Raw genomic sequence first — 144,179 nt, forward strand, 5'->3', positions numbered from 1 at the left:
ACTTCTGATCCCCTGTGATGCACCTTGGTCCAGGAGAGAACCCTCTTCACTTCAGATCCCCTGTGATGCACCTTGGTCCAGGAGAGAACCCTCTTCACTTCTGATCCCCTGTGATGCACCTTAGTCCAGGAGAGAACCCTCTTCACTTCTGATCCCCTGTGATGCACCTTGGTCCAGGAGAGAACCTCTTCACTTCTGATCCCCTGAGATGCACCTTGGTCCAGGAGAGAACCCTCCACTTCTGATCCCCTGAGATGCACCTTGATCCAGAGGACCGTTATTTCCTCTATAGGTATACAAGTACATTTGAACGACAATAAACTTGAACTTGAGTAAAAGTGGGATCTGATGCCAACATGGTCAAAATGACTAATATTAATCTTTTCTTTGCTCAGCAGAACAAAACTTTCGATTTCCAGATTCATTTACATTTCTTCCCCTCACAGATATCAGCGATCGGAACACTTCCATCAAAGTACAGACATCACCACCACATCATGAACAAAAGCCTTCATTAGAATAGCAGACAGGTTTACATCTACATACTGCAGAAAAGGTTGCCATGTTTTATGAAAACTATTTGTTTTTGAGTGTACCATACATGTCAAGAAGTCCAAAGGAATGCATTCCATGATTAATTTACGCCAACCAAGAAGTCCAGGGGCCTTATCAGATATCCAACAAAGTAAAATGTTCTTCCGCGCACAAATAGTCAGGATGTTAAAAAGTTTTTTCTGATGTACATTAATAATATGACTGCTGGGTAAGCCTAAGAGAAAAGACACTGGGTCCAGTTCAAGCTCCATCTTCAGAATCTTTTCCATTTCACCCAAAATATCACTCCAGTATGCCTGCAGTTTGGGACAAGTCCAGAAACAGTGGGTGAAAGTTCCAGCATTTAGAACACGTTGGAGAAACCCCCGTCTTAAATTTCAAGAGACGATCCCGTGTCGGATGGGCTCTATGCAGAATTTTGAGTTGCAATGCCTTAGGTCTATTACAAACTGAAATCTTCGTTGCATTATCACAGACATCTTCCCATGTTTCAGCTGTAATTTCTACTCCCAGCTCTTCCTCCCAGACCCTTCCCAGCTGCTCAGCCTCTCCACAAGAACATTCCTTCAGGATGCTGTAAAACGTACTGATGGAGACTTCACCCTTAGAACAAAACACCCTCTTTTCTATGCCAGAACTATAGAAATCAGTTAACAATTATGTTTTTTTTCCGTATATAATCCCTTATCTGAAAAAAATAAAAAAAAGATCTTTGTTGGGTATGTTAAATTTCTGTACTATTTGACTAAAAGATATCATCATTCCATCATCAAACAAACCTCCTAGATGGAAAATACCCTTAGAAATCCAAAGTTTAAATCCAGAATCCATTATGCCAGGCTGAAAACCTGGACGGCCTGTTATTGGAGTGAAGGGTGATATTTTCGCTGCTTTACCCTCAATTTGTCACACCGCCCTCCAAGCCCTGACTGTATTAATTGTGATTGTATTGCGACAATATTCCTTAACTAGTTTCATCTTATTGAGGAAAAGCAAATTGATAAGAGGGCATTTTGCTTGTGAAGCTTCAATGTCTAGCCAAATTGAGGAGGGGTCCCTGCAAACCCAGTCAACCACATACGATAAAAAGGAACTTAACTGATATTTTTTGATGTCTGGAAAATCCAGATCCCCTAGACTGCTGGGAAGCTGTAACTTAGATATTTTAATACAGGGTATTTTTTGTTCCAGATGAAATATTAATCTTTTTAAAAGACAATTGAAAGATAACACATGCTAAATGCTGGAGGAATTCAGTAGGTCAGACAGTATCTATGGAAATGAATAAATAATCAGCATTTCAGGCCAAAACCTTTCTTCAGGACTGGAAAAGAAGTGAGCTCTATCAAGCATGTATTTGCCTTGGTTACATTTTTAAATGTCTTATTAACATATTATCGCATCTGGAAATACCGATAAAAATCTTGTTTTTCTAATAAGTGTTTCTCTTTAAGCATTTCAAAACTGAACAGTGTTCCTTCTTTCATTATGTTGCAAAGAACTGTTATCCCATTAGCTGTCCAGTCCTTAAATCTAGCATCCAATTTATTTGGTGTAAAATCCGAGGCGCCTCATTTCCTAGCGTATCCGAACCGACTCACAATTAGATAGCCTACGGGGGTTTGCGAGCACAGAGCTTTGGAGCCTCTTCGCCATGGGGGGCCGGTTGACAGAGGCTTAAAAGTGAGGCTGAAGTTTTCGAATAAAGTTTTTCCTTCGACTGCAGTTACCGACTCCGTGTCGTAATTTTAGCGCTGCGTGTAGCACACCGCTACAATTGGTGACCCCGACGGTCCAAACGATTTTTGGACCAGAAATGACTGACGCCGCCTCTGTTCATGCGGTTTCGTTGAAACTGCCGGGTTTCTGGACACAGCGACCGAACCTATGGTTCCAGTAAGCCGAAGCCCAATTCCACTTTCGCCGGATCACCTCAGAAGACACCCGCTACTACTACGTGGTGGGCTCCCTCGACCAGGACACAGCGGCCCAGGTCGCGGAGTTCGTACAGTCGCCCCCGGCAGACGGCAAGTACACGGAATTCAAAGCCCTGCTCCTCAGGACTTTCGGACTCTCACGGCGCGAGCGGGCTGCCCGTTTACTGCACCTGGATGGCTTAGCGACAGACCTCCATCGGCTTTAATGAATGAGATGTTGTCTCTGGCCGAGGGACACAAAGGCCTTCAGGAATTCGTAGGTATGGTCAATTTCTACCGCCGCTTCCTCCCTTCAGCTGCCCGGATCATGCGCCCCCTGTTCGCCCTGATGTCGGGTCCGAGCAAGAACATTACCTGGGACGAGGAGTCTGCCGCCGCTTTCGTTCAAACGAAGGAAGCTTTGGCTGACGCCGCAATGCTAGTACATCCCAGAATGGACACCCCTACCGCCCTCACAGTGGACGCATCAAACACGGCAGTCGGTGGGGTGCTGGAGCAGCTCATCGCAGGTCGCTGGCAACCCCTGGCGTTTTTCAGCAAACACCTGCGACCACCCGAGCTCAAGTACAATGCTTTCGATCGGGAACTGTTGGCGCTCTACCTGGCAATCCGGCATTTCAGGTACTTCCTAGAAGGTCGGCCCTTCACCGCGTTCACGGACCACAAACCGCTTACCTTTGCGTTTACGAAAGCGTCCGACCCCTGGTCGTCCCGCCAGCAACGCCACCTGTCCTACATCTCTGAATACACAACGGATGTCCGGCACGTCTCGGGTAAGGACAATGTCGTGGCGGATGCGCTCTCTCGCCCTACCGTTCATGCCCTTTCCCAAGGGGTAGACTTTGAGGCACTGGCAGAGGCACAGCAGGTAGATGGGGAGATTCCGAGTTACAGGACTGCAGTCTCTGGTTTGCGGCTCCAGGACCTCCCCGTGGGCCCAGGTGAGAGGACCCTACTCTGTGACGTCGCCACCGACCAGCCCCGTCCGGTCGTCCCCGCAGCCTGGCGGCGACGTGTTTTCGACTCCATTCATAACTTGGCGCAACCGGCCGAGTTTCCGGCGCCTCGGCGCAGAGGCCGACCTCCCAAGCAGGTTCTGGCCCAGGCTGTGGACATTGGGGGGTGTATCGCCGGTTCTGGGGGGGGGTTATGTAGCGCCTCATTTCCTAGCGTATCCGAACCGACTCACAATTAGATAGCCTACGGGGGTTTGCGAGCACAGAGCTTTGGAGCCTCTTCGCCATGGGGGGCCGGTTGACAGAGGCTTAAAAGTGAGGCTGAAGTTTTCGAATAAAGTTTTTCCTTCGACTGCAGTTACCGACTCCGTGTTGTAATTTTAGCGCTGCTTGTAGCACACCGCTACATTATTAACATATTATCGCATCTGGAAATACCGATAAAAATCTTGTTTTTCTAATAAGTGTTTCTCTTTAAGCATTTCAAAACTGAACAGTGTTCCTTCTTTCATTATGTTGCAAAGAACTGTTATCCCATTAGCTGTCCAGTCCTTAAATCTAGCATCCAATTTATTTGGTGTAAAATCCGAGTCATATGCACACCATTTAAGAATTGCAATATCTCCGTCTAGATTATATTTTTATAGTAGTTTTCCATATTTTAAGAGTCAATTTCATCCATGGGTTATCAATAGTATTTATGTACCTTTGCAGGTTGTTATCAGCCAAAATTGCTTGTATGGGGATGGGAAGTACCCACTCCTCAATGTTTTTCCATTGAGCGTCATATGATGGGTTGCACCACATATCACAGCTCTCAACTGTGCTGCAAAATAATAATCTCTACGAGAAGGTAGGCCCCATCCCCACTTTTCCTTTGCTAATTGCAAAGTTTTGAGACAAACTCTAGGCCTTTTACCTTGCCAAATATACCTTGATAGCATCTTGTTCCATTCATTGAATTGATTTTGATTAATCTCTGTTGGTAGGGTCTGAAAGAGATATAACAGTCTGGGCAGTATATTCATTTTAATCCACTCAATCCTTGAACTGAGACTGAAAAAAGGAATCAGGTTCCATCTTGCCACATCTTCCTTAATTTTTTATATAAAGGCTGATAATTACATTCTGATAATTTTGTCAAATCTTTGGGCTTAATGATGCCCAAATATTTGAAAGACCCTGTGTGCCATGCCCAGGGGTATCGACTTTCAATTTCTCTTGGTGGGCTATAGCAAATATGAAAGTAATTGGGTTTTATCTATGTTGATCTTGTATCCTGATAATTGACCATATTGTTCAAAGGATTGCATCAAATTAGGTAAAGAGTATGTTGGTTGCCCTAGATAGATCAAAATGTCATCCGCATAACAAGCCAATTTATGCTCTGTCCCTTTAATAGTAATTCCCCTGATATCTTCATTTTGTCTGATGTATTGAGCTAATGCTTCCAGATATAACGCGAAGAGCAGCGGTGACCATGCACAACCCTGTCTTGTGCCCCTTTCTAAGGCAAGAGTATTTGATAAATATCCATTGATTTTAATCACTCCCTACTTGTACATAGTTCTTTCCTATTAATTGTTTTTCTTTCCACTCTTTTCTATAAGTGTGTACCTCAGATAAATACTATGTGGAGATTTGTGAAATATATGATTATATGATATATATGTCCAATGTCTGAAATACATCTTATGGAAATGTTTGTTTGATGATGAACTTCAATAAAAAAATAAATTACAAAAAAAAGGAAAAGAAGTGTGGGTGCGTGGGAGACACCAGAATAAAAAGTTGGGGTGAGGGAAAGGAGGAAAGTTGCAGGAGTCGACCATCCGGCCCATCGAGTCTGCTCCTCCATTCAATAAGATCATGGCTGATCTGGCCATGGACTCATCTCCACCTACCTGCCTTTTCCCCAAACTCTTAATTCCCCAACTATGCAAAAATCTATCCAACTTTGACTTAAATATATTTACTGAGGTAGCCTCCACTGCTTCTTTGGACAAAGAATTTGAGCTGGAGAGGAAGGAATGTGATAAAGATAACATTGTTCCTTATCACCGTTGTTATTGTAGCTCAAATATGATGACAAAACTCAGCAGGTCAGACAGCATCTACGGAAATGAATAAACAGTCGATGTTTTGGGCCGAGACCCTTCACTGCTTGTCAGACTCTATTTGTTTATGTACAGCTTTTTCATAAATTCTATGTATTTTATTTATTTTCCCGTGATAACTAGCAAGAAAGTGAATCTTAGAGTAGCATATGGTAACATAATGTACCTTGATAATAAATTTACTATATTTCATTCGGAGTTTGAGGAGATTTAGTATGCAATCAAAGATACTGGCAATTTTCTAAGATGTACAGATGGAGAGCATTCTAACTGTTCTGGCTGTGGGGGGGGGGGGGGGTTGGTGTGCGCTACTGTACAGGATCGAAATAAGCTGTAGAGAGTTGTAAACACAGTCAGCTCCATCATGGACACTAGCCTCTGTAGTATCCAGAAAATCGACATCCATCATTAAGGACCCCCAATCACCCAGGTCGTGGCTTATTCTCATTGTTATCATCAGACGCCCGAAGACACGCTCTGAATGATTGGGGAACAACTTCTTCCCCTCTGTCATCACATTTCTGGAGAGACATGAACGCTCCAAACGCACACAAACTGCTGGCGGAACACGGCAAGTCGGGCAGCATTTATGGAAAGGGAAACAGTCGATGATTCGGACTGAGATGCTTCACCAGGAAGTGTGTGTGTTTCTTTGAATTTCAAGCATCTGCACATTTTTTCGTGTCAGCATTTTTAAATTTCTATTTTTGCATTACTTATGCATAACTTGTTGCAAACAGGCAGTTACGGCAGGGGTTTCTGGTGTGTAAGCAAACTACCAGCTGGGCGGGTTTCCGCCTGCCTTAAAGATGGCCGCCAACTCGCCCGTGCTTCCGCCCGCCTGATAACCTCACGTCCGGTCGAGGCCTAAGGGCGATGGCGGACACGGAGGGAAAGGGCGCACTAGCCGACGGGGGGCAACAGGAGACCTCTGAGGCGTCAGACACGCCCCCCGAAGCTCCGGCAGTGGCCGAGGAGCCGCCGGCCGAAGAGCAACTACGGCGCAAAAGTGAGCGGAGGGGCAACTGGGGAGTGGGGAGGAGGCAGCGACAGGCCGAACGGACTGAGTGACGGCGGGTGCGGCCAATGAACGGTGGGCGGGAAGATGGGGGGGTTGAGTGACAGCAGGCACGGCCAATAGATGGTGGGCAGGAATGCGTGATGGCGGCTGAGTTCCGACAAGACGGAGTTTGGGGCGGGAGAATGGGTTGAGTGGCGACAGGTGCGGCCAGGGGACTGGTCCGATTAGCCTTGATAGACGGTGGCCGGAAGCAATAGCGAGGTGGGCAGGAAGAGGGCGGGTGCTGTCAGCTGTGGCCGGTTGGCCAATGGGGAGCGTGAGGGGTGGGTTTGGTAGGAGGGGGCGAGGAGGGAGGAGAGGGGCGGGTAGGAGAGTGAGGAGGAACTAAGGGGGTTAGGCGGGAATAGAAGAGGAAAGAGGATAGGGGTTGAGGAGGAGGGAGTGGAAGAGGGTAGGGATGAGGATGATGGGGTTGAGGAGGAGGGAGTGGTAGGGATGAGGATGATAGGGTTTGAGGAGGGAGTGGTAGGGATGAGGATGATAGGGGTTGAGGAGGAGGGAGTGGAAGAGGGTAGGGATGAGAATGATGGGGTTGAGGAGGGAGTGGAAGAGGGTAGGGATGATGATAGGGTTGAGGAGGGAGTGGAAGAGGGTAGGGATGAGGATGATAGGGGTTGAGGAGGGAGTGGAAGAGGGTAGGGATGAGGATGATAGGGGTTGAGGAGGAGGGAGTGGAAGAGGGTAGGGATGAGGATGATAGGGGTTGAGGAGGAGGGAGTGGAAGAGGGTAGGGATGAGAATGATAGGGGTTGAGGAGGAGGGAGTGGTAGGGATGAGGATGATAGAGATTGAGGAGGAGGGAGTGGAAGAGGGTAGGGATGAGGATGATAGGGGTTGAGGAGGAGGGAGTGGAAGAGGGTAGGGATGAGGATGATAGGGGTTGAGGAGGAGGGAGTGGAAGAGGGTAGGGATGAGAATGATAGGGGTTGAGGAGGAGGGAGTGGAAAGCGGAGGTGTAGGAGGGTGATTTATTTATTTCAGGAGATACACGCAGAAAAAATCCTTCTGGCCTAACAAGCTGCAGCACCCAGCCACCCACCAATTTAACCCAAGCCTCATCACGGGACAATTTACAATTACCAACTGTAATTTAATTGTAATTTTCAATTACTACCAACCGGTATGCCTTTGGACTGTGGGCAGAAACCGGAGCACCCAGAGGAAACCCACATGGTCACGGGGAGAACGTAGAAACTCCTTACAGAACTGAACTGTGGACGCTGACACCCCTAGTGTCGTGCTAACTTCTACGCTACCTTGGCACCCATAATAATGATGCAGCCTGCAGGGAAGAGATCATCAGCATGAAACAGTGGTGTCAAGAAAACAAACTCTCCCTCAATGTCGCAAAGGAGCTGGTTAGCCCATAGAGACATCAAAGGAGCTGGTTAGCCCATAGAGACATCAAAGGATCTGGTTAGCCCATAGAGACATCAAAGGATCTGGTTAGCCCATAGAGACATCAAAGGATCTGGGGTTGAGACAGCTTTAGGTTCCTCAGCAGAAACATCACCGAGGATCGCACGTGATCTGTACATACCGGCTGTGTGTGGAAGCAGTGCCTCTTTCACCTCAGATGGTTGAAGAAGTTTGGAGTGAACCCCCAAGTTCTAAGAACTTTCTACAGGGGCACAACGGACAGCATCACTGCCTAGTATGAGAACTGTACTTCCGTCAATCACAGGACTGCAGAGAGTTGTGCGGACAGCCCAGCGCATCTGTAGATGTGACCTTCCCACTATTCAGGACTTTTACAGAGACAGGTGTGTAAAAAGGGCCTGAAGGAGCCACCCCAGTCACAAACTGTTCCAGCTGCTGCCGTCCAGGAAACGGTACCGCAGAACAATAGCCAGGACCAACAGGCTCCGGGACAGCTTCTTCTATCAAGCCATCAGACTGTTAAACTCATGCTGACACAACTGTATTTCTATGTTATGTGACTATCCTGTTGTACATACTATTTATTATAAATTACTATAAATTGCACATATAGATGGAGACATAATGTAGAGATTTTTACTCCTCATGTAAGTAGTAAAACCAATTCAATTGGCAGGTGAATGGCAGGTCAATGAGTTCCAAGGAAGCACTGGGGGATGGATGGAGATAGCTGGGGACTGTGGGAGAGGAGAGGGGTGAGGGTCAAGGGAGATGGGTGATGGGGAGGGGTGTCCAGGAAGGGTTGGGAAGCATCAGCACTGATGTGTTTGTCCCTTCCTCTTTCCTCTCCCACCCAAGTTGACATTCTTCTGAAGGCAGTTGGGGACACCCCCATCATGAAACAGAAGAAGTGGACGGTGGAGAGATCGCGGACCATTCAAGCCCTTGGGCAGTTTGTGAAGAAGTTCCTCAAATTGGAGCCTCTGGAACAGTTGGTGAGTCCTCCTGTAGACCCCCTACTTCCCCAACTCTACCTGCTCTTCCACCATCTCCTAATCAGTCCATCTGTAGACACCCTGCTTCTTCAACACTGCCTGATCCTCCAACTACTAAACTATTCAAATCCTTCTGCAGGCTCCCTGTTTTCTCAGCACTGCCTACTCCTCCACCAATCTCCCAATCTGTCCAAGTCCTTCTGCAGTATCCCTCTTGGTATCGTCAGCAAACTTGACCACAAAGTCGTCAATTTTGTCATCCACACAATTAACATATAACATTAAATTAATGAACTGAACAACCAACAAAAACATATCAAACTGTCCTCGTGAATGAGGAGCAGAATTGTCCCGTTGAGTTTGCTCTGTCATTCCACCGTGGCTGATCAACGCCGTTCTCCTGACTTCGCCACATCACCCTTATGTCTGTGGTGGGAAAGCTGTTGGAAAAGATTCTTAGAGATTGAATCTATGGACAATTAGAGAATCATGGTCTGATCAGGGACAGTCAGCATGGCTTTGTGAAGGGCAGATCGTGTCTAACAAGCCTGATAGAGTTCTTTGAGGAGGTGACCAGGCATATAGATGAGGGTAGTGCACTGGATGTGATCTACATGGATTTGACAATGTTCCACACGGTAGGCTTATTCAGAAAGTCAGAAGGCATGGGATCCAGGGAAGTTTGGCCAGGTGGATTCAGAATTGGCTTGCCTGCAGAAAGCAGAGTGTCATGTTTGGAGGGAGTACATTCAGATTGGAGGGTTGTGACCAGTGGTGTCCCACAAGGATGTGTTCCGGGACCTCTACTTTTTGTGATTTTTATTAACGACCTGGATATGGGGGTAGAAGGGTGCGTTGGCAAGTTTGCAGACGACACAAAGGTTGGTGGTGTTGTAGACAGTGTAGAGGATTGTCGAAGATTGCAGAGAGACATTGATAGGATGCAGAAGTGGGCTGAGAAGTGGCAGATGGAGTTTAACCCAGAGAAGTGAGAGGTGGTACACTTTGGAAGGACAAACTCCAAGGCAGAGTACAAAGTAAATGGTAGGATACTTGGTAGTGTGGAGGAGCAGAGGGATCTGGGGGTACATGTCCACAGATCCCTGAAAGTTGCCTCACAGGTAGATAGGGTAGTTAAGAAAGCTTATGGGGTGTTAACTTTCATAAGTCGAGGGATAGAGTTTAAGAGATGCGATGAAATGATGCAGCTCTATAAAACTCTGGTTAGGCCACACTTGGAGTACTGTGTCCAGTTCTGGTCGCCTCACTATAGGAAGGATGTGGAAGCATTGGAAAGGGTACAGAGGAGATTTACCAGGATACTGCCTGGTTTAGAGAGTATGGATTATGATCAGAGGTTAAGGGAGCTAGGGCTTTACTCTCTGGAGAGAAGGAGGATGAAAGGAGACATGATAGAGGTGTACAAGATATTAAGAGGAATAGACAGAGTGGACAGCCAGCGCCTCTTCCCCAGGTCACCACTGCTCAGTACAAGAGGACATGGCTTTAAGGTAAGGGGAGGGAAGTTCAAGGGGGAAATTAGAGGAAGGTTTTTCACTCAGAGAGTGGTTGGTGCCTAGAATCCTGCCTGAGTCAGTGGTGGAGGCAGATACACTAGTGAAGTTTAAGAGACTACTAGACAGGTAGTGGAGGAATTTAAGGTGGGGGGTTATATGGGAAGCAGGGTTTGAGGGTCGGCACAACATTGTGGGCTGAAGGGCCTGTAATGTACTGTACTATTCTATGTTCTATGTAATCAAGAACCTGTTCACCTTAGCTTTAAATATACCCAGTGACTTAGCCTCCACATCTGTTGTCAGTGAATCAATGGACAGTAGGTGCAGGAGTAGGCCATTCGGCCCTTCTAGCCAGCACCGCCATTCACTGTGATCATGGCTGATCATACACAATCAGTACCCTGTTCCTGCCTTCTCCCCATATCCCTTGACCCCGCTATCTATAAGAGCTCTATCTAACTCTCTCTTGAATGCATCCAGAGACTTGGCCTCCACAGCCTTCTGGGGCAGAGCATTCCACATATCCACCACTCTCTGGGTGAAAAAGTTTTTCCACATCTCTGTTCTAAATGGCCTACCCCTTATTCTTAAACTGTGGCCTCTAATTCTGGACTCACCCATCAGCGGGAACATGCTTCCTGCCTCCAGCGTATCCAATCCCTTAATAATCTTATATGTTTCAATCAGATCCCCTCTCATCCTTCTAAATTCCAGTGTATACAAGCCCAGTCGCTCCAATCTTTCAACATATGACAGTCCTGCCATTCTGGGAATTAACCTTGTGAACATACGCTGCATTCCCTCAATAGCAAGAATGTCCTTCCTCAAATTTGGAGACCAAAACTGCACACAATACTCCAGGTGGGGTCTCACCAGGGCCCTGTACAGCTGCAGGACCTCTTTACTCCTATACTCAATTCCTCTTGTTATAAAAGCCAGCATGCCATTAGCTTTCTTCACTGCCTGCTGTATCTGCATGCTTGCTTTCATTGACTAATGTACAAGAACACCTAGATCTTGTTGTGCTTCCCCTTTTCCTAACTTGACTCCATTTAGATCTGCCTTCCTGTTCTTGCCACCAAAGTGGATAACCTCACATTTATCCACATTAAACTGCATCTGCCATATATTTGCCCACTCACCCAACCTGTCCAAGTCACCCTGCATTCTCATAACATCCTCCTGACATTTCACACTGCCACCCTGCTTTGTGTCATCAGCAAATTTGCTAATGTTACTTTTAATCCCTTCATCTAAATCATTAATGTATATTGTAAACAGCTGCGGTCCCAGCACCGAACCTTGCGCTACCCCACTGGTCACAGCCTGCCATTCCAAAAGTTAATCGCTGCTCTTTGTTTCCTGTCAGCCAGCCTATTTTCAATCCATGTCAGTACTCTGCCCCCAATACTACGTGCCCTAATTTTGCCCACTAATCTCCTATGTGGGACTTTATCAAAAGCTTTCTGGAAGTCCAGGTACACTACATCCACTGGCTCTCCCTTGTCCATTTTCATAGTTACCCTCTGGCTAAAATGTTCCTCTATTTTGAGGCTGTGCCCTCCGGTGCCGATTCTCCCACCATTGGAAACTGCATCCACTCTATCTCGGACTTGTATCCGAGGATCACAAGGAAGTTTGCACAGATTTGGCATGTCACCATGGGCTAGCTGGGGAGTGTATGTCTGGCTGTATCATGGCCGGGTATCGAATCACCAATGCCCAGGAGCAGAAAGAGGTGGATCGGCCCAGTCCTTAGCAGGGAAAATCCTCTCTACCACTGAGCACACCCACATGGAGCTCTGCCACTGGATCCATCATCAGGCCATGCTCTCTTCTCATCGGTGTGGTCTCCTGTATATCAGCGAGACCTGATGTAGATTGGGATTCCACTCCGCTGTGTACCTACGCTCCATTCACCAGAAAAAGCAGGATCTTCCAGTGGCCCCCATTTCAATCCCACTTCACATTCCCATATGTCAGTCCCTGCTCGCCTCCACACTCGCATTGGAGGAGCAACGCTGTCTGGTTGGTCTCCAACCTGATGGTGTGAACATCGATTTCTCCAACCTTCAGCAATGCTGTCTACCCCCCATTCCCCATTCCTGTTTTCTCTCTCTCATCTCCCTAACACCTTATCTGGTGTTCCTCTCCCTTTCATTTCTTCCATGGCCTTCTGTCATCTCCTATCAGATCCCCCCTTCTCCAGCCCTTGATCTCTTTCACCAATCAGCTTCTCAGCTCTTTACTGTACACTTCCCCCTCCCGGTTTCACCTCTCACTTGCCTCCTTACACTGACTTTTCATCTTTTTTCCTCCAGCTCAAAGCATCAACTGTTTACTCTTTTCCTTGGCGTGTGTTGCTTGGATTTACAGCATCTGCAGATTTTCTCTTGTTTGAGGAGGCTTTGGTGCAATACCACCAGGTTCAGGAATGGTACCATCAGGCTCCTGAACCAGCGTGGTAACTTCACTCACCTCAGAGCTGAGTGGATTCCACAGACTCACCTTCAAGGATTCTTAGCGTTATTTTTCATTTGTACAAATTGTATTTTTACACGGTAGTTGTTTGTTAGTCTTTGTTTAAAAGAACACAAGGAATAGCAGGAGTTGGCCATTCGGCCTGTCAAGCCTGCTCCTCCATTCAATAAGATCATGGCTGATCTGGCCATGGGCTCATCTCCACCTACCTGCCTATTCCCCACAACCCTTAATTCCCCAACTATGCAAAAATCTATCCAACCTTGTCTAAAGTATATTTACTGAGGTAGCCTCCACTGCTTTGTTGGGCAGAGAATTCCACAGATTCCCCACTCTCTGGGAAAAGCAGTTCCTCCTCATCTCCATCCTAAATCTGCTCCCACGAATCTTGAGGCAATGTTCCCTAGTTTTAGTGTCACCTACCAGTGGAAACTGCCTCTATTTATCCCTTTCATAATTTTTAATGTTTCTGTAAGATCCTTCTGAATTCCAGCAAGTACAGTCCCAGGCAACTCAGATTTTATTCCAGAGACTGTTGTGTGTGAAAATCCCAGGAGATCAGTAGTTTCTGAGATACTCAAACTACCCTGTCTGGCACTATGGTCAAAGTCACCTAGATTGCCACCGTAGTGTAGCGGGTAGTGCAGTGGCATTGCGCGAGGTCCATCCCAGCATGCTCTGCAAGGCGTCTCTCTACAACCTCCCCATGGAACGTGTGGGTTTCCTCCCGCTAGGTTAATTGGTCATTGTACAGTAAATTGTCCTGTGATTACGTTAGGGTTAAATCGGGTTGTTGGGCAGCTCTGCTCGTTCTGCACTGCATCTCCAAACAAATAAATAAATCAAATTTCTTCCCAGTTCTGATGTACGGTCAGAACAACAACTGAACCTCTTGACCATGTCTGCATGCCTTTATGCACTGAGTTGCTGTTGTTTGATTGGCTGATTAGATATATACCTGATAAAATGGCCACTGAGTGTAGATGTACTTTACTAATACATTTACTTTGATTCATCATTCTGTATGCATTCTCTGCTCTCTCTCCCCTACAGTTCATCTATGTAAACCAGTCGTTCGCCCCGAGTCCTGATCAGGAAGTGGGAACGCTCTATGAGGTGAGATGAGCCCATTCACCATCGCTCTTTATGTAGGCATTTCCAATTCACCAGAACAGGGTGCAGAGCTGCTCAGGGAAGAGGGTAAATGGGGGGGGGGGGGGAGGAGGTGGGGGTATCTCATTGAATTTCCTTGATAGACTGGATGTGGAGAAGATGTTTCCCATCAGAATCAGGTTTAATATCACCGGCATTTGTGGTGAAATTTGTTAACTCTGCAGCAGCAGTTCAATGCAATACATGATAAATATAGAAAAAACAGAATAGGTATGTGCAGTAAATAAGTACTGCAAAAACAGAAATTAAAAAGTAGTGAGGTCGTGTCCATTTAGAAATTGGACGACAGAGGGGAGGAAGCTGTTCCTGAATCGCTGAGTGTGGGCCTTCTGGCCTCTGTACCTCCTGCCTGATGGTAACAGTGAGGAAAGGGCTTGTCCTAGGTGCTGGAGGTCCTTAATAATGGACGCTGTCTTTCTGAGACACCGCTCCCTGAAGATGTCCTGCGTACTTTGTATGTTAGCACCCAAGATGGAGCAGGCTAGATTTACATCTCTCTGCAGCTTCTTTTGGTCCTGTGCAGTAGCCCCTCCACACCTGACAGCAATGCAGCCTGTCAGAATGCTCGCCATGGTATGTCTGTAGAGGTTTTCAAGTGTTTTAGTCAACAAATCGAATCTCCTCAAACTCCTGATTAAAATTTAGCCACTGTCTTGCCTTCATTATAGTTTCATTGATATGCTGGGGCTAAGTTGTATCTTCTGAGATGTTCCCTACCAGGAATTGCTCACTCTTTCCACTTCTGATCCCTATATGAGGATCGGTTCATGTGTTACTCTTCCTGAAGTCGTCAATCAGTTCTTTGGTCTTATTAATGAGTGCAAGGTTGTTGCTGTGACACCAGCTGGTATATCTTGTTCCTGTACACCCTTTCATAGAAACATAGAAAACCTACAGCACAATACAGGCCCTTCGGCCCACAAAGTTGTGCCGAACACGTCCCTATCTTAGAAATTCATTCTGCCAACAATGGTTGTATCATCAGCAAATTTCTAGATGGCATTTGGGCAATGCCTAGCCACACAGTCATGGGTGTGGGGAGGGTAGAGCAGTGGGCTAAGCACACACCCCTGAGATCGTCAGCGAGGAGGAGGAGGTATTATTTCCAATCCACATGGATTGTGGTCTTCCGGTTAGGAAGTTGAGGATCCAATTGCAGAGGTTCTGTAGCTTATTCATCAGGACTGTGGGAACGATGGTGTTAAACGCTGTGTTATAGTCAGTGACGTAGGTGATTGTATTGTCCAGGTGATCTAAGGCCACATGGAGAGCGATCTGCCGTAGACCTATTGTGGTGACAGGGCAAGTTGGGGCCAGGTCCTTGCTGAGGCAGGAATTGCTTGCACTCCCAGCAAGTCTGCAGATTTTCTGTTTGACCTTACAGAGGGATTGATTCTAGCCAAGACCAACTTTTCAAAGTATTTCATAGCCCTCACCTGGGCAGTGGAGTTATCGGGGCACCGTCTTGACGGTGTTTCCGTAGCCAGCTATTCTCGTTTTTATGAGGCCGAGTTGCTAGCTCGACGCTCAACCCGACTTGGATTTGAACTCGGGAGTCTGGCGCTGATATTATGGTGCTACCAGGCGGGACAACTTTTCTTGGGTGATGGTATAATTGTTGTCCTTTTGAGGCTGGTGGGGAGCCAGGGACAAGAGGGCACTGCCTCAGAATGGACGGAAACCTATTTAGAACAGAGATGAGGAGGAATTTCTTTAACCAGAGGGTGGTGAATCTGTGGAATTCATTGCCACAGTTGGCTGTTGAGGTCAAGACATTGGGTATATTTAAATCGAAGGTTTAGTCAGGATGTTGAAGGTCACGGGGATAAGGCAGGAGAATGGGGTTGAGAGGGACAATAAATCAACCAGGATGGAGCAGGCTCGATGCGTAGAACCGCTTAATTCTGCTTCTGTGTCTTATGGTCTGGTTCCTGGTGAATACCGTGATGAGTTCAGGTCTCCTTACCTTCAGGAAAGATAGGCTCGCAATTGGAGTTGGTTTATCATTGTAGCATGTACCGAGATACAGTGAAAATCTTGTCTTGCATACAGATCAGATCATTACACAGAGCATCGAGGTAGAACAAGGGAAAACAATAACAGAATGCAGAATAAAGTGTTACAGTTACAGAGAAAGGGCAATGCAGGCAGACAACAAGGTTCAAGGGTCACGACGACAACGGTTTATTATTGAGAGATGTACTGAGATACAGTGAACTGCACAGTGTGGACAGAGATCAGCTCGTTACACAGTGAGTTGAGGTAGAACAAGGGAAAACAAGTTTAAGGTAAGGGGTGGTTATATTTGAAAGGGAAGTTGAGGGGGGAATTGATGATTTAAAATCATCTCCGGCCATTAATGGAGGTGTCCGTGGATCCCCTGATTTAACGGGAAGTGAGAGAGGGGAGCTGATCTATAGGGGGTTGCAGAGGAAGAAACTTTTCTTGTTGCTTGTACATAGAATGAGGCCGAGGCAGACGCAGTTCCAGAGTCGGACAGGTGGATAAGGAGGAGGATTGGGGTGGAGGGTGGGGGTGAAGATCCTGGGCCTCTTCCCACTCAGTTTTAGGGGCCTCTCTTTCTGAACTGTAGCCCCAAGGTTCCCTCGCACCTGACCCTTGTTTTCTCTTCCAGTGCTTCGGGAGTGATGGCAAGTTGGTGCTGCACTACTGCAAGAACCAAGCATGGGGTTGAAGGAGAGGGGGGGCACGAATCTCCTACCCCCGACTCTCTTGTCCAGACTCGTCAGACCCCATGATGGAACCAGCTGCTCCTCCTCCTCCTTCGTTTTCCCTTCCCTTATCCCCTATTCCTGTATTCTCTGCCCCCTCACTCTCCTCCCCACTATTCCTTCTCTTCCCTCCTCTTCCCCCCTCCTTGCCTCATCGGACATCGCGAGGGCGGGGTTGCGAAGGAGGCAGGTTCCATCAGTGGGGTTACCTGGAAGATGGGGGGGGGGAATGGAGGGTGGGGAAGAGGGCGAGTAGTACTGTGCAGCCAGTGTGGAGGGTTGATTGGGGGCAGTGGGGCAGCTTTCCAAGAGGATGATTTTGGAATCATGAGGGGGCATGGCTGTCAACAGCTGCCTGAATGTAAGTTCACTGATGTACACACACTCACTCACACTCACACTCACTCACACACACTCACACTCACTCACTCACACACTCACACTCACACACACACATTCACTCACGCACACACACACACACACACACACAGACATACACACACAAACACAGACACACAGACACAAACACACTCACACTCACACACACATTCACACACACATACAGACACACACACACACACACACACACCAGATAGAGACACATACACAGACAGTAGATGGGAAGATATGTATCTTTCTCCCCCCACCCCTGTCTGTGTGTGTCTCTGCCTCCTGAGTGTGTGTGTGTGTGTGTCTATCTGTCGCTTTCTTCCCTCTCCATCCCATGAGGTTGACCTTGAGCTTATGAAGCTGCCCATCTGTAGACTTACGTAACTTTGAACGTTGTAAATCTCTCTGCAATAAAGTGATGTGGGATCCTGATTGCAGGTTGAGCACTGATCATTTCTGCAGGAGGGGAGGGGTTTGCTGGAAACTCTCAGGGTTCGGAGGGGTGGAGGGTTGATGTCCAGACGGCAGGTCACAGAGGGGCCGGTCTCTGACCCATCCAGCAGTAGCAAAGAGGTCAGAGGTGAGAGTGGGCCACGTTTGGAGTGAGAGGTTAAGGAGGTGTCTGGCTTCTGGTGGGTGAAAGGTCATTGATGGAAGGCAGGAGTTGAATGGGGAGTTGGAAGGGTGAGGCTTGCGAATGAGGGTTTACCTCAGGAGACAAAGGGTGAAAGGTTAGACTGGGCGGGTGAGGAGAAATGGAGTTTGACCCCAGAAAGAGGGGTGAAAGGTCACAGAGACGGAGCATGACCATAGAAGGCAAATAGTGAAAGGTCATGGGTTAAGGAATTAACACAGAGAGCGAGGAGTAAGATGTCACAGGGATGTGGCTTGTGCACCAGAAGGCAAGAGGTGAGAGGCCGCAGCGATGGGTTTTAATCCCAGAAGGTGAGGAGTGAAAGGTCATGGAGATGGGGTTTGAGCCAGAGGATGAGGGGTGGAACGTTGTGTGGACTTCGCTTGACCCCAGAGTGGGTCAAAAGTCAGCGGGGGGTTTGGGAAGAAGAGTCCACATGGCACACGGAGGGTCAGGTGTGAAAGGTCATTTTGACGGCGTGTGAGCCAGATGGGACAGCAACTCCCCACCCTCCCTCTCACTCCTCAGGTAAATCAGAGGGGCTGTGGGGTGGGAAGTCGTTGGACAGGGAGAGCCCGCCCTCAATCTCGCCCCCATCCTGGGCCGGCCCGCGCGCTGGGAAGGCGGAACGCTCCCACAGGAAAGGGGCGAGCTCGGGGTCCAGTACCAGCAGGTGCGGAGGAGAGGAAACGATGGTGTGACAGGAGGAGGTTCCCGCTAAAGATTGCCGGCCGCAGCGACCCTGCGCCTCTGTCTTGGCATAAGCGTTGAGGCTGCAAACAGCGGAGGCCATGCAGAGGCTGAATGAGAGCCAGGCCAACCTGTGGGGAGAGGGATGGGGGTGTCAGTGCTGTCCATGGAGCCTCCCCTCCTTTCCCATTTATTACCTCTTCTTCCGCTCCCCTGCCCCCGTCTTCACACTCCAGGAACTGTGCCCGGTGCTCCTGGTGTGGGTCTGACCCAGGGAAATGGAGATGGGAACTGTGCACGGTGATCCTGGTGTGGGTCTGACCCAGGGAAATGGAGATGGGAACTGTGCACGGTGATCCTGGTGTGGGTCTGACCCAGGGAAATGGAGATGGGAACTGTGCACGGTGATCCTGGTGTGTGTTTGACCCAGGGGGATATGGAGACAGGAACTGTGCACGGTGCTCCCGGTGTGGGTCTGACCCAAGGGGATATGGAGACAGGAACTGTGCACGGTGATCCTGGTGTGTGTTTGACCCAGGGGGATATGGAGACAGGAACTGTGCACGGTGATCCCGGTGTGGGTCAGACCCAGGGATATGGAGATGGGAACTGTGCACGGTGCTCCCGGTGTGGGTCTGACCCGGGGGATATGGAGATTGGAACTGTGCACGGTACTCCCGGTGTGGGTCTGACCCAGGGGGATATGGAGATGGGAACTGTGCACGGTACTCCCGGTGTGCGTCTGACCCAGGGGGATATGGAGAGGGGAACTGTGCACGGTGCTCCTGGTGTGGGTCTGACCCGGGGGATATGGAGATGGGAACTGTGCACGGTACTCCCGGTGTGCGTCTGACCCAGGGGGATATGGAGACGGGAACTGTGCACGGTGCTCCTGGTGTGGGTCTGACCCAGGGGGATATGGAGATGGGAACTGTGCACGGTGATCCCGGTGTGGGTCTGACCCAGGGAAATGGAGATGGGAACTGTGCACGGTGATCCGGTGTGGGTCTGACCCAGGGGGATATGGAGACGGGAACTGTGCATGGTGCTCCTGTTGTGGGTCTGACCCAGGGAAATGGAGATGGGAACTGTGCATGGTGCTCCTGGTGTGGGTCTGACCCAGGGAAATGGAGATGGGAACTGTGCACGGTGATCCGGTGTGGGTCTGATCCAGGGGGATATGGAGACGGGAACTGTGCACAGTGCTCCCGGTGTGGGTCTGACCCAGGGATATGGAGACGGGAACTGTGCACAGTGATCTGGTGTGGGTCTGACCCAGGGGGAAATGGAGATGGGAACTGTGCACAGTGCTCCCGGTGTGGGTCTGACACACGGATATGGAGACGGGAACTGTGCACGGTGCTCCCGGTGTGTGTCTGACCCAGAGATATATGGAGATGGGAACTGTGCACGGTGATCCCGGTGTGCGTCTGACCCAGGGGGATATGGAGATGGGAACTGTGCACGGTGCTCCCGGTGTGGGTCTGACCCAGGCAAATATGGAGATTGGAACTGTGCACGGTGATCCCGGTGTGGGTCTGACCCAGGGGGATATGGAGACAGGAACTGTGCACGGTGATCCCGGTGTGGGTCAGACCCAGGGATATGGAGATGGGAACTGTGCACGGTGCTCCCGGTGTGGGTCTGACCCGGGGGATATGGAGATGGGAACTGTGCACGGTGCTCCCGGTGTGGGTCTGACCCAGGGGGATATGGAGATTGGAACTGTGCACGGTGATCCCGGTGTGGGTCTGACCCAGGGGGATATGGAGAGGGGAACTGTGCACAGTGCTCCTGGTGTGGGTCTGACCCGGGGGATATGGAGATGGGAACTGTGCACGGTACTCCCGGTGTGCGTCTGACCCAGGGGGATATGGAGACGGGAACTGTGCACGGTGCTCCTGGTGTGGGTCTGACCCAGGGGATATGGAGATGGGAACTGTGCACGGTGATCCCGGTGTGGGTCTGACCCAGGGAAATGGAGATGGGAACTGTGCACGGTGATCCGGTGTGGGTCTGACCCAGGGGGATAAGGAGACGGGAACTGTGCATGGTGCTCCTGTTGTGGGTCTGACCCAGGGAAATGGAGATGGGAACTGTGCATGGTGCTCCTGGTGTGGGTCTGACCCAGGGAAATGGAGATGGGAACTGTGCACGGTGCTCCCGGTGTGGGTCTGACCCAGGGGGTTACAGAGACGGGAACTGTGCACGGTGATCCGGTGTGGGTCTGATCCAGGGGGATATGGAGACGGGAACTGTGCACAGTGCTCCCGGTGTGGGTCTGACCCAGGGATATGGAGACGGGAACTGTGCACAGTGATCTGGTGTGGGTCTGACCCAGGGGGAAATGGAGATGGGAACTGTGCACAGTGCTCCCGGTGTGGGTCTGACACACGGATATGGAGACGGGAACTGTGCACGGTGCTCCCGGTGTGTGTCTGACCCAGAGATATATGGAGATGGGAACTGTGCACGGTGATCCCGGTGTGGGTCTGACCCAGAGGGATATGGAGATAGGAACTGTGCACGGTGATCCCGGTGTGGGTCTGACCCAGGGGGATATGGAGATGGGAACTGTGCACGGTGCTCCCGGTGTGGGTCTGACCCAGGGGGATATGGAGATTGGAACTGTGCACGGTGATCCCGGTGTGGGTCTGACCCAGGGGGATATGGAGATGGGAACTGTGCACGGTGCTCCCGGTGTGGGTCTGACCCAGGGGGATATGGAGATTGGAACTGTGCACGGTGCTGCCGGTGTGGGTCTGACCCAGGGGGATATGGAGACGGGAACTGTGCACGATGCTCCCAGTGTGGGTCTGACCCAGAGATACCGAGACGGGAACTGTGCACGGTGCTTCCGGTGTGGGTCTGACCCAGGGAAATGGAGATGGGAACTGTGCATGGTGCTCCTGGTGTGGGTCTGACCCAGGGAAATGGAGATGGGAACTGTGCACGGTGCTCCCGGTGTGGGTCTGACCCAGGGATATGGAGACGGGAACTGTGCACGGTGCTCCCGGTGTGGGTCTGACCCAGAGGGATATGGAGACGGGAACTGTGCACGGTGCTCCCGATATGGGTCTGACCCAGGGATATGGAGATGGGAACTGTGCACGGTGATCCCGGTGTGGGTCAGACCCAGGGATATGGAGATGGGAACTGTGCACGGTGCTCCCGGTGTGGGTCTGACCCGGGGGATATGGAGATGGGAACTGTGCACGGTGCTCCCGGTGTGGGTCTGACCCAGGGGGATATGGAGATTGGAACTGTGCACGGTGATCCCGGTGTGGGTCTGACCCAGGGGGATATGGAGAGGGGAACTGTGCACAGTGCTCCTGGTGTGGGTCTGACCCGGGGGATATGGAGATGGGAACTGTGCACGGTACTCCCGGTGTGCGTCTGACCCAGGGAAATGGAGATGGGAACTGTGCACGGTGATCCGGTGTGGGTCTGACCCAGGGGGATATGGAGACGGGAACTGTGCATGGTGCTCTTGTTGTGGGTCTGACCCAGGGAAATGGAGATGGGAACTGTGCATGGTGCTCCTGGTGTGGGTCTGACCCAGGGAAATGGAGATGGGAACTGTGCACGGTGCTCCCGGTGTGGGTCTGACCCAGGGGGTTACAGAGACGGGAACTGTGCACGGTGATCCGGTGTGGGTCTGATCCAGGGGGATATGGAGACGGGAACTGTGCACAGTGCTCCCGGTGTGGGTCTGACCCAGGGATATGGAGACGGGAACTGTGCACAGTGATCTGGTGTGGGTCTGACCCAGGGGGAAATGGAGATGGGAACTGTGCACAGTGCTCCCGGTGTGGGTCTGACACACGGATATGGAGACGGGAACTGTGCACGGTGCTCCCGTTGTGTGTCTGACCCAGAGATATATGGAGATGGGAACTGTGCACGGTGATCCCGGTGTGGGTCTGACCCAGAGGGATATGGAGATAGGAACTGTGCACGGTGATCCCGGTGTGGGTCTGACCCAGGGGGATATGGAGATGGGAACTGTGCACAGTGCTCCCGGTGTGGGTCTGACCCAGGGGGATATGGAGATTGGAACTGTGCACGGTGATCCCGGTGTGGGTCTGACCCAGGGGGATATGGAGATGGGAACTGTGCACGGTGCTCCCGGTGTGGGTCTGACCCAGGGGGATATGGAGATTGGAACTGTGCACGGTGCTGCCGGTGTGGGTCTGACCCAGGGGGATATGGAGACGGGAACTGTGCACGATGCTCCCAGTGTGGGTCTGACCCAGAGATACCGAGACGGGAACTGTGCACGGTGCTTCCGGTGTGGGTCTGACCCAGGGAAATGGAGATGGGAACTGTGCATGGTGCTCCTGGTGTGGGTCTGACCCAGGGAAATGGAGACGGGAACTGTGCACGGTGCTCCCGATATGGGTCTGACCCAGGGATATGGAGATGGGAACTGAGCACGGTGATCCCGGTGTGGGTCTGACCCAGAGGGATATGGAGATAGGAACTGTGCACGGTGATCCCGGTGTGGGTCTGACCCAGGGGGATATGGAGATGGGAACTGTGCACGGTGCTCCCGGTGTGGGTCTGACCCAGGGGGATATAGAGATTGGAACTGTGCACGGTGATCCCGGTGTGGGTCTGACCCAGGGGGATATGGAGACGGGAACTGTGCATGGTGCTCCTGTTGTGGGTCTGACCCAGGGATATGGAGACGGGAACTGTGCACAGTGATCTGGTGTGGGTCTGACCCAGGGGGAAATGGAGATGGGAACTGTGCACAGTGCTCCCGGTGTGGGTCTGACACACGGATATGGAGACGGGAACTGTGCACGGTGCTCCCGGTGTGTGTCTGACCCAGAGATATATGGAGATGGGAACTGTGCACGGTGATCCCGGTGTGGGTCTGACCCAGAGGGATATGGAGATAGGAACTGTGCACGGTGATCCCGGTGTGGGTCTGACCCAGGGGGATATGGAGATGGGAACTGTGCACGGTGCTCCCGGTGTGGGTCTGACCCAGGGGGTTATGGAGATTGGAACTGTGCACGGTGATCCCGGTATGGGTCTGACCCAGGGGGATATGGAGACAGGAACTGTGCACGGTGATCCCGGTGTGGGTCAGATCCAGGGATATGGAGATGGGAACTGTGCACGGTGCTCCTGGTGTGGGTCTGACCCGGGGGATATGGAGATGGGAACTGTGCACGGTGCTCCCGGTGTGGGTCTGACCCAGGGGGATATGGAGATTGGAACTGTGCACGGTGATCCCGGTGTGGGTCTGACCCAGGGGGATATGGAGAGGGGAACTGTGCACAGTGCTCCTGGTGTGGGTCTGACCCGGGGGATATGGAGATGGGAACTGTGCACGGTACTCCCGGTGTGCGTCTGACCCAGGGGGATATGGAGACGGGAACTGTGCACGGTGCTCCTGGTGTGGGTCTGACCCAGGGGGATATGGAGATGGGAACTGTGCACGGTGATCGCGGTGTGGGTCTGACCCAGGGAAATGGAGATGGGAACTGTGCACGGTGATCCGGTGTGGGTCTGACCCAGGGGGATATGGAGACGGGAACTGTGCATGGTGCTCCTGTTGTGGGTCTGACCCAGGGAAATGGAGATGGGAACTGTGCATGGTGCTCCTGGTGTGGGTCTGACCCAGGGAAATGGAGATGGGAACTGTGCACGGTGCTCCCGGTGTGGGTCTGACCCAGGGGGTTACAGAGACGGGAACTGTGCACGGTGATCCGGTGTGGGTCTGATCCAGGGGGATATGGAGACGGGAACTGTGCACAGTGCTCCCGGTGTGGGTCTGACCCAGGGATATGGAGACGGGAACTGTGCACAGTGATCTGGTGTGGGTCTGACCCAGGGGGAAATGGAGATGGGAACTGTGCACAGTGCTCCCGGTGTGGGTCTGACACACGGATATGGAGACGGGAACTGTGCACGGTGCTCCCGTTGTGTGTCTGACCCAGAGATATATGGAGATGGGAACTGTGCACGGTGATCCCGGTGTGGGTCTGACCCAGAGGGATATGGAGATAGGAACTGTGCACGGAGATCCCGGTGTGGGTCTGACCCAGGGGGATATGGAGATGGGAACTGTGCACGGTGCTCCCGGTGTGGGTCTGACCCAGGGGGATATGGAGATTGGAACTGTGCATGGTGATCCCGGTGTGGGTCTGACCCAGGGGGATATGGAGATGGTAACTGTGCACGGTGCTCCCGGTGTGGGTCTGACCCAGGGGGATATGGAGATTGGAACTGTGCACGGTGCTGCCGGTGTGGGTCTGACCCAGGGGGATATGGAGACGGGAACTGTGCACGATGCTCCCAGTGTGGGTCTGACCCAGAGATACCGAGACGGGAACTGTGCACGGTGCTTCCGGTGTGGGTCTGACCCAGGGAAATCGAGATGGGAACTGTGCATGGTGCTCCTGGTGTGGGTCTGACCCAGGGAAATGGAGATGGGAACTGTGCACGGTGCTCCCGGTGTGGGTCTGACCCAGGGATATGGAGACGGGAACTGTGCACGGTGCTCCCGGTGTGGGTCTGACCCAGAGGGATATGGAGACGGGAACTGTGCACGGTGCTCCCGATATGGGTCTGACCCAGGGATATGGAGATGGGAACTGAGCACGGTGATCCCGGTGTGGGTCTGACCCAGAGGGATATGGAGATAGGAACTGTGCACGGTGATCCCGGTGTGGGTCTGACCCAGGGGGATATGGAGATGGGAACTGTGCACGGTGCTCCCGGTGTGGGTCTGACCCAGGGGGATATGGAGATTGGAACTGTGCACGGTGATCCCGGTGTGGGTCTGACCCAGGGGGATATGGAGACGGGAACTGTGCATGGTGCTCCTGTTGTGGGTCTGACCCAGGGAAATGGAGATGGGAACTGTGCATGGTGCTCCTGGTGTGGGTCTGACCCAGGGAAATGGAGATGGGAACTGTGCACGGTGCTCCCGGTGTGGGTCTGACCCAGGGGGTTACAGAGACGGGAACTGTGCACGGTGATCCGGTGTGGGTCTGATCCAGGGGGATATGGAGACGGGAACTGTGCACAGTGCTCCCGGTGTGGGTCTGACCCAGGGATATGGAGACGGGAACTGTGCACAGTGATCTGGTGTGGGTCTGACCCAGGGGGAAATGGAGATGGGAACTGTGCACAGTGCTCCCGGTGTGGGTCTGACACACGGATATGGAGACGGGAACTGTGCACGGTGCTCCCGGTGTGTGTCTGACCCAGAGATATATGGAGATGGGAACTGTGCACGGTGATCCCGGTGTGGGTCTGACCCAGGGGATATGGAGATGGGAACTGTGCACGGTGATCCCGGTGTGGGTCTGTCCCAGGGGGATATGGAGACGGGGACTGTGCACGGTGCTCCTGGTGTGGGTCTGACCCAGGGGATATGGAGATGGGAACTGTGCACGGTGATCCGGTGTGGGTCTGACCCAGGGGGATATGGAGACGGGAACTGTGCATGGTGCTCCTGTTGTGGGTCTGACCCAGGGAAATGGAGATGGGAACTGTGCATGGTGCTCCTGGTGTGGGTCTGACCCAGGGGGTTACAGAGACGGGAACTGTGCACGGTGATCCGGTGTGGGTCTGATCCAGGGGGATATGGAGACGGGAACTGTGCATGGTGCTCCTGTTGTGGGTCTGACCCAGGGAAATGGAGATGGGAACTGTGCACGGTGATCTGGTGTGGGTCTGACGCAGGGGGAAATGGAGATGGGAACGGTGCACGGTGCTCCCGATGTGGGTCTGACCCAGGGGGATATGGAGACGGGAACGGTGCACGGTGCTCCCGATGTGGGTCTGACCCAGGGGGATATGGAGATGGGAACTGTGCACGGTACTCCCGGTGTGCGTCTGACCCAGAGGGATATGGAGACGGGAACTGTGCACGGTGCTCCTGTTGTGGGTCTGACCCAGGGGATATGGAGATGGGAACTGTGCACGGTGATCCCGGTGTGGGTCTGACCCAGGGGGATATGGAGACGGGAACTGTGCACGGTGCTCCCAGTGTGGGTCTGACCCAGGGGGATATGGAGATGGGAACTGCATGTTGCTCCCGGTGTGGGTCTGGCCCAGGGGGATATGGAGACGGGAACTGTGCACGGTGCTTCCGGTGTGGGTCTGACCCAGGGAAATGGAGATGGGAACTGTGCATGGTGCTCCTGGTGTGGGTCTGACCCAGGGAAATGGAGATGGGAACTGTGCACGGTGCTCCCGGTGTGGGTCTGACCCAGGGGGTTACAGAGACGGGAACTGTTCACGGTGCTCACGGTGTGGGTCTGACCCAGGGGGATATGGAGATGGGAACTGTGCACGGTGCTCCTGGTGTGGGTCTGACCCAGAGATACCGAGATGGGAACTGTGCACGGTGCTCCCGATGTGGGTCTGACCCAGGGGGATATGGAGACGGGAACTGTGCACGGTGCTCCTGGTGTGTGTCTGACCCAGGGGATATGGAGATGGGAACTGTGCACGGTGATCCCGGTGTGGGTCTGACCCAGGGGGATATGGAGACGGGAACTGTGCACGGTGCTCCTGGTGTGGGTCTGACCCAGGGGGATATGGAGATGGGAACTGTGCACGGTGATCCCGGTGTGGGTCTGACCCAGGGAAATGGAGATGGGAACTGTGCACGGTGATCCGGTGTGGGTCTGACCCAGGGGGATATGGAGACGGGAACTGTGCATGGTGCTCCTGTTGTGGGTCTGACCCAGGGAAATGGAGATGGGAACTGTGCATGGTGCTCGTGGTGTGGGTCTGACCCAGGGGGTTACAGAGACGGGAACTGTGCACGGTGATCCGGTGTGGGTCTGATCCAGGGGGATATGGAGACGGGAACTGTGCATGGTGCTCCTGTTGTGGGTCTGACCCAGGGAAACGGAGATGGGAACTGTGCACGGTGATCTGGTGTGGGTCTGACCCAGGGGGAAATGGAGATGGGAACTGTGCACGGTGCTCCCGATGTGGGTCTGACCCAGGGGGTTATGGAGATGGGAACTGTGCACGGTGCTCCCAGTGTGGTCTGACCCAGGGGGTTATGGAGATGGGAACTGTGCACGGTGCTCCCGATGTGGGTCTGACCCAGGGGGATATGGAGATGGGAACTGTGCACGGTACTCCCGGTGTGCGTCTGACCCAGAGGGATATGGAGACAGGAACTGTGCACGGTGCTCCTGGTGTGGGTCTGACCCAGGGGATATGGAGATGGGAACTGTGCACGGTGATCCCGGTGTGGGTCTGACCCAGGGGGATATGGAGACGGGAACTGTGCACGGTGCTCCCAGTGTGGGTCTGACCCAGGGGGATATGGAGATGGGAACTGTGCACGGTGATCCCGGTGTGGGTCTGACCCAGAGATACCGAGATGGGAACTGTGCACGGTGCTCCCGGTGTGGGTCTGACCCAGGGGGAAATGGAGATGGGAACTGTGCACAGTGCTCCCGGTGTGGGTCTGACACACGGATATGGAGACGGGAACTGTGCACGGTGATCCGGTGTGGGTCTCACCCAGGGGGAAATGGAGATGGGAACTGTGCACGGTGCTCCCGGTGTGGGTCTGACCCAGGGGGATATGGAGATGGGAACTGTGCACGGTGCTCCCGGTGTGGGTCTGACCCAGGGGGATATGGAGATGGGAACTGTGCACGGTGCTCCCGATGTGGGTCTGACCCAGGGGGATATGGAGACGGGAACTGTGCACGGTGCTCCTGGTGTGGGTCTGACCCAGGGGATATGGAGATGGGAACTGTGCACGGTGATCCCGGTGTGGGTCTGACCCAGGGGGATATGGAGACGGGAACTGTGTACGGTGCTCCCAGTGTGGGTCTGACCCAGGGGGATATGGAGATGGGAACTGCACGTTGCTCCCGGTGTGGGTCTGACCCAGGGGGTTACAGAGATGGGAACTGTGCACGGTGATCCGGTGTGGTTCTGACCCAGGGGGAAATGGAGATGGGAACTGTGCATGGTGCTCCCGGTGTGGGTCTGACCCAGGGGGATATGGAGATGGGAACTGTGCACGGTGCACCCGGTGTGGGTCTGACCCAGGGGGATATGGAGATGGGAACTGCACGTTGCTCCCGGTGTGGTTCTGGCCCAGGGGGATATGGAGACGGGAACTGTGCACTGTGCTTCCGGTGTGGGTCTGACCCAGGGAAATGGAGATGGGATCTGTGCATGGTGCTCCTGGTGTGGGTCTGACCCAGGGAAATGGAGATGGGAACTGTGCACGGTGATCCCGGTGTGGGTCTGACCCAGGGGGATATGGAGACGGGAACTGTGCACGGTGCTCCCAGTGTGGGTCTGACCCAGGGGGATATGGAGATGGGAACTGCACGTTGCTCCCGGTGTGGGTCTGACCCAGGGGGTTACAGAGACGGGAACTGTGCACGGTGATCCGGTGTGGGTCTGACCCAGGGGGAAATGGAGATGGGAACTGTGCATGGTGCTCCCGGTGTGGGTCTGACCCAGGGGGATATGGAGATGGGAACTGTGCACGGTGCACCCGGTGTGGGTCTGACCCAGGGGGATATGGAGATGGGAACTGCATGTTGCTCCCGGTGTGGGTCTGGCCCAGGGGGATATGGAGACGGGAACTGTGCACGGTGCTTCCGGTGTGGGTCTGACCCAGGGAAATGGAGATGGGAACTGTGCATGGTGCTCCTGGTGTGGGTCTGACCCAGGGAAATGGAGATGGGAACTGTGCACGGTGCTCCCGGTGTGGGTCTGACCCAGGGGGTTACAGAGACGGGAACTGTTCACGGTGCTCACGGTGTGGTTCTGACCCAGGGGGATATGGAGATGGGAACTGTGCACGGTGCTCCTGGTGTGGGTCTGACCCAGAGATACCGAGATGGGAACTGTGCACGGTGCTCCCGATGTGGGTCTGACCCAGGGGGATATGGAGACGGGAACTGTGCACGGTGCTCCTGGTGTGTGTCTGACCCAGGGGATATGGAGATGGGAACTGTGCACGGTGATCCCGGTGTGGGTCTGACCCAGGGGGATATGGAGACGGGAACTGTGCACGGTGCTCCTGGTGTGGGTCTGACCCAGGGGGATATGGAGATGGGAACTGTGCACGGTGATCCCGGTGTGGGTCTGACCCAGGGGGATATGGAGACGGGAACTGTGCATGGTGCTCCTGTTGTGGGTCTGACCCAGGGAAATGGAGATGGGAACTGTGCATGGTGCTCGTGGTGTGGGTCTGACCCAGGGGGTTACAGAGACGGGAACTGTGCACGGTGATCTGGTGTGGGTCTGATCCAGGGGGATATGGAGACGGGAACTGTGCATGGTGCTCCTGTTGTGGGTCTGACCCTGGGAAATGGAGATGGGAACTGTGCACGGTGATCTGGTGTGGGTCTGACCCAGGGGGAAATGGAGATGGGAACTGTGCACGGTGCTCCCGATGTGGGTCTGACCCAGAGGGTTATGGAGATGGGAACTGTGCACGGTGCTCCCGGTGTGGTCTGACCCAGGGGGTTATGGAGATGGGAACTGTGCACGGTGCTCCCGATGTGGGTCTGACCCAGGGGGATATGGAGATGGGAACTGTGCACGGTACTCCCGGTGTGCGTCTGACCCAGAGGGATATGGAGACGGGAACTGTGCACGGTGCTCCTGGTGTGGGTCTGACCCAGGGGATATGGAGATGGGAACTGTGCACGGTGATCCCGGTGTGGGTCTGACCCAGGGGGATATGGAGACGGGAACTGTGCACGGTGCTCCCAGTGTGGGTCTGACCCAGGGGGATATGGAGATGGGAACTGTGCACGGTGATCCCGGTGTGGGTCTGACCCAGAGATACCGAGACGGGAACTGTGCACGGTGCTCCCGGTGTGGGTCTGACCCAGGGGGTTACAGAGACGGGAACTGTGCACGGTGATCCGGTGTGCGTCTGACCCAGTGGGATATGGAGATGGGAACTGTGCACGGTGCTCCCGATGTGGGTCTGACCCAGGGGGATATGGAGATGGGAACTGTGCACGGTGCTCCCGGTGTGGGTCTGGCCCAGGGGAATATGGAGACGGGAACTGTACACGGTGATCTGGTGTGGGTCTGACCCAGGGGGATATGGAGATGGGAACTGTGCACGGTACTCCCGGTGTGGGTCTGGCCCAGGGGATATGGAGATGGGAACTGTGCACGGTGCTCCCGGTGTGGGTCTGACCCAGGGGTATATGGAGATGGGAACTGTGTACGGTGATCCCGGTGTGGGTCTGACCCAGGGGGATATGGAGACGGGAACTGTGCACGGTGATCCCGGTGTGGGTCTGACCCAGGGGGATATGGAGATGGGAACTGAGCACGGTGATCCCGGTGTGGGTCTGGCCCAGGGGGTTACAGAGATGGGAACTGTGCACGGTGCTGCCAGTGTGGGTCTGACCCAGGGGGATATGGAGACGGGAACTGTGCACGGTGCTCCCGATGTTGGTCTGACCCAGGGGGATATGGAGATGGGAACTGTGCACGGTGCTCCCGGTGTGGGTCTGGCCCAGGGGATTACAGAGACGGGAACTGTGCACGGTACTCCCGGTGTGGGTCTGACCCAGGGGTATATGGAGATGGGAAGTGTGCACGGTGCTCCCGGTGTGGGTCTGACCCAGGGGTATATGGAGAAGGGAAGTGTGCACGGTGCTCCCGGTGTGGGTCTGACCCAGGGGTATATGGAGATGGGAAGTGTGCACGGTGCTCCCGGTGTTGGTCTGACCCAGGGGTATATGGAGATTGGAACTGTGCACGGTGCTCCCGGTGTGGGTCTGACCCAGGGGGATATGGAGACGGGAACTGTGCCCGGTGCTCCCGGTGTGGGTCTGACCCAGGGGGATATGGAGACAGGAACTGTACACGGTGCTCACGGTGTGGGTCTGACCCAGGGGGATATGGAGATGGGAACTGTGCACGGTGCTCCCGGTGTGGGTCTGACCCAGGGATATGGAGACGGGAACTGTGCACGGTGATCCCCGTGTGGGTCTGACCCAGGGGGATATGGAGACGGGAACTGTGCACGGTGCTCCCAGTGTGGGTCTGACCCAGGGGGATATGGAGATGGGAACTGCACGTTGCTCCCGGTGTGGGTCTGACCCAGGGGGTTACAGAGACGGGAACTGTGCACGGTGATCCGGTGTGGGTCTGACCCAGGGGGAAATGGAGATGGGAACTGTGCATGGTGCTCCCGGTGTGGGTCTGACCCAGGGGGATATGGAGATGGGAACTGTGCACGGTGCACCCGGTGTGGGTCTGACCCAGGGGGATATGGAGATGGGAACTGCACGTTGCTCCCGGTGTGGGTCTGGCCCAGGGGGATATGGAGACGGGAACTGTGCACGGTGCTTCCGGTGTGGGTCTGACCCAGGGAAATGGAGATGGGAACTGTGCATGGTGCTCCTGGTGTGGGTCTGACCCAGGGAAATGGAGATGGGAACTGTGCACGGTGCTCCCGGTGTGGGTCTGACCCAGGGGGTTACAGAGACGGGAACTGTTCACGGTGCTCACGGTGTGGGTCGGACCCAGGGGGATATGGAGACGGGAACTGTGCACGGTGCTCCCGGTGTGGGTCTGACCCAGGGGGATATGGAGACAGGAACTGTACACGGTGCTCACGGTGTGGGTCTGACCCAGGGGGATATGGAGATGGGAACTGTGCACGGTGCTCCCGGTGTGGGTCTGACCCAGGGATATGGAGACGGGAACTGTGCACGGTGATCCCCGTGTGGGTCTGACCCAGGGGGATATGGAGACGGGAACTGTGCACGGTGCTCCCAGTGTGGGTCTGACCCAGGGGGATATGGAGATGGGAACTGCACGTTGCTCCCGGTGTGGGTCTGACCCAGGGGGTTACAGAGACGGGAACTGTGCACGGTGATCCGGTGTGGGTCTGACCCAGGGGGAAATGGAGATGGGAACTGTGCATGGTGCTCCCGGTGTGGGTCTGACCCAGGGGGATATGGAGATGGGAACTGTGCACGGTGCACCCGGTGTGGGTCTGACCCAGGGGGATATGGAGATGGGAACTGCACGTTGCTCCCGGTGTGGGTCTGGCCCAGGGGGATATGGAGACGGGAACTGTGCACGGTGCTTCCGGTGTGGGTCTGACCCAGGGAAATGGAGATGGGAACTGTGCATGGTGCTCCTGGTGTGGGTCTGACCCAGGGAAATGGAGATGGGAACTGTGCACGGTGCTCCCGGTGTGGGTCTGACCCAGGGGGTTACAGAGACGGGAACTGTTCACGGTGCTCACGGTGTGGGTCGGACCCAGGGGGATATGGAGACGGGAACTGTGCACGGTGATCCCGGTGTGGGTCTGACCCAGAGATACCGAGATGGGAACTGTGCACGGTGCTCCCGATGTGGGTCTGACCCAGGGGGATATGGAGACGGGAACTGTGCACGGTGCTCCTGGTGTGGGTCTGACCCAGGGGATATGGAGATGGGAACTGTGCACAGTGATCCCGGTGTGGGTCTGACCCAGGGGGATATGGAGACGGGAACTGTGCACGGTGCTCCTGGTGTGGGTCTGACCCAGGGGGATATGGAGATGGGAACTGTGCACGGTGATCCCGGTGTGGGTCTGACCCAGGGAAATGGAGATGGGAACTGTGCACGGTGATCCGGTGTGGGTCTGACCCAGGGGGATATGGAGACGGGAACTGTGCATGGTGCTCCTGTTGTGGGTCTGACCCAGGGAAATGGAGATGAGAACTGTGCATGGTGCTCGTGGTGTGGGTCTGACCCAGGGGGTTACAGAGACGGGAACTGTGCACGGTGATCCGGTGTGGGTCTGATCCAGGGGGATATGGAGACGGGAACTGTGCATGGTGCTCCTGTTGTGGGTCTGACCCAGGGAAATGGAGATGGGAACTGTGCACGGTGATCTGGTGTGGGTCTGACCCAGGCGGAAATGGAGAGGGGAACTGTGCACGGTGCTCCCGATGTGGGTCTGACCCAGGGGGTTATGGAGATGGGAACTGTGCACGGTGCTCCCGGTGTGGTCTGACCCAGGGGGTTATGGAGATGGGAACTGTGCACGGTGCTCCCGATGTGGGTCTGACCCAGGGGGATATGGAGATGGGAACTGTGCACGGTACTCCCGGTGTGCGTCTGACCCAGAGGGATATGGAGACGGGAACTGTGCACGGTGCTCCTGGTGTGGGTCTGACCCAGGGGATATGGAGATGGGAACTGTGCACGGTGCTTCCGGTGTGGGTCTGACCCAGGGAAATGGAGACGGGAACTGTGCACGGTGCTCCCGGTGTGGGACTGACCCAGGGGGTTACAGAGACGGGAACTGTTCACGGTGCTCACGGTGTGGGTCTGACCCAGGGGGTTATGGAGATGGGAACTGTGCACGGTGCTCCCGATGTGGGTCTGACCCAGGGGGTTATGGAGATGGGAACTGTGCACGGTGCTCCCGGTGTGGGTCTGACCCAGGGGGATATGCAGATGGGAACTGTGCACGGTGCTCCCGGTGTGGGTCTGACCCAGGGGGATATGGAGATGGGAACTGTGCACGGTGCTCCCGATGTGGGTCTGACCCAGGGGGATATGGAGACGGGAACTGTGCACGGTGCTCCTGGTGTGGGTCTGACCCAGGGGATATGGAGATGGGAACTGTGCACGGTGATCCCGGTGTGGGTCTGACCCAGGGGGATATGGAGACGGGAACTGTGCACGGTGCTCCCAGTGTGGGTCTGACCCAGGGGGATATGGAGATGGGAACTGCACGTTGCTCCCGGTGTGGGTCTGACCCAGGGGGTTACAGAGATGGGAACTGTGCACGGTGATCCGGTGTGGGTCTGACCCAGGGGGAAATGGAGATGGGAACTGTGCATGGTGCTCCCGGTGTGGGTCTGACCCAGGGGGATATGGAGATGGGAACTGTGCACGGTGCACCCGGTGTGGGTCTGACCCAGGGGGATATGGAGATGGGAACTGCACGTTGCTCCCGGTGTGGGTCTGGCCCAGGGGGATATGGAGACGGGAACTGTGCACTGTGCTTCCGGTGTGGGTCTGACCCAGGGAAATGGAGATGGGAACTGTGCACGGTGCTCCCGATGTGGGTCTGACCCAGGGGGATATGGAGACGGGAACTGTGCACGGTGCTCCTGGTGTATGTCTGACCCAGGGAAATGGAGATGGGAACTGTGCACGGTGATCCGGTGTGGGTCTGACCCAGGGGGATATGGAGACGGGAACTGTGCATGGTGCTCCTGTTGTGGGTCTGACCCAGGGAAATGGAGATGGGAACTGTGCATGGTGCTCGTGGTGTGGGTCTGACCCAGGGGGTTACAGAGACGGGAACTGTGCACGGTGATCCGGTGTGGGTCTGATCCAGGGGGATATGGAGACGGGAACTGTGCATGGTGCTCCTGTTGTGGGTCTGACCCTGGGAAATGGAGATGGGAACTGTGCACGGTGATCTGGTGTGGGTCTGACCCAGGGGGAAATGGAGATGGGAACTGTGCACGGTGCTCCCGATGTGGGTCTGACCCAGGGGGTTATGGAGATGGGAACTGAGCACGGTGCTCCCGGTGTGGTCTGACCCAGGGGGTTATGGAGATGGGAACTGTGCACGGTGCTCCCGATGTGGGTCTGACCCAGAGGGATATGGAGACGGGAACTGTGCACGGTGCTCCTGGTGTGGGTCTGACCCAGGGGATATGGAGATGGGAACTGTGCACGGTGATCCCGGTGTGGGTCTGACCCAGGGGGATATGGAGACGGGAACTGTGCATGGTGCTCCCAGTGTGGGTCTGACCCAGGGGGATATGGAGATGGGAACTGTGCACGGTGATCCCGGTGTGGGTCTGACCCAGAGATACCGAGACGGGAACTGTGCACGGTGCTCCCGGTGTGGGTCTGACCCAGGGGGTTACAGAGACGGGAACTGTGCACGGTGATCCGGTGTGCGTCTGACCCAGTGGGATATGGAGATGGGAACTGTGCACGGTGCTCCCGATGTGGGTCTGACCCAGGGGGATATGGAGATGGGAACTGTGCACGGTGCTCCCGGTGTGGGTCTGGCCCAGGGGAATATGGAGACGGGAACTGTGCACGGTGATCTGGTGTGGGTCTGACCCAGGGGTATATGGAGATGGGAACTGTGTACGGTGATCCGGTGTGCGTCTGACCCAGTGGGATATGGAGACGGGAACTGTGCATGGTGCTCCCAGTGTGGGTCTGACCCAGGGGGATATGGAGATGGGAACTGTGCACGGTGATCCCGGTGTGGGTCTGACCCAGAGATACCGAGACGGGAACTGTGCACGGTGCTCCCGGTGTGGGTCTGACCCAGGGGGTTACAGAGACGGGAACTGTGCACGGTGATCCGGTGTGCGTCTGACCCAGTGGGATATGGAGATGGGAACTGTGCACGGTGCTCCCGATGTGGGTCTGACCCAGGGGGATATGGAGATGGGAACTGTGCACGGTGCTCCCGGTGTGGGTCTGGCCCAGGGGAATATGGAGACGGGAACTGTGCACGGTGATCTGGTGTGGGTCTGACCCAGGGGGATATGGAGATGGGAACTGTGCACGGTACTCCCGGTGTGGGTCTGGCCCAGGGGATATGGAGATGGGAAGTGTGCACGGTGCTCCCGGTGTGGTCTGACCCAGGGGTATATGGAGATGGGAACTGTGTACGGTGATCCCGGTGTGGGTCTGACCCAGGGGGTTACAGAGACGGGAACTGTGCACGGTGATCCGGTGTGCGTCTGACCCAGTGGGATATGGAGATGGGAACTGTGCACGGTGCTCCCGATGTGGGTCTGACCCAGGGGGATATGGAGATGGGAACTGTGCACGGTGCTCCCGGTGTGGGTCTGACCCAGGGGGTTACAGAGACGGGAACTGTGCACGGTGATCCGGTGTGCGTCTGACCCAGTGGGATATGGAGATGGGAACTGTGCACGGTGCTCCCGATGTGGGTCTGACCCAGGGGGATATGGAGATGGGAACTGTGCACGGTGCTCCCGGTGTGGGTCTGGCCCAGGGGAATATGGAGACGGGAACTGTGCACGGTGATCTGGTGTGGGTCTGACCCAGGGGGATATGGAGATGGGAACTGTGCACGGTACTCCCGGTGTGGGTCTGGCCCAGGGGATATGGAGATGGGAAGTGTGCACGGTGCTCCCGGTGTGGTCTGACCCAGGGGTATATGGAGATGGGAACTGTGTACGGTGATCCCGGTGTGGGTCTGACCCAGGGGGATATGGAGACGGGAACTGTGCACGGTGATCCCGGTGTGGGTCTGACCCAGGGGGATATGGAGATGGGAACTGAGCACGGTGATCCCGCTGTGGGTCTGGCCCAGGGGGTTACAGAGATGGGAACTGTGCACGGTGCTGCCGGTGTGGGTCTGACCCAGGGGGATATGGAGACGGGAACTGTGCACGGTGCTCCCGATGTTGGTCTGACCCAGGGGGATATGGAGATGGGAACTGTGCACGGTGCTCCCGGTGTGGGTCTGGCCCAGGGGATTACAGAGACGGGAACTGTGCACGGTACTCCCGGTGTGGGTCTGACCCAGGGGTATATGGAGATGGGAAGTGTGCACGGTGCTCCCGGTGTGGGTCTGACCCAGGGGTATATGGAGATGGGAAGTGTGCACGGTGCTCCCGGTGTGGGTCTGACCCAGGGGGTTACAGAGATGGGAACTGTGCACGGTGATCCGGTGTGGGTCTGACCCAGGGGGAAATGGAGATGGGAACTGTGCATGGTGCTCCCGGTGTGGGTCTGACCCAGGGGGATATGGAGATGGGAACTGTGCACGGTGCACCCGGTGTGGGTCTGACCCAGGGGGATATGGAGATGGGAACTGCACGTTGCTCCCGGTGTGGGTCTGGCCCAGGGGGATATGGAGACGGGAACTGTGCACTGTGCTTCCGGTGTGGGTCTGACCCAGGGAAATGGAGATGGGAACTGTGCACGGTGCTCCCGATGTGGGTCTGACCCAGGGGGATATGGAGACGGGAACTGTGCACGGTGCTCCTGGTGTATGTCTGACCCAGGGAAATGGAGATGGGAACTGTGCACGGTGATCCGGTGTGGGTCTGACCCAGGGGGATATGGAGACGGGAACTGTGCATGGTGCTCCTGTTGTGGGTCTGACCCAGGGAAATGGAGATGGGAACTGTGCATGGTGCTCGTGGTGTGGGTCTGACCCAGGGGGTTACAGAGACGGGAACTGTGCACGGTGATCCGGTGTGGGTCTGATCCAGGGGGATATGGAGACGGGAACTGTGCATGGTGCTCCTGTTGTGGGTCTGACCCTGGGAAATGGAGATGGGAACTGTGCACGGTGATCTGGTGTGGGTCTGACCCAGGGGGAAATGGAGATGGGAACTGTGCACGGTGCTCCCGATGTGGGTCTGACCCAGGGGGTTATGGAGATGGGAACTGTGCACGGTGCTCCCGGTGTGTTCTGACCCAGGGGGTTATGGAGATGGGAACTGTGCACGGTGCTCCCGATGTGGGTCTGACCCAGAGGGATATGGAGACGGGAACTGTGCACGGTGCTCCTGGTGTGGGTCTGACCCAGGGGATATGGAGATGGGAACTGTGCACGGTGATCCCGGTGTGGGTCTGACCCAGGGGGATATGGAGACGGGAACTGTGCACGGTGCTCCCAGTGTGGGTCTGACCCAGGGGGATATGGAGATGGGAACTGTGCACGGTGATCCCGGTGTGGGTCTGACCCAGAGATACCGAGACGGGAACTGTGCACGGTGCTCCCGGTGTGGGTCTGACCCAGGGGGTTACAGAGACGGGAACTGTGCACGGTGATCCGGTGTGCGTCTGACCCAGTGGGATATGGAGATGGGAACTGTGCACGGTGCTCCCGATGTGGGTCTGACCCAGGGGGATATGGAGATGGGAACTGTGCACGGTGCTCCCGGTGTGGGTCTGGCCCAGGGGAATATGGAGACGGGAACTGTGCACGGTGATCTGGTGTGGGTCTGACCCAGGGGGATATGGAGATGGGAACTGTGCACGGTACTCCCGGTGTGGGTCTGGCCCAGGGGATATGGAGATGGGAAGTGTGCACGGTGCTCCCGGTGTGGTCTGACCCAGGGGTATATGGAGATGGGAACTGTGTACGGTGATCCCGGTGTGGGTCTGACCCAGGGGGATATGGAGACGGGAACTGTGCACGGTGATCCCGGTGTGGGTCTGACCCAGGGGGATATGGAGATGGGAACTGAGCACGGTGATCCCGCTGTGGGTCTGGCCCAGGGGGTTACAGAGATGGGAACTGTGCACGGTGCTGCCGGTGTGGGTCTGACCCAGGGGGATATGGAGACGGGAACTGTGCACGGTGCTCCCGATGTTGGTCTGACCCAGGGGGATATGGAGATGGGAACTGTGCACGGTGCTCCCGGTGTGGGTCTGGCCCAGGGGATTACAGAGACGGGAACTGTGCACGGTACTCCCGGTGTGGGTCTGACCCAGGGGTATATGGAGATGGGAAGTGTGCACGGTGCTCCCGGTGTGGGTCTGACCCAGGGGTATATGGAGATGGGAAGTGTGCACGGTGCTCCCGGTGTGGGTCTGACCCAGGGGTATATGGAGATGGGAAGTGTGCACGGTGCTCCCGGTGTTGGTCTGACCCAGGGGTATATGGAGATTGGAACTGTGCACGGTGCTCCCGGTGTGGGTCTGACCCAGGGGGATATGGAGACGGGAACTGTGCCCGGTGCTCCCGGTGTGGGTCTGACCCAGGGGGATATGGAGACAGGAACTGTACACGGTGCTCACGGTGTGGGTCTGACCCAGGGGGATATGGAGATGGGAACTGTGCACGGTGCTCCCGGTGTGGGTCTGACCCAGGGATATGGAGACGGGAACTGTGCACGGTGATCCCCGTGTGGGTCTGACCCAGGGGGATATGGAGACGGGAACTGTGCACGGTGCTCCCAGTGTGGGTCTGACCCAGGGGGATATGGAGATGGGAACTGCACGTTGCTCCCGGTGTGGGTCTGACCCAGGGGGTTACAGAGACGGGAACTGTGCACGGTGATCCGGTGTGGGTCTGACCCAGGGGGAAATGGAGATGGGAACTGTGCATGGTGCTCCCGGTGTGGGTCTGACCCAGGGGGATATGGAGATGGGAACTGTGCACGGTACTCCCGGTGTGCGTCTGACCCAGAGGGATATGGAGACGGGAACTGTGCACGGTGCTCCTGGTGTGGGTCTGACCCAGGGGATATGGAGATGGGAACTGTGCACGGTGCTTCCGGTGTGGGTCTGACCCAGGGAAATGGAGACGGGAACTGTGCACGGTGCTCCCGGTCTGGGTCTGACCCAGGGGGTTACAGAGACGGGAACTGTTCACGGTGCTCACGGTGTGGGTCTGACCCAGGGGGTTATGGAGATGGGAACTGTGCACGGTGCTCCCGATGTGGGTCTGACCCAGGGGGTTATGGAGATGGAAACTGTGCACGGTGATCCGGTGTGGGTCTGACCCAGGGGGAAATGGAGATGGGAACTGTGCATGGTGCTCCTGGTGTGGGTCTGACCCAGGGGGATATGGAGACGGGAACTGTGCACGGTGCTTCCGGTGTGGGTCTGACCCAGGGAAATGGAGATGGGAACTGTGCATGGTGCTCCTGGTGTGGGTCTGACCCAGGGAAATGGAGATGGGAACTGTGCACGGTGCTCCCGGTGTGGGTCTGACCCAGGGGGTTACAGAGACGGGAACTGTTCACGGTGCTCACGGTGTGGGTCTGACCCAGGGGGATATGGAGATGGGAACTGTGCACGGTGCTCCTGGTGTGGGTCTGACCCAGAGATACCGAGATGGGAACTGTGCACGGTGCTCCCGATGTGGGTCTGACCCAGGGGGATATGGAGACGGGAACTGTGCACGGTGCTCCTGGTGTATGTCTGACCCAGGGGATATGGAGATGGGAACTGTGCACGGTGATCCCGGTGTGGGTCTGACCCAGGGGGATATGGAGACGGGAACTGTGCACGGTGCTCCTGGTGTGGGTCTGACCCAGGGGGATATGGAGATGGGAACTGTGCACGGTGATCCCGGTGTGGGTCTGACCCAGGGGGATATGGAGACGGGAACTGTGCATGGTGCTCCTGTTGTGGGTCTGACCCAGGGAAATGGAGATGGGAACTGTGCATGGTGCTCGTGGTGTGGGTCTGACCCAGGGGGTTACAGAGACGGGAACTGTGCACGGTGATCCGGTGTGGGTCTGATCCAGGGGGATATGGAGACGGGAACTGTGCATGGTGCTCCTGTTGTGGGTCTGACCCTGGGAAATGGAGATGGGAACTGTGCACGGTGATCTGGTGTGGGTCTGACCCAGGGGGAAATGGAGATGGGAACTGTGCACGGTGCTCCCGATGTGGGTCTGACCCAGGGGGTTATGGAGATGGGAACTGTGCACGGTGCTCCCGGTGTGGTCTGACCCAGGGGGTTATGGAGATGGGAACTGTGCACGGTGCTCCCGATGTGGGTCTGACCCAGGGGGATATGGAGATGGGAACTGCACGTTGCTCCCGGTGTGGGTCTGACCCAGGGGGTTACAGAGATGGGAACTGTGCACGGTGATCCGGTGTGGGTCTGACCCAGGGGGAAATGGAGATGGGAACTGTGCATGGTGCTCCCGGTGTGGGTCTGACCCAGGGGGATATGGAGATGGGAACTGTGCACGGTGCACCCGGTGTGGGTCTGACCCAGGGGGATATGGAGATGGGAACTGCACGTTGCTCCCGGTGTGGGTCTGGCCCAGGGGGATATGGAGACGGGAACTGTGCACTGTGCTTCCGGTGTGGGTCTGACCCAGGGAAATGGAGATGGGATCTGTGCATGGTGCTCCTGGTGTGGGTCTGACCCAGGGAAATGGAGATGGGAACTGTGCACGGTGATCCCGGTGTGGGTCTGACCCAGGGGGATATGGAGACGGGAACTGTGCACGGTGCTCCCAGTGTGGGTCTGACCCAGGGGGATATGGAGATGGGAACTGCACGTTGCTCCCGGTGTGGGTCTGACCCAGGGGGTTACAGAGACGGGAACTGTGCACGGTGATCCGTTGTGGGTCTGACCCAGGGGGAAATGGAGATGGGAACTGTGCATGGTGCTCCCGGTGTGGGTCTGACCCAGGGGGATATGGAGATGGGAACTGTGCACGGTACTCCCGGTGTGCGTCTGACCCAGAGGGATATGGAGACGGGAACTGTGCACGGTGCTCCTGGTGTGGGTCTGACCCAGGGGATATGGAGATGGGAACTGTGCACGGTGCTTCCGGTGTGGGTCTGACCCAGGGAAATGGAGACGGGAACTGTGCACGGTGCTCCCGGTCTGGGTCTGACCCAGGGGGTTACAGAGACGGGAAGTGTTCACGGTGCTCACGGTGTGGGTCTGACCCAGGGGGTTATGGAGATGGGAACTGTGCACGGTGCTCCCGATGTGGGTCTGACCCAGGGGGATATGGAGATGGGAACTGTGCACGGTGCTCCCGGTGTGGGTCTGACCCAGGGGGATATGGAGATGGGAACTGTGCACGGTGCTCCCGATGTGGGTCTGACCCAGGGGGATATGGAGACGGGAACTGTGCACGGTGCTCCTGGTGTGGGTCTGACCCAGGGGATATGGAGATGGGAACTGTGCACGGTGATCCCGGTGTGGGTCTGACCCAGGGGGATATGGAGACGGGAACTGTGCACGGTGCTCCCAGTGTGGGTCTGACCCAGGGTGATATGGAGATGGGAACTGCACGTTGCTCCCGGTGTGGGTCTGACCCAGGGGGTTACAGAGATGGGAACTGTGCACGGTGATCCGGTGTGGGTCTGACCCAGGGGGAAATGGAGATGGGAACTGTGCATGGTGCTCCCGGTGTGGGTCTGACCCAGGGGGATATGGAGATGGGAACTGTGCACGGTGCACCCGGTGTGGGTCTGACCCAGGGGGATATGGAGATGGGAACTGCACGTTGCTCCCGGTGTGGGTCTGGCCCAGGGGGATATGGAGACGGGAACTGTGCACTGTGCTTCCGGTGTGGGTCTGACCCAGGGAAATGGAGATGGGATCTGTGCATGGTGCTCCTGGTGTGGGTCTGACCCAGGGAAATGGAGATGGGAACTGTGCACGGTGATCCCGGTGTGGGTCTGACCCAGGGGGATATGGAGATGGGAACTGCACGTTGCTCCCGGTGTGGGTCTGACCCAGGGGGTTACAGAGACGGGAACTGTGCACGGTGATCCGGTGTGGGTCTGACCCAGGGGGAAATGGAGATGGGAACTGTGCATGGTGCTCCCGGTGTGGGTCTGACCCAGGGGGATATGGAGACGGGAACTGTGCACGGTGCTTCCGGTGTGGGTCTGACCCAGGGAAATGGAGATGGGAACTGTGCATGGTGCTCCTGGTGTGGGTCTGACCCAGGGAAATGGAGATGGGAACTGTGCACGGTGCTCCCGGTGTGGGTCTGACCCAGGGGGTTACAGAGACGGGAACTGTTCACGGTGCTCACGGTGTGGGTCTGACCCAGGGGGATATGGAGATGGGAACTGTGCACGGTGCTCCTGGTGTGGGTCTGACCCAGAGATACCGAGATGGGAACTGTGCACGGTGCTCCCGATGTGGGTCTGACCCAGGGGGATATGGAGACGGGAACTGTGCACGGTGCTCCTGGTGTATGTCTGACCCAGGGGATATGGAGATGGGAACTGTGCACGGTTATCCCGGTGTGGGTCTGACCCAGGGGGATATGGAGACGGGAACCGTGCACGGTGCTCCTGGTGTGGGTCTGACCCAGGGGGATATGGAGATGGGAACTGTGCACGGTGATCCCGGTGTGGGTCTGACCCAGGGGGATATGGAGACGGGAACTGTGCATGGTGCTCCTGTTGTGGGTCTGACCCAGGGAAATGGAGATGGGAACTGTGCATGGTGCTCGTGGTGTGGGTCTGACCCAGGGGGTTACAGAGACGGGAACTGTGCACGGTGATCCGGTGTGGGTCTGATCCAGGGGGATATGGAGACGGGAACTGTGCATGGTGCTCCTGTTGTGGGTCTGACCCAGGGAAATGGAGATGGGAACTGTGCACGGTGATCTGGTGTGGGTCTGACCCAGGGGGAAATGGAGATGGGAACTGTGCACGGTGCTCCCGATGTGGGTCTGACCCAGGGGGTTATGGAGATGGGAACTGTGCACGGTGCTCCCGGTGTGGTCTGACCCAGGGGGTTATGGAGATGGGAACTGTGCACGGTGCTCCCGATGTGGGTCTGACCCAGAGGGATATGGAGACGGGAACTGTGCACGGTGCTCCCGGTGTGGGTCTGACCCAGGGGATATGGAGATGGGAACTGTGCACGGTGATCCCGGTGTGGGTCTGACCCAGGGGGATATGGAGACGGGAACTGTGCACGGTGCTCCCAGTGTGGGTCTGACCCAGGGGGATATGGAGATGGGAACTGTGCACGGTGATCCCGGTGTGGGTCTGACCCAGAGATACCGAGACGGGAACTGTGCACGGTGCTCCCGGTGTGGGTCTGACCCAGGGGGTTACAGAGACGGGAACTGTGCACGGTGATCCGGTGTGCGTCTGACCCAGTGGGATATGGAGATGGGAACTGTGCACGGTGCTCCCGATGTGGGTCTGACCCAGGGGGATATGGAGATGGGAACTGTGCACGGTGCTCCCGGTGTGGGTCTGGCCCAGGGGAATATGGAGACGGGAACTGTGCACGGTGATCTGGTGTGGGTCTGACCCAGGGGGATATGGAGATGGGAACTGTGCACGGTACTCCCGGTGTGGGTCTGGCCCAGGGGATATGGAGATGGGAAGTGTGCACGGTGCTCCCGGTGTGGTCTGACCCAGGGGTATATGGAGATGGGAACTGTGTACGGTGATCCCGGTGTGGGTCTGACCCAGGGGGATATGGAGACGGGAACTGTGCACGGTGATCCCGGTGTGGGTCTGACCCAGGGGGATATGGAGATGGGAACTGAGCACGGTGATCCCGCTGTGGGTCTGACCCAGGGGGTTACAGAGATGGGAACTGTGCACGGTGCTGCCGGTGTGGGTCTGACCCAGGGGGATATGGAGACGGGAACTGTGCACGGTGCTCCCGATGTTGGTCTGACCCAGGGGGATATGGAGATGGGAACTGTGCACGGTGCTCCCGGTGTGGGTCTGGCCCAGGGGATTACAGAGACGGGAACTGTGCACGGTACTCCCGGTGTGGGTCTGACCCAGGGGTATATGGAGATGGGAAGTGTGCACGGTGCTCCCGGTGTGGGTCTGACCCAGGGGTATATGGAGATGGGAAGTGTGCACGGAGCTCCCGGTGTTGGTCTGACCCAGGGGTATATGGAGATTGGAACTGTGCACGGTGCTCCCGGTGTGGGTCTGACCCAGGGGGATATGGAGACGGGAACTGTGCCCGGTGCTCCCGGTGTGGGTCTGACCCAGGGGGATATGGAGACAGGAACTGTACACGGTGCTCACGGTGTGGGTCTGACCCAGGGGGATATGGAGATGGGAACTGTGCACGGTGCTCCCGGTGTGGGTCTGACCCAGGGATATGGAGACGGGAACTGTGCACGGTGATCCCCGTGTGGGTCTGACCCAGGGGGATATGGAGACGGGAACTGTGCACGGTGCTCCCAGTGTGGGTCTGACCCAGGGGGATATGGAGATGGGAACTGCACGTTGCTCCCGGTGTGGGTCTGACCCAGGGGGTTACAGAGACGGGAACTGTGCACGGTGATCCGGTGTGGGTCTGACCCAGGGGGAAATGGAGATGGGAACTGTGCATGGTGCTCCCGGTGTGGGTCTGACCCAGGGGGATATGGAGATGGGAACTGTGCACGGTGCACCCGGTGTGGGTCTGACCCAGGGGGATATGGAGATGGGAACTGCACGTTGCTCCCGGTGTGGGTCTGGCCCAGGGGGATATGGAGACGGGAACTGTGCACGGTGCTTCCGGTGTGGGTCTGACCCAGGGAAATGGAGATGGGAACTGTGCATGGTGCTCCTGGTGTGGGTCTGACCCAGGGAAATGGAGATGGGAACTGTGCACGGTGCTCCCGGTGTGGGTCTGACCCAGGGGGTTACAGAGACGGGAACTGTTCACGGTGCTCACGGTGTGGGTCGGACCCAGGGGGATATGGAGACGGGAACTGTGCACGGTGATCCCGGTGTGGGTCTGACCCAGAGATACCGAGATGGGAACTGTGCACGGTGCTCCCGATGTGGGTCTGACCCAGGGAAATGGAGATGGGAACTGTGCACGGTGATCCGGTGTGGGTCTGACCCAGGGGGATATGGAGACGGGAACTGTGCATGGTGCTCCTGTTGTGGGTCTGACCCAGGGAAATGGAGATGGGAACTGTGCATGGTGCTCGTGGTGTGGGTCTGACCCAGGGGGTTACAGAGACGGGAACTGTGCACGGTGATGCGGTGTGGGTCTGATCCAGGGGGATATGGAGACGGGAACTGTGCATGGTGCTCCTGTTGTGGGTCTGACCCAGGGAAATGGAGATGGGAACTGTGCACGGTGATCTGGTGTGGGTCTGACCCAGGGGGAAATGGAGATGGGAACTGTGCACGGTGCTCCCGATGTGGGTCTGACCCAGGGGGTTATGGAGATGGGAACTGTGCACGGTGCTCCCGGTGTGGTCTGACCCAGGGGGTTATGGAGATGGGAACTGTGCACGGTGCTCCCGATGTGGGTCTGACCCAGGGGGATATGGAGATGGGAACTGTGCACGGTACTCCCGGTGTGCGTCTGACCCAGAGGGATATGGAGACGGGAACTGTGCACGGTGCTCCTGGTGTGGGTCTGACCCAGGGGATATGGAGATGGGAACTGTGCACGGTGCTTCCGGTGTGGGTCTGACCCAGGGAAATGGAGACGGGAACTGTGCACGGTGCTCCCGGTGTGGGTCTGACCCAGGGGGTTACAGAGACGGGAACTGTTCACGGTGCTCACGGTGTGGGTCTGACCCAGGGGGTTATGGAGATGGGAACTGTGCACGGTGCTCCCGATGTGGGTCTGACCCAGGGGGTTATGGAGATGGGAACTGTGCACGGTGCTCCCGGTGTGGGTCTGACCCAGGGGGATATGCAGATGGGAACTGTGCACGGTGCTCCCGGTGTGGGTCTGACCCAGGGGGATATGGAGATGGGAACTGTGCACGGTGCTCCCGATGTGGGTCTGACCCAGGGGGATATGGAGACGGGAACTGTGCACGGTGCTCCTGGTGTGGGTCTGACCCAGGGGATATGGAGATGGGAACTGTGCACGGTGATCCCGGTGTGGGTCTGACCCAGGGGGATATGGAGACGGGAACTGTGCACGGTGCTCCCAGTGTGGGTCTGACCCAGGGGGATATGGAGATGGGAACTGCACGTTGCTCCCGGTGTGGGTCTGACCCAGGGGGTTACAGAGATGGGAACTGTGCACGGTGATCCGGTGTGGGTCTGACCCAGGCGGAAATGGAGATGGGAACTGTGCATGGTGCTCCCGGTGTGGGTCTGACCCAGGGGGATATGGAGATGGGAACTGTGCACGGTGCACCCGGTGTGGGTCTGACCCAGGGGGATATGGAGATGGGAACTGCACGTTGCTCCCGGTGTGGGTCTGGCCCAGGGGGATATGGAGACGGGAACTGTGCACTGTGCTTCCGGTGTGGGTCTGACCCAGGGAAATGGAGATGGGATCTGTGCATGGTGCTCCTGGTGTGGGTCTGACCCAGGGAAATGGAGATGGGAACTGTGCACGGTGATCCCGGTGTGGGTCTGACCCAGGGGGTTACAGAGACGGGAACTGTTCACGGTGCTCACGGTGTGGGTCGGACCCAGGGGGATATGGAGACGGGAACTGTGCACGGTGATCCCGGTGTGGGTCTGACCCAGAGATACCGAGATGGGAACTGTGCACGGTGCTCCCGATGTGGGTCTGACCCAGGGGGATATGGAGATGGGAACTGTGCATGGTGCTCCCGGTGTGGGTCTGACCCAGGGGGATATGGAGATGGGAACTGTGCACGGTACTCCCGGTGTGCGTCTGACCCAGAGGGATATGGAGACGGGAACTGTGCACGGTGCTCCTGGTGTGGGTCTGACCCAGGGGATATGGAGATGGGAACTGTGCACGGTGCTTCCGGTGTGGGTCTGACCCAGGGAAATGGAGACGGGAACTGTGCACGGTGCTCCCGGTCTGGGTCTGACCCAGGGGGTTACAGAGACGGGAACTGTTCACGGTGCTCACGGTGTGGGTCTGACCCAGGGGGATATGGAGATGGGAACTGTGCACGGTGCTCCCGATGTGGGTCTGACCCAGGGGGTTATGGAGATGGAAACTGTGCACGGTGCTCCCGGTGTGGGTCTGACCCAGGGGGATATGGAGATGGGAACTGTGCACGGTGCTCCCGGTGTGGGTCTGACCCAGGGGGATATGGAGATGGGAACTGTGCACGGTGCTCCCGATGTGGGTCTGACCCAGGGGGATATGGAGACGGGAACTGTGCACGGTGCTCCTGGTGTGGGTCTGACCCAGGGGATATGGAGATGGGAACTGTGCACGGTGATCCCGGTGTGGGTCTGACCCAGGGGGATATGGAGACGGGAACTGTGCACGGTGCTCCCAGTGTGGGTCTGACCCAGGGGGATATGGAGATGGGAACTGCACGTTGCTCCCGGTGTGGGTCTGGCCCAGGGGGATATGGAGACGGGAACTGTGCACGGTGCTTCCGGTGTGGGTCTGACCCAGGGAAATGGAGATGGGATCTGTGCATGGTGCTCCTGGTGTGGGTCTGACCCAGGGAAATGGAGATGGGAACTGTGCACGGTGATCCCGGTGTGGGTCTGACCCAGGGGGTTACAGAGATGGGAACTGTTCACGGTGCTCACGGTGTGGGTCGGACCCAGGGGGATATGGAGACGGGAACTGTGCACGGTGATCCCGGTGTGGGTCTGACCCAGAGATACCGAGATGGGAACTGTGCACGGTGCTCCCGATGTGGGTCTGACCCAGGGGGATATGGAGACGGGAACTGTGCACGGTGCTCCTGGTGTATGTCTGACCCAGGGGATATGGAGATGGGAACTGTGCATGGTGATCCCGGTGTGGGTCTGACCCAGGGGGATATGGAGATGGGAACTGTGCACGGTGCTCCCGGTGTGGGTCTGACCCAGGGGGTTACAGAGACGGGAACTGTTCACGGTGCTCACGGTGTGGGTCTGACCCAGGGGGTTATGGAGATGGGAACTGTGCACGGTGCTCCCGATGTGGGTCTGACCCAGGGGGTTATGGAGATGGGAACTGTGCACGGTGCTCCCGGTGTGGGTCTGACCCAGGGGGATATGCAGATGGGAACTGTGCACGGTGCTCCCGGTGTGGGTCTGACCCAGGGGGATATGGAGATGGGAACTGTGCACGGTGCTCCCGATGTGGGTCTGACCCAGGGGGATATGGAGACGGGAACTGTGCACGGTGCTCCTGGTGTGGGTCTGACCCAGGGGATATGGAGATGGGAACTGTGCACGGTGATCCCGGTGTGGGTCTGACCCAGGGGGATATGGAGACGGGAACTGTGCACGGTGCTCCCAGTGTGGGTCTGACCCAGGGGGATATGGAGATGGGAACTGCACGTTGCTCCCGGTGTGGGTCTGACCCAGGGGGTTACAGAGATGGGAACTGTGCACGGTGATCCGGTGTGGGTCTGACCCAGGCGGAAATGGAGATGGGAACTGTGCATGGTGCTCCCGGTGTGGGTCTGACCCAGGGGGATATGGAGATGGGAACTGTGCACGGTGCACCCGGTGTGGGTCTGACCCAGGGGGATATGGAGATGGGAACTGCACGTTGCTCCCGGTGTGGGTCTGGCCCAGGGGGATATGGAGACGGGAACTGTGCACTGTGCTTCCGGTGTGGGTCTGACCCAGGGAAATGGAGATGGGATCTGTGCATGGTGCTCCTGGTGTGGGTCTGACCCAGGGAAATGGAGATGGGAACTGTGCACGGTGATCCCGGTGTGGGTCTGACCCAGGGGGTTACAGAGACGGGAACTGTTCACGGTGCTCACGGTGTGGGTCGGACCCAGGGGGATATGGAGACGGGAACTGTGCACGGTGATCCCGGTGTGGGTCTGACCCAGAGATACCGAGATGGGAACTGTGCACGGTGCTCCCGATGTGGGTCTGACCCAGGGGGATATGGAGATGGGAACTGTGCATGGTGCTCCCGGTGTGGGTCTGACCCAGGGGGATATGGAGATGGGAACTGTGCACGGTACTCCCGGTGTGCGTCTGACCCAGAGGGATATGGAGACGGGAACTGTGCACGGTGCTCCTGGTGTGGGTCTGACCCAGGGGATATGGAGATGGGAACTGTGCACGGTGCTTCCGGTGTGGGTCTGACCCAGGGAAATGGAGACGGGAACTGTGCACGGTGCTCCCGGTCTGGGTCTGACCCAGGGGGTTACAGAGACGGGAACTGTTCACGGTGCTCACGGTGTGGGTCTGACCCAGGGGGTTATGGAGATGGGAACTGTGCACGGTGCTCCCGATGTGGGTCTGACCCAGGGGGTTATGGAGATGGAAACTGTGCACGGTGCTCCCGGTGTGGGTCTGACCCAGGGGGATATGGAGATGGGAACTGTGCACGGTGCTCCCGGTGTGGGTCTGACCCAGGGGGATATGGAGATGGGAACTGTGCACGGTGCTCCCGATGTGGGTCTGACCCAGGGGGATATGGAGACGGGAACTGTGCACGGTGCTCCTGGTGTGGGTCTGACCCAGGGGATATGGAGATGGGAACTGTGCACGGTGATCCCGGTGTGGGTCTGACCCAGGGGGATATGGAGACGGGAACTGTGCACGGTGCTCCCAGTGTGGGTCTGACCCAGGGGGATATGGAGATGGGAACTGCACGTTGCTCCCGGTGTGGGTCTGACCCAGGGGGTTACAGAGATGGGAACTGTGCACGGTGATCCGGTGTGGGTCTGACCCAGGGGGAAATGGAGATGGGAACTGTGCATGGTGCTCCCGGTGTGGGTCTGACCCAGGGGGATATGGAGATGGGAACTGTGCACGGTGCACCCGGTGTGGGTCTGACCCAGGGGGATATGGAGATGGGAACTGCACGTTGCTCCCGGTGTGGGTCTGGCCCAGGGGGATATGGAGACGGGAACTGTGCACTGTGCTTCCGGTGTGGGTCTGACCCAGGGAAATGGAGATGGGATCTGTGCATGGTGCTCCTGGTGTGGGTCTGACCCAGGGAAATGGAGATGGGAACTGTGCACGGTGATCCCGGTGTGGGTCTGACCCAGGGGGTTACAGAGACGGGAACTGTTCACGGTGCTCACGGTGTGGGTCGGACCCAGGGGGATATGGAGACGGGAACTGTGCACGGTGATCCCGGTGTGGGTCTGACCCAGAGATACCGAGATGGGAACTGTGCACGGTGCTCCCGATGTGGGTCTGACCCAGGGGGATATGGAGACGGGAACTGTGCACGGTGCTCCTGGTGTATGTCTGACCCAGGGGATATGGAGATGGGAACTGTGCATGGTGATCCCGGTGTGGGTCTGACCCAGGGGGATATGGAGACGGGAACTGTGCACGGTGCTCCTGGTGTGGGTCTGACCCAGGGGGATATGGAGATGGGAACTGTGCACGGTGATCCCGGTGTGGGTCTGACCCAGGGGGATATGGAGACGGGAACTGTGCATGGTGCTCCTGTTGTGGGTCTGACCCAGGGAAATGGAGATGGGAACTGTGCATGGTGCTCGTGGTGTGGGTCTGACCCAGGGGGTTACAGAGACGGGAACTGTGCACGGTGATCCGGTGTGGGTCTGATCCAGGGGGATATGGAGACGGGAACTGTGCATGGTGCTCCTGTTGTGGGTCTGACCCTGGGAAATGGAGATGGGAACTGTGCACGGTGATCTGGTGTGGGTCTGACCCAGGGGGAAATGGAGATGGGAACTGTGCACGGTGCTCCCGATGTGGGTCTGACCCAGGGGGTTATGGAGATGGGAACTGTGCACGGTGCTCCCGGTGTGGTCTGACCCAGGGGGTTATGGAGATGGGAACTGTGCACGGTGCTCCCGATGTGGGTCTGACCCAGAGGGATATGGAGACGGGAACTGTGCACGGTGCTCCTGGTGTGGGTCTGACCCGGGGGATATGGAGATGGGAACTGTGCACGGTGATCCCGGTGTGGGTCTGACCCAGGGGGATATGGAGACGGGAACTGTGCATGGTGCTCCCAGTGTGGGTCTGACCCAGGGGGATATGGAGATGGGAACTGTGCACGGTGATCCCGGTGTGGGTCTGACCCAGAGATACCGAGACGGGAACTGTGCACGGTGCTCCCGGTGTGGGTCTGACCCAGGGGGTTACAGAGACGGGAACTGTGCACGGTGATCCGGTGTGCGTCTGACCCAGTGGGATATGGAGATGGGAACTGTGCACGGTGCTCCCGATGTGGGTCTGACCCAGGGGGATATGGAGATGGGAACTGTGCACGGTGCTCCCGGTGTGGGTCTGGCCCAGGGGAATATGGAGACGGGAACTGTGCACGGTGATCTGGTGTGGGTCTGACCCAGGGGGATATGGAGATGGGAACTGTGCACGGTACTCCCGGTGTGGGTCTGGCCCAGGGGATATGGAGATGGGAAGTGTGCACGGTGCTCCCGGTGTGGTCTGACCCAGGGGTATATGGAGATGGGAACTGTGTACGGTGATCCCGGTGTGGGTCTGACCCAGGGGGATATGGAGACGGGAACTGTGCACGGTGATCCCGGTGTGGGTCTGACCCAGGGGGATATGGAGATGGGAACTGAGCACGGTGATCCCGCTGTGGGTCTGGCCCAGGGGGTTACAGAGATGGGAACTGTGCACGGTGCTGCCGGTGTGGGTCTGACCCAGGGGGATATGGAGACGGGAACTGTGCACGGTGCTCCCGATGTTGGTCTGACCCAGGGGGATATGGAGATGGGAACTGTGCACGGTGCTCCCGGTGTGGTCTGACCCAGGGGGATATGGAGATGGGAACTGTGCACTGTACTCCCGGTGTGGGTCTGGCCCAGGGGATATGGAGATGGGAACTGTGCACGGTGCTCCCAGTGTGGGTCTGACCCAGGGGGATATGGAGATGGGAACTGTGCACGGTGCTCCCAGTGTGGGTCTGACCCAGGGGTATATGGAGATGGGAACTGTGTACGGTGATCCCGGTGTGGGTCTGACCCAGGGGGATATGGAGACGGGAACTGTGCACGGTGATCCTGGTGTGGGTCTGACCCAGGGAAATGGAGATGGGAACTGTGCACGGTGATCCCGGTGTGGGTCTGGCCCAGGGGGTTACAGAGATGGGAACTGTGCACGGTGCTGCCGGTGTGGGTCTGACCCAGGGGGATATGGAGACGGGAACTGTGCACGGTGCTCCCGATGTTGGTCTGACCCAGGGGGATATGGAGATGGGAACTGTGCACGGTGCTCCCGGTGTGGGTCTGGCCCAGGGGATTACAGAGACGGGAACTGTGCACGGTACTCCCGGTGTGGGTCTGACCCAGGGGTATATGGAGATGGGAAGTGTGCACGGTGCTCCCGGTGTGGGTCTGACCCAGGGGTATATGGAGATGGGAAGTGTGCACGGTGCTCCCGGTGTGGGTCTGACCCAGGGGTATATGGAGATGGGAAGTGTGCACGGTGCTCCCGGTGTTGGTCTGACCCAGGGGTATATGGAGATTGGAACTGTGCACGGTGCTCCCGGTGTGGGTCTGACCCAGGGGGATATGGAGACGGGAACTGTGCCCGGTGCTCCCGGTGTGGGTCTGACCCAGGGGGATATGGAGACAGGAACTGTACACGGTGCTCACGGTGTGGGTCTGACCCAGGGGGATATGGAGATGGGAACTGTGCACGGTGCTCCCGGTGTGGGTCTGACCCAGGGATATGGAGACGGGAACTGTGCACGGTGATCCCCGTGTGGGTCTGACCCAGGGGGATATGGAGACGGGAACTGTGCACGGTGCTCCCAGTGTGGGTCTGACCCAGGGGGATATGGAGATGGGAACTGCACGTTGCTCCCGGTGTGGGTCTGACCCAGGGGGTTACAGAGACGGGAACTGTGCACGGTGATCCGGTATGGGTCTGACCCAGGGGGAAATGGAGATGGGAACTGTGCATGGTGCTCCCGGTGTGGGTCTGACCCAGGGGGATATGGAGATGGGAACTGTGCACGGTGCACCCGGTGTGGGTCTGACCCAGGGGGATATGGAGATGGGAACTGCACGTTGCTCCCGGTGTGGGTCTGGCCCAGGGGGATATGGAGACGGGAACTGTGCACGGTGCTTCCGGTGTGGGTCTGACCCAGGGAAATGGAGATGGGAACTGTGCATGGTGCTCCTGGTGTGGGTCTGACCCAGGGAAATGGAGATGGGAACTGTGCACGGTGCTCCCGGTGTGGGTCTGACCCAGGGGGTTACAGAGACGGGAACTGTTCACGGTGCTCACGGTGTGGGTCGGACCCAGGGGGATATGGAGACGGGAACTGTGCACGGTGATCCCGGTGTGGGTCTGACCCAGAGATACCGAGATGGGAACTGTGCACGGTGCTCCCGATGTGGGTCTGACCCAGGGGGATATGGAGACGGGAACTGTGCACGGTGCTCCTGGTGTGGGTCTGACCCAGGGGATATGGAGATGGGAACTGTGCACAGTGATCCCGGTGTGGGTCTGACCCAGGGGGATATGGAGACGGGAACTGTGCACGGTGCTCCTGGTGTGGGTCTGACCCAGGGGGATATGGAGATGGGAACTGTGCATGGTGATCCCGGTGTGGGTCTGACCCAGGGAAATGGAGATGGGAACTGTGCACGGTGATCCGGTGTGGGTCTGACCCAGGGGGATATGGAGACGGGAACTGTGCATGGTGCTCCTGTTGTGGGTCTGACCCAGGGAAATGGAGATGGGAACTGTGCATGGTGCTCGTGGTGTGGGTCTGACCCAGGGGGTTACAGAGACGGGAACTGTGCACGGTGATCCGGTGTGGGTCTGATCCAGGGGGATATGGAGACGGGAACTGTGCATGGTGCTCCTGTTGTGGGTCTGACCCAGGGAAATGGAGATGGGAACTGTGCACGGTGATCTGGTGTGGGTCTGACCCAGGGGGAAATGGAGATGGGAACTGTGCACGGTGCTCCCGATGTGGGTCTGACCCAGGGGGTTATGGAGATGGGAACTGTGCACGGTGCTCCCGGTGTGGTCTGACCCAGGGGGTTATGGAGATGGGAACTGTGCACAGTGCTCCCGATGTGGGTCTGACCCAGGGGGATATGGAGATGGGAACTGTGCACGGTACTCCCGGTGTGCGTCTGACCCAGAGGGATATGGAGACGGGAACTGTGCACGGTGCTCCTGGTGTGGGTCTGACCCAGGGGATATGGAGATGGGAACTGTGCACAGTGCTGCCGGTGTGGGTCTGACCCAGGGGGAAGTGGAGATGGGAACTGTGCACAGTGCTCCCGGTGTGGGTCTGACACACGGATATGGAGACGGGAACTGTGCACGGTGATCCGGTGTGGGTCTGACCCAGGGGGAAATGGAGATGGGAACTGTGCACAGTGCTCCCGGTGTGGGTCTGACACACGGATATGGAGACGGGAACTGTGCACGGTGCTCCCGGTGTGGGTCTGACCCAGAGGTATATGGAGATGGGAACTGTGCACGGTGATCCCGGTGTGGGTCTGACCCAGGGGGATATGGAGATGGGAACTGTGCACGGTGCTCCCGGTGTGGGTCTGACCCAGGGGGATATGGAGATGGGAACTGCACGTTGCTTCCGGTGTGGGTCTGGCCCAGGGGGATATGGAGACGGGAACTGTGCATGGTGCTGCCGGTGTGGGTCTGACCCAGAGATACCGAGATGGGAACTGTGCATGGTGCTCCCGGTGTGGGTCTGACCCAGGGGGATATGGAGATGAGAACTGTGCACGGTGCTCCCGGTGTGGGTCTGACCCAGGAGGATATGGAGATGGGAACTGTGCACGGTGCTCCCGGTGTGGGTCTGACCCAGGGGGTTGCAGAGACGGGAACTGTGCACGGTGATCCCGGTGTGGGTCTGACCCAGAGATACCGAGACAGGAACTGTGCATGGTGATCCCGATGTGGGTCTGGCCCAGGGGGATATGGAGACGGGAACTGTGCACGGTGCTCCCGGTGTGGGTCTGGCCCAGGGGAATATGGAGACGGGAACTGTGCACGGTGCTGCAGGTGTGGGTCTGACCCAGGGGGTTACAGAGACGGGAACTGTGCACGGTGATCCCGGTGTGGGTCTGACCCAGAGATACCGAGACGGGAACTGTGCATGTTGATCCCGATGTGAGTCTGGCCCAGGGCGATTTGGAGACGGGAACTGTGCACGGTGCTCCCGATGTGGGTCTGGCCCAGGGGATTACAGAGACGGGAACTGTGCTCGATGCTCTCGGTGTGGGTCTGACCCAGGGTGATATGGAGATGGGAACTGTGCACGGTGCTCCCGGTGTGGGTCTGGCCCAGGGGATTACAGAGACGGGAACTGTGCACGGTGCTCCCGGTGTGGGTCTGACCCAGGGGGATATGGAGATGGGAACTGTGCATGGTGATCCCGGTGTGGGTCTGACCCAGGGGGATATGGAGACGGGAACTGTGCACGGTGATCCCGGTGTGGGTCTGACCCAGGGGGAAATGGAGATGGGAACTGAGCACGGTGATCCCGGTGTGGGTCTGACCCAGGAGGATATGGAGATGGGAACTGTGCATGGTGCTCCCGGTGTGGGTCTGACCCAGGGGGTTACAGAGACGGGAACTGTGCACGGTGCTCCCGGTGTGGGTCTGACCCAGGGGGATATGGAGATGGGAACTGTGCACGGTGCTGCCGGTGTGGGTCTGACCCAGGGGGATATGGAGACGGGAACTGTGCACGGTGCTCCCGATGTTGGTCTGACCCAGGGGGATATGGAGATGGGAACTGTGCACGGTGCTCCCGGTGTGGGTCTGGCCCAGGGGATTACAGAGACGGGAACTGTGCACGGTACTCCCGGTGTGGGTCTGACCCAGGGGTATATGGAGATGGGAAGTGTGCACGGTGCTCCCGGTGTGGGTCTGACCCAGGGGTATATGGCGATGGGAAGTGTGCACGGTGCTCCCGGTGTGGTCTGACCCAGAGGGATATGGAGATTGGAACTGTGCACGGTGCTCCCGGTGTGGGTCTGACCCAGGGGGATATGGAGACTGGAACTGTGCACTGTGCTCCCGGTGTGGGTCCGACCCAGGGGGATAGGGAGACGGGAACTGTGCACGGTGATCCCGGTGTGGGTCTGACCCAGAGGGATATGGAGATGGGAACTGTGCACGGTGCTCCCGGTGTGGGTCTGACCCAGGGGGATATGGAGACGGGAACTGTGCCCGGTGCTCCCGGTGTGGGTCTGACCCAGGGGGATATGGAGACAGGAACTGTGCACGGTGCTCCCGGTGTGGGTCTGACCCAGGGGGATATGGAGACAGGAACTGTACACGGTGCTCACGGTGTGGGTCTGACCCAGGGGGATATGGAGATGGGAACTGTGCACGGTGCTCCCGGTGTGGGTCTGACCCAGGGATATGGAGACGGGAACTGTGCACGGTTATCCCGGTGTGGGTCTGACCCAGGGGGATATGGAGACAGGAACTGTACACGGTGCTCCCGGTGTGGGTCTGACCCAGGGGGATATGGAGACGGGAACTGTGCACGGTGCTCCCAGTGTGGGTCTGACCCAGGGGGATATAGAGACGGGAACTGTGCCCGGTGCTCCCGGTGTGGGTCTGACCCAGGGGGATATGGAGACGGGAACTGTGCACGGTGCTCCCAGTGTGGGTCTGAACCAGGGGGATATGGAGATGGGAACTGTGCACGGTGATCCCGGTGTGGGTCTGGCCCAGGGGGTTACAGGGACGGGAACTGTGCACGGTGATCCAGTGTGGGTCTGACCCAGGGGGATACGGAGACGGGAACTGTGCACGGTGCTCCAGGTGTGGGTCTGACCCAGGGGGATACGGAGACAGGAACTGTGCACGGTGCTCCCAGTGTGGGTCTGAACCAGGGGGATACGGAGACAGGAACTGTGCACGGTGCTCCCGGTGTGGGTCTGACCCAGAGATACAGAGACGTGAACTGTGCACGGTGCTCCCAGTGTGGGTCTGAACCAGGGGGATATGGAGATGGGAACTGTGCACGGTGATCCCGGTGTGGGTCTGGCCTAGGGGGTTACATGTACGGGAACTGTGCACGGTGATCCAGTGTGGGTCTGACCCAGGGGGATACGGAGACGGGAACTGTGCACGGTGCTCCAGGTGTGGGTCTGAACCAGGGGGATACGGAGACAGGAACTGTGCACGGTGCTCCCGGTGTGGGTCTGACCCAGGGGGATATGGAGATGGGAACTGTGCACAGTGCTCCCAGTGTGGGTCTGACCCAGAGATACAGAGACGGGAACTGTGCACGGTGCTCCCAGTGTAGGTCTGACCCAGGGGAATATGGAGACGGGAACTGTGCTCGGTGATCCCGGTGTGGGTCTGACCTAGGGGAATATGGAGACGGGAACTGTGCACGGTGCTCCCGGTGTGGGTCTGACCCAGGGGGAAATGGAGATGGGAACTGTGCACGGTTATCCCGGTGTGGGTCTGACCCAGGGGGTTACAGAGAATGGAACCGGGTGGGTGGGGATCTTTGGTTATGTTGCCTGCCACGGAGGGGAGGCTGGTTTCGTGATGTGCTTCGGTCACGGGCATTGCTGATGCCGTACAGAGCCGTGATGGCTTTTTGTGTTGCATCAGCTGAGGAGTGATGTAGATGAGTTATTTCCCCACAGAGACTGGGGTGGACAGAAGTAATAGGGGGAGAGACTTACCCAACATTTCAGATGGATCAGGAAATGCCAAGGAAGAGGAGTTACAGTAAAATCCTTGGGAAATGGAATGTGTGGAGATGGGGCCTGATCCTCTGCTCTGTCTGTCCTTGGACTTGCCTTGTGTTCAGTTCCCCCCGATTATAATTTTTGGATTTCTTTTAAATTACACTTGTAATCCTCTTAAAATAAGTCCTCGATGTCTCTATCCTGAGTGTATAATTGATAGGATTGCACTGTGCGGTTGTTTGGGATGATGTGGGGGTGGAGACAATTTCAGCACAGATTCAACACAACTTGGTATCTCTCAGGATTCTCTCCTCAGTGTGGGGGAATTCGTTCTAATTTGCTCGCCCGATTAGCAGGTGTGTGATGGGACGGTGTGGAGGGAGATTCTCTCTGTGTCTGACCCCGGGAGTGTGTGATGGGACGGTGTGGAGGGAGATTCACTCTGTCTGACCCCGGGAGTGTGTGATGGGACGGTGTGGAGGGAGATTCACTCTGTCTGACCCCGGGAGTATGTGATGGGACGGTGTGGAGGGAGATTCACTCTGTGTCTGACCCCGGGAGTGTGTAATGGGACGGTGTGGAGGGAGATTCTCTCTGTGTCTGACCCCGGGAGTGTGTGATGGGACAGTGTGGAGGGAGATTCACTGTGTCTGACCCCGTGATTGTGTGATGGGACGGTGTGGAGGGAGATTCACACTGGGTCTGACCCCAGGAGTGTGTGATGGGACGGTGTGGAGGGAGATTCACTCTGTCTGACCCCGGGAGTGTGTGTTGGGACTGTGTGGAGGGAGATTCACTCTGTCTGACCCCGGGAGTGTGTGATGGGACTGTGTGGAGAGAGATTCACTCTGTGTCTGACCCCGGGAGTGTGTGATGGGACGGTGTGGAGGGAGATTCACTCTGTCTGACCCCGGGAGTGTGTGATGGGACGGTGTGGAGGGAGATTCACTCTGTGTCTGACCCCGGGAGTGTGTGATGGGACGGTGTGGAGGGAGATTCACTCTGTCTGACCCCGGGAGTGTGTGATGGGACGGTGTGGAGGGAGATTCACTCTGTCTGACCCCGGGAGTGTGTGATGGGACGGTGTGGAGGGAGATTCACTCTGTGTCTGACCCCGGGAGTGTGTGATGTGAACAAGTGGAACTTACAGGAATGACCATCCGTAATCCCATGTTTGAGGCTTCCAATCCTTCGGACCGAGGCTGACAGTTACGTGGAATACTGTCGTGTACATCATGTGTCCAACCATTCCCAGCAGACCTGCCACATCAGCAGAACATCAGCATTATGGTGTGACAGAGGGAGCTTCACCCACCCTAGCATTCTCCATCTCCCCCCCCCCCCCGACAGTCCATCCACAATAACCCCAAAACTCCAGCCAACCCCCGCAGAAACCCACCAACCTCTGTTCCCCCTCCCCGACACTCCTTCCCACCAGCTCCCCCGACACTCCTTCCCACCCCCTCCCCGACACCCCTTCCCACCCCCTCCCCGACACCCCTTCCCACCCCCTCCCCGACACCCCTTCCCACCGCCTTCCCGACACTCCTTCCCACCACCTCCCCCGACACTCCTTCCCACCCCCTCCCCGACACTCCTTCCCACCAGCTCCCCCGACACTCCTTCCCACCCCCTCCCCGACACCCCTTCCCACCCCCTCCCCGACACCCCTTCCCACCCCCTCCCCGACACCCCTTCCCACCCCCTCCCCGACACCCCTTCCCACCCCCTCCCCGACACCACTTCCCACCCCCTCCCCGACACCCCTTCCCACCGCCTTCCCGACACTCCTTCCCACCACCTTCCCCGACACTCCTTCCCACCGCCTTCCCCGACACTCCTTCCCACCACCTGCCCCCTACACTCCTTCCGACCCTCCTCCCCGACACTCCTTCCCACCCTCTCCCCCTGACACCCATTCCCACCCCCTCCCCGACACTCCTTCCCACCCCCTCCCCGACACTCCTTCCCACCCCTCCCCGGCACTCCTTCCCACCCCCTCCCCCTGACACCCCTTCCCACCCCCTCCCCCGTCACTCCTTCCCACCCCCTCCCCCGTCACTCCTTCCCACCTCCCTCCCCCGTCACTCCTTCCCACCTCCCTCCCCCGTCACTCCTTCCCACCCCCTCCCCCGTCACTCCTTCCCACCTCCCTCCCCCGACACTCCTTCCCACCTCCCTCCCCTGACACCCCTTCCCACCCACTCCCCCGTCACTCCTTCCCACCCCCTCCCCGACACTCCTTCCCATCCCTCTCCCCGACATTCCTTCCCACCCCCCTCCCCCGACACTCCTTCCCACCCCCTCCCCGACACTCCTTCCCACCCCCTCCCCGACACTCCTTCCCACCCCCTCCCCCTGACACCCCTTCCCACCCACTCCCCCGACACTCCTTCCCCCCTCCTCCCCGACACTCCTTCCCCCCTCCCTCCCCGACACTCCTTCCCACCTCCCTCCCCGACACTCCTTCCCACCTCCCTCCCCGACACTCCTTCCCACCTCCCTCCCCGACACTCCTTCCCACCTCCCTCCCCCGACACTCCTTCCCACCCCCTCCCCGACACTCCTTCCCACCCCCTCCCCGACACTCCTTCCCACCCCCTCCCCGACACTCCTTCCCACCCCCTCCCCGACACTCCTTCCCACCCCCTCCCCGACACTCCTTCCCACCCCTCCCCGACACTCCTTCCCACCTCCCTCCCCCGACACTCCTTCCCACCCCCTCCCCGACACTCCTTCCCACCCCCCTCCTCGACACCCCTTCCCACCCCACTCCTCGACACCCCTTCCCACCCCCTCCCTCGACACCCTTTCCCACCCCCCTGCTCGACACCCCTTGCCACCCCCTCCCCCGACACTCCTTCCGACCCCCCTCCCCGACACCCCTTCCCACCCCCTCCCTCGACACCCTTTCCGAACCCCCTCCCCGACACCCCTTCCCACCCCCTCCCTCGACACCCTTTCCCACCCCCCTGCTCGACACCCCTTGCCACCCCCCCCCCGACACTCCTTCCGACCCCCCTCCTCGACACCCCTTCCCACCCCCTCCCTCGACACTCCTCCCCACCCGCCTCCCCGACACTCCTTACCACCCGCCTCCCCGACACTCCTTACCACCCGCCTCCCCGACACTCCTTCCCACCCCCTCCCCCTGACACCCCTTCCCACCCCCTCCCCCGTCACTCCTTCCCACCCCCTCCCCGACACTCCTTCTGACCCCCCTCCCTCCGACACTCCTTCCCACCCCCTCCCCGACACTCCTTCCCACCCCCTCCCCGACACTCCTTCCCACCCCCTCCCCCGACACTCCTTCCCACCCCCTCCCCCTGACACCCCTTCCCACCCCCTCCCCCGACACTCCTTCCCACCCACTCCCCCGACACTCCTTCCCCCCACCCCGACACTCCTTCCCACCTCCCTCCCCCGACACTCCTTCCGACCCCCCTCCCCGACACTCAATCCGAGCCCCCTCCCCGACACTCATTCCGACCCCCTCCCCGACACTCATTCCGACCCCCTCCCCGACACTCCTTCCCACCCCCTCCCCGACACTCCTTCCGACCCACCTCCCCGACACTCCTTCCGATCCCCTCCCCCGACACCCCTTCCCACCCCCTCCCCGACACCCCTTCCCACCCCCTCCCCGACACCCCTTCCCACCCCCTCCCCGACACCCCTTCCCACCACCTCCCCGACACCCCTTCCCACCCCCTCCCCGACACTCCTTCCCACCCCCTCCCCGACACTCCTTCCTACCCCTCCCCCGACACTCCTTCCCACCCCCCTCCCCGACACTCCTTCTGACCCCCCTCCCCCGAAACTCCTTCCCACCCCCTCCCCCCGACACTCCTTCCCACCCCCTCCCCGACACTCCTTCCCACCACCTCCCCCGACACTCCTTCCCACCACCTCCCCGACACTCCTTCCCACCCCCTCCCCGACACTCCTTCCCACCCCCCTCCCCCGACACTCCTTCCGACCCCCCTCCCCAACACTCCTTCCCACCCCCTCCCCCGACACTCCTTCCCACCCCCTCCCCGACACTCCTTCCGACCCCCTCCCCCCGACACTCCTTCCCACCCCCCTCCCCGACACTCCTTCCCACCCCCTCCCCGACACTCCTTCCCACCACCTCCCCCGACATTCCTTCCCACCCCCTCCCCGACACTCCTTCCCACCCCCTCCCCGACACTCCTTCCCACCCCCTCCCCGACACTCCTTCCCACCACCTCCCCCGACATTCCTTCCCACCCCCTCCCCGACACTCCTTCCCACCCCCTCCCCGACACTCCTTCCCAACCCCCTCCCCGACACTCCTTCCCACCCCTCCCCGACACTCCTTCTCAACCCCCTCCCCGACACTCCTTCCGACCCCCTCCCCCGACACTCCTTCCCACCCCCTCCCCGACACTCCTTCCCACCCCCCTCCCCGACACTCCTTCCGACCCCCCTCCCTGACACTCCTTCCGACCCCCCTCCCCGACACTCATTCCGACCCCCTCCCCCCGACACCCCTTCCCACCCCCTCCCCGACACTCCTTCCCACCCCCTCCCCGACACTCCTTCCCACCCCCTCCCCGACACTCCTTCCCACCCCCCTCCCCAACACTCATTCCGACCCCCTCCCCCAACACCCCTTCCCACCCCCTCCCCAACACTCATTCCAACCCCCGACACCCCTTCCCACCCCTCCCCTGACACCCCTTCCCACCCCTCCCCCCGACACCCCTTCCCACCCCCCTCCCCGACACCCCTTCCCACCCCCTCCCCGTCACTCATTCCCACCCCTCCCCCGACACTCTTTCCCACCCCCTCCCCGACACTCTTTCCCACCCCCTCCCCGACACTCTTTCCCACCCCCTCCCCGACACCCCTTCCCACCCCTCCCCGACACTCCTTCCCACCCCTCCCCCTCCCCTTCCCACCCCTCCCCCCGACACCCCTTCCCACCCCCTCCCCGACACTCCTTCCGACCCCCCTCCCCGACACTCCTTCCGACCCCCCTCCCCGACACTCCTTCCCACCCCCTCCCCGACACTCCTTCCCACCCCCTCCCCGACACTCCTTCCCACCCCCTCCCCGACACTCCTTCCCACCCCCTCCCCGACACTCCTTCCCACCCCCCTCCCCGACACTCCTTCCCACCCCCTCCCCGACGTCCCTTCCCACCCCTCCCCCCGACACTCCTTCCCCCCTCCCCGACATCCCTTCCCACCCCTCCCTGACACTCATTCCCACCCCCTCCCCGACGCTCATTCCCCCCCTCCCCGACGCTCATTCCCACCCCTCCCCCGACATTCATTCCCACCCCCCGACACTCCTTCCAACCGATTGTGTAATTTCCACTCCTCTGCACACCATTCCACTCCCGGCATCCGTTCCACTCATTCCCCCCTGGTTCCCCTTCCATTATCCTCAGGATCTCTGTCAACTGGAGAAGTGCGTGGAGGAATGGCAAATTTGGGTCAGTGCAAGGAGTTGTGTGTTGGGAAGACAAGCCAGGTAGGTCTTACATAGAGAATAGTAGCTTCATGGGAGTGTTATGGAACAGAGGGACCCAGGGGTACGGGGACATGGTTCCCTGAAAGTGGAGTCTCAGGTAGACAGGGCAGTGAAGAAGACGTTTGCCACACAGGCCTTCATCAGTCGGGGCACTGAGTACTGGAGTTGTGACGTTATGTTGCCGTTCTGAGCTGGTACAGTCAGGACACTGAGTACAGGAGTTGCGACGTTATGTTGCCGTTCTGAGCTGGTACAGTCAGGACACTGAGTACAGGAGTTGTGACGTTATGTTGCCGTACCGAGCAGGTACAGGGACATGGTTCCCTGAAAATGGAGTCACAGGTAGACAGGGCAGTGAAGAAGGCATTTGCCACACAGGCCTTCATCAGTTGGGGCACTGGGTACAGGGGTTGGGACGTTATATTGCAGTTGTACGAGACGTTGGTGAGGCCACACTCAGTGTATTGTGTTCAGTTCTGGTCGCCCTGCTGCAGGAAAGATGCCATTGAGCTGGGAAGGGTGCAGAGGAGATTTATGAGGATGTTTCTGGGATTTGAGGGATTGAGGTATGGAGAGAGGTTGTGCAGGTTGGGACTTTATTCCATGGAGTGTAGGAGATTGAGAGATGGCCTTACAGAGATGTATGAGGGGCACAGATAGGGTGAATGTGAACGGACTTTTTCCCTGGGGTTGGGATTCAAGAACCAGAGAACACAGGTGTAAGGGGAGATATTACTAGGGACAGAGGGGTAACTGTTTCACTCAGAGGGTGGTCTGTCTATGGAACGAGGACAGGTAAGCTTATGGGGAAACGCGGGCAGATGGGATGTACTCATAGGTACCTGGGTCCTGTTGAGGGTTTTTGGGGAAGTGGTGTCGTTCCCTTGCACTCCTGACCAGAGGCGGTGTGGATTGTCGACTGAATACGGAGCACATGAAGAGTTTAAGGATCAAGGCTGGAAACGCAGCAGGAGAGCCAGAGTCCAAGCACAGAGGGGGAGGCATTCTGCCAGAAATTTTCAGAAATGATCAAAGGTGGCAGCATCAATCTCGTTGGTGTTTGGATGAGAAGGTAATGTCGACATCTTGTTCCTTCACTTAGAACAACAAATGATTACACGTTGACCTCGAGAGTTCTCATCCATGATCCTGACCGCAGATTACAAACCATCAGCCGCCGATTATAAGCAAGCTCCCGCGAACCTGCACGGTGCTGTAAGCAAGAAACCTGATGCATTTCAGATTATAGTCGGCGGTTTTAACCAGGCCTGTCGGAAGAAAATACTGCACGCACCACCAGCACATAACCAGTTGTACCGGAGGTCCCAACGCTCAAGACCACTGCTACACAGCGAAAAGGAATGCCTGTCGATCCTGAGATTGCATTTTGGCAAGTTGGATCATTTGGCTGCACTCCTGCTACCTGCGTACAGACAGACTAAAGAGCAGGGTCCAGAGATCACGACAACCAAGAGGCTGAAGAACGGTGACAGGGTTGTCTTGAGTCTGTGAATTGGGCTGTGTGCAAGAACGCATCTGAGGACCTGAATGACAACACCAGGGTCATTACAGACTCTATTAAAACAGCTGTGGATGAGGATGTCCCCATGAAATCATTCAGGGTCCCCAATCAGAAGCCCTGCATGAAGAATGGAATCCGGAATCTGCTGAGAGCCAGATCGGAGGCACTCAGGTCTGGAGATCAAGAATGCTACGAGAGGTGCGGGTGTGATCGCCGGAGAGCCATCTCACGGGAAAAATGGAGATTCCAGACTAGGCCGAATCAACGAGGGATGCTCGATGGCTGTGTCAGGATCTGAATGCCATAACCTCCTACAAAGCTGAATCTTGCGAGCTTCACTTCCAGATGAGCCCAATGCCTTCGATGCATCACTAGAACAGGGAGGAACCCTCGCACACCCCGGTCTCCCGATGACCCTTTGGTCTCAGTATCTGAAGATAACGTGCGGAGTACCAGCAAGAGAGTGAGTCCAAGTGAGTCTGGACAGAGAACCCGGCCACGTACTGAGGTCCTGTGCTGACCAACTATCTCCAGCCTCTCGCTCCGGCAGTGTGAGGTACCCGTCTGCTTCAAGCAGGCTTCGTCCATGCCAGTGCCCCAGAGAATGTGGTAACCCGTCTGTGACACTTGCATCCTCAGTGATGAGGTGTTTTGAGAGGTTGGTGATGAAACGCATCAGCTCCTGTCTGAATGAAACTTGGACCTGCACCAATTCACCTACCGAATCAACAGGCCCACAGCAGATGCCATCTCACTGGCTCTTCACACAACCCTGCAACATCCGGACAGCAAAGGTGCAAACATCAGGAGGCTCTTTATCGATTACAGCTCGGCATTTAACACCATCATCCCCTCAAAAGTAATCGGTAAACTCCAAGACCTGGGCCTCAATACCCTCTTGTGCAGTTGGATCCGGGATTTCCTCCCTGGAGACCCCAGTCGGTCCGGATTGGCAGAAACATCTCCTGCACAATCTCCATCAGCACAGGAGCACCGCGGGGATGTGTGCTCGGCCCCCTGTTCTACTCGCTTTGCACCTGTGACTGTGAGGCTCAGTACAGGTCCAGCACCACTGTGTGGGCCGGATCAAAGGACTGATGAATCAGAGGGAGAGTGAAAACTTGGTTGAGTGGAGTCACAGGAACAATCTCTCACTCAGTGTCAATAAGACCAAAGTACAGGTCCAGCACCAGATTCAAGTTTGCTGCTGTGGGCCGTATCAAAGGGATGATGAATACAGGAGGGAGATTGAAAACTTGGCTGTGGTGTCATAACAACAACCTCTCACTCAATGTCAGCAAGACCAAGGAACTGATTGTAGACTTCAGGAGAGGGAAACCAGAGGTCCAGGAGCCAGTAATCATCAGAGGGCAGAGGTGCAGACGGTCAGTGACTTTAAATTTCAGAGTGTCACTATTTCAGAGGACCTGTCCTGGACCCATCGTATAAATAAATATTCCAAAAAAAACACACAACAATGCCTCTATCTCCTCAGGAGCCTGTGGAGGTCCGGCATCTCATCAAAAACCTTGGCAGACTTCTATAGGTGTGTGGTGGAGAGTGTGGCTGCATTATGGGATTGAGTTTAAAAATCCTACAAAAGGCAGTGGATTTGTCCCAGTACGTCATGGATTGAGCACATCTACATGAAACATTGCCATAGAAAACCAACATCCATCATCAAAGATCCTCACCTCACAGGCCAGGCTCTCTTCCTGCTACCATCAGGAACGAGGTACAGGAGCCTCAGGACTCACACCACCAGGTTCAAGAACAGTTACCACCCCTCAACCATCCGGTTCTTGAGCAAAAGAGGATAGTTACACTCAATCTGTTTCTGGTGTTTTCACAACCAATGGTCTCACTTTAGCAACTCTTTAGCTTGTTATTTCATGCTCTAGTTATTTATTGCTATTTACTTAAATTTGCATTTGCACGGTATTTTGTTCATCGATCCTGTTTACAGTTACTGTTCTATAGATCTGCTAAGTATTTAAAAGACTCCCAGGGTTGTATGCAGTGACGTGTATGTACTCTGATAATACATTTTACTAAGTATTCCCGCAGGAAAAAGACTCCCAGGGTTGTATGTGGTGACGTGTATGCGGTGACGTGTATGTACTCTGATAATACATTTTACTAAGTATTCCCGCAGGAAAAAGACTCCCAGGGTTGTATGTGGTGACGTGTATGTACTCTGATAATACATTTTACTAAGTATTCCCGCAGGAAAAAGACTCCCAGGGTTGTATGTGGTGACGTGTATGTACTCTGATAATACATTTCACTCTGAACTTTGGCTGAGACCATCCAGGGACGTGGGGAGAATTCCTCACACTCCTGACCTATAGATGTGGCGGATGCTGTATGCATAGACTAGCTCATTTCAGAACAGGTTTTGCATGTGTGTTGAGGGATTGGCTGGGGTCAGTGGTATTGAGGGTGAAGTCAGGCTGGGGAGAGGGAGGCTCTTACCCGAGAGGACGGTGAAGATGGCAGCAAAGGAATTGGTCTTGAGTGTGACGAGTGTGCGGTGTGTGCAGGCGAGTTCGAAACACAGCAGACTGAAGCCCAGAGACAGAAGGGCGATGTAGAGGATCTCAGCCACGATGGCAAACCACAGGACTCCTGGAATAGAACGGAGGGTGAGTCCCTAGGACAAGAGGGAGGGAGGAGGGGGAAAGTAGAGACATGTGGAGAAAAGGGGCTAAAGGGAAGGGGGTGGGGTGAAGAAGGAGGGGTTATTGAGTGTGGAAGGGGAGATATAGAAAGGGGGAAGGAATGGGAGTGGCAGTGGGGAAGAGGGTGCTGGAGGGAGGATAGAAGGGGTGGGGAGTGAAGAGAGTGAAGCGGAGGAGAGAGGGAGGACAGAGCCAGAGAACAGAACTGTGATTGGGAGTGGGAGGGTGGGAGGGGTGGGAGAGGGAAGGATGTAGAAGATGGGGAGAGATATTGAATGTGGGAAGGAGGAGAGAGGGAGGGAGGGTGAGAGAGATATCACTGCAAATCAATCCTATCTCCTCCAGAAAGAGTGGTTTCATCACTGACCTCAGCCTTGTCCCTACGTTTCAGGAGGAGGGTGCTGTATGCTCTCCTGTCTACATCGGCAGTGTTGTTGAACACATGGCCTGTCCTGGTGAAACACTGACTGTATGTCTTCAGACTGCTGCACTTCTGCTCTGTTGCTGCCAACGAGAAGTGTGCAGAGAGCCCACCTTTGTGAGATGTCCTCGATGGTGGGGAGGCCTGGGTGTGTGTACAATCCTCTGCGGCCTCTCGCGATCCCATGCATTGAAGCCTGCGAATCAGGGGACGATGCAGTCAGTAGAAATGCCTACTGCTCTCTGGTGGCACACCAGACGGCTGAAAAACTAATTGTGCCACTTCATAACGACATCAATATGTTGGACCCAGGTTGTATCCTCAGGGATATTATTGAAGCTGCTCATGCTCTTCACTGCTGATGGCAGCAAAGCAAAGAGCTGCAGAGCGTCGTGGGCCCTCCCCACCGTCGGGGTAAATCCGGTATCGAAGGCCCCAGCATCCATCTTCTGACAGCTGGTATCGGGCAGGAATTCCAACACACCCACCCGTCAGTTCTTCAACCAACCAGCACAACCCTAACCACCACTTCAGGACAGAAACACCACAGCTTGCAACACAGTGGACTCTGAAAGTTTGTTGTGGTTGTGTTGGCTTCAAAATAAAAGTGTATACATTAATATAAAAGTGCATAATTTCCAGGGAGAGTTACAGAAATAAAGAACAAAGCACAGTACAGGCCATTCGGCCCACAATGTTGTGCCGACCCTTAAACCCTGCCCCCCCCATATAACCCTCCACCTTAAAGTCCTCTATATACCTGTCTAGTAGTCTCTTAAATTTCACTAGTGTATCTGCCTCCACCACTGACTCAGGCAGTGAATTCCACACACCAACCACTCTCTGAGTGAAAAACCTTCCTCTAATATCCCCCTTGAACTTCCCTCCCCTTACCTTAAAGCCATGTCCTCTTGTACTGAGCAGTGGTGCCCTGGGGAAGAGGCGCTGGCTGTCCACTCTGTCTATTCCTCTTAATATCTTGTACACCTCTATCATGTCTCCCCTCATTCTGCAGAGAGTAAAGCCCTAGCTCCGTTAATCTCTGATCATAATCCATATTCTCTAAACCAGGCAGCATCCTGGTAAATCTCCTCTGTACCCTTTCCAATGCTTCCACATCTTTGCTATAGTGAGGCGACCATAACTGGACACAGCACTCCAAGTGTGGCCTAACCAGAGTTTTATAGAGCTGCACCATTACATCGCGTCTCTTAAACTCTATCCCTCGACTTATGAAAGCTAACACTTCATAAGCTTTCTTAACTACCTATCTGTGAGGCAACTTTCAGAGATCTGTGGACATGTACCCCCAGATCCCTCTGCTCCTCCACACTACCAAGTATCCTGCCATTTACTTTGTACTCTGCCTTGGAGTTTGTCCTTCCAAAGTGTACCACCTCACACTTCTCTGGGTTGAACTCCATCTGCCACTTCTCAGCCCACTTCTGCATCCTATCAATGTCTCTCTGCAATCTTCGACAATCCTCTACACTATTCACAACACCACCAACCTTTGTGTCGTCTGCAAACTTGCCAACCCACCCTTCTACCCCCATATCCAGGTCGTTAATAAAAATCACGAAAAGTTGAGGTCCCAGAACTGATCTTTGTGGGACACCGCTAGTCACAACCCTCCAATCCAAATGTACTCCCTCCACCATGACCCTCTGCTTTCTACAGGCAAGCCAATTCTGAATCCACCTGGCCAAACTTCCCTGGATCCCATGCCTTCTGACTTTCTGAATAAGCCTACCATGTGGAACCTTGTCAAATGCCTTACTAAAATCCATGTAGATCACATCCACTGCACTACCCTCATCTATATGCCTGGTCACCTCCTCAAAGAAATCTATCAGGCTTGTTAGACACGATCTGCCTTTCACAAAGCCATGCTGACTGTCCCTGATCAGACCATGATTCTCTAATTATCCATAGATTCTATCTCTAAGAATCTTTTCCAACAGCTTTCCCACCACAGACATAAGGCTCACTGGTCTATAATTACCCAGACTATCCCTACTACCTTTTTTGAACAAGGGGACAACATTTGCCTCCCTCCAATCCTCCGGTACCATTCCCATGGACAACGAGGACATAAAGATCCTAGCCAGAGGTTCAGCAATCTCTTCCCTCGCCTCGTGGAGCAGCCTGGGGAATATTCCATCAGGCCCCGGAGACTTATCCGTCCTGATGTATTTTAACAACTCCAACACCTCCCCTCCCTTAATATCAACGTGCTCCAGAACATCAACTTCACTCATATTGTCCTCACCATCATCATTCCCTCTCAGTGGTGAATACCAAAGAGAAGTATTCATTGAGGACCTCGTTCACTTCCACAGTCCCCAGGCACATCTTCCCACCTTTATCTCTAATCAGTCCCATCTTGTCAACCTTTTGTTCTTCACATAATTGAAGAATGCCTTGGGGTTTTCCTTTACCCTACTTACCAAGGCCTTTTCATGTCCCCTTCTTGTTCTTCTCAGCCCCTTTTAAGCTCCTTTCTTGCTACCCTATATTCCTCAATAGACCCATCTGATCCTTGCTTCCTAAACCTCATGTATGCTGCCTTCTTCCACCTGACTAGATTCTCCACCTCACTTGTTACCCATGGTTCCTTCTCCCTACCGTTCTTTATCTTCCTCACTGGGACAAATTTATCCCTAACATCCTGCAAGAGATCCCTAAACATCGACCACATGTCCATAGTACATTTCCCTGCAAAAACATCATCCCAATTCACACCTGCAAGTTCTAGCCTTATAGCCTCATAATTTTCCCTTCCCCAATTAAAAATTTTCCTGTCCTCTCAGATTCTGTCCTTTTCCATGATAATGCTAAAGGCCAGGGAGCGGTGGCCACTGTCCCCCAGATGCTCACCCACTGAGAGATCTGTGACCTGACCCGGTTCGTTACCTAATACTAGATCTAGTATGGCATTCCCCCAATCGGCCTGCCAACATACTGTGAGAGGAATCCATCCTGGACACAGTTAGCAAACTCTGCCCCACCTAAACCCTTGGAACTAATCAGGTGCCAATCAACATTAGGGAATATTGATAATATCAATATTAGATAGGGAGGGGTTTGAATAGGACGGGGACTATAGGGGTAACGGAGATGGGGGTGAGGGTGGGGTTTGAACAGGAGGATGGGGTGTGTAGGGGTTACAAAATATATGGAGGGGTTATACCTACCCTGTTCCGATTCTGGTGTGAGCTGAAGGAAGCTCCGGCATTTCACTGGAGAGGAGAAGGAATAAGTAAAAGCAAATGGAGAGTCACACCTCTACTCCCTTCTCTAACACCTTCTCTACCTCCTCGCTATCCCCCTCTCTACCCCTACCCCCCTCTATACCCTCTCCCCTTCCTCTTCCCCTTTCCCCTCTCCTTTCCCCCCACTCTCCCCGCCCCATCTCCCCTCTCCGTCCCCCCGCCCCACCTTCCCCCATCTTCTCCTGCCCCTCTCCTCTCCCCCTCCCCTGCCCTCTCCCCTCTCTTTCTCTACCCCTCACTTCCCCTCCTCTCCCCCGTTGCACTCACCCCACTCTCCTCTCTGCCCTTCACTCTGTCTCACCTCTCCCTCTCTCATCCTCCTCCTCACACGAGGTCCAGAAGCCGGTGTGGAACGCGTGGGACGTGAAGCGGTCTTCTCCCGTCTCCCAGCCGTACGATTCCGGCTCGCCCGGCTCGCCCGCCGCCCCGTCGCCGGCTGCGTGCCCCAGGCACCCGCGGCTCTCGGTCCCTGCCCTCCGGCACAGCGGCTTCACCACCCGGTGTGTGCCGACACACCAGTAACCGCTGCCAAAGGCAGCGCTGGAGGAGATGAGGGCCAGTGAACTCAGCCCCAGCGAGAGGTGCAGGCGCTGCCGGGCGCCGACCTTCATCCCCGGCATCGGGAGTGTGCTAATCCCTCCGCCTTCCCCTCACCCTCCACCTTTCTCTTTTCTCTCCTTCCCAACTCTCACTACCCCTCTCTCTCTCTGACTGCAGTCTCTCTCTCTGTCTGTCAGTCTCTCTGTCTGACTGTCAGTCTGTCTCTCTCTCTCTCTGTCAGTCTCTCTTTCTGACTGTCAGTCTGTCTCTCTCTCTCTCTGTCAGTCTCTCTCTCTGTCTGTCAGTCTCTCTGTCTGACTGTCAGTCTGTCTCTCTCTCTCTCTGTCAGTCTCTCTCTCTGACTGTCAGTCTGTCTCTTTCTGACTGTCAGTCTGTCTCTCTCTCTCTCTCTGTCAGTCTCTCTTTCTGACTGTCAGTCTGTCTCTTTCTGACTGTCAGTCTGTCTCTCTCTCTCTGTCAGTCTCTCTCTCTGACTGTCAGTCTCTCTCTTTCTGACTGTCAGTCTGTCTCTCTCTCTCTCTGTCAGTGTGTGTGTGTCTGTCTCTGTCAGTCAGTCTCTCTGTCTCTGTCTCTCTCTGTCAGTCTCTCTCTCTGACTGTCAGTCTCTCTCTTTCTGACTGTCAGTCTGTCTCTCTCTCTCTCTGTCAGTCTCTCTCTCTGACTGTCAGTCTCTCTCTTTCTGACTGTCAGTCTGTCTCTCTCTCTCTCTGTCAGTGTGTGTGTGTCTGTCTCTGTCAGTCAGTCTCTCTGTCTCTGTCTCTCTCTGACTGTCAGTCTCTCTCTCTCTCCCTCTCTGTCAGTGTGTGTGTGTGTGTCTCTCTCTCTCTCTCTCTCTCTCTCTCTCTCTGTCTCTCTGTCTCTCTGTCAGTCTGTCTCTCTCTCTCTCTGTCAGTGTGTGTGTGTCTGTCTCTGTCAGTCAGTCTCTCTGTCTCTGTCTCTCTCTGACTGTCAGTCTCTCTCTCTCCCTCTCTGTCAGTGTGTGTGTGTGTCTCTCTCTCTCTCTCTCTCTCTCTGTCTCTCTGTCTCTCTGTCTCTGTCTCTCTCCCTCTCTGGTGAGTCTGACTCTCTGTTTCAACCCTCCCCCTGATCCGATTTGGGGATTAGAGTCCAGGAGCAAGCCTCTCTGACTTGCCGGAGGCAGCCTGTACATCTGGCTTTCCTCATCTTCGATAGGAGTTTCAGGAGATTTGGTTTGTCACTATTTCTACAGATGGATGACTACTGACAGGATCACAAAAAGCTCCACAACAGCATTCTGACTGATCTGTAACCTCAGCCCGCTCCAGCACCCTGGCCAGGTGGCAGAATCTGTCACTGAGGACCCTGCCCCCCCTTCACTCAGGACAAGCCCTTTTCTCACTGCTACCATCAGGGAGGAGGGTCACACTCAATGATTCAGGAACACTTTCTACCCCCTGCCATCAGACTTCTGAATGGACACTACCTCACAAGTCCATTTTTAATATTCGTATTTATTTATTGTGATTTTTGTGTCACGTGCTGTACTGCTGCTACAAAACAGCAAATTTTATGACTTGTCAGTGATTTTAAAAGTGATTCAGATTCTCTTCCCCCCCTCCCAGCATTCTCAACATTCATTGTCCCCCCATCAGAAAATGATCGTAGGGTTGTATAAGGTGAAGGTTTCTGTATACTTGAAATATGGTACTGACATCTGTAAAAATGCAGTGGGACTTGCAGCACAACCTTGGAGTCAGTTTTAATATCACCGTGTCGTCAAGTTTGTTGTCTTCATGGGAGCAGTGCAATGCAATACAGGAAAACTGTGAATTCCTGTCGATAAATAGACATGTAAGACAAAGGAGCAGAAGTTGTCCATTCGGCCCATCGAGTCTGCTCCGCCATTTCATCATGAGCTGATCCAATCTCCCCTTTAGTCCCATTCCCCCGCCTTCTCACCATAACCTTTGATGTCCTGACTACTCAGATACCTATTAATCTCTGCCTTAAATACACCCAATGACCCGGCCTCCACTGCCGCCTGTGGCAACAAATTCCACAGATTCACCACCCTCTGGCTAAGAATTTTTTTCGCATCTCTGTTCTGAATGGGCTCCCTGCACTCCTCAAGTCATGTCCTCTCGTACTAGACTCCCCCACCTTGGGAAACAACTTTGCCACATCCACTCTGTCCATGCCTTTCAACATTCGAAATGTTTCTATGAGGTCCCCCCTCATTCTTCTAAACTCCAAGGAGTACAGTCCAAGAGCGGTCAAACGTTCCTCATGTGTTAACCCTCTCATTCCCGGAATCATTCTAGTGAATCTTCTCTGAACCCTCTCCAATGTCAGCACACCCTTTCTTAAATAAGGAGCCCAAAACTGCACACAGTATTCCAAGTGAGATCTTACCAGTGCCTTATAGAGCCTCAACATCACATCCCTGCTCCTCTACTCTATTCCTCTAGAAATGAATGCCAACACTGGATTCGTCTTCTTCACCACCAACTCAGCCTGGAGGTTAACCTTAAGGATATCCTGCACGAGGATTCCCAAGTCCCGTTGCATCTCAGAACTTTGAATTCTCTCCCTATTTAAATAATAGTCTGTCCGTTTATTTCTTCTACCAAAGTGCATGACCGTACACTTTCCGACATTGTAATTCATTTGCCACTTCTTTGCCCATTCTCCCAATCTATCCAAGTCTCTCTGCAGACTCTCTGTTTCCTCAGCACTACCTATCTTTGTATCATCAGCAAACTTAGCCACAAAGCCATCTATTCCATAATCCAAATCGTTGATATACAACGTAAAAAGAAACGGCTCCAACACGGACCCCTGTGGAATACCACTGGTAACCAGCAGCCAACCTGAATGGGATCCCTTTATTCCCACTCTCTGTTTCCTGCAATCAACCAACACTCTATCCACAGAACATAGAACTGATGCACCATCAATAACTCTCAGAGATGTAGGCTTTTATTGGCTGGAAGAAAGAACAAGCAGCAAGAGACCACCACACAACATCCTGAAGACTGAGGGAGGAGCAGTGCCTCCAATCGCCTTTATACAGGGGTCTGTGGGAGGAGCCACAGGAGCAGTCAGCGGGGGGGGGGGGGGGGGAGCGTGTCCAGACAGGTATATATAGTTCACCACAAGAACATAGAATAGTACAGTACATTACAGGCCCTTTGGCCCAAAATGTTGTGCCGACCCTCAAACCCTGCCTCCTATATAAACCCCCCCACCTTAAATTCCTCCATATACCTGTCTAGTAGTCTCTTAAACTTCACTAGTGTATCTGCCTCCACCACTGTCTCAGGCAGTGCATTCCCCGCACCAACCACTCTCTGAGTGAAAAACCTTCCTCTAATATCCCCCTTGAACTTCCCTCCCCTTACCTTAAAGCCATGTCCTCTTGTACTGAGCAGAGGTGCCCTGGGGAAGAGGCACTGGCTGTCTACTCTGTCTATTCCTCTTAATATCTTGTACACCTCTATCATGTCTCCTCTCATCCTCCTTCTCTCCCACGAGTAAGGCCCTAGCTCCCTTAATCTCTGATCATAATCCATATTCTCTAAACCAGGCAGCATCCTGGTAAATCTCCTCTGTACCCTTTCCAATGCTTCCACATCCTTCCTATAGTGAGGCGACCAGAACTGGACACAGTACTCCAAGTGTGGCCTAACCAGAGTTTTATAGAGCTGCACCATTACATCGCATCTCTTAAACTCTATCCCTCAACTTATAAAAGCTAACACTCCATAAGCTTTCTTAACTACCCTATCTACCTGTGAGGCAACTTTCAGGGATCTGTGGACATGTACCCCCCAGATCCCTCTACTCCTCCACAATTTCCACAATTCTCCTCCTCCACCTTCCGTAAATCTATGGGCTGTTATCTTGGTGAGCAGCCTCACGTGCGGCACCTTGTCAAAGGCCTTTTGAAAATCCAAATACACAACATCCACTGCATCTCCCTTGTCTAACCTACTTGTAATTTCCTCAAAAAATTGCACTAGGTTTGTCAGGCAGGGTTTTCCTTTAACAAAACCATGCTGAGTTCTATCTATCTTGTCATATGCCTCCAGGTACTCCATAACCTCATCCTTGACAATCGTCTCCAACAACCTCACAACCACCGATGTCAAGCTAACAGGTCTATAATTTCCTTTTTGCTTCCTTGCCCCCTTCTTAAATAGCTGAGTGACATTTGCAATCTTCCAGTCCTCCGGACCCAGGCCAGAATCTATTGACTTTTGAAAGATTGTTGTTAATGCCTCCGCAATCTCCACAGCTACTTCCTTCAGAACACGAGGGTGCATTCCATCTGGTCCAGGAGATTTACCTACCTTTAGACTATTCAGCTTCCTGAGTGCTTTCTCTGTCGTAATTGTGACTGCACACACTCCTCGTCCCCGACACCCTTGAATGTCCAGTATATTGCTGATGTCTTCCTCAGTGAAGACTGATGCAAAATACTCGTTCAGTTCCTCCGCCATCTCCTTATCTCCCATTACAATTTCTCCAGCATCATTTTCTATCGGTCCTATATCTACTCTCACCTGTCTTTTACTCTTTATATACTTGAAAAAGCTTTTAGTATCCTCTTTGATATTATTTGCTAGCTTCCTTTCATAGTTTATCTTTCCCCTCTTAATGACTTTTTCAGTTTCCTTTTGTAAGCTTTTAAAAACTTCCCAATCCTCGGTCTTCCCACTAATTTTTGCTTCCTTGTATGCCCTCTGCTTTGCTTTAACTTTGGCTTTGACTTCTCTTGTCAGCCACGGTTGCATCCTTTTTCCATTCGAAAATTTCTTCTTCTTTGGAATATATCTGTCTTGCACCCTCCTCACTTCTCACATAAACTCCAGCCACTGCTGCTCTGCCGACTTTCCCGCTAGTGTCCCTTTCCAGTCAACCTTGGCCAGTTCCTCTCTCATGCCACTGTAATTTCCTTTACTCCACTGAAATACCGACACATCGGACTTCGGCTTCTCTTTCTCAAATTTCACAGTGAACTCCATCATGTTGTGATCACTGCCTCGTAAGGGTTCCTTCACTTCCATCTCTCTAATCACCTCTGGTTTCTTGTAAACGGAACAAGTGCTACACCTGCCCTTACACTTCCTCCCTCACCACCATTCAGGGCCCCAGACACTCCTTCCAGGTGAGGCGACACTTCACCTGTGAGTCGGCTGGTGTGGTATACTGTGTCCGGTGCTCCCGGTGTGGCCTTTTATATATTGGTGAGACCCGACGCAGACTGGGAGACCATTTCGCTGAGCACCTACGCTTGGTCCGCCAGAGAAAGCAGGATCTCCCAGTGGCCACACATTTTAATTCCACATCCCATTCCCATTCTGATATGTCTATCCACGGCCTCCTCTACTGTCAAGATGAAGCCACACTCAGGTTGGAGGAACAACACCTTATATACCGGCTGGGTAGCCTCCAACCTGATGGCATGAACATTGACTTCTCTAACTTCCATTAATGCCCCTCCTCCCCTTCTTACCCCATCCCTGATATATTTAGTTTTTTTTCTCTCTCTCTCTGCCCATCACTCTGCCTGTTCTCCATCTCCCTCTGGTGCTCCCCCCACTTTCTTTCTCCCTAGGCCTCCCGTCCCATGATCCTCTCCCTTCTCCAGCTCTGTATCACTTTCGCCAATCACCTGTCTGGCTCTCAGCTTCACTCCGCCCCCTCCAGTCTTCTATCATTTTGCATTTCCCCCTCCCCCCACTACTTTCAAATCTCTTTCTTTTCTTTCAGTTAGTCCTGACGAAGGGTCTCGGCCCGAAACGTCGATAGTGCTTCTCCCTATAGATGCTGCCTGGCCTGCTGTGTTCCACCAGCATTTTGTGTGTGTTGTCTGTCCTGACGAAGGGTCTCGGCCCGAAACGTTGACAGTGCTTCTCCTTATAGATGCTGCCTGGCCTGCTGTGTTCCACCAGCGTTTTGTGTGTGTTTCAATCATCTTTCTAATGATTTAATATCATTTCTTACCATTAAAGCCACGCCACCCCCTCTACCTACCTGCCTGTCCTTCTGATACACCGTGTATCCTTGGACGTTCAGCTCCCAGAGACATGCATCCTTTAGCCATGTCTCAGTGATGGCCACAATATCATACCTGTCAATCTGTAACTGTACAACAAGATCATCCACCTTATTCCTTATGCTGCGTGCATTTAAGTATAACACCGTAAGTCCAGTATTTGGTACTACTTGCATTGATTGCACTGCAACTCATCCCAGTGGCTGCAGATTTGCCCCATCACCTGCCTGTCCTCCCTGACGTCCTTACTGCTCACTACCTTAGATCTATTTCTGTTTTCCCTCTCTACCCCTCCATCATTCCGGTTCCCATGCCCCTGCCAAATTAGTTCAAACCCTCTCCAACAGCTCTATTAAACCTTCCCGCCAGGATATTGGTCCCCCTAGGATTCCCGAGATTACTACCTTTGCGGTCCTTCTTCTCAACTGCCTTCCTAACTCCCTATACTCTCCTTTCAGGACGTAGAAAGCCTACAGCACAATACAGGCCCTTCAGCACACAAAGCTGTGCCGAACATGTCTCTACCTCAGAAATGACCTGGGGTGACCCATAACCCTTTATTTTTCTGAGCTCCATGTATCTATCCAAGAGCTTCTTTAAAGACCGTATCGTATCCAACTGCACCACGTCGCCGGCAGCCCATTCCAAACACTCACCACTCTCTGTGGAAAAAAAGAACTTACCCCTGACATCTCCTCTGTACCTACTCCCAAGCACCTTAAAACTGTGCCCTCTCGCGCTACCCATTTCAGCCCTGGGAAGAAGCCACTGACTATCCACACGATCAATGCCTCTCATCATCCTGTACACCTCTATCAGGTCACCCCTCATCCTCCATTGCTCCAAGGAGAAAAGGCCGCATTCACTCAACCTATTCTCATAAGGCATGTTCCCCAATCCAGGCACCATCCTTGTAAATCTCCTCTGTACCCTTTCTATGGTTTCCACATCCTTCCTGTAGTGAGGTGACGAGAATTGACCACAGTACATACTCCAAGCAGGGTCTGACCAGGGTCCTATATAGCTGCTACATTACCTCTCAGCTCTTAAACTTAATCCCAAGGTTGATGAAGGCCAATGCACCGTATGCCTTCTTAAGGCACCGTATGCGCAGCTGCTTTGAGTGTCCTATGGACCTCAAGATCCCTCTGATCCTCCACACTGTCAAGAGTCTTACCATTAATACTATATTCCGTCGTCATATTTGACCTACCAAAATGAACCACCTCACACTTATCTGGGTTGAACTCCATCTGCCACTTCTCAGCCCAGTTTTGCACCCTATCAATGTCCCACTGTAACCTCTGACAGCCCTCCACACTATCCACAACACCTCCAACCTTTGTGTCATCAGCAAACTTACTAACACATCCCCCCACTTCCTCATCCAGGTCATTTATAAAAATCACGAAGAGTGAGGGTCCCAGAACAGATCCCTGAGGCACTCCACTGGTGAACGACCTCTATGCAGAACATGACCCATCTACAACCACGCTTTGCCTTCTGTGGGCAAGCCAGTTCTGGATACACAAAGCAATGTCCCCTTGGATCCCATGCCTCCTCACTTCCTCAATAAGCCTTGAGTGGGGTGCCTTATCAAATGCCTTGCTGAAATCCATATACACTACATCCACTGACCATCATCAATGTGTTTAGTCACATCCTCAAAAAATTCAATCAGGCTCGTAAGGCACGACCTGCCTTTGACAAAACCATGCTGACTATTCCTAACCACATTATGCCTCTCCAAATGTTCATAAATCCTGCCTCTCAGGATCTTCTCCATCAACTTACCAACCACTGAGGTGAGACTCACTGGCCTATAATTTCCTGGGCTATCTCTACTCCCTTTCTTGTTGAATGGAATAATATCCGCAACCCTCCGGAACCTCTCCCATCTCCATTGATGATGCAAAGGTCATTGCCAGAGGCTCAACAATCTCCTCCCTCACCTCCCACAGTAGCCTGGGGTACATCTTGTCCAGACCCGGTGACTTAACCAACTTGATGCTTTCCAAAAGCTCCTTGTTAATATCTACATGCTCAAGCTTTTCAGTCCACTGTAAGTCATCGCCAAGATCTTTTTCTGTAGTGAATACTGAAGCAAAGTATTCATTAAGTACCTCTGCTATCTCCTCCGGTTCCACTTCCACTGTCACTCTTGATTGGTCCTATTTGCTCACATGTTCATAAATCCTGCCTCAGCACTCAGGATCCTTTCCATATGGTATATATACATTCTATATTTTATATGTGGTATATGGTTTGTATATGGCGGTATGTGGTGACAGTTTATATATGGATATAGAACATAGAACAGTACAGCACATTACAGGCCCTTCGGCCCACAATGTTGTGCCGACCCTCAAACCCTGCCTCCCAAATAACCCCCCACCTTAAATTCCTCCATATACCTGTCTGGTAGTCTCTTAAACTTCACTAGTGTATCTGCCTCCACCACTGACTCAGGCAGTGCATTCCACGCACCAACCACTCTCTGAGTGAAAAACCTTCCTCTAATATCCCCCTTGAACTTCCCTCCCCTTACCTTAAAGCCATGTCCTCTTGTACTGAGCAGTGGTGCCCTGGGGAAGAGGCGCTGGCTGTCCACTCTGTCTATTCCTCTTAATATCTTGTACACCTCTATCATGTCTCCTCTCATCCTCCTTCTCTTCAAAGAGTAAAGCCCTAGCTCCCTTAATCTCTGATCATAATGCATACTCTCTAAACCAGGCAGCATCCTGGTAAATCTCCTCTGTACCTTTCCCAATGCTTCCACATCCTTCCTATAGTGAGGCGACCAGATATATATACATATACGGTCGTATACGGTGACAGTTTGTATATCGTAAATGGTGACGGTTTGTATATGATGTTGGTTTATATGTTGTATATAGTGATAATTTGTATATGGTGATAGTTTATATATGGTTATATATGGTGACAGTTCACATATGGTATATGGTGATGGTTTGTATGTGGCTGTAGATGGTGGTAGTTTATATTTGGTGTATAGGGATGATTTGTGTATGGCTGTTTATGGTGATAGTTTGTATATGGTTGTGTAAGGTGACTGTTAGTATATAAGACCATAAGATATAGGAGCATAAGTAGGACATTCAGCCCATCGAGTCTAGATCAGCCCATGGGCTGATCTAATTCTTACAGTCATCCCCACTCCCCTGCCTTCTCCCTCTGATGCTCTGGCTAATCAGGAACCTATCTATCTCTGCCTTAAATACACCAATGACTTGGCCTCCACAGCCGCTCACAGCAACAAATTCCACAGATTTACCACCCTCAGCATCTCAGTTCTAAATGGATGTTCTTCAATCCCGAAGTCGTGCCCTCTTGTCCTAGAATCCCCTACCATGGGAAATAACTTTGCCATATCCAATCTGTTAAGGCCTTTTAACATTCGGAATGTTTCTGTGAGATTCTCCGTCATTCTCCTGAACTCCAGGGAATACAGCCCAAGAGCTGCCAGACATTCCTCATACGGTAACCCTTTCATTCCTGGAATCATTCTCGTGAATATTCTCCGAACCCTCTCTAATGTCAGCATATCCTTTCTGAAATAAGGAGCCCAAAACTGCACACAATACTCCAAGGGTAGTCTCATGACTACCTTATCAAACCTCAACATCAAATCCCTGATCTTATATTCTATACCTCTAGAAATGAATGCCAACATTGCATTCGTCTTCTTCACCACCGACTCAACCTGGAAGGTAACCTTTAGGGTATCCTACACGAGGACTCCCAAGTCCCTTTATCTTTGCATTTTGAATTTTCTCCCCATCTATATAATAGTCTGCCTGTTTATTTCTTCCACCACACACGTTCCAACATTGTATTTCATTTACCACTTCTTTGCACATTCCCCTAAACTATCTAACAGGCTGTCTGTTTCCTAAACACTACACACTCCTCCATCTATCTTTGTATCATCAGCAAATTTAGCCACAAATCCATTAATATGGTGACAGATTGTATATGGTTGTATATGGTGATAGTTTGTATAAGCACAGAAACATAGAAAACTGACAGCACAATACAGGTCCATCGGCCCACAAAGCTGTGCTGAATATGTCCTTATCTTAGAAATTACCTAGGGTTACCCATAGCCCTCTATTTTTCTAAGCTCCATGTACCTATCCAGGAGTCTCTTAAAAGACCCTATCGTATCCACCTCCACCACCGTCACCAGCAGCCCATTCCACACACTCACCACTCTGCACAAAAGAACTTGCCCCTGACATCTCCCCTAACTTTCTTCCAAGCACCTTAAACCTGTGCCCTCTCGTGGTAGCCATTTCAGCCCTGGGAAAAAGCCTCTGACTATCTACACGATCAATGCCACTCATCATCTTGTACACCTCTATCAGGTCACATCACATCCTCCGTCGCTCCAAGGAGAAAAGGCCGACTTCACTCAACCTATTCTCATAAGGCATGCTCCCCAATCCAGGCAACATCCTTGTAAATCTCCCCTAGTCGATCCAGTCTTTCTTCATATGAAAGTCCTGCCATCCCAGGAATCAATCTGGTGAACCTTCTCTGTACGCCCTCTATGGCAAGAATGTCTTTCCTCAGATTAGGAGACCAAAACTGCACACAATATTCTAGGTGCGGTCTCACCAAGGCCAATACACCATACGCCTTCTTAACCACAGAGTCAACCTGCGCAGCTGCTTTGAGCGTCCTATAGACTCGGACCCCAAGATCCCTCTGATCCTCCACACTGCCAAGAGTCTTACCATCTGCCATCATATTTGACCCACTTCACACTGTCTGGGTTGAACTCCATCTGCCACTTCTCAGCCCAGTTTTGCATCTTATCAATGTCCCACTGTAACCTCTGACAGCCCTCCACACTATCCACAACACCTCCAACCTTTGTGTCATCAGCAAATTTACCAACCCATCCCTCCACTTCCTCATCCAGGTCACTTAAAAAAATCAGGAAGCTCCGGGAGCACCGTGCACAGTTCCCTTCTCCATATCTCCCTGGGTCAGACCCACACCGGGATCACCGTGCACAGTTCCCATCTCCATATCCCTGGGTCAGACACACACCAGGATCACCGTGCACAGTTCCCGTCTCCATATCCCTGGGTCAGACACACACCAGGATCACCGTGCACAGTTCCCGTCTCCATATCCCTGGGTCAGACACACACCAGGATCACCGTGCACAGTTCCCGTCTCCATATCCCCCTGGGTCAGACCCACACCGGGATCACCGTGCACAGTTCCCGTCTCCATATCCCCCTGGGTCAGACCCACACCGGGATCACCGTGCACAGTTCCCGTCTCCATATCCCCCTGGGTCAGACCCACACCGGGATCACCGTGCACAGTTCCCGTCTCCATATCCCCCTGGGTCAGACCCACACCGGGATCACCGTGCACAGTTCCCGTCTCCATATCCCCCTGGGTCAGACCCACACCGGGATCACCGTGCACAGTTCCCGTCTCCATATCCCCCTGGGTCAGACCCACACCGGGATCACCATGCACAGTTCCCGTCTCTGTATCCCTGGGTCAGACCCACACCGGGATCACCGTGCACAGTTCCCTTCTCCATTCCCATGGTCAGACCCACAGCGGGAGCACCGTGCACAGTTCCCTTCTCCATTCCCAGGGTCAGACCCACACCGGGATCACCGTGCACAGTTCCCGTCTCCATAACCCCCTGGGTCAGACCCACACCGGGAGCAACGTGCACAGTTCCTGTCTCCGTATCGCCCTGGGTCAGACACACACCGGGAGCAACGTGCACAGTTCCTGTCTCCGTATCGCCCTGGGTCAGACCCACACCGGGAGCACCGTGCACAGTTCCCATCTCCATATACCCCTGGATCAGACCCACACCGGGATCACAGTGCACAGTTCCCGTCTCCATATCCCCCTGGGTCAGACCCACACCGGGAGCACCGTGCACAGTTCCCGTCTCCATAACCCCCTGGGTCAGACCCACTCCGGGAGCACCGTGTACAGTTCCCATCTCCATATCCCCCTGGGTCAGACCCACACCGGGATCACCGTGCAAAGTTCCCTTCTCCATATCCCCCTGGGTCAGACCCACACCGGGATCACCGTGCACAGTTCCCTTCTCCATATCCCCCTGGGTCAGACCCACACCGGGATCACCGTGCACAGTTCCCGTCTCTGTATCCCTGGGTCAGACACACACCAGGATCACCGTGCACAGTTCCCGTCTCCATATCCCTGGGTCAGACACACACCAGGATCACCGTGCACAGTTCCCGTCTCCATATCCCCCTGGGTCAGACCCACACCGGGATCACCGTGCACAGTTCCCGTCTCCATATCCCCCTGGGTCAGACCCACACCGGGATCACCGTGCACAGTTCCCGTCTCCATATCCCCCTGGGTCAGACCCACACCGGGATCACCGTGCACAGTTCCCATCTCCATATCCCCCTGGGTCAGACCCACACCGGGATCACCATGCACAGTTCCCGTCTCTGTATCCCTGGGTCAGACCCACACCGGGATCACCGTGCACAGTTCCCTTCTCCATTCCCATGGTCAGACCCACAGCGGGAGCACCGTGCACAGTTCCCTTCTCCATTCCCAGGGTCAGACCCACACCGGGATCACCGTGCACAGTTCCCGTCTCCATAACCCCCTGGGTCAGACCCACACCGGGAGCAACGTGCACAGTTCCTGTCTCCGTATCGCCCTGGGTCAGACACACACCGGGAGCAACGTGCACAGTTCCTGTCTCCGTATCGCCCTGGGTCAGACCCACACCGGGAGCACCGTGCACAGTTCCCATCTCCATATACCCCTGGATCAGACCCACACCGGGATCACCGTGCACAGTTCCCGTCTCCATATCCCCCTGGGTCAGACCCACACCGGGAGCACCGTGCACAGTTCCCGTCTCCATAACCCCCTGGGTCAGACCCACTCCGGGAGCACCGTGTACAGTTCCCATCTCCATATCCCCCTGGGTCAGACCCACTCCGGGAGCACCGTGCAGAGTTCCCGTCTCCATATCCCTGGGCCAGACCCACACCGGGAGCACCATGTACAGCTCCCTTCTCCATAACCCCCTGGGTCAGACCCACACCGGGAGCACCGTGTACAGTTCCCGTCTCCATATCCCCCTGGGTCAGAGCCAGATCGGGATCACCGTGCACAGTTCCCGTCTCCATATCCCCCTGGGTCAGACCCACACCGGGAGCACCGTGCACAGTTCCCATCTCCATATCCCCCTGGGTCAGACCCACACCGGGATCACCGTGCACAGTTCCCGTCTCTATATCCCCCTGGGTCAGACCCACACCGGGATCACCGTGCACAGTTCCCTTCTCCATATCCCCCTGGGTCAGAGCCACACCGGGAGACCGTGCACAGTTCCCTTCTCCATTACCATGGTCAGACCCACAGCGGGAGCACCGTGCACAGTTCCCATCTCAATATCCCCCTGGGTCAGAACCACACCGGGATCACCGTGCACAGTTCCCGTCTCCATATCCCCCTGGGACAGACCCACACCGGGAGCACCGTGCACAGTTCCCATCTCCGTATCCCCCTGGGTCAGACCCACACCGGGAGCATCGAGCACAGTTCCCATCTCCATATCCCCCTGGGTCAGACCCACACCGGGATCAACGTGCACAGTTCCCGTCTCCATATCCCCCAGGGTCAGACCCACACCGGGAGCACCGTGCACAGTTCCCGTCTCCATATCCCCCTGGGTCAGACCCACACCGGGTTCACCGTGCACAGTTCCCATCTCCATATCCCCCTGGGTCAGACCCACACCGGGATCACCGTGCACAGTTCCCGTCTCCATATCCCCCTGGGTCAGACCCACACCGGGAGCACCGTGCACAGTTCCCATCTCCATATACCCCTGGGTCAGAGCCACACCGGGAGCACCGTGTACAGCTCCCTGCTCCATATCCCCCTGGATCAGACACACAGCGGGAGCACCGTGCACAGTTCCCATCTCCATATCCCCCTGGGTCAGACCCACACCGGGATCACCGTGCGCAGTTCCTGTCTCCATATCCCTGGGTCAGACCCACACCGGGAGCACCGTGCACAGTTCCTATCTCCATTTCCCTGGGTCAGACCCACACCGGTATCACCGTGCACAGTTCCCGTCTCCATATCCCTGGGTCAGACACACACCGGGATCACCGTGCACAGTTCCTGTCTCCATATCCCCCTGGATCAGACCCACACCGGGATCACCGTCCACAGTTCCTGTCTCCATATCCCCCTGGATCAGACCCACACCGGGATCACCGTCCACCGTTCCTGTCTCCATATCCCCCTGGGTCAGACCCACACCGGGATCACCGTGCACAGTTCCTGTCTCCATATCCCCCTGGATCAGACCCACACCGGGATCACCGTGCACAGTTCCCTTCTCCATATCCCCCTGGGTCAGACCCACACCGGGATCACCGTGCACAGTTCCCGTCTGTGTATCCCTGGGTCAGTCACACACCAGGATCACCGTGCACAGTTCCCGTCTCCATATCCCTGGGTCAGACACACACCAGGATCACCGTGCACAGTTCCCGTCTCCATATCCCCCTGGGTCAGACCCACACCGGGATCACCGTGCACAGTTCCCGTCTCCATATCCCCCTGGGTCAGACCCACACCGGGATGACCGTGCACAGTTCCCTTCTCCATATCCCCCTGGGTCAGACCCACACCGGGATCACCGTGCACAGTTCCCTTCTCCATATCCCAGGGTCAGACCCACACCGGGATCACCGTGCAGAGTTCCTGTCTCCATATCCCAGGGTCAGACCCACACCGGGATCACCGTGCACAGTTCCCATCTCCATATCCCCCTGGGTCAGACCCACACCGGGATCACCGTGCACAGTTCCCGTCTCCATATCCCCCTGGGTCAGACCCACACCGGGAGCACCGTGCACAGTTCCCATCTCCATAACCCCCTGGGTCAGACCCACACCGGGAGCAACGTGCACAGTTCCTGTCTCCGTATCGCCCTGGGTCAGACCCACACCGGGAGCACCGTGCACAGTTCCCATCTCCATATACCCCTGGATCAGACCCACACCGGGATCACCGTGCACAGTTCCCGTCTCCATAACCCCCTGGGTCAGACCCACACCGGGAGCAACGTGCACAGTTCCTGTCTCCGTATCGCCCTGGGTCAGACCCACACCGGGAGCACCGTGCACAGTTCCCATCTCCATATACCCCTGGATCAGACCCACACCGGGATCACCGTGCACAGTTCCCGTCTCCATATCCCCCTGGGTCAGACCCACACCGGGTGCACCGTGCACAGTTCCCGTCTCCATAACCCCCTGGGTCAGACCCACTCCGGGAGCACCGTGTACAGTTCCCATCTCCATATCCCCCTGGGTCAGACCCACTCCGGGAGCACCGTGCAGAGTTCCCGTCTCCATATCCCTGGGCCAGACCCACACCGGGAGCACCATGTACAGCTCCCTTCTCCATAACCCCCTGGGTCAGACCCACACCGGGAGCACCGTGTACAGTTCCCGTCTCCATATCCCCCTGGGTCAGACCCAGACCGGGATCACCGTGCACAGTTCCCGTCTCCATATCCCCCTGGGTCAGACCCACACCGGGAGCACCGTGCACAGTTCCCATCTCCATATCCCCCTGGGTCAGACCCACACCGGGATCACAATCCACAGTTCCCATCTCCATATCCCCTGGGTCAGACCCACTCCGGGAGCACCCAGCACAGTTCCCGTCTCCATATCCCTGGGCCAGACCCACACCGGGAGCACCGTGTACAGCTCCCTTCTCCATATCCCCCTGGATCAGACACACACCGGGAGCACCGTGTACAGTTCCCGTCTCCGTATCCCCCTGGGTCAGACCCACACCGGGATCACCGTGCACAGTTCCCTTCTCCATTCCCATGGTCAGACCCACAGCGGGAGCACCGTGCACAGTTCCCTTCTCCAACCCCATGGTCAGACCCACAGCGGGAGCACCGTGCACAGTTCCTGTCTCCATATCCCCCTGGATCAGACCGACACCGGGATCACCGTGTACAGTTCCTGTCTCCATATCCCCCTGGGTCAGACCCACACCGGGAGCACCGTGCACAGTTCCCATCTCCATTCCCATGGTCAGACCCACAGCGGGAGCACCGTGCACAGTTCCCGTCTCCATATCCCCCTGGGTCAGAACCACACCGGGATCACCGTGCACAGTTCCCTTCTCCATTCCCATGGTCAGACCCACAGCGGGAGCACCGTGCACAGTTCCCGTCTCCATATCCCCCTGGGTCAGACCCACACTGGGATCACCGTGCACAGTTCCCTTCTCCATTCCCATGGTCAGACCCACAGCGGGAGCACCGTGCACAGTTCCCGTCTCCATATCCCCCTGGGTCGGAACCACACCGGGATCACCGTGCACAGTTCCCGTCTGTGTATCCCTGGGTCAGACACACACCAGGATCACCGTGCACAGTTCCCGTCTCCATATCCCTGGGTCAGACACACACCAGGATCACCGTGCACAGTTCCCGTCTCCATATCCCCCTGAGTCAGACCCACACCGGGATCACCGTGCACAGTTCCCGTCTCCATATCCCCCTGGGTCAGACCCACACCGGGATGACCGTGCACAGTTCCCTTCTCCATATCCCAGGGTCAGACCCACAGCGGGATCACCGTGCACAGTTCCCGTCTCCATATCCCCCTGGGTCAGACCCACACCGGGATCACCGTGCACAGTTCCCTTCTCCATATCCCAGGGTCAGACCCACACCGGGATCACCGTGCACAGTTCCTGTCTCCATATCCCAGGGTCAGACCCACACCGGGATCACCGTGCACAGTTCCCATCTCCATATCCCCCTGGGTCAGACCCACACCGGGATCACCATGCACAGTTCCCGTCTCTGTATCCCTGGGTCAGACCCACACCGGGATCACCGTGCACAGTTCCCTTCTCCATTCCCATGGTCAGACCCACAGCGGGAGCACCGTGCACAGTTCCCTTCTCCATTCCCAGGGTCAGACCCACACCGGGATCACCGTGCACAGTTCCCATCTCCATTCCCATGGTCAGACCCACAGCGGGAGCACCGTGCACAGTTCCCGTCTCCATATCCCCCTGGGTCAGACCCACACCGGGATCACCGTGCACAGTTCCCGTCTCCATATCCCCCTGGGTCAGACCCACACCGGGATCACCGTGCACAGTTCCCGTCTCCATATCCCCCTGGGTCAGACCCAAACCGGGATCACCGTGCACAGTTCCCGTCTCCATATCCCCCTGGGTCAGACCCACACCGGGAGCACCGTGCACAGTTCCCATCTCCATAACCCCCTGGGTCAGACCCACACAGGGAGCAACGAGCACAGTTCCTGTCTCCGTATCGCCCTGGGTCAGACCCACACCGGGAGCACCGTGCACAGTTCCCATCTCCATATACCCCTGGATCAGACCCACACCGGGATCACCGTGCACAGTTCCCGTCTCCATATCCCCCTGGGTCAGACCCACACCGGGAGCACCGTGCACAGTTCCCGTCTCCATAACCCCCTGGGTCAGACCCACTCCGGGAGCACCGTGTACAGTTCCCATCTCCATATCCCCCTGGGTCAGACCCACTCCGGGAGCACCGTGCAGAGTTCCCGTCTCCATATCCCTGGGCCAGACCCACACCGGGAGCACCATGTACAGCTCCCTTCTCCATAACCCCCTGGGTCAGACCCACACCGGGAGCACCGTGTACAGTTCCCGTCTCCATATCCCCCTGGGTCAGACCCACACCGGGAGCACCGTGTACAGTTCCTGTCTCCATATCCCCCTGGGTCAGACCCAGACCGGGATCACCGTGCACAGTTCCCGTCTCCATATCCCCCTGGGTCAGACCCACACCGGGAGCACCGTGCACAGTTCCCATCTCCATATCCCCCTGGGTCAGACCCACACCGGGAGCACCGTGCACAGTTCCCATCTCCATATCCCCCTGGGTCAGACCCACACCGGGATCACAATCCACAGTTCCCTTCTCCATATCCTCCTGGGTCAGACCCACACCGGGAGCACCGTGCACAGTTCCCTTCTCCATTCCCATGGTCAGACCCACAGCGGGAGCACCGTGCACAGTTCCCTTCTCCATTCCCATGGTCAGACCCACACCGGGAGCACCGTGTACAGCTCCCTTCTCCATATCCCCCTGGGTCAGACCCACACCGGGAGCACCGTGTACAGTTCCCGTCTCCATATCCCCCTGGGTCAGACCCAGACCGGGATCACCGTGCACAGTTCCCGTCTCCATATCCCCCTGGGTCAGACCCACACCGGGAGCACCGTGCACAGTTCCCATCTCCATATCCCCCTGGGTCAGACCCACACCGGGATCACAATCCACAGTTCCCATCTCCATATCCCCTGGGTCAGACCCACTCCGGGAGCACCCAGCACAGTTCCCGTCTCCATATCCCTGGGCCAGACCCACACCGGGAGCACCGTGTACAGCTCCCTTCTCCATATCCCCCTGGATCAGACACACACCGGGAGCACCGTGTACAGTTCCCGTCTCCGTATCCCCCTGGGTCAGACCCACACCGGGATCACCGTGCACAGTTCCCTTCTCCATTCCCATGGTCAGACCCACAGCGGGAGCAACGTGCACAGTTCCCTTCTCCATTCCCATGGTCAGACCCACAGCGGGAGCACCGTGCACAGTTCCCTTCTCCATTCCCATGGTCAGACCCACACCGGGAGCACCGTGTACAGCTCCCTTCTCCATATCCCCCTGGGTCAGACCCACACCGGGAGCACCGTGTACAGTTCCCGTCTCCATATCCCCCTGGGTCAGACCCAGACCGGGATCACCGTGCACAGTTCCCGTCTCCATATCCCCCTGGGTCAGACCCACACCGGGAGCACCGTGCACAGTTCCCATCTCCATATCCCCCTGGGTCACACCCACACCGGGATCACAATCCACAGTTCCCATCTCCATATCCCCTGGGTCAGACCCACTCCGGGAGCACCCAGCACAGTTCCCGTCTCCATATCCCTGGGCCAGACCCACACCGGGAGCACCGTGTACAGCTCCCTTCTCCATATCCCCCTGGATCAGACACACACCGGGAGCACCGTGTACAGTTCCCGTCTCCGTATCCCCCTGGGTCAGACCCACACCGGGATCACCGTGCACATTTCCCTTCTCCATTCCCATGGTCAGACCCACAGCGGGAGCACCGTGCACAGTTTCCTTCTCCATTCCCATGGTCAGACCCACACCGGGAGCACCGTGTACAGTTCCCGTCTCCATATCCCCCTGGGTCAGACCCAGACCGGGATCACCGTGCACAGTTCCCGTCTCCATATCCCCCTGGGTCAGACCCACACCGGGAGCACCGTGCACAGTTCCCATCTCCATATCCCCCTGGGTCATACCCACACCGGGATCACAATCCACAGTTCCCATCTCCATATCCCCTGGGTCAGACCCACTCCGGGAGCACCCAGCACAGTTCCCGTCTCCATATCCCTGGGCCAGACCCACACCGGGAGCACCGTGTACAGCTCCCTTCTCCATATCCCCCTGGATCAGACACACACCGGGAGCACCGTGTACAGTTCCCGTCTCCGTATCCCCCTGGGTCAGACCCACACCGGGATCACCGTGCACAGTTCCCTTCTCCATTCCCATGGTCAGACCCACAGCGGGAGCACCGTGCACAGTTCCCTTCTCCATTCCCATGGTCAGACCCACACCGGGAGCACCGTGTACAGCTCCCTTCTCCATATCCCCCTGGGTCAGACCCACACCGGGAGCACCGTGCACAGTTCCCTTCTCCATTCCCATGGTCAGACCCACAGCGGGAGCACCGTGCACAGTTCCCTTCTCCATTCCCATGGTCAGACCCACAGCGGGAGCACCGTGCACAGTTCCCGTCTCCATATCCCCCTGGGTCGGAACCACACCGGGATCACCGTGCACAGTTCCCGTCTGTGTATCCCTGGGTCAGACACACACCAGGATCACCGTGCACAGTTCCCGTCTCCATATCCCTGGGTCAGACACACACCAGGATCACCGTGCACAGTTCCCGTCTCCATATCCCCCTGAGTCAGACCCACACCGGGATCACCGTGCACAGTTCCCGTCTCCATATCCCCCTGGGTCAGACCCACACCGGGATGACCGTGCACAGTTCCCTTCTCCATATCCCAGGGTCAGACCCACAGCGGGATCACCGTGCACAGTTCCCGTCTCCATATCCCCCTGGGTCAGACCCACACCGGGATCACCGTGCACAGTTCCCTTCTCCATATCCCAGGGTCAGACCCACACCGGGATCACCGTGCACAGTTCCTGTCTCCATATCCCAGGGTCAGACCCACACCGGGATCACCGTGCACAGTTCCCATCTCCATATCCCCCTGGGTCAGACCCACACCGGGATCACCATGCACAGTTCCCGTCTCTGTATCCCTGGGTCAGACCCACACCGGGATCACCGTGCACAGTTCCCTTCTCCATTCCCATGGTCAGACCCACAGCGGGAGCACCGTGCACAGTTCCCTTCTCCATTCCCAGGGTCAGACCCACACCGGGATCACCGTGGACAGTTCCCATCTCCATTCCCATGGTCAGACCCACAGCGGGAGCACCGTGCACAGTTCCCGTCTCCATATCCCCCTGGGTCAGACCCACACCGGGATCACCGTGCACAGTTCCCGTCTCCATATCCCCCTGGGTCAGACCCACACCGGGATCACCGTGCACAGTTCCCGTCTCCATATCCCCCTGGGTCAGACCCAAACCGGGATCACCGTGCACAGTTCCCGTCTCCATATCCCCCTGGGTCAGACCCACACCGGGAGCACCGTGCACAGTTCCCATCTCCATAACCCCCTGGGTCAGACCCACACAGGGAGCAACGAGCACAGTTCCTGTCTCCGTATCGCCCTGGGTCAGACCCACACCGGGAGCACCGTGCACAGTTCCCATCTCCATATACCCCTGGATCATACCCACACCGGGATCACCGTGCACAGTTCCCGTCTCCATATCCCCCTGGGTCAGACCCACACCGGGAGCACCGTGCACAGTTCCCGTCTCCATAACCCCCTGGGTCAGACCCACTCCGGGAGCACCGTGTACAGTTCCCATCTCCATATCCCCCTGGGTCAGACCCACTCCGGGAGCACCGTGCAGAGTTCCCGTCTCCATATCCCTGGGCCAGACCCACACCGGGAGCACCATGTACAGCTCCCTTCTCCATAACCCCCTGGGTCAGACCCACACCGGGAGCACCGTGTACAGTTCCGGTCTCCATATCCCCCTGGGTCAGACCCAGACCGGGATCACCGTGCACAGTTCCCGTCTCCATATCCCCCTGGGTCAGACCCACACCGGGAGCACCGTGCACAGTTCCCATCTCCATATCCCCCTGGGTCAGACCCACACCGGGATCACAATCCACAGTTCCCATCTCCATATCCCCTGGGTCAGACCCACTCCGGGAGCACCCAGCACAGTTCCCGTCTCCATATCCCTGGGCCAGACCCACACCGGGAGCACCGTGTACAGTTCCCGTCTCCGTATCCCCCTGGGTCAGACCCACACCGGGATCACCGTGCACAGTTCCCTTCTCCATTCCCATGGTCAGACCCACAGCGGGAGCACCGTGCACAGTTCCCTTCTCCATTCCCATGGTCAGACCCACAGCGGGAGCACCGTGCACAGTTCCCTTCTCCATTCCCATGGTCAGACCCACACCGGGAGCACCGTGTACAGCTCCCTTCTCCATATCCTCCTGGGTCAGACCCACACCGGGAGCACCGTGCACAGTTCCCTTCTCCATTCCCATGGTCAGACCCACAGCGGGAGCACCGTGCACAGTTCCCTTCTCCATTCCCATGGTCAGACCCACACCGGGAGCACCGTGTACAGCTCCCTTCTCCATATCCCCCTGGGTCAGACCCACACCGGGAGCACCGTGTACAGTTCCCGTCTCCATATCCCCCTGGGTCAGACCCAGACCGGGATCACCGTGCACAGTTCCCGTCTCCATATCCCCCTGGGTCAGACCCACACCGGGAGCACCGTGCACAGTTCCCATCTCCATATCCCCCTGGGTCAGACCCACACCGGGATCACAATCCACAGTTCCCATCTCCATATCCCCTGGGTCAGACCCACTCCGGGAGCACCCAGCACAGTTCCCGTCTCCATATCCCTGGGCCAGACCCACACCGGGAGCACCGTGTACAGCTCCCTTCTCCATATCCCCCTGGATCAGACACACACCGGGAGCACCGTGTACAGTTCCCGTCTCCGTATCCCCCTGGGTCAGACCCACACCGGGATCACCGTGCACAGTTCCCTTCTCCATTCCCATGGTCAGACCCACAGCGGGAGCAACGTGCACAGTTCCCTTCTCCATTCCCATGGTCAGACCCACAGCGGGAGCACCGTGCACAGTTCCCTTCTCCATTCCCATGGTCAGACCCACACCGGGAGCACCGTGTACAGCTCCCTTCTCCATATCCCCCTGGGTCAGACCCACACCGGGAGCACCGTGTACAGTTCCCGTCTCCATATCCCCCTGGGTCAGACCCAGACCGGGATCACCGTGCACAGTTCCCGTCTCCATATCCCCCTGGGTCAGACCCACACCGGGAGCACCGTGCACAGTTCCCATCTCCATATCCCCCTGGGTCACACCCACACCGGGATCACAATCCACAGTTCCCATCTCCATATCCCCTGGGTCAGACCCACTCCGGGAGCACCCAGCACAGTTCCCGTCTCCATATCCCTGGGCCAGACCCACACCGGGAGCACCGTGTACAGCTCCCTTCTCCATATCCCCCTGGATCAGACACACACCGGGAGCACCGTGTACAGTTCCCGTCTCCGTATCCCCCTGGGTCAGACCCACACCGGGATCACCGTGCACATTTCCCTTCTCCATTCCCATGGTCAGACCCACAGCGGGAGCACCGTGCACAGTTTCCTTCTCCATTCCCATGGTCAGACCCACACCGGGAGCACCGTGTACAGTTCCCGTCTCCATATCCCCCTGGGTCAGACCCAGACCGGGATCACCGTGCACAGTTCCCGTCTCCATATCCCCCTGGGTCAGACCCACACCGGGAGCACCGTGCACAGTTCCCATCTCCATATCCCCCTGGGTCATACCCACACCGGGATCACAATCCACAGTTCCCATCTCCATATCCCCTGGGTCAGACCCACTCCGGGAGCACCCAGCACAGTTCCCGTCTCCATATCCCTGGGCCAGACCCACACCGGGAGCACCGTGTACAGCTCCCTTCTCCATATCCCCCTGGATCAGACACACACCGGGAGCACCGTGTACAGTTCCCGTCTCCGTATCCCCCTGGGTCAGACCCACACCGGGATCACCGTGCACAGTTCCCTTCTCCATTCCCATGGTCAGACCCACAGCGGGAGCACCGTGCACAGTTCCCTTCTCCATTCCCATGGTCAGACCCACACCGGGAGCACCGTGTACAGCTCCCTTCTCCATATCCCCCTGGGTCAGACCCACACCGGGAGCACCGTGCACAGTTCCCTTCTCCATTCCCATGGTCAGACCCACAGCGGGAGCACCGTGCACAGTTCCCTTCTCCATTCCCATGGTCAGACCCACAGCGGGAGCACCGTGCACAGTTCCCGTCTCCATATCCCCCTGGGTCGGAACCACACCGGGATCACCGTGCACAGTTCCCGTCTGTGTATCCCTGGGTCAGACACACACCAGGATCACCGTGCACAGTTCCCGTCTCCATATCCCTGGGTCAGACACACACCAGGATCACCGTGCACAGTTCCCGTCTCCATATCCCCCTGAGTCAGACCCACACCGGGATCACCGTGCACAGTTCCCGTCTCCATATCCCCCTGGGTCAGACCCACACCGGGATGACCGTGCACAGTTCCCTTCTCCATATCCCAGGGTCAGACCCACAGCGGGATCACCGTGCACAGTTCCCGTCTCCATATCCCCCTGGGTCAGACCCACACCGGGATCACCGTGCACAGTTCCCTTCTCCATATCCCAGGGTCAGACCCACACCGGGATCACCGTGCACAGTTCCTGTCTCCATATCCCAGGGTCAGACCCACACCGGGATCACCGTGCACAGTTCCCATCTCCATATCCCCCTGGGTCAGACCCACACCGGGATCACCATGCACAGTTCCCGTCTCTGTATCCCTGGGTCAGACCCACACCGGGATCACCGTGCACAGTTCCCTTCTCCATTCCCATGGTCAGACCCACAGCGGGAGCACCGTGCACAGTTCCCTTCTCCATTCCCAGGGTCAGACCCACACAGGGATCACCGTGGACAGTTCCCATCTCCATTCCCATGGTCAGACCCACAGCGGGAGCACCGTGCACAGTTCCCGTCTCCATATCCCCCTGGGTCAGACCCACACCGGGATCACCGTGCACAGTTCCCGTCTCCATATCCCCCTGGGTCAGACCCACACCGGGATCACCGTGCACAGTTCCCGTCTCCATATCCCCCTGGGTCAGACCCAAACCGGGATCACCGTGCACAGTTCCCGTCTCCATATCCCCCTGGGTCAGACCCACACCGGGAGCACCGTGCACAGTTCCCATCTCCATAACCCCCTGGGTCAGACCCACACAGGGAGCAACGAGCACAGTTCCTGTCTCCGTATCGCCCTGGGTCAGACCCACACCGGGAGCACCGTGCACAGTTCCCATCTCCATATACCCCTGGATCAGACCCACACCGGGATCACCGTGCACATTTCCCGTCTCCATATCCCCCTGGGTCAGACCCACACCGGGAGCACCGTGCACAGTTCCCGTCTCCATAACCCCCTGGGTCAGACCCACTCCGGGAGCACCGTGTACAGCTCCCTTCTCCATATCCCCCTGGGTCAGACCCACACCGGGAGCACCGTGCACAGTTCCCTTCTCCATTCCCATGGTCAGACCCACAGCGGGAGCACCGTGCACAGTTCCCTTCTCCATTCCCATGGTCAGACCCACACCGGGAGCACCGTGTACAGTTCCCGTCTCCATATCCCCCTGGGTCAGACCCAGACCGGGATCACCGTGCACAGTTCCCGTCTCCATATCCCCCTGGGTCAGACCCACACCGGGAGCACCGTGCACAGTTCCCATCTCCATATCCCCCTGGGTCAGACCCACACCGGGATCACAATCCACAGTTCCCATCTCCATATCCCCTGGGTCAGACCCACTCCGGGAGCACCCAGCACAGTTCCCGTCTCCATATCCCTGGGCCAGACCCACACCGGGAGCACCGTGTACAGCTCCCTTCTCCATATCCCCCTGGATCAGACACACACCGGGAGCACCGTGTACAGTTCCCGTCTCCGTATCCCCCTGGGTCAGACCCACACCGGGATCACCGTGCACAGTTCCCTTCTCCATTCCCATGGTCAGACCCACAGCGGGAGCACCGTGCACAGTTCCCTTCTCCATTCCCATGGTCAGACCCACACCGGGAGCACCGTGTACAGCTCCCTTCTCCATATCCCCCTGGGTCAGACCCACACCGGGAGCACCGTGCACAGTTCCCTTCTCCATTCCCATGGTCAGACCCACAGCGGGAGCACCGTGCACAGTTCCCTTCTCCATTCCCATGGTCAGACCCACAGCGGGAGCACCGTGCACAGTTCCCGTCTCCATATCCCCCTGGGTCGGAACCACACCGGGATCACCGTGCACAGTTCCCGTCTGTGTATCCCTGGGTCAGACACACACCAGGATCACCGTGCACAGTTCCCGTCTCCATATCCCTGGGTCAGACACACACCAGGATCACCGTGCACAGTTCCCGTCTCCATATCCCCCTGAGTCAGACCCACACCGGGATCACCGTGCACAGTTCCCGTCTCCATATCCCCCTGGGTCAGACCCACACCGGGATGACCGTGCACAGTTCCCTTCTCCATATCCCAGGGTCAGACCCACAGCGGGATCACCGTGCACAGTTCCCGTCTCCATATCCCCCTGGGTCAGACCCACACCGGGATCACCGTGCACAGTTCCCTTCTCCATATCCCAGGGTCAGACCCACACCGGGATCACCGTGCACAGTTCCTGTCTCCATATCCCAGGGTCAGACCCACACCGGGATCACCGTGCACAGTTCCCATCTCCATATCCCCCTGGGTCAGACCCACACCGGGATCACCATGCACAGTTCCCGTCTCTGTATCCCTGGGTCAGACCCACACCGGGATCACCGTGCACAGTTCCCTTCTCCATTCCCATGGTCAGACCCACAGCGGGAGCACCGTGCACAGTTCCCTTCTCCATTCCCAGGGTCAGACCCACACCGGGATCACCGTGGACAGTTCCCATCTCCATTCCCATGGTCAGACCCACAGCGGGAGCACCGTGCACAGTTCCCGTCTCCATATCCCCCTGGGTCAGACCCACACCGGGATCACCGTGCACAGTTCCCGTCTCCATATCCCCCTGGGTCAGACCCACACCGGGATCACCGTGCACAGTTCCCGTCTCCATATCCCCCTGGGTCAGACCCAAACCGGGATCACCGTGCACAGTTCCCGTCTCCATATCCCCCTGGGTCAGACCCACACCGGGAGCACCGTGCACAGTTCCCATCTCCATAACCCCCTGGGTCAGACCCACACAGGGAGCAACGAGCACAGTTCCTGTCTCCGTATCGCCCTGGGTCAGACCCACACCGGGAGCACCGTGCACAGTTCCCATCTCCATATACCCCTGGATCAGACCCACACCGGGATCACCGTGCACATTTCCCGTCTCCATATCCCCCTGGGTCAGACCCACACCGGGAGCACCGTGCACAGTTCCCGTCTCCATAACCCCCTGGGTCAGACCCACTCCGGGAGCACCGTGTACAGTTCCCATCTCCATATCCCCCTGGGTCAGACCCACTCCGGGAGCACCGTGCAGAGTTCCCGTCTCCATATCCCTGGGCCAGACCCACACCGGGAGCACCATGTACAGCTCCCTTCTCCATAACCCCCTGGGTCAGACCCACACCGGGAGCACCGTGTACAGTTCCCGTCTCCATATCCCCCTGGGTCAGACCCAGACCGGGATCACCGTGCACAGTTCCCGTCTCCATATCCCCCTGGGTCAGACCCACACCGGGAGCACCGTGCACAGTTCCCATCTCCATATCCCCCTGGGTCAGACCTACACCGGGATCACAATCCACAGTTCCCATCTCCATATCCCCTGGGTCAGACCCACTCCGGGAGCACCCAGCACAGTTCCCGTCTCCATATCCCTGGGCCAGACCCACACCGGGAGCACCGTGTACAGTTCCCGTCTCCGTATCCCCCTGGGTCAGACCCACACCGGGATCACCGTGCACAGTTCCCTTCTCCATTCCCATGGTCAGACCCACAGCGGGAGCACCGTGCACAGTTCCCTTCTCCATTCCCATGGTCAGACCCACAGCGGGAGCACCGTGCACAGTTCCCTTCTCCATTCCCATGGTCAGACCCACACCGGGAGCACCGTGTACAGCTCCCTTCTCCATATCCTCCTGGGTCAGACCCACACCGGGAGCACCGTGCACAGTTCCCTTCTCCATTCCCATGGTCAGACCCACAGCGGGAGCACCGTGCACAGTTCCCTTCTCCATTCCCATGGTCAGACCCACACCGGGAGCACCGTGTACAGCTCCCTTCTCCATATCCCCCTGGGTCAGACCCACACCGGGAGCACCGTGTACAGTTCCCGTCTCCATATCCCCCTGGGTCAGACCCAGACCGGGATCACCGTGCACAGTTCCCGTCTCCATATCCCCCTGGGTCAGACCCACACCGGGAGCACCGTGCACAGTTCCCATCTCCATATCCCCCTGGGTCAGACCCACACCGGGATCACAATCCACAGTTCCCATCTCCATATCCCCTGGGTCAGACCCACTCCGGGAGCACCCAGCACAGTTCCCGTCTCCATATCCCTGGGCCAGACCCACACCGGGAGCACCGTGTACAGCTCCCTTCTCCATATCCCCCTGGATCAGACACACACCGGGAGCACCGTGTACAGTTCCCGTCTCCGTATCCCCCTGGGTCAGACCCACACCGGGATCACCGTGCACAGTTCCCTTCTCCATTCCCATGGTCAGACCCACAGCGGGAGCAACGTGCACAGTTCCCTTCTCCATTCCCATGGTCAGACCAACAGCGGGAGCACCGTGCACAGTTCCCTTCTCCATTCCCATGGTCAGACCCACACCGGGAGCACCGTGTACAGCTCCCTTCTCCATATCCCCCTGGGTCAGACCCACACCGGGAGCACCGTGAACAGTTCCCGTCTCCATATCCCCCTGGGTCAGACCCAGACCGGGATCACCGTGCACAGTTCCCGTCTCCATATCCCCCTGGGTCAGACCCAAACCGGGAGCACCGTGCACAGTTCCCATCTCCATATCCCCCTGGGACACACCCACACCGGGATCACAATCCACAGTTCCCATCTCCATATCCCCTGGGTCAGACCCACTCCGGGAGCACCCAGCACAGTTCCCGTCTCCATATCCCTGGGCCAGACCCACACCGGGAGCACCGTGTACAGCTCCCTTCTCCATATCCCCCTGGATCAGACACACACCGGGAGCACCGTGTACAGTTCCCGTCTCCGTATCCCCCTGGGTCAGACCCACACCGGGATCACCGTGCACATTTCCCTTCTCCATTCCCATGGTCAGACCCACAGCGGGAGCACCGTGCACAGTTTCCTTCTCCATTCCCATGGTCAGACCCACACCGGGAGCACCGTGTACAGTTCCCGTCTCCATATCCCCCTGGGTCAGACCCAGACCGGGATCACCGTGCACAGTTCCCGTCTCCATATCCCCCTGGGTCAGACCCACACCGGGAGCACCGTGCACAGTTCCCATCTCCATATCCCCCTGGGTCATACCCACACCGGGATCACAATCCACAGTTCCCATCTCCATATCCCCTGGGTCAGACCCACTCCGGGAGCACCCAGCACAGTTCCCGTCTCCATATCCCTGGGCCAGACCCACACCGGGAGCACCGTGTACAGCTCCCTTCTCCATATCCCCCTGGATCAGACACACACCGGGAGCACCGTGTACAGTTCCCGTCTCCGTATCCCCCTGGGTCAGACCCACACCGGGATCACCGTGCACAGTTCCCTTCTCCATTCCCATGGTCAGACCCACAGCGGGAGCACCGTGCACAGTTCCCTTCTCCATTCCCATGGTCAGACCCACACCGGGAGCACCGTGTACAGCTCCCTTCTCCATATCCCCCTGGGTCAGACCCACACCGGGAGCACCGTGCACAGTTCCCTTCTCCATTCCCATGGTCAGACCCACAGCGGGAGCACCGTGCACAGTTCCCTTCTCCATTCCCATGGTCAGACCCACACCGGGAGCACCGTGTACAGTTCCCGTCTCCATATCCCCCTGGGTCAGACCCAGACCGGGATCACCGTGCACAGTTCCCGTCTCCATATCCCCCTGGGTCAGACCCACACCGGGAGCACCGTGCACAGTTCCCATCTCCATATCCCCCTGGGTCAGACCCACACCGGGATCACAATCCACAGTTCCCATCTCCATATCCCCTGGGTCAGACCCACTCCGGGAGCACCCAGCACAGTTCCCGTCTCCATATCCCTGGGCCAGACCCACACCGGGAGCACCGTGTACAGCTCCCTTCTCCATATCCCCCTGGATCAGACACACACCGGGAGCACCGTGTACAGTTCCCGTCTCCGTATCCCCCTGGGTCAGACCCACACCGGGATCACCGTGCACAGTTCCCTTCTCCATTCCCATGGTCAGACCCACAGCGGGAGCACCGTGCACAGTTCCCTTCTCCATTCCCATGGTCAGACCCACAGCGGGAGCACCGTGCACAGCTCCCTTCTCCATATCCCCCTGTGTCAGACCCACACCGGGAGCACCGTGTACAGTTCCCGTCTCCATATCCCCCTGTGTCAGACCCAGACCGGGAGCACCGTGTACAGTTCCCGTCTCCATATCCCCCTGTGTCAGACCCAGACCGGGATCACCGTGCACAGTTCCCGTCTCCATATCCCCCTGGGTCAGACCCACACCGGGAGCACCGTGCACAGTTCCCATCTCCATATCCCCCTGGGTCAGACCCACACCGGGATCACCGTGCACAGTTCCCGTCTCCATATCCCCCTGGTTCAGACCCACACCGGGAGCACCGTGCACAGTTCCCATCTCCATATCCCCCTGGGTCAGACCCACACCGGGATCACAATCCACAGTTCCCATCTCCATATCCCCTGGGTCAGACCCACTCCGGGAGCACCCAGCACAGTTCCCGTCTCCATATCCCTGGGCCAGACCCACACCGGGAGCACCGTGTACAGCTCCCTTCTCCATATCCCCCTGGATCAGACACACACCGGGAGCACCGTGTACAGTTCCCGTCTCCGTATCCCCCTGGGTCAGACCCACACCGGGATCACCGTGCACAGTTCCCTTCTCCATTCCCATGGTCAGACCCACAGCGGGAGCACCGTGCACAGTTCCCTTCTCCATTCCCATGGTCAGACCCACAGCGGGAGCACCGTGCACAGTTCCCTTCTCCATTCCCATGGTCAGACCCACACCGGGAGCACCGTGTACAGCTCCCTTCTCCATATCCCCCTGGGTCAGACCCACACCGTGAGCACCGTGTACAGTTCCCGTCTCCATATCCCCCTGGGTCAGACCCACACCGGGAGCACCGTGCACAGTTCCCATCTCCATATCCCCCTGGGTCAGACCCACACCGGGATCACAATCCACAGTTCCCATCTCCATATCCCCTGGGTCAGACCCACACCGGGAGCACCGTGCACAGTTCCCATCTCCATATACCCCTGGATCAGACCCACACCGGGATCACCGTGCACAGTTCCCGTCTCCATATCCCCCTGGGTCAGACCCACACCGGGAGCACCGTGCACAGTTCCCGTCTCCATAACCCCCTGGGTCAGACCCACTGCGGGAGCACCGTGTAGAGTTCCCATCTCCATATCCCCCTGGGTCAGACCCACTCCGGGAGCACCGTGCAGAGTTCCCGTCTCCATATCCCTGGGCCAGACCCACACCGGGAGCACCATGTACAGCTCCCTTCTCCATAACCCCCTGGGTCAGACCCACACCGGGAGCACCGTGTACAGCTCCCTTCTCCATATCCCCCTGGGTCAGACCCACACCGTGAGCACCGTGTACAGTTCCCGTCTCCATATCCCCCTGGGTCAGACCCACACCGGGAGCACCGTGCACAGTTCCCATCTCCATATCCCCCTGGGTCAGACCCACACCGGGATCACAATCCACAGTTCCCATCTCCATATCCCCTGGGTCAGACCCACACCGGGAGCACCGTGCACAGTTCCCATCTCCATATACCCCTGGATCAGACCCACACCGGGATCACCGTGCACAGTTCCCGTCTCCATATCCCCCTGGGTCAGACCCACACCGGGAGCACCGTGCACAGTTCCCGTCTCCATAACCCCCTGGGTCAGACCCACTCCGGGAGCACCGTGTACAGTTCCCATCTCCATATCCCCCTGGGTCAGACCCACTCCGGGAGCACCGTGCAGAGTTCCCGTCTCCATATCCCTGGGCCAGACCCACACCGGGAGCACCATGTACAGCTCCCTTCTCCATAACCCCCTGGGTCAGACCCACACCGGGAGCACCGTGTACAGTTCCCGTCTCCATATCCCCCTGGGTCAGACCCAGACCGGGATCACCGTGCACAGTTCCCGTCTCCATATCCCCCTGGGTCAGACCCACACCGGGAGCACCGTGCACAGTTCCCATCTCCATAACCCCCTGGGTCAGACCCACACCGGGAGCAACGTGCACAGTTCCTGTCTCCGTATCGCCCTGGGTCAGACCCACACCGGGAGCACCGTGCACAGTTCCCATCTCCATATACCCCTGGATCAGACCCACACCGGGATCACCGTGCACAGTTCCCGTCTCCATATCCCCCTGGGTCAGACCCACACCGGGAGCACCGTGCACAGTTCCCGTCTCCATAACCCCCTGGGTCAGACCCACTCCAGGAGCACCGTGTACAGTTCCCATCTCCATATCCCCCTGGGTCAGACCCACTCCGGGAGCACCGTGCAGAGTTCCCGTCTCCATATCCCTGGGCCAGACCCACACCGGGAGCACCATGTACAGCTCCCTTCTGCATAACCCCCTGGGTCAGACCCACACCGGGAGCACCGTGTACAGTTCCCGTCTCCATATCCCCCTGGGTCAGACCCAGACCGGGATCACCGTGCACAGTTCCCGTCCCAATATCCCCCTGGGTCAGACCCACACCGGGAGCACCGTGCACAGTTCCCATCTCCATATCCCCCTGGGTCAGACCCACACCGGGATCACAATCCACAGTTCCCATCTCCATATCCCCTGGGTCAGACCCACTCCGGGAGCACCCAGCACAGTTCCCGTCTCCATATCCCTGGGCCAGACCCACACCGGGAGCACCGTGTACAGCTCCCTTCTCCATATCCCCCTGGATCAGACACACACCGGGAGCACCGTGTACAGTTCCCGTCTCCGTATCCCCCTGGGTCAGACCCACACCGGGATCACCGTGCACAGTTCCCTTCTCCATTCCCATGGTCAGACCCACAGCGGGAGCACCGTGCACAGTTCCCTTCTCCATTCCCATGGTCAGACCCACAGCGGGAGCACCGTGCACAGTTCCCTTCTCCATTCCCATGGTCAGACCCACACCGGGAGCACCGTGTACAGCTCCCTTCTCCATATCCCCCTGGGTCAGACCCACACCGGGAGCACCGTGTACAGTTCCCGTCTCCATATCCCCCTGGGTCAGACCCAGACCGGGATCACCGTGCACAGTTCCCGTCTCCATATCCCCCTGGGTCAGACCCACACCGGGAGCACCGTGCACAGTACCTGTCTCCATATCCCCCTGGGTCAGACCCACACCGGGATCACCGTGCACAGTTCCCGTCTCCATATCCCCCTGGGTCAGACCCACACCGGGATGACCGTGCACAGTTCCCTTCTCCATATCCCAGGGTCAGACCCACAGCGGGATCACCGTGCACAGTTCCCGTCTCCATATCCCCCTGGGTCAGACCCACACCGGGATCACCGTGCACAGTTCCCTTCTCCATATCCCAGGGTCAGACCCACACCGGGATCACCGTGCACAGTTCCTGTCTCCATATCCCAGGATCAGACCCACACCGGGATCACCGTGCACAGTTCCCATCTCCATATCCCCCTGGGTCAGACCCACACCGGGATCACCATGCACAGTTCCCGTCTCTGTATCCCTGGGTCAGACCCAAACCGGGATCACCGTGCACAGTTCCCTTCTCCATTCCCATGGTCAGACCCACAGCGGGAGCACCGTGCACAGTTCCCTTCTCCATTCCCAGGGTCAGACCCACACCGGGATCACCGTGCACAGTTCCCATCTCCATTCCCATGGTCAGACCCACAGCGGGAGCACCGTGCACAGTTCCCGTCTCCATATCCCCCTGGGTCAGACCCACACCGGGATCACCGTGCACAGTTCCCGTCTCCATATCCCCCTGGGTCAGACCCACACCGGGATCACCGTGCACAGTTCCCGTCTCCATATCCCCCTGGGTCAGACCCAAACCGGGATCACCGTGCACAGTTCCCGTCTCCATATCCCCCTGGGTCAGACCCACACCGGGAGCACCGTGCACAGTTCCCATCTCCATAACCCCCTGGGTCAGACCCACACCGGGAGCAACGTGCACAGTTCCTGTCTCCGTATCGCCCTGGGTCAGACCCACACCGGGAGCACCGTGCACAGTTCCCATCTCCATATACCCCTGGATCAGACCCACACCGGGATCACCGTGCACAGTTCCCGTCTCCATATCCCCCTGGGTCAGACCCACACCGGGAGCACCGTGCACAGTTCCCGTCTCCATAACCCCCTGGGTCAGACCCACTCCGGGAGCACCGTGCACAGTACCTGTCTCCATATCCCCCTGGGTCAGACCCACACCGGGATCACCGTGCACAGTTCCCGTCTCCATATCCCCCTGGGTCAGACCCACACCGGGATGACCGTGCACAGTTCCCTTCTCCATATCCCAGGGTCAGACCCACAGCGGGATCACCGTGCACAGTTCCCGTCTCCATATCCCCCTGGGTCAGACCCACACCGGGATCACCGTGCACAGTTCCCTTCTCCATATCCCAGGGTCAGACCCACACCGGGATCACCGTGCACAGTTCCAGTCTCCATATCCCAGGGTCAGACCCACACCGGGATCACCGTGCACAGTTCCCATCTCCATATCCCCCTGGGTCAGACCCACACCGGGATCACCATGCACAGTTCCCGTCTCTGTATCCCTGGGTCAGACCCACACCGGGATCACCGTGCACAGTTCCCTTCTCCATTCCCATGGACAGACCCACAGCGGGAGCATCGTGCACAGTTCCCTTCTCCATTCCCAGGGTCAGACCCACACCGGGATCACCGTGCACAGTTCCCATCTCCATTCCCATGGTCAGACCCACAGCGGGAGCACCGTGCACAGTTCCCGTCTCCATATCCCCCTGGGTCAGACCCACACCGGGATCACCGTGCACAGTTCCCGTCTCCATATCCCCCTGGGTCAGACCCACACCGGGATCACCGTGCACAGTTCCCGTCTCCATATCCCCCTGGGTCAGACCCAAACCGGGATCACCGTGCACAGTTCCCGTCTCCATATCCCCCTGGGTCAGACCCACACCGGGAGCACCGTGCACAGTTCCCATCTCCATAACCCCCTGGGTCAGACCCACACCGGGAGCAACGTGCACAGTTCCTGTCTCCGTATCGCCCTGGGTCAGACCCACACCGGGAGCACCGTGCACAGTTCCCATCTCCATATACCCCTGGATCAGACCCACACCGGGATCACCGTGCACAGTTCCCGTCTCCATATCCCCCTGGGTCAGACCCACACCGGGAGCACCGTGCACAGTTCCCGTCTCCATAACCCCCTGGGTCAGACCCACTCCGGGAGCACCGTGTACAGTTCCCATCTCCATATCCCCCTGGGTCAGACCCACTCCGGGAGCACCGTGCAGAGTTCCCGTCTCCATATCCCTGGGCCAGACCCACACCGGGAGCACCATGTACAGCTCCCTTCTCCATAACCCCCTGGGTCAGACCCACACCGGGAGCACCGTGTACAGTTCCCGTCTCCATATCCCCCTGGGTCAGACCCAGACCGGGATCACCGTGCACAGTTCCCGTCTCCATATCCCCCTGGGTCAGACCCACACCGGGAGCACCGTGCACAGTTCCCATCTCCATATCCCCCTGGGTCAGACCCACACCGGGATCACAATCCACAGTTCCCATCTCCATATCCCCTGGGTCAGACCCACTCCGGGAGCACCCAGCACAGTTCCCGTCTCCATATCCCTGGGCCAGACCCACACCGGGAGCACCGTGTACAGCTCCCTTCTCCATATCCCCCGGGATCAGACACACAACGGGAGCACCGTGTACAGTTCCCGTCTCCGTATCCCCCTGGGTCAGACCCACACCGGGATCACCGTGCACAGTTCCCTTCTCCATTCCCATGGTCAGACCCACAGCGGGAGCACCGTGCACAGTTCCCTTCTCCATTCCCATGGTCAGACCCACAGCGGGAGCACCGTGCACAGTTCCTGTCTCCATATCCCCCTGGATCAGACCGACACCGGGATCACCGTGTACAGTTCCTGTCTCCATATCCCCCTGGGTCAGACCCACACCGGGAGCACCGTGCACAGTTCCCATCTCCATTCCCATGGTCAGACCCACAGCGGGAGCACCGTGCACAGTTCCCGTCTCCATATACCCCTGGGTCAGACCCACACCGGGATCACAATCCACAGTTCCCGTCTCCATATCCCTGGGCCAGACCCACACCGGGAGCACCGTGTACAGCTCCCTTCTCCATATCCCCCTGGATCAGACACACACCGGGAGCACCGTGTACAGTTCCCGTCTCCGTATCCCCCTGGGTCAGACCCACACCGGGATCACCGTGCACAGTTCCCGTCTGTGTATCCCTGGGTCAGACCCACACCGGGATCACCGTGCACAGTTCCCGTCTCCATATCCCCCTGGGTCAGACCCAAACCGGGATCACCCTGCACAGTTCCTGTCTCCATATCCCCCTGGATCAGACCGACACCGGGATCACCGTGTACAGTTCCTGTCTCCATATCCCCCTGGGTCAGACCCACACCGGGAGCACCGTGCACAGTTCCCATCTCCATTCCCATGGTCAGACCCACAGCGGGAGCACCGTGCACAGTTCCCGTCTCCATATACCCCTGGGTCAGAACCACACCGGGATCACCGTGCACAGTTCCCTTCTCCATTCCGATGGTCAGACCCACAGCGGGAGCACCGTGCACAGTTCCCGTCTCCATATCCCCCTGGGTCAGACCCACACTGGGATCACCGTGCACAGTTCCCTTCTCCATTCCCATGGTCAGACCCACAGCGGGAGCACCGTGCACAATTCCCGTCTCCATATCCCCCTGGGTCGGAACCACACCGGGATCACCGTGCACAGTTCCCGTCTGTGTATCCCTGGGTCAGACACACACCAGGATCACCGTGCACAGTTCCCGTCTCCATATCCCTGGGTCAGACACACACCAGGATCACCGTGCACAGTTCCCGTCTCCATATCCCTGGGTCAGACACACACCAGGATCACCGTGCACAGTTCCCGTCTCCATATCCCCCTGGGTCATACCCACACCGGGATCACCGTGCACAGTTCCCGTCTCCATATCCCCCTGGGTCAGACCCACACCGGGATGACCGTGCACAGTTCCCTTCTCCATATCCCAGGGTCAGACCCACAGCGGGATCACCGTGCACAGTTCCCGTCTCCATATCCCACTGGGTCAGACCCACACCGGGATCACCGTGCACAGTTCCCTTCTCCATATCCCAGGGTCAGACCCACACCGGGATCACCGTGCACAGTTCCTGTCTCCATATCCCAGGGTCAGACCCACACCGGGATCACCATGCACAGTTCCCGTCTCTGTATCCCTGGGTCAGACCCACACCGGGATCACCGTGCACAGTTCCCATCTCCATATCCCCCTGGGTCAGACCCACACCGGGATCACCATGCACAGTTCCCGTCTCTGTATCTCTGGGTCAGACCCACACCGGGATCACCGTGCACAGTTCCCTTCTCCATTCCCATGGTCAGACCCACAGCGGGAGCACCGTGCACAGTTCCCTTCTCCATTCCCAGGGTCAGACCCACACCGGGATCACCGTGCACAGTTCCCATCTCCATTCCCATGGTCAGACCCACAGCGGGAGCACCGTGCACAGTTCCCGTCTCCATATCCCCCTGGGTCAGACCTACACCGGGATCACCGTGCACAGTTCCCGTCTCCATATCCCCCTGGGTCAGACCCACACCGGGATCACCGTGCACAGTTCCCGTCTCCATATCCCCCTGGGTCAGACCCAAACCGGGATCACCGTGCACAGTTCCCGTCTCCATATCCCCCTGGGTCAGACCCACACCGGGAGCACCGTGCACAGTTCCCATCTCCATAACCCCCTGGGTCAGACCCACAGCGGGAGCACCGTGCACAGTTCCCGTCTCCATATCCCCCTGGGTCAGACCCACACCGGGATCACCGTGCACAGTTCCCTTCTCCATATCCCAGGGTCAGACCCACACCGGGATCACCGTGCACAGTTCCTGTCTCCATATCCCAGGGTCAGACCAACACCGGGATCACCGTGCACAGTTCCCATCTCCATATCCCCCTGGGTCAGACCCACACCGGGATCACCATGCACAGTTCCCGTCTCTGTATCCCTGGGTCTGACCCACACCGGGATCACCGTGCACAGTTCCCTTCTCCATTCCCATGGTCAGACCCACAGCGGGAGCACCGTGCACAGTTCCCTTCTCCATTCCCAGGGTCAGACCCACACCGGGATCACCGTGCACAGTTCCCATCTCCATTCCCATGGTCAGACCCACAGCGGGAGCACCGTGCACAGTTCCCGTCTCCATATCCCCCTGGGTCAGACCAACACCGGGATCACCGTGCACAGTTCCCGTCTCCATATCCCCCTGGGTCAGACCCAAACCGGGATCACCGTGCACAGTTCCCGTCTCCATATCCCCCTGGGTCAGACCCACACCGGGAGCACCGTGCACAGTTCCCATCTCCATAACCCCCTGGGTCAGACCCACACCGGGAGCAACGTGCACAGTTCCTGTCTCCGTATCGCCCTGGGTCAGACCCACACCGGGAGCACCGTGCACAGTTCCCATCTCCATATACCCCTGGATCAGACCCACACCGGGATCACCGTGCACAGTTCCCGTCTCCATATCCCCCTGGGTCAGACCCACACCGGGAGCACCGTGCACAGTTCCCGTCTCCATAACCCCCTGGGTCAGACCCACTCCGGGAGCACCGTGCACAGTACCTGTCTCCATATCCCCCTGGGTCAGACCCACACCGGGATCACCGTGCACAGTTCCCGTCTCCATATCCCCTGGGTCAGACCCACACCGGGATGACCGTGCACAGTTCCCTTCTCCATATCCCAGGGTCAGACCCACAGCGGGATCACCGTGCACAGTTCCCGTCTCCATATCCCCCTGGGTCAGACCCACACCGGGATCACCGTGCACAGTTCCCTTCTCCATATCCCAGGGTCAGACCCACACCGGGATCACCGTGCACAGTTCCAGTCTCCATATCCCAGGGTCAGACCCACACCGGGATCACCGTGCACAGTTCCCATCTCCATATCCCCCTGGGTCAGACCCACACCGGGATCACCATGCACAGTTCCCGTCTCTGTATCCCTGGGTCAGACCCACACCGGGATCACCGTGCACAGTTCCCTTCTCCATTCCCATGGTCAGACCCACAGCGGGAGCACCGTGCACAGTTCCCTTCTCCATTCCCAGGGTCAGACCCACACCGGGATCACCGTGCACAGTTCCCATCTCCATTCCCATGGTCAGACCCACAGCGGGAGCACCGTGCACAGTTCCCGTCTCCATATCCCCCTGGGTCAGACCCACACCGGGATCACCGTGCACAGTTCCCGTCTCCATATCCCCCTGGGTCAGACCCACACCGGGATCACCATGCACAGTTCCCGTCTCTGTATCTCTGGGTCAGACCCACACCGGGATCACCGTGCACAGTTCCCTTCTCCATTCCCATGGTCAGACCCACAGCGGGAGCACCGTGCACAGTTCCATTCTCCATTCCCAGGGTCAGACCCACACCGGGATCACCGTGCACAGTTCCCATCTCCATTCCCATGGTCAGACCCACAGCGGGAGCACCGTGCACACTTCCCGTCTCCATATCCCCCTGGGTCAGACCTACACCGGGATCACCGTGCACAGTTCCCGTCTCCATATCCCCCTGGGTCAGACCCACACCGGGATCACCGTGCACAGTTCCCGTCTCCATATCCCCCTGGGTCAGACCCAAACCGGGATCACCGTGCACAGTTCCCGTCTCCATATCCCCCTGGGTCAGACCCACACCGGGAGCACCGTGCACAGTTCCCATCTCCATAACCCCCTGGGTCAGACCCACAGCGGTAGCACCGTGCACAGTTCCCGTCTCCATATCCCCCTGGGTCAGACCCACACCGGGATCACCGTGCACAGTTCCCTTCTCCATATCCCAGGGTCAGACCCACACCGGGATCACCGTGCACAGTTCCTGTCTCCATATCCCAGGGTCAGACCCACACCGGGATCACCGTGCACAGTTCCCATCTCCATATCCCCCTGGGTCAGACCCACACCGGGATCACCATGCACAGTTCCCGTCTCTGTATCCCTGGGTCAGACCCACACCGGGATCACCGTGCACAGTTCCCTTCTCCATTCCCATGGTCAGACCCACAGCGGGAGCACCGTGCACAGTTCCCTTCTCCATTCCCAGGGTCAGACCCACACCGGGATCACCGTGCACAGTTCCCATCTCCATTCCCATGGTCAGACCCACAGCGGGAGCACCGTGCACAGTTCCCGTCTCCATATCCCCCTGGGTCAGACCCACACCGGGATCACCGTGCACAGTTCCCGTCTCCATATCCCCCTGGGTCAGACCCACACCGGGATCACCGTGCACAGTTCCCGTCTCCATATCCCCCTGGGTCAGACCCAAACCGGGATCACCGTGCACAGTTCCCGTCTCCATATCCCCCTGGGTCAGACCCACACCGGGAGCACCGTGCACAGTTCCCATCTCCATAACCCCCTGGGTCAGACCCACACCGGGAGCAACGTGCACAGTTCCTGTCTCCGTATCGCCCTGGGTCAGACCCACACCGGGAGCACCGTGCACAGTTCCCATCTCCATATACCCGTGGATCAGACCCACACCGGGATCACCGTGCACAGTTCCCGTCTCCATATCCCCCTGGGTCAGACCCACACCGGGAGCACCGTGCACAGTTCCCGTCTCCATAACCCCCTGGGTCAGACCCACTCCGGGAGCACCGTGCACAGTACCTGTCTCCATATCCCCCTGGGTCAGACCCACACCGGGATCACCGTGCACAGTTCCCGTCTCCATATCCCCCTGGGTCAGACCCACACCGGGATGACCGTGCACAGTTCCCTTCTCCATATCCCAGGGTCAGACCCACAGCGGGATCACCGTGCACAGTTCCCGTCTCCATATCCCCCTGGGTCAGACCCACACCGGGATCACCGTGCACAGTTCCCTTCTCCATATCCCAGGGTCAGACCCACACCGGGATCACCGTGCACAGTTCCAGTCTCCATATCCCAGGGTCAGACCCACACCGGGATCACCGTGCACAGTTCCCATCTCCATATCCCCCTGGGTCAGACCCACACCGGGATCACCATGCACAGTTCCCGTCTCTGTATCCCTGGGTCAGACCCACACCGGGATCACCGTGCACAGTTCCCTTCTCCATTCCCATGGTCAGACCCACAGCGGGAGCACCGTGCACAGTTCCCTTCTCCATTCCCAGGGTCAGACCCACACCGGGATCACCGTGCACAGTTCCCATCTCCATTCCCATGGTCAGACCCACAGCGGGAGCACCGTGCACAGTTACCGTCTCCATATCCCCCTGGGTCAGACCCACACCGGGATCACCGTGCACAGTTCCCGTCTCCATATCCCCCTGGGTCAGACCTACACCGGGATCACCGTGCACAGTTCCCGTCTCCATATCCCCCTGGTTCAGACCCAAACCGGGATCACCGTGCACAGTTCCCGTCTCCATATCCCCCTGGGTCAGACCCACACCGGGAGCACCGTGCACAGTTCCCATCTCCATAACCCCCTGGGTCAGACCCACATCGGGAGCACCGTGCACAGTTCCTGTCTCCGTATCGCCCTGGGTCAGACCCACACCGGGAGCACCGTGCACAGTTCCCATCTCCATATACCCCTGGTTCAGACCCACACCGGGATCACCGTGCACAGTTCCCGTCTCCATATCCCCCTGGGTCAGACCCACACCGGGAGCACCGTGCACAGTTCCCGTCTCCATAACCCCCTGGGTCAGACCCACTCCGGGAGCACCGTGTACAGTTCCCATCTCCATATCCCCCTGGGTCAGACCCACTCCGGGAGCACCGTGCAGAGTTCCCGTCTCCATATCCCTGGGCCAGACCCACACCGGGAGCACCATGTACAGCTCCCTTCTCCATAACCCCCTGGGTCAGACCCACACCGGGAGCACCGTGTACAGTTCCCGTCTCCATATTCCCCTGGGTCAGACCCAGACCGGGATCACCGTGCACAGTTCCCGTCTCCATATCCCCCTGGGTCAGACCCACACCGGGAGCACCGTGCACAGTTCCCATCTCCATATCCCCCTGGGTCAGACCCACACCGGGATCACAATCCACAGTTCCCATCTCCATATCCCCTGGGTCAGACCCACTCCGGGAGCACCCAGCACAGTTCCCGTCTCCATATCCCTGGGCCAGACCCACACCGGGAGCACCGTGTAGAGCTCCCTTCTCCATATCCCCCTGGATCAGACACACACCGGGAGCACCGTGTACAGTTCACGTCTCCGTATCCCCCTGGGTCAGACCCACACCGGGATCACCGTGCACAGTTCCCTTCTCCATTCCCATGGTCAGACCCACAGCGGGAGCACCGTGCACAGTTCCCTTCTCCATTCCCATGGTCAGACCCACAGCGGGAGCACCGTGCACAGTTCCTGTCTCCATATCCCCCTGGATCAGACCGACACCGGATCACCGTGTACAGTTCCTGTCTCCATATCCCCCTGGGTCAGACCCACACCGGGAGCACCGTGCACAGTTCCCATCTCCATTCCCATGGTCAGACCCACAGCGGGAGCACCGTGCACAGTTCCCGTCTCCATATACCCCTGAGTCAGAACCACACCGGGATCACCGTGCACAGTTCCCTTCTCCATTCCCATGGTCAGACCCACAGCGGGAGCACCGTGCACAGTTCCCGTCTCCATATCCCCCTGGGTCAGACCCACACTGGGATCACCGTGCACAGTTCCCTTCTCCATTCCCATGGTCAGACCCACAGCGGGAGCACCGTGCACAGTTCCCGTCTCCATATCCCCCTGGGTCGGAACCACACCGGGATCACCGTGCACAGATCCCGTCTGTGTATCCCTGGGTCAGAAACACACCAGGATCACCGTGCACATTTCCCGTCTCCATATCCCTGGGTCAGACACACACCAGGATCACCGTGCACAGTTCCCGTCTCCATATCCCCCTGGGTCAGACCCACACCGGGATCACCGTGCACAGTTCCCGTCTCCATATCCCCCTGGGTCAGACCCACACCGGGATGACCGTGCACAGTTCCCTTCTCCATATCCCAGGGTCAGACCCACAGCGGGATCACCGTGCACAGTTCCCGTCTCCATATCCCACTGGGTCAGACCCACACCGGGATCACCGTGCACAGTTCCCTTCTCCATTCCCAGGGTCAGACCCACAGCGGGAGCACCGTGCACAGTTCCCTTCTCCATTCCCATGGTCAGACCCACAGCGGGAGCACCGTGCACAGTTCCTGTCTCCATATCCCCCTGGATCAGACCGACACCGGGATCACCGTGTACAGTTCCTGTCTCCATATCCCCCTGGGTCAGACCCACACCGGGAGCACCGTGCACAGTTCCCATCTCCATTCCCATGGTCAGACCCACAGCGGGAGCACCGTGCACAGTTCCCGTCTCCATATACCCCTGAGTCAGAACCACACCGGGATCACCGTGCACAGTTCCCTTCTCCATTCCCATGGTCAGACCCACAGCGGGAGCACCGTGCACAGTTCCCGTCTCCATATCCCCCTGGGTCAGACCCACACTGGGATCACCGTGCACAGTTCCCTTCTCCATTCCCATGGTCAGACCCACAGCGGGAGCACCGTGCACAGTTCCCGTCTCCATATCCCCCTGGGTCGGAACCACACCGGGATCACCGTGCACAGATCCCGTCTGTGTATCCCTGGGTCAGAAACACACCAGGATCACCGTGCACATTTCCCGTCTCCATATCCCTGGGTCAGACACACACCAGGATCACCGTGCACAGTTCCCGTCTCCATATCCCCCGGGGTCAGACCCACACCGGGATCACCGTGCACAGTTCCCGTCTCCATATCCCCCTGGGTCAGACCCACACCGGGATGACCGTGCACAGTTCCCTTCTCCATATCCCAGGGTCAGACCCACAGCGGGATCACCGTGCACAGTTCCCGTCTCCATATCCCACTGGGTCAGACCCACACCGGGATCACCGTGCACAGTTCCCTTCTCCATATCCCAGGGTCAGACCCACACCGGGATCACCGTGCACAGTTCCTGTCTCCATATCCCAGGGTCAGACCCACACCGGGATCACCATGCACAGTTCCCGTCTCTGTATCCCTGGGTCAGACCCACACCGGGATCACCGTGCACAGTTCCCTTCTCCATTCCCATGGTCAGACCCACAGCGGGAGCACCGTGCACAGTTCCCTTCTCCATTCCCAGGGTCAGACCCACACCGGGATCACCGTGCACAGTTCCCATCTCCATTCCCATGGTCAGACCCACAGCGGGAGCACCGTGCACAGTTCCCGTCTCCATATCCCCCTGGGTCAGACCCACACCGGGATCACCGTGCACAGTTCCCATCTCCATATAACCCTGGATCAGACCCACACCGGGATCACCGTGCACAGTTCCCATCTCAATAACCCCCTGGGTCAGACCCACACCGGGAGCAACGTGCACAGTTCCTGTCTCCGTATCGCCCTGGGTCAGACCCACACCGGGAGCACCGTGCACAGTTCCCATCTCCATATACCCCTGGATCAGACCCACACCGGGATCACCGTGCACAGTTCCCGTCTCCATATCCCCCTGGGTCAGACCCACACCGGGAGCACCGTGCACAGTTCCCGTCTCCATAACACCCTGGGTCAGACCCACTCCGGGAGCACCGTGTACAGTTCCCATCTCCATATCCCCCTGGGTCAGACCCACTCCGGGAGCACCGTGCAGAGTTCCCGTCTCCATATCCCTGGGCCAGACCCACACCGGGAGCACCATGTACAGCTCCCTTCTCCATAACCCCCTGGGTCAGACCCACACCGGGAGCACCGTGTACAGTTCCCGTCTCCATATCCCCCTGGGTCAGACCCAGACCGGGATCACCGTGCACACTTCCCGTCTCCATATCCCCCTGGGTCAGACCCACACCGGGAGCACCGTGCACAGTTCCCATCTCCATATCCCCCTGGGTCAGACCCACACCGGGATCACAATCCACAGTTCCCATCTCCATATCCCCTGGGTCAGACCCACTCCGGGAGCACCCAGCACAGTTCCCGTCTCCATATCCCTGTGCCAGACCCACACCGGGAGCACCGTGTACAGCTCCCTTCTCCATATCCCCCTGGATCAGACACACACCGGGAGCACCGTGTACAGTTCCCGTCTCCGTATCCCCCTGGGTCAGACCCACACCGGGATCACCGTGCACAGTTCCCTTCTCCATTCCCATGGTCAGACCCACAGCGGGAGCACCGTGCACAGTTCCCTTCTCCATTCCCATGGTCAGACCCACAGCGGGAGCACCGTGCACAGTTCCTGTCTCCATATCCCCCTGGATCAGACCGACACCGGGATCACCGTGTACAGTTCCTGTCTCCATATCCCCCTGGGTCAGACCCACACCGGGAGCACCGTGCACAGTTCCCATCTCCATTCCCATGGTCAGACCCACAGCGGGAGCACCGTGCACAGTTCCCGTCTCCATATCCCCCTGGGTCAGAACCACACCGGGATCACCGTGCACAGTTCCCTTCTCCATTCCCATGGTCAGACCCACAGCGGGAGCACCGTGCACAGTTCCCGTCTCCATATCCCCCTGGGTCAGACCCACACTGGGATCACCGTGCACAGTTCCCTTCTCCATTCCCATGGTCAGACCCACAGCGGGAGCACCGTGCACAGTTCCCGTCTCCATATCCCCCTGGGTCGGAACCACACCGGGATCACCGTGCACAGTTCCCGTCTCCATATCCCCCTGGGTCAGACCCACACCGGGAGCACCGTGCACAGTTCCCATCTCCATATTCCTCTGGGTCAGACCCACACCGGGAGTACCGTGCACAGTTCCTGTCTCCATAACCCCCCGGGTCAGACCCACACCGGGAGCACCGTGCACAGTTCCCATCTCCATAACCCCCTGGGTCAGACCCACACCGGGAGCACCGTGCACAGTTCCCGTCTCCATATCCCTCTGGGTCAGACCCACACCGGGAGCACCGTGCACAGTTCCCGTCTCCATATCCCCCAGGGTCAGACCCACACCGGGAGCACCGTGCACAGTTCCCGTCTCCATATCCCCCTGGGTCAGAGCCACACCGGGAGACCGTGCAGAGTTCCCTTCTCCATTCCCATGGTCAGACCCACAGCGGGAGCACCGTGCACAGTTCCCATCTCAATATCCCACTGGGTCAGAACCACACCGGGATCACCGTGCACAGTTCCCGTCTCCATATCCCCCTGGGTCAGACCCACACCGGGAGCACCGTGCACAGTTCCCATCTCCGTATCCCTGGGTCAGACCCACACCGGGAGCATCGAGCACAGTTCCCGTCTCCATATCCCCCAGGGTCAGACCCACACCGGGAGCACCGTGCACAGTTCCCATCTCCATATCCCCCTGGGTCAGACCCACACCAGGAGCACCATGCACAGTTCCCGTCTCCATATCCCCCTGGGTCAGACCCACACCGGGATCACCGTGCACAGTTCCCGTCTCCATATCCCCCTGGGTCAGACCCACACCGGGAGCACCGTGCACAGTTCCCATCTCCATATACCCCTGGGTCAGAGCCACACCGGGAGCACCGTGCACAGTTCCCGTCTCCATATCCCTGGGCCATACCCACATCGGGATCACCATGCACAGTTCGTGTCTCCATATCTCTGGGTCAGACCCACACCGGGAGCACCGTGTACAGTTCCTTCTCCATATCCCCCTGGATCAGACACACACCGGGAGCACCGTGTACAGTTCCCGTCTCCGTATCCCCCAGGGTCAGACCCACACCGGGAGCACCGTGTACAGCTCCCTTCTCCATATCCCCCTGGATCAGACACACACCGGGATCACCGTGTACAGTTCCCGTCTCCGTATCCCCCTGGGTCAGACCCACACCGGGAGCACCGTGTACAGTTCCCGTCTCCGTATCCCCCTGGGTCAGACCCACACCGGGAGCACCGTGTACAGTTCCCGTCTCCGTATCCCCCAGGGTCAGACCCACACCGGGAGCACCGTGTACAGTTCCTGTCCCCATTTCCCTGGGTCAGACCCGTACCGGGATCACCGTGCACAGTTCCCGTCTCCATATCCCTGGGTCAGACTCACACCGGGAGCACCGTGCACAGTTCCTGTCTCCATATCCCTGGGTCAGACCCACACCGGGAGCACCGTGCACAGTTCCTATCTCCATTTCCCTGGGTCAGACCCACACCGGGATCACCGTGCACAGTTCCCGTCTCCATATCCCTGGGTCAGACCCACACCGGGATCACCGTGCACAGTTCCTGTCTCCATATCCCCCTGGATCAGACCCACACCGGGATCACCGTCCACAGTTCCTGTCTCCATATCCCCCTGGATCAGACCCACACCGGGATCACCGTCCACAGTTCCTGTCTCCATATCCCCCTGGGTCAGACCCACACCGGGATCACCGTGCACAGTTCCTGTCTCCATATCCCCCTGGGTCAGACCCACCCCGGGATCACCGTCCACAGTTCCCATTTCCATATCCCCCTGGATCAGACCCACACCGGGATCACCGTGCACAGTACCTGTCTCCATATCCCACTCGGTCAAACCCACACCGGGAGCACAGTGTACAGATCCCGTCTCCGTATCCCCCATGGTCAGACCCACACTGGGATCACCGTGTACAGTTCCCGTCTCCGTATCCCCCCGGGGCAGACACACACCGGGAGCACCGTGTACAGTTCCTGTCTCCATTTCCCTGGGTCAGACCCTTACCGGGATCACCGTGCACAGTTCCCGTCTCCATATCCCTGGGTCAGACTCACACCGGGAGCACCGTGCACAGTTCCTGTCTCCATATCCCTGGGTCAGACCCACACCGGGAGTACCGTGCACAGTTCCTATCTCCATTTCCCTGGGTCAGACCCACACCGGGATCACCGTGCACAGTTCCCGTCTCCATATCCCTGGGTCAGACCCACACCGGGATCACCGTGCACAGTTCCTGTCTCCATATCCCCCTGGATCAGACCCACACCGGGATCACCGTCCACAGTTCCTGTCTCCATATCCCCCTGGATCAGACCCACACCGGGATCACCGTCCACAGTTCCTGTCTCCATATCCCCCTAGGTCAGACCCACACCGGGATCACCGTGCACAGTTCCTGTCTCCATATCCCCCTGGATCAGACCCACACCGGGATCACCGTGCACAGTACCTGTCTCCATATCCCCCTGGATCAGACCCACACCGGGATCACCGTGCACAGTACCTGTCTCCATATCCCACTCGGTCAGACCCACACCGGGATCACCGTGCACAGTTCCTGTCTCCATAGCCCCCTGGGTCAGACCCACACCGGGATCACCGTGCTCAGTTCCCGTCTCCATATCCCCCTGGGTCAGACCCACACCGGGGGAACCGTGCACAGTTCCTGTCTCCATATCCCTGGGTCAGACCCACACCGGGATCACCGTGCACAGTTCCTGTCTCCATATCCCTGGGTCAGACCCACACCGGGATCACCGTCCACAGTTCCTATCTCCATATCCCCCTGGATCAGACCCACACCGGGATCACCGTGCACAGTACCTGTCTCCATATCCCACTCGGTCAAACACACACCGGGATCACCGTGCACAGTTCCCGTCTCCATATCCCCCTGGGTCAGACCACACCGGGAGCACCGTGCACAGTTCCTGTCTCCATATCCCCCTAGGTCAGACCCACACAGGGATCACCGTGCACAGTTCCCGTCTCCATATCCCCCTGGGTCAGACCCACACCGGGATCACCGTGCACAGTTCCCTTCTCCATATCCCAGGGTCAGACCCACAGCGGGATCACGGTGCACAGTTCCCGTCTCCATATCCCCCTGGGTCAGACCCACACCGGGATCACAGTGCACAGTTCCCTTCTCCATATCCCAGGGTCAGACCCACACAGGGATTACCGTGCACAGTTCCTGTCTCCATATCCCAGGGTCAGACCCACACCGGGATCACCATGCACAGTTCCCTTCTCCATTCCCAGGGTCAGACCCACACCGGGATCACCGTGCACAGTTCCCATCTCCATTCCCATGGTCAGACCCACAGCGGGAGCACCGTGCACAGTTCCCGTCTCCATATCCCCCTGGGTCAGACCCACACCGGGATCACCGTGCACAGTTCCTGTCTCCATATCCCCCTGGGTCAGACCCACACCGGGATCACCGTGCTCAGTTCCCGTCTCCATATCCCCCTGGGTCAGACCCCCACCGGGAGAACCGTGCACAGTTCCTGTCTCCATATCCCTGGGTCAGACCCACACCGGGATCACCGTGCACAGTTCCTGTCTCCATATCCCCCTGGGTCAGACCCACACCGGGATCACCGTCCACAGTTCCCATCTCCATATCCCCCTGGATCAGACCCACACCGGGATCACCGTGCACAGTACCTGTCTCCATATCCCACTCGGTCAAACCCACACCAGCAGCACAGTGCACAGTTCCTGTCTCCATATCCCTGGGTCAGACCCACACCGGATCACCGTCCACAGTTCCTGTCTCCATATCCCCCTGGGTCAGACCCACACCGGGATCACCGCGCACAGTTCCCATCTCCATATCCCCCTGGGTCAGACCCACACCGGGAGAACCGTGCACAGTTCCTGTCTCCATATCCCTGGGTCAGACCCACACCGGGATCACCGTGCACAGTTCCTGTCTCCATATCCCCCTGGGTCAGACCCACACCGGGATCACCGTCCACAGTTCCCATCTCCATATCCCCCTGGATCAGACCCACACCGGGATCACCGTGCACAGTACCTGTCTCCATATCCCACTCGGTCAAACCCACACCGGGATCACCGTGCACAGTTCCCGTCTCCATATCCCCCTGGGTCAGACCACACCGGGAGCACCGTGCACAGTTCCCGTCTCCATATCCCCGGTTCAGACCCACACCGGGATCACCGTGCACAGTTCCCGTCTCCATATCCCTGGGTCAGACCCACACCGGGAGCACCGTGCACAGTTCCTGTCTCCATATCCCCCTGGGTCAGACCCACACCGTGAGCACCGTGCACAGTTCCCGTGTCCATATCCCCCTGGGTCAGACCCACACCGGGAGAACCGTGCACAGTTCCTGTCTCCATATCCCTGGGTCAGACACACACCGGGAGCACCGTGTACAGTTCCCGTCTCCGTATCCCCCTTGGTCAGACCCACACCGGGAGCACCGTGTACAGCTCCCTGATCCATATCCCCCTGGATCGGACACACACCGGGAGCACCGTGCACAGTTCCCATCTCCATATCCCCTTGGGTCAGACCCACACCGGGATCACCGTGCACAGTTCCTGTCTCCATATCCCTGGGTCAGACCCACACCGGGAGCACCGTGCACAGTTCCTATCTCCATTTCCCTGGGTCAGACCCACACCGGGATCACCGTGCACAGTTCCCGTCTCCATATCCCTGGGTCAGACCCACACCGGGATCACCGTGCACAGTTCCTGTCTCCATATCCCCCTGGGTCAGACCCACACCGGGATCACCGTGCACAGTTCCTGTCTCCATATCCCCCTGGGTCAGACCCGCACCGGGATCACCGTCCACAGTTCCCATCTCCATATCCCCCTGGATCAGACCCACACCGGGATCACCGTGCACAGTACCTGTCTCCATATCCCACTCGGTCAAACCCACACCAGCAGCACAGTGCACAGTTCCTGTCTCCATATCCCTGGGTCAGACCCACACCGGGATCACCGTCCACAGTTCCTGTCTCCATATCCCCCTGGGTCAGACCCACACCGGGATCACCGCGCACAGTTCCCATCTCCATATCCCCCTGGGTCAGACCCACACCGGGAGAACCGTGCACAGTTCCTGTCTCCATATCCCTGGGTCAGACCCACACCGGGATCACCGTGCACAGTTCCTGTCTCCATATCCCCCTGGGTCAGACCCACACCGGGATCACCGTCCACAGTTCCCATCTCCATATCCCCCTGGATCAGACCCACACCGGGATCACCGTGCACAGTACCTGTCTCCATATCCCACTCGGTCAAACCCACACCGGGATCACCGTGCACAGTTCCCGTCTCCATATCCCCCTGGGTCAGACCACACCGGGAGCACCGTGCACAGTTCCCGTCTCCATATCCCCGGTTCAGACCCACACCGGGATCACCGTGCACAGTTCCCGTCTCCATATCCCTGGGTCAGACCCACACCGGGAGCACCGTGCACAGTTCCTGTCTCCATATCCCCCTGGGTCAGACCCACACCGTGAGCACCGTGCACAGTTCCCGTGTCCATATCCCCCTGGGTCAGACCCACACCGGGAGAACCGTGCACAGTTCCTGTCTCCATATCCCTGGGTCAGACACACACCGGGAGCACCGTGTACAGTTCCCGTCTCCGTATCCCCCTTGGTCAGACCCACACCGGGAGCACCGTGTACAGCTCCCTGCTCCATATCCCCCTGGATCGGACACACACCGGGAGCACCGTGCACAGTTCCCATCTCCATATCCCCTTGGGTCAGACCCACACCGGGATCACCGTGCACAGTTCCTGTCTCCATATCCCTGGGTCAGACCCACACCGGGAGCACCGTGCACAGTTCCTATCTCCATTTCCCTGGGTCAGACCCACACCGGGATCACCGTGCACAGTTCCCGTCTCCATATCCCTGGGTCAGACCCACACCGGGATCACCGTGCACAGTTCCTGTCTCCATATCCCCCTGGATCAGACCCACACCGGGATCACCGTCCACAGTTCCTGTCTCAATATCCCCCTGGATCAGACCCACACCGGGATCACCGTCCACAGTTCCTGTCTCCATATCCCCCTGGGTCAGACCCACACCGGGATCACCGTGCACAGTTCCTGTCTCCATATCCCCCTGGATCAGACCCACACCGGGATCACCGTGCAGAGTTCCCTTCTCCATATCCCCCTGGGTCAGACCCACACCGGGATCACCGTGCACAGTTCCCGTCTGTGTATCCCTGGGTCAGACACACACCAGGATCACCGTGCACAGTTCCCGTCTCCATATCCCCCTGGGTCAGACCCACACAGGGATCACCGTGCACAGTTCCCGTCTCCATATCCCCCTGGGTCAGACCCACACCGGGATCACCGTGCACAGTTCCCTTCTCCATATCCCAGGGTCAGACCCACAGCGGGATCACCGTGCACAGTTCCCGTCTCCATATCCCCCTGGGTCAGACCCACACCGGGATCACAGTGCACAGTTCCCTTCTCCATATCCCAGGGTCAGACCCACACAGGGATCACCGTGCACAGTTCCTGTCTCCATATCCCAGGGTCAGACCCACACCGGGATCACCATGCACAGTTCCCTTCTCCATTCCCAGGGTCAGACCCACACCGGGATCACCGTGCACAGTTCCCATCTCCATTCCCATGGTCAGACCCACAGCGGGAGCACCGTGCACAGTTCCCGTCTCCATATCCCCCTGGGTCAGACCCACAGCGGGAGCACCGTGCACAGTTCCCGTCTCCATATCCCCCTGGGTCAGACCCACACCGGGATCACCGTGCACAGTTCCCTTCTCCATTCCCAGGGTCAGACCCACACCGGGATCACCGTGCACAGTTCCCATCTCCATTCCCATGGTCTGACCCACAGCGGGAGCACCGTGCACAGTTCCCGTCTCCATATCCCAGGGTCAGACCCACACCGGGATCACCATGCACAGTTCCCTTCTCCGTTCCCAGGGTCAGACCCACACCGGGATCACCGTGCACAGTTCCCATCTCCATTCCCATGGTCAGACCCACAGCGGGAGCACCGTGCACAGTTCCCGTCTCCATATCCCCCTGGGTCAGACCCACACCGGGATCACCGTGCACAGTTCCCGTCTCCATATCCCCCTGGGTCAGACCCACACCGGGATCACCGTGCACAGTTCCCGTCTCCATATCCCCCTGGGTCAGACCCACACCGGGTTCACCGTGCACAGTTCCCGTCTCTGTATCCCTGGGTCAGACCCACACCGGGATCACCGTGCACAGTTCCCTTCTCCATTCCCATGGTCAGACCCACAGCGGGAGCACCGTGCACAGTTCCCGTCTCCATATCCCCCTGGGTCAGACCCACACCGGGATCACCGTGCACAGTTCCCGTCTCCATATCCCCCTGGGTCAGACCCACACCGGGATCACCGTGCACAGTTCCCGTCTCCATATCCCCCTGGGTCAGACCCAAACCGGGATCACCGTGCACAGTTCCCCTCTCCATATCCCCCTGGGTCAGACCCACACCGGGAGCACCGTGCACAGTTCGCATCTCCATAACCCCCTGGGACAGACCCACACAGGGAGCAACGTGCACAGTTCCTGTCTCCGTATCGCCCTGGGTCAGACCCACACCGGGAGCACCGTGCACAGTTCCCATCTCCATATACCCCTGGATCAGACCCACACCGGGATCACCGTGCACAGTTCCCGTCTCCATATCCCCCTGGGTCAGACCCACACCGGGAGCACCATGTACAGCTCCCTTCTCCATAACCCCCTGGGTCAGACCCACACCGGGAGCACCGTGTACAGTTCCCGTCTCCATATCCCCCTGGGTCAGACCCAGACCGGGATCACCGTGCACAGTTCCCGTCTGCATATCCCCCTGGGTCAGACCCACACCGGGAGCACCGTGCACAGTTCCCATTTCCATATCCCTGGGCCAGACCCACACCGGGAGCACCGTGTACAGCTCCCTTCTCCATATCCCCCTGGATCAGACACACACCGGGAGCACCGTGTACAGTTCCCGTCTCCATAACCCCCTGGGTCAGACCCACACCGGGATCACCGTGCACAGTTCCCTTCTCCATTCCCATGGTCAGACCCACACCGGGATCACCGTGTACAGTTCCTGTCTCCATATCCCCCTGGGTCAGACCCACACCGGGAGCACAGTGCACAGTTCCCATCTCCATTCCCATGGTCAGACCCACAGCGGGAGCACCGTGCACAGTTCCCGTCTCCATATCCCCCTGGGTCAGAACCACACCGGGATCACCGTGCACAGTTCCCTTCTCCATTCCCATGGTCAGACCCACAGCGGGAGCACCGTGCACAGTTCCCGTCTCCATATCCCCCTGGGTCAGACCCACACTGGGATCACCGTGCACAGTTCCCTTCTCCATTCCCATGGTCAGACCCACAGCGGGAGCATCGTGCACAGTTCCCGTCTCCATATCCCCCTGGGTCAGACCCACACCGGGAGCACCGTGCACAGTTCCCGTCTCCATATCCCTCTGGATCAGACCCACACCGGGAGCACCGTGCACAGTTCCCATCTCCATATCCCTCTGGATCAGACCCACACCGGGAGCACCGTGCACAGTTCCTGTCTCCATAACCCCCCGGGTCAGACCCACACCGGGAGCTCCGTGCACAGTTCCCATCTCCATAACCCCCCGGGTCAGACCCACACCGGGAGCACCGTGCACAGTTCCCGTCTCCATATCCCTCTGGGTCAGACCCACACCGGGAGCACCGTGCACAGTTCCCGTCTCCATATCCCCCAGGGTCAGACCCACACCGGGAGCACCGTGCACAGTTCCCGTCTCCATATCCCCCTGGGTCAGAGCCACACCGGGAGACCGTGCACAGTTCCCTTCTCCATTCCCATGGTCAGACCCACAGCGGGAGCACCGTGCACAGTTCCCATCTCAATATCCCCCTCGGTCAGAACCACACCGGGATCACCGTGCAAAGTTCCCGTCTCCATATCCCCCTGGGTCAGACCCACACCGGGAGCACCGTGCACAGTTCCCATCTCCGTATCCCTGGGTCAGACCCACACCGGGAGCATCGAGCACAGTTCCCGTCTCCATATCCCCCAGGGTCAGACCCACACCGGGAGCACCGTGCACAGTTCCCGTCTCCATATCCCCCTGGGTCAGACCCACACCGGGATCACCGTGCACAGTTCCCGTCTCCATATCCCCCTGGGTCAGACCCACACCGGGAGCACCGTGCACAGTTCCCATCTCCATATACCCCTGGGTCTGAGCCACACCGGGAGCACCGTGCACAGTTCGTATCTCCATATCCCTGGGCCAGACCCACACCGGGATCACCGTGCACAGTTCGTATCTCCATATCCCTGGGTCAGACCCACACCGGGAGCAAAGTGTACAGTTCCTTCTCCATATCCCCCTGGATCAGACACACACCGGGAGCACCGTGTACAGTTCCCGTCTCCGTATCCCCCAGGGTCAGACCCACACCGGGAGCACCGTGTACAGCTCCCTTCTCCATATCCCCCTGGATCAGACACACACCGGGAGCACCGTGCACAGTTCCCATCTCCATATCCCCCTGGGTCAGACCCACACCGGGATCACCGTGTACAGTTCCCGTCTCCGTAACACCCTGGGTCAGACCCACACCGGGAGCACCGTGTACAGTTCCCGTCTCCGTATCCCCCTGGGTCAGACCCACACCGGGAGCACCGTGTACAGTTCCCGTCTCCGTATCCCCCAGGGTCAGACCCACACTGGGATCACCGTGTACAGTTCCCGTCTCCGTATCCCCCTGGGTCAGACCCACACCGGGAGCACCGTGTACAGTTCCTGTCTAAATTTCCCTGGGTCAGACCCATACCGGGATCACCGTGCACAGTTCCCGTCTCCATATCCCTGGGTCAGACCGACACCGGGAGCACCGTGCACAGTTCCTGTCTCCATATCCCTGGGTCAGACCCACACCGGGAGCACCGTGCACAGTTCCTATCTCCATTTCCCTGGGTCAGACCCACACCGGGATCACCGTGCACAGTTCCCGTCTCCATATCCCTGGGTCAGACCCACACCGGGATCACCGTGCACAGTTCCTGTCTCCATATCCCCCTGGATCAGACCCACACCGGGATCACCGTGCACAGTACCTGTCTCCATATCCCACTCGGTCAGACCCACACCGGGATCACCGTGCACAGTTCCTGTCTCCATATCCCCCTGGGTCAGACCCACACCGGGATCACCGTGCTCAGTTCCCGTCTCCATATCCCCCTGGGTCAGACCCACACCGGGAGAACCGTGCACAGTTCCTGTCTCCATATCCCTGGGTCAGACATACACCGGGATCACCGTGCACAGTTCCTGTCTCCATATCCCCCTGGGTCAGACCCACACCGGGATCACCGTCCACAGTTCCCATCTCCATATCCCCCTGGATCAGACCCACACCGGGATCACCGTGCACAGTACCTGTCTCCATATCCCACTCGGTCAAACCCACACCAGGAGCACAGTGCACAGTTCCTGTCTCCATATCCCTGGGTCAGACCCACACCGGGATCACCGTCCACAGTTCCTGTCTCCATATCCCCCTGGGTCAGACCCACACCGGGATCACCGCGCACAGTTCCCATCTCCATATCCCCCTGGGTCAGACCCACACCGGGAGAACCGTGCACAGTTCCCGTCTCCATATCCCTGGGTCAGACCCACACCGTGAGCACCGTGCACAGTTCCCATCTCCATATTCCCCTGGGTCAGACCACACCCGGATCACCGTGCACAGTTCCCGTCTCCATATCCCCGGTTCAGACCCACACCGGGATCACCGTGCACAGTTCCCGTTTCCATATCCCTGGGTCAGACCCACACCGGGAGCACCGTGCACAGTTCCTGTCTCCATATCCCCCTGGGTCAGACCCACACCGTGAGCACCGTGCACAGTTCCCGTCTCCATATCCCCCTGGGTCAGACCCACACCGGGAGAACCGTGCACAGTTCCTGTCTCCATATCCCTGGGCAGACCCACACCGGGATCACCGTGCACAGTTCCTGTCTCCATATCCCCCTGGGTCAGACCCACACCGGGATCACCGTCCACAGTTCCCATCTCCATATCCCCCTGGATCAGACCCACACCGGGATCACCGTGCACAGTACCTGTCTCCATATCCCACTCGGTCAAACCCACACCGGGATCACCGTGCACAGTTCCCGTCTCCATATCCCCCTGGGTCAGACCACACCGGGAGCACCGTGCACAGTTCCCGTCTCCATATCCCCGGTTCAGACCCACACCGGGATCACCGTGCACAGTTCCTGTCTCCATATCCCCCTGGGTCAGACCCACACCGTGAGCACCGTGCACAGTTCCCGTCTCCATATCCCCCTGGGTCAGACCCACACCGGGAGAACCGTGCACAGTTCCTGTCTCCATATCCCTGGGTCAGACCCACACCGGGATCACCGTGCACAGTTCCTGTCTCCATATCCCCCTGGGTCAGACCCACACCGGGAGCATCGAGCACAGTTCCCGTCTCCATATCCCCCAGGGTCAGACCCACACCGGGAGCACCGTGCACAGTTCCCGTCTCCATATCCCCCTGGGTCAGACCCACACCGGGATCACCGTGCACAGTTCCCGTCTCCATATCCCCCTGGGTCAGACCCACACCGGGAGCACCGTGCACAGTTCCCATCTCCATATACCCCTGGGTCTGAGCCACACCGGGAGCACCGTGTACAGTTCCTTCTCCATATCCCCCTGGATCAGACACACACCGGGAGCACCGTGTACAGTTCCCGTCTCCGTATCCCCCAGGGTCAGACCCACACCGGGAGCACCGTGTACAGCTCCCTTCTCCATATCCCCCTGGATCAGACGCACACCGGGAGCACCGTGCACAGTTCCCATCTCCATATCCCCCTGGGTCAGACCCACACCGGGATCACCGTGTACAGTTCCCGTCTCCGTATCCCCCTGGGTCAGACCCACACCGGGAGCACCGTGTACAGTTCCCGTCTCCGTATCCCCCTGGGTCAGACCCACACCGGGAGCACCGTGTACAGTTCCCGTCTCCGTATCCCCCAGGGTCAGACCCACACTGGGATCACCGTGTACAGTTCCCGTCTCCGTATCCCCCTGGGTCAGACCCACACCCGGAGCACCGTGTACAGTTCCTGTCTCCATTTCCCTGGGTCAGACCCATACCGGGATCACCGTGTACAGTTCCTGTCTCCATTTCCCTGGGTCAGACCCACACCGGGATCACCGTCCACAGTTCCCATCTCCATATCCCCCTGGATCAGACCCACACCGGGATCACCGTGCACAGTACCTGTCTCCATATCCCACTCGGTCAAACCCACACCGGGATCACCGTGCACAGTTCCCGTCTCCATATCCCCCTGGGTCAGACCACACCGGGAGCACCGTGCACAGTTCCCGTCTCCATATCCCCGGTTCAGACCCACACCGGGATCACCGTGCACAGTTCCCGTCTCCATATCCCTGGGTCAGACCCACACCGGGAGCACCGTGCACAGTTCCTGTCTCCATATCCCCCTGGGTCAGACCCACACCGTGAGCACCGTGCACAGTTCCCGTCTCCATATCCCCCTGGGTCAGACCCACACCGGGAGAACCGTGCACAGTTCCTGTCTCCGTATCCCCCTGGGTCAGACCCACCCCGGGAGAACCGAGCAGTTCCCGTCTCCGTATCCCCCTGGGTCAGACCCACCCCGGGAGAACCGAGCAGTTCCCGTCTCCGTATCCCCCTGGGTCAGACCCACCCCGGGAGAACCGAGCAGTTCCCGTCTCCGTATCCCCCTGGGTCAGACCCACACCGGGAGAACCGTGCACAGTTCCTGTCTCCATATCCCTGGGTCAGACCCACACCGGGATCACCGTGCACAGTTCCTGTCTCCATATCCCCCTGGGTCAGACCCACACCGGGATCACCGTCACAGTTCCCATCTCCATATCCCCCTGGATCAGACCCACACCGGGATCACCGTGCACAGTACCTGTCTCCATATCCCACTCGGTCAAACCCACACCGGGATCACCGTGCACAGTTCCCGTCTCCTTATCCCCCTGGGTCAGACCCACACCGGGAGAACCGTGCACAGTTCCTATCTCCATATTCCTGGGTCAGACCCACACCGGGGGCACAGTGCACAGTTCCCGTCTCCATATCCCCCTGGGTCAGACCCACACCGGTAGAACCGTGCACCGTTCCTGTCTCCATATCCCTGGGTCAGACCCACACCGGGTGCACAGTGCACAGTTCCCGTCTCCATACCCCTGGGTCAGACCCACACCGGGATCACCGTGCACAGTTCCCGTCTCCATATCCCCCAGGGTCAGACCCACACCGGGATCACCGTGCACAGTACCTGTCTCCATATCCCACTCGGTCAAACCCACACCGGGAGAACCGTGCACAGTTCCCGTCTCCATATCCCTGGGTCAGACACACACTGGGAGCACCGTGCACAGTTCCCGTCTCCATATCCCTCTGGGTCAGACCCACACCGGGATCACCGTGCACAGTTCCCGTCTCCATATCCCTGGGTCAGACCCACACCGTGAGCACCGTGCACAGTTCCTGTCTCCATATCCCCCTGGGTCAGACCCACCCCGGGAGAACCGAGCAGTTCCCGTCTCCGTATCCCCCTGGGTCAGACCCACCCCGGGAGAACCGAGCAGTTCCCGTCTCCGTATCCCCCTGGGTCAGACCCACCCCGGGAGAACCGAGCAGTTCCCGTCTCCGTATCCCCCTGGGTCAGACCCACCCTGGAGAACCGAGCAGTTCCCGTCTCCGTATCCCCCTGGGTCAGACCCACCCCGGGAGAACCGAGCAGCTCCCGTCTCCGTATCCCCCTGGGTCAGACCCACCCCGGGAGAACCGAGCAGTTCCCGTCTCCGTATCCCCCTGGGTCAGACCCACCCCGGGAGAACCGAGCAGTTCCCGTCTCCGTATCCCCCTGGGTCAGACCCACCCCGGGAGAACCGAGCAGTTCACGTCTCCGTATCCCCCTGGGTCAGACCCACCCCGGGAGAACCGTGCACAGTTCCTGTCTCCATATCCCTGGGTCAGACCCACACCGGGATCACTGTGCACAGTTCCTGTCTCCATATCCCCCTGGGTCAGACCCACACCGGGATCACCGTCCACAGTTCCCATCTCCATATCCCCCTGGATCAGACCCACACCAGGAGCACCGTGCACAGTTCCCGTCTCCATATCCCCCTGGGTCAGACCCACACCGGGAGCACCGTGCACAGTTCCTGTCTCCATATCCCTGGGTCAGACCCACACCGGGATCACCGTGCACAGTTCCTGTCTCCATATCCCCCTGGGTCAGACCCACACCGGGATCACCGTCACAGTTCCCATCTCCATATCCCCCTGGATCAGACCCACACCGGGATCACCGTGCACAGTACCTGTCTCCATATCCCACTCGGTCAAACCCACACCGGGATCACCGTGCACAGTTCCCGTCTCCTTATCCCCCTGGGTCAGACCCACACCGGGAGAACCGTGCACAGTTCCTATCTCCATATCCCTGGGTCAGACCCACACCGGGGGCACAGTGCACAGTTCCCGTCTCCATATCCCCCAGGGTCAGACCCACACAGGGAGCACCGTGCACAGTTCCCGTCTCCATATCCCCCAGGTTCAGACCCACACCGGGAGCACCGTGCACAGTTCCTGTCTCCATATCCGTGGGTCAGACACACACTGGGAGCACCGTGCACAGTTCCCGTCTCCATATCCCTCTGGGTCAGACCCACACCGGGATCACCGTGCACAGTTCCCATCTCCATATCCCTGGGTCAGACCCACACCGTGAGCACCGTGCACAGTTCCAGTCTCCATATACCCCTGGGTCAGACCCACACCGGGAGCACCGTGTACAGTTCCCATCTCCATATCCCTGGGTCAGACCCACACCGGGATCACCGTGCACAGTTCCTGTCTCCATATCCCCCTGGATCAGACCCACACCGGGATCACCGTGTACAGTTCCAATCTCCATATCCCTGGGTCAGACCCACACCGGGATCACCATGCACAGTTCCTGTCTCCATATCCCCCTGGGTCAGACCCACACCGGGATCACCATGCACAGTACCTGTCTCCATATCCCACTCGGTCAAACCTACACCGGGATCACCGTGCACAGTTCCCGTCTCCTTATCCCCCTGGGTCAGACCCACACCGGGAGAACCGTGCACAGTTCCTATCTCCATATCCCTGGGTCAGACCCACACCGGGGGCACAGTGCACAGTTCCCGTCTCCATATCCCCCTGGGTCAGACCCACACCGGGAGAACCGTGCACCGTTCCTGTCTCCATATCCCTGGGTCAGACCCACACCGGGGGCACAGTGCACAGTTCCCGTCTCCATATCCCCCAGGGTCAGACCCACACCGGGAGCACCGTGCACAGTTCCCGTCTCCATATCCCCCAGGTTCAGACCCACACCGGGAGCACCGTGCACAGTTCCTGTCTCCATATCCGTGGGTCAGACACACACTGGGAGCACCGTGCACAGTTCCCGTCTCCATATCGCTCTGGGTCAGACCCACACCGGGATCACCGTGCACAGTTCCCATCTCCATATCCCTGGGTCAGACCCACACCGTGAGCACCGTGCACAGTTCCTGTCTCCATTTCCCTGGGTCAGACCCAGACCGGGATCACCGTGCACAGTTCCCATCTCCATATCCCTGGGTCTGACCCACACCGGGATCACCGTGCACAGTTCCCGTCTCCATATCGCTCTGGGTCAGACCCACACCGGGATCACCGTGCACAGTTCCCATCTCCATATCCCTGGGTCTGACCCACACCGGGATCACCGTGCACAGTTCCTGTCTCCATATCCCTGGGTCAGACCCACACCGGATCACCGTGCACAGTTCCCGTCTCCATATCCCCCTGGGTCAAATCACACACCGGGAGCACGGTGCACATTCGCTTCTTTCGGAGGGTATCTGTGAAGTGGGGTAAAAAGCACTAGCTGGGGGAGCGGTCGCGGGAGAGCTCTGATGACTCCTTGAATAGTTAATCTCTGGGGAAGAGAAGAGGAATGTCAGCCGAAGGGAGTTGTCCGTCAACGAGAGGTGCTGAGCTCTGCGGTCACAATCTTTCACACTGTTTGCGTTTGCTGTTTTCATCGGAAGCGGACTAGTTCGCAGCAAATTGTTAGGTCCGCAACTTGCGTTTGAAAGCGGCGCAGAAAAGTTGTTTGGAAAGTTGCAGGCGTTCTGGAGAGCAGCGAACGTGGAGAAGGTTCGTATTCAGGCCTTGACATATGTTTTCGGAAACGTCCCCAAGACGATCCCCGCATCTGTTAGCAGCAAAGGTTCAGATCTGGGGCACACGTTTTGGTAACCTCTAGAGTTTTCAAAACTTTTCAGTAGTTTTAGATTGTTTGAATGAATATCAGAATCAGAAGTGTGAATCCTTTTGGTGGCTGTTGCTCTCCGTATCCCCCTGGGTCAGACCCACCCCGGGCACAGTTCCCGTCTCCGAATCCCCCTGGGTCAGACCCACCCCGGGCACAGTTCCCGTCTCCGAATCCCCCTGGGTCAGACCCACCCCGGGCACAGTTCCCGTCTCCGAATCCCCCTGGGTCAGACCCACCCTGGGAGAACCGAGCAGTTCCCGTCTCCGTATCCCCCTGGGTCAGACCCACCCCGGGAGAACCGAGCAGTTCCCGTCTCCGTATCCCCCTGGGTCAGACCCACCCCGGGAGAACCGAGCAGTTCCCGTCTCCGTATCCCCCTGGGTCAGACCCACCCCGGGAGAACCGAGCAGTTCCCGTCTCCGTATCCCCCTGGGTCAGACCCACCCCGGGAGAACCGAGCAGTTCCCGTCTCCGTATCCCCCTGGGTCAGACCCACCCCGGGCACAGTTCCCGTCTCCGAATCCCCCTGGGTCAGACCCACCCCGGGCACAGTTCCCGTCTCCGAATCCCCCTGGGTCAGACCCACCCCGGGAGAACCGAGCAGTTCCCGTCTCCGTATCCCCCTGGGTCAGACCCACCCCGGGAGAACCGAGCAGTTCCCGTCTCCGTATCCCCCTGGGTCAGACCCACCCCGGGAGAACCGAGCAGTTCCCGTCTCCGTATCCCCCTGGGTCAGACCCACCCCGGGCACAGTTCCCGTCTCCGAATCCCCCTGGGTCAGACCCACCCCGGGCACAGTTCCCGTCTCCGAATCCCCCTGGGTCAGACCCACCCCGGGAGAACCGAGCAGTTCCCGTCTCCGTATCCCCCTGGGTCAGACCCACCCCGGGAGAACCGAGCAGTTCCCGTCTCCGTATCCCCCTGGGTCAGACCCACCCCGGGAGAACCGAGCAGTTCCCGTCTCCGTATCCCCCTGGGTCAGACCCCCCCCTGGAGAACCGAGCAGTTCCCGTCTCCGTATCCCCCTGGGTCAGACCCACCCCGGGAGAACCGAGCAGTTCCCGTCTCCGTATCCCCCTGGGTCAGACCCACAGTGGGAGAACCGAGCAGTTCCCGTCTCCGTATCCCCCTGGGTCAGACCCACCCCGGGAGAACCGAGCAGTTCCCGTCTCCGTATCCCCCTGGGTCAGATCCACACAGGGAGCACCCTGCACAGTTCCCGTCTCCATATCCCCCTGGGTCAGACCCACACCGGGAGCACCCTGCACAGTTCCTGTCTCCATATCCCCCTGGATCAGACCCACACCGGGAGCACCGTGCACAGTTCCCGTCTCCGTATCCCCCGGGTCAGACCCACACCGGGAGCACCGTGCACAGTCCCCATCTCCATATCCCCCTGGGTCAGATCCACACAGGGAGCACCCTGCACAGTTCCCGTCTCCATATCCCCCTGGGTCAGACCCACACCGGGAGCACCCTGCACAGTTCCTGTCTCCATATCCCCCTGGATCAGACCCACACCGGGAGCACCGTGCACAGTTCCCGTCTCCGTATCCCCCGGGTCAGACCCACACCGGGAGCACCGTGCACAGTCCCCATCTCCATATCCCTCTGGGTCAGACCCACCCCGGGAGAACCGAGCAGTTCCCGTCTCCGTATCCCCCTGGGTCAGACCCACCCCGGGAGAACCGAGCAGTTCCCGTCTCCGTATCCCCCTGGGTCAGACCCACCCCGGGAGCATCGAGCACAGTTCCCGTCTCCGTATCCCCCTGGGTCAGACCCACCCCAGGAGAACCGAGCAGTTCCCGTCTCCGTATCCCCCTGGGTCAGACCCACCCCGGGAGAACCGAGCAGTTCCCGTCTCCGTATCCCCCTGGGTCAGACCCACCCCGGGAGAACCGAGCAGTTCCCGTCTCCGTATCCCCCTTGGTCTGACCCACCCCGGGAGAACCGAGCAGTTCCCGTCTCCGTATCCCCCTGGGTCAGACCCACCGCGGGAGAACCGAGCAGTTCCCGTCTCCGTAACCCCCTGGGTCAGACCCACCGCGGGAGAACCGAGCAGTTCCCGTCTCCGTATCCCCCTGGGTCAGACCCACCCCGGGAGAACCGAGCAGTTCCCGTCTCCGTATCCCCCTGGGTCAGACCCACCGCGGGAGAACCGAGCAGTTCCCGTCTCCGTATCCCCCTGGGTCAGACCCACCCCGGGAGATCCGAGCAGTTCCCGTCTCCGTATCCCCCTGGGTCAGACCCACCCCGGGAGAACCGAGCAGTTCCCGTCTCCGTATCCCCCTGGGTCAGACCCACCCCGGGAGAACCGAGCAGTTCCCATCGCCATATCCCCCTGGGTCAGATCCACACCGGGAGCACCCTGCACAGTTCCCGTCTCCATATCCCCCTGGGTCAGACCCACACCGGGATCACCGTGCACAGTTCCCATCTCCATATCCCCCTGGGTCAGACCCACACCGGGAGCACAGTGCACAGTTCCCATCTCCATATCCCCCTGGGTCAGACCCACACCAGGAGCACCGTGCACAGTTCCTGTCTCCGTATCCCTCTGGGTCAGACCCACACCGGGAGCACCGTGCACAGTTCTTGTCTCCGTATCCCTCTGGGTCAGACCTACACCGGGAGCACCGTGCACAGTTCCCATCTCCATATCCCCCTGGGTCAGACCCACCCCGGGAGAACCGAGCAGTTCCCGTCTCCGTATCCCCCTGGGTCAGACCCACCCCGGGAGAACCGAGCAGTTCCCGTCTCCGTATCCCCCTGGGTCAGACCCACCCCGGGAGAACCGAGCAGTTCCCGTCTCCGTATCCCCCTGGGTCAGACCCACCCCGGGAGAACCGAGCAGTTCCCGTCTCCGTATCCCCCTGGGTCAGACCCACCCCGGGAGAACCGAGCAGTTCCCGTCTCCGTATCCCCCTGGGTCAGACCCACCCCGGGAGAACCGAGCAGTTCCCGTCTCCGTATCCCCCTGGGTCAGACCCACCCCGGGAGCACCCTGCACAGTTCCCGTCTCCGTATCCTCCTGGGTCAGACCCACCCCGGGAGCACCGTGCACAGTTCCCATCTCCATATCCCCCTGGGTCAGATCCACACCGGGAGCACCCTGCACAGTTCCCGTCTCCATATCCCCCTGGGTCAGACCCACCCCGGGAGCACCGTGCACAGTTCCCGTCTCTGTATCCCCCTGGGTCAGATCCACACCGGGAGCACCCTGCACAGTTCCCGTATCCATATCCCCCTGGGTCAGACCCACACCGGGAGCACCGTGCACAGTTCCCGTCTCTGTAACCCCCTGGGTCAGACCCACACCGGGAGCACCGTGCACAATTCCTGTCTCCGTATCCCTCTGGGTCAGACCTACACCGGGAGCACCGTGCACAGTTCCTGTCTCCGTATCCCTCTGGGTCAGACCTACACCGGGATCACCATGCACAGTTCCCGTCTCTGTATCCCCCTGGGTCAGACCCACCCTGGGAGAACCGAGCAGTTCCCGTCTCCGTATCCCCCTGGGTCAGACCCACCCCGGGAGAACCGAGCAGTTCCCGTCTCCGTATCCCCCTGGGTCAGACCCACCCCGGGAGCATCGAGCACAGTTCCCGTCTCCGTATCCCCCTGGGTCAGACCCACCCCAGGAGAACCGAGCAGTTCCCGTCTCCGTATCCCCCTGGGTCAGACCCACCCCGGGAGAACCGAGCAGTTCCCGTCTCCGTATCCCCCTGGGTCAGACCCACCCCGGGAGAACCGAGCAGTTCCCGTCTCCGTATCCCCCTTGGTCTGACCCACCCCGGGAGAACCGAGCAGTTCCCGTCTCCGTATCCCCCTGGGTCAGACCCACCGCGGGAGAACCGAGCAGTTCCCGTCTCCGTAACCCCCTGGGTCAGACCCACCGCGGGAGAACCGAGCAGTTCCCGTCTCCGTATCCCCCTGGGTCAGACCCACCCCGGGAGAACCGAGCAGTTCCCGTCTCCGTATCCCCCTGGGTCAGACCCACCCCGGGAGAACCGAGCAGTTCCCGTCTCCGTATCCCCCTGGGTCAGACCCACCCCGGGAGAACCAAGCAGTTCCCATCGCCATATCCCCCTGGGTCAGAACCACACCGGGAGCACCCTGCACAGTTCCCGTCTCCATATCCCCCTGGGTCAGACCCACACCGGGATCACCGTGCACAGTTCCCATCTCCATATCCCCCTGGGTCAGACCCACACCGGGAGCACAGTGCACAGTTCCCATCTCCATATCCCCCTGGGTCAGACCCACACCAGGAGCACCGTGCACAGTTCCTGTCTCCGTATCCCTCTGGGTCAGACCCACACCGGGAGCACCGTGCACAGTTCTTGTCTCCGTATCCCTCTGGGTCAGACCTACACCGGGAGCACCGTGCACAGTTCCCATCTCCATATCCCCCTGGGTCAGACCCACCCCGGGAGAACCGAGCAGTTCCCGTCTCCGTATCCCCCTGGGTCAGACCCACCCCGGGAGAACCGAGCAGTTCCCGTCTCCGTATCCCCCTGGGTCAGACCCACCCCGGGAGAACCGAGCAGTTCCCGTCTCCGTATCCCCCTGGGTCAGACCCACCCCGGGAGAACCGAGCAGTTCCCGTCTCCATATCCCCCTGGGTCAGACCCACCCCGGGAGAACCGAGCAGTTCCCGTCTCCGTATCCCCCTGGGTCAGACCCACCCCGGGAGCACCGAGCACAGTTCCCGTCTCCATATCCCTCTGGGTCAGACCCACACCGGGAGCACCGTGCTCAGTTCCCGTCTCCGTATCCCCCTGGGTCAGACCCACCCCGGGAGAACCGAGCAGTTCCCGTCTCCGTATCCCCCTGGGTCAGACCCACCCCGGGAGAACCGAGCAGTTCCCGTCTCCGTATCCCCCTGGGTCCGACCCACCCCGGGAGAACCGAGCAGTTCCCGTCTCCGTATCCCCCTGGGTCAGACCCACCCCGGGAGCACCCTGCACAGTTCCCGTCTCCGTATCCCCCTGGGTCAGACCCACCCCGGGAGCACCGTGCACAGTTCCCATCTCCATATCCCCCTGGGTCAGATCCACACCGGGAGCACCCTGCACAGTTCCCGTCTCCATATCCCCCTGGGTCAGACCCACCCCGGGAGCACCGTGCACAGTTCCCGTCTCTGTATCCCCCTGGGTCAGATCCACACCGGGAGCACCCTGCACAGTTCCCGTATCCATATCCCCCTGGGTCAGACCCACACCGGGAGCACCGTGCACAGTTCCCGTCTCTGTAACCCCCTGGGTCAGACCCACACCGGGAGCACCGTGCACAATTCCTGTCTCCGTATCCCTCTGGGTCAGACCTACACCGGGAGCACCGTGCACAGTTCCTGTCTCCGTATCCCTCTGGGTCAGACCTACACCGGGATCACCATGCACAGTTCCCGTCTCTGTATCCCCCTGGGTCAGACCCACCCTGGGAGAACCGAGCAGTTCCCGTCTCCGTATCCCCCTGGGTCAGACCCACACCGGGAGCATCGAGCAGTTCCCGTCTCCGTATCCCCCAGGGTCAGACCCACACCAAGAGAACCGAGCAATTCCCGTCTCCGTATCCCCCGGGTCAGACCCACCCCGGGAGAACCGAGCAGTTCTCGTCTCCGTATCCCCCTGGGTCAGACCCACCCCGGGAGCATCGAGCACAGTTCCCGTCTCCGTATCCCCCTGGATCAGACCCACCCCTGGAGCATCGAGCAGTTCCCGTCTCCGTATCCCCCTGGGTCAGACCCACCCCGGGCACAGTTCCCGTCTCCGAATCCCCCTGGGTCAGACCCACCCCGGGCACAGTTCCCGTCTCCGTATCCCCCGGGTCAGACCCACCCCGGGAGAACCGAGCAGTTCCCGTCTCCGTATCCCCCTGGGTCAGACCCACCCCGGGCACAGTTCCCGTCTCCGTATCCCCCTGGGTCAGACCCACCCCGGGCACAGTTCCCGTCTCCGAATCCCCCTGGGTCAGACCCACCCCGGGCACAGTTCCCGTCTCCGAATCCCCCTGGGTCAGACCCACCCCGGGAGCATCGAGCTGAGTGTGTGGAATGGGCTGCTGGCTACAGTGGTGGAGGCGGAAACGATGGGGTCTTTTAAGAGACTCCTGGATGGGTACATGGAGCTTAGAGAAATAGAGGGATGGTTGGGCCGAGGGGCCTGTATTCTGTGTTTCTACTTCGCGAATAAATATGGAAGAACGTTTTGAGTAGCGTATCCCCCTTTCCAATACTTTAGAATAGTGTTTAAGTATTTAATTTAATTTGATCAGAATTTTGGAAATCGTTTGAATTGTAAGATTATTAAGAATAATCTTTGTTCCCCTTCCTCCTTTCCCCTCTCCCGCCCTTCAGCTTGCAGGAACTTCTAACGTATGCTCACCAGAGTCGCCAGGAACGAAGGGAAGAGGGAGAGAGACCCGCATCGAGGAGCCGACAACTGTTGCAAGTAATTGTTAACCTGTGCCCACTCCCCCGATAATACGACACCCCTCGTTTTCTCTCACCTCTCTTCCTTTTCCCACCTCCTCTCTCTTCCTTTTCTACTGCCTCTCTCCTCTCCCCTTTCTCTCCTCTCTTCTCTCACTCTCTTGCCCTCTTCCCCCTCTCCCCTCCTCATTCACCCTCTCACCCTCTTTCTCCCCCTATTCTCTCCCATTCCCCCTTTCACCCCTCTCTCGCTCTCCCCCTTTCCCATTCCCCATCCCGTCTCTCGCTCTCTCTCTCTCTCTCTCTCTCTCCCCATCTCTCTTTTCCCCGCCCCTCGCTCTCCCCCTCCTCCACCACTACCCCTTCACCTTCTCTCCACCTCTCTACTCCTCCTCTTTCTCCTCATTTGCCCCCTCTCTCCGGGACCCTGTCTTACATCTCTCCCCTCTCTCCGTGACCCTGTCATCTTTCCCTGGTCTCTCCGCCTCCAGGTTCCCGGAGTGGGATCCCTACTGTAGCTGGATGGAACCTCCTTTGGAACCGGACTATTGCCCCCCGCCCATCTTAGCGCCGTCTCCGTTTGAGTCCACGATGAAGACAGCCGGGCGGGGCGCCCTCTCCTGTCGCAGCTGCTTTCTGTGCGTGGCCTTCGTAGCCCTGCTGTCTGGGGCACCTTCCCTGGCGCTGGGACTGGCCAACCACCCGTGGCCTTCGACTCCCGCCACTCTGGGTGTTGCCCTCCTCGCCATCTCCTTCCTGGCTCTCCTGGCCGGCTGCGCCCCCCGCCCCGTGGCCACCCGCCGACGCAAGACGAGCCTGGTCTCCTTGGTGGAGCGGGAGAGGGGGCAGTGAGTGAGGTGGGCTGGGTGAGGGAGCGCCGCAGCGAAGAGACGGGGGCCAGTTTTATGCTTAGTTAAAGAACCGTTGCATGCCGCCCCCGTGGGCTGAATGGCCCACTTCTGTCCCTCGTCTTACATTAATATGTTAAGTTAGATGCAATTACATTTTCTACATTCGTTTCTTTCTATTCAAGCCTTCCGTTTTTTTCTCAATCACTCAGTCTACCAGTTGGGAAAGGTGGACTTTTAATTAATTGAAAGTTTGAGGTCAACCTTCCCTCTATTTTTTTTCAGCTGTCTCTGAACAGCAACTTCTTACAGATTCCGAAAACTGTATTTGTTGTAATACGTATATCTAGAATGAAAATTAAAAAAAATCACACCCTTCCGATTCTATTTATTAATTGGAGATTACAACACAGAACATATTTCACATCTGGTTAATCTTTTCTGGCTGCATTAGCTGTGTGTGGCAAAGGTTGTGTGTGCCGGACCGTTTGCATTACTGCGCTGCCACGCAGTTTGGAGGGAACGGTATTGTATGGGCCTCATTCCTAACCTCCCAGCCTGCCAGCTGGATGCGCAGGTAAAGACTTTGTTCAGGTTATTTCATGTTTTATTCCCAATCTTTCAGTCTACGAACTGGGAAATGTGAACTGCCAGAAGTTCCGGTCCCAGGACAGTTTGTGAGATTGTATATCTTCAGCTGTACAATGTGTACCTAGTATTTTGTAGCTGCTCACACGGGCTGTGCTAAACCAACAATTTTCTGTTCAGCCAGCTGGGTTGGCTGACCTGTTCATCTTTATGAACAGTTAAAGAGTTTGTGCGTCACGTTTACTTGCTGTTAACTCTCTCTCACACACACACACTATGTTTCCAAGTGCATTTCCCTTCCTTCTGGGTCTGGTTCTGCAGATTCTCTCCCTCCCCCCACTTTCTCACTCCTTCCCTCTTGCCGGCCCTGTGCCTCAGGAGGGTAGGGAACTGAAGACGATGGCAGCAGTATCGGGGATAGATAAGTGGTTCTGTGGATGTGAAAAGGAAGTTTGCCTCCCAGGTGCCAGGGTCCGGGATGTTTCTGATCGCGTCCACAATATCCTGAAAAGGGAGGGTGAGCAGCCAGAGGTCGTGGTACATGTTGGTACCAACGACATAGGTAGAAAGAGGGAGGAGGTCCTGAAAACAGACGACAGGGAGTTAGGGAGGAAGCTGAGAGACAGGACCTCAAAGGTAGTAATCTCGGGATTACTGTCTGTGCCACACGACAGAGAGGACAGGAATAGGATGAGGTGGCTGAAGAATTGGTGCAGGGGACAGGGATTCAGATTTCTGGATAATTGGGACCTCCTCTGGGGCAGGTGGGACCTGTACAAAAGGAATGGGTTGCACTTGAATCCGAGGGGGGTCCAATTTTCTGGAGGGTAGGTATAATAGAACTGTTGGGAGTGGTTTAAACTAAACAGGCGGGGGTGTGGCTCTGTTGGTAGGAGATGGAATTACGTCTTCAGAAAGAGGTGACATAGGGTCAGAGAATGTTTAATCTTTGTGGGTGGAGCTAAGAAATTGCCTATACAGGCCTTCAAATAGCTGCCAAGGCATACGGTTGAGGTTGCAAAGGGAACCGGAAAACGTATGCAATAAGGGTAATGACACAATTGTAATGGGGGACTTCAATATGCAGGGGGAATTGGGAAAAACAGGTTGGTGTTGGATCACAAGGGAGGGAACTTGTTGAATGCCCTCGCGATGGCATTTTAGAGCAGCTTGTGCTTGAACCTACTCGGGGAAAGGCCATCTTAGACTGGGTGTTGTGTAATAACCCAGATCTTATTAGGGAGCTCAATGTGAAGGAACCCTTAGGAGGCAGTGATCATAATATGAGTGAATACATACTGCAGTTTGGGAGGGAGAAGCAGAAGTGACACGTGTCTGTATCTCAACAGAATAAAGGGAATTACAGAGGCATGAGAGAGGAGCTTGCCCAGGTAGACTTGAGCAAGAGACTGGCAGAGAAGATGGCAGAACAGAAGTTTCTGGGAATAGTGCAGGATAGCTATGTCACACAGAGGAAGATGGCAGAGACATGCAACTGTGGCTGACAAGGGAAGTTCAGGACGGCATCAAAGCCAAGGAAAAGTCGTATGAAGTAATGAGTGGATGATTGGGAAGTTCTTTCAAAGTCTCTGGGTAAATGGTGAAGAGTTCAGTTCAGTTCAGTTTAGGTTGAGGTAGTTCTGGTGTAACGTTGGAGAGAGAGAGAGAGAGAGAGAGAGAGAGAGAGAGAGAGAGTGAGAGA

General features: G+C 57.6%; 2 protein-coding genes across 2 annotated transcripts; one reads left to right on the top strand and one right to left on the bottom strand.

Annotated features, from left to right (window-relative positions):
* The first annotated feature begins 6,414 nt into the window (after positions 1-6,414).
* Positions 6,415-17,746, top strand: LOC132389542 (ubiquitin-like protein ATG12). The gene is made up of 4 exons (XM_059962015.1): positions 6,415-6,574; positions 8,885-9,021; positions 14,073-14,135; positions 16,828-17,746. The coding sequence occupies exons 1-4, from the start codon at positions 6,442-6,444 to the stop codon at positions 16,885-16,887; spliced, it is 393 nt and encodes a 130-aa protein (XP_059817998.1). The 5' UTR covers positions 6,415-6,441; the 3' UTR covers positions 16,888-17,746.
* Positions 17,747-17,893: 147 nt separating this feature from the next.
* Positions 17,894-72,555, bottom strand: LOC132389541 (germ cell-specific gene 1-like protein). The gene is made up of 5 exons (XM_059962014.1): positions 72,246-72,555; positions 71,867-71,911; positions 68,043-68,195; positions 59,692-59,803; positions 17,894-18,769 (listed from the first exon to the last, which is right to left on the bottom strand). Exons 1-5 carry the CDS (start codon positions 72,553-72,555, stop codon positions 18,466-18,468), a joined length of 924 nt encoding a protein of 307 aa, XP_059817997.1. The 3' UTR covers positions 17,894-18,465.
* Between the last annotated feature and the right edge of the window lie 71,624 nt (positions 72,556-144,179).

Source organism: Hypanus sabinus, unplaced genomic scaffold, assembly GCF_030144855.1.
Source record: "Hypanus sabinus isolate sHypSab1 unplaced genomic scaffold, sHypSab1.hap1 scaffold_596, whole genome shotgun sequence".
Taxonomy (NCBI): domain Eukaryota; kingdom Metazoa; phylum Chordata; class Chondrichthyes; order Myliobatiformes; family Dasyatidae; genus Hypanus; species Hypanus sabinus.

Bases quoted from the DNA above. Each gene is read 5' to 3' on its own strand.
- LOC132389542 (XM_059962015.1), top strand. From the start codon at position 6,442: ATGGCGGACACGGAGGGAAAGGGCGCACTAGCCGACGGGGGGCAACAG. The intron at 6,575-8,884 runs GTGAGCGGAGGG...CTCCCACCCAAG, and splicing joins AGAGCAACTACGGCGCAAAA to TTGACATTCTTCTGAAGGCA. The intron at 14,136-16,827 runs GTGAGATGAGCC...TTTCTCTTCCAG, and splicing joins AAGTGGGAACGCTCTATGAG to TGCTTCGGGAGTGATGGCAA.
- LOC132389541 (XM_059962014.1), bottom strand. From the start codon at position 72,555: ATGAAGGTCGGCGCCCGGCAGCGCCTGCACCTCTCGCTGGGGCTGAGT. The intron at 68,196-71,866 runs GTAGGTATAACC...GTTCTATTCCAG, and splicing joins CACACCAGAATCGGAACAGG to GAGTCCTGTGGTTTGCCATC. The intron at 59,804-68,042 runs GTAAGAGCCTCC...CTGATGTGGCAG, and splicing joins CATCTTCACCGTCCTCTCGG to GTCTGCTGGGAATGGTTGGA.